We start from the raw sequence: 144,179 nt of genomic DNA on the forward strand, positions 1-144,179 counted from the left end.
ATCTTGATGAAGATGGTTACCTTTGTCTGACAGGTCGCATCAAGGAGTTAATCAACCGTGGAGGTCAGTTCTATTAATGTCTCTATATCATGGAATTGAGGCTCAATTTGTCTTTGTACTGCATTTTGAAAAAAACTTTTGTTATAACCTATTGATACAGGTGAGAAGATATCTCCTTTGGAAGTTGATGCTGTCCTGTTATCTCATCCGGCAATCTCCCAAGCAGTGGCTTTTGCCGCACCAGATGACAAATATGGAGAAGAGGTAACACTTGTTTTTACGATTTTATCCACATATTTGTCTTCATACTATGTGGTGGTACAGTCAGGGATGGACTTCTCATTAAGCTTTTCAGGTAAACGCTGCCATTATATTGCATGAGGGAGCTTCTGTGACAGAACAAGAGATCAAGGATTTCTGCAAGAAAAATCTTGCCGCTTTCAAAGTTCCCAAGAAGATTTTCTTCTCCAAGGATGTTCCACGGACACCCACTGGCAAGATACAGAGGAGGATAGTTGCTGACCATTTTCTTTCTGCTACAAAAGATTCTTGATCATTTGAAAATGAAGTTTGCTCCAAGTCTTTTTGTATGATGATAAGACGTGGAAATATTTTTCTTAGTCTATCTTATTACAACCTATGAGAATCTCACACGGAGCATTGTACTGCTGCCTGGTCAGTCTATTAAATCTGGGAAGAAAGTACTACATAGGTTTCATCAAGGATTTTATGAGCAACAGCATGGAGATGTTTACCTCATAAAATCTATAGAGTGCTAAAAGTACTATCAAGGCAACTTTTATAAATCATCTGTTTATGGCTCTTTTGAGGGGAAGGCGAGAGGTTTTCCTTGTGAAAACTCTTGATCTTGATTTGCTCACTCTCGATGTTGATTTAATGTAATTGTTTATTTCTCGTGGTTGATAATTATTTAGGATACGAGTGGTTGCAATTTGGAAAATATTGCCTTGTTCCCTGAATTGCTTGACCCATTAATATTTGTCTTGCAATGAGTAGTGGATATACGTCCGGCTCTCCTGGCTCCTGACTGCTTACATGAGTGTGATTATGTTACAGTGAATAAGCACTTCAGGATCATTTGAACTGTGAAGAGTATAAAGACTAGCAATCTATCTGGATGCTTTCTTGAGTGTTATAGGACAGTTATGTTTGTCACAATATTCCTTATCCTTGTTTCTCTACTCGGATGCAATTTAGATTTTTTGAAGACTTCAGATAAAGGCCTCGTGCAGACCAGGAATTTGCCTGTAGTCCTTTTCAATGTACAAGTTGCCATACTACTTCAAAATATAAGCTTTCACTTTGATGTAGAGAAGGGTACACAAGGATTTTTAAATACAAAATAAAAACAGGCATTTATTGTTGCTGTAAGAAATCCTAGATTTACTATATTTAGAACTGTGCTAAGGAACAGAAAGGAGACTGAGATAGCAGAGAACAAGGAATAACTGTATTGCTTGAATATCTGTAGGGTGGATGTGATTGTCATCCATACAATTGGGCCTCTCTTATATAGAGAGTCAAGAGTCACACATGAAAAGGTGTGTACTCCAAAGGGTATGTGCATGAAGAGGTGTGTACCCCTTGTGAAGGGTGTGACCCTTGATGAGAGGGTAAATTACAATAGGAATGTCTCTTCATTAGAATGTCTCTTGTGAAGGGTTGTGCCTCATTAAGAAGTGTCCCGTCGAAAAGGCAAGTGTCCCGTCGAAAGGTCATACCCTTCCACAAGTGTCCATTCATTAAACCATCCATAAGTCTAGAAAGAGAAAGGAATACGTCACAGATCGTGACATCCCCTCCCACTCAAAAGAAGACCCTGGTGGAGATAATGAACTGATGTAGAAAATATCATGGTAGATTTTGAAAATACTGTTGTAAAATGTCAGGGTATTGCTGTAAGTCTTCATCAGACTGCCAAGTAGCGTCGGAGTCATCCAGATCTCGCCAAAGAACAAGGAATTCCGTGATAAGGAGGTTTTGACGGTGGATTACTGCCGGGAAAAAGTTCGATTGGGTGATCCACTGGTCGTCGAGGTGGCAACTGCTTTGGCAATTCCTGTGGAAAAAGGTCCAGGTAAGGCTGGAAAAAAGGTTGGTTGAGGTATTCAGGAGGATCCTTTGTTGGTGTCTCCTCTACTGCCGTAACCAACAGAAGTGAAGTCTTTGCTTGGCGTTTACGAACCCACTTCTTTACTTGTAGGGTAGAGGCAACTGGGGTTGAAGGAGAATCCCTAGAACCAGTTAGCTCAATAAGTTTTCCCTGGTGGACAAACTGGATAGTATGGCTGCGAAAACTGATTGATGGATCATAGTCGTAGAGCCACTGTTGTCCGAGTATGACATCGTACCGAGAAAGAGGCATAATGTCGAAGTTCAACTTGTCCGTATAATGTTGGATGCGAAAAGACAAGTTTTTGATCCTGGTGTTGCACAAGAAAGTAGTTCCATTTGCGAGTTCAATCTGATAGTCCATTAGACTAGGACTAGTGGTCAACCGAAGTTTATCGACCACAGAACTGGCTAGGAAATTATGAGAACAGTCACTGTCGATGAGGATGGTGACCGTTGTTCCACGAATCGATCCTTGAACACAAAGTACTTGAGTGGCCAGGGAAGGTTCGGGGTTGCTGGCAAGGCTCAGGTGGATGGTATTCGCCATTCGAACAGCTTTGCCTTTCTTGTCTTGTGCTGAGGTAGCATCTTCTTTTGGGGAAGTGCTAGGTTCCATATTAGAATTTTGCTTTGGTCGCTTGGGACAATCGAACCATCTATGGTCGCCGGTACAGATGGTACAAAGTCCTTTTGAGCTTCTTGTCAGTGGCCGCACCTTTATGTTGGGGCTATCGGTAATGACTTTGTGAAGAAGAAGAAACACGATCCTTGGGGGAGTGCTTCTGTTGGAATCCAGCAAATGATTTCTGAGGCTTCTGGGGATCTTGAGACTGTCGCTGACCTTGATTACCAAAGTTTTTTCGAAACCTGGTGTTTTCTTGAGGGCGAGCACCTTTGGCCATAGGAGAGTTCTGTGTGCGATTAGCACTCTGCTTCCCTGTGTTTAGGAAATCTGTAATGCGCTCTGCGTAAGCAATAGCGCCATCTGTGGTGGTGATATTTGCTTTAAGAACATCAATGCGTAACGAGGGATTTAGGCCTGAGATGAAAGCATGAAGGCGATCATCCTCAGTTAAACCATCAATCTCCAGCACCAATGTGGTGAACTGAGAGATATAGGAAGACAGGGAACCCGTTTGCTCCAACTGTCGGAGTTTTGAACGTGCCTGGAAGTCCGCATTGGCAGGTACAAACTGCTTACGGAGCACGTGTTCAAAACGTTCCCATGTTAACACACTTTTTCCGTCCTTTAAGCATCTTTGCCACCATAGAAATGCTGTATCCTTCAGGAGGGAGGCTGCCAAGGCGATCTTTTTGCCTTCCGTGAGGTCAACAATGTCAAAATACATGCGCATTTTAGCGAGCCATTGGTCAACTATTCGCCGATTGCGTTGACCAGTGTAGGCTTCCGGAAGTTTGACGTCAAGTCTTTTAGTTTTGGAAGCTTGAAGTAATCGGTAGAGGGCACGTAGTTCAGTGTTTTCTACCTCTGGTGGGAAAGAGTCCGCATCGTCGTCGGGTTGCGTCACGTCATCCTCTGTATGTGCTGGACTTCGAGAATCTTGAAGTTGTTGAACTTTTTGAACCAAGTCGGAGATGCTGTCCTGAAGCTGAGATATTTGAAGTTGCAATAGAGATTCACTTTGGACGTTGCCTTTAGGGATCTTTTTGGGACTTGATTCTTTAATCTCTGGAGAGGCTTCACGCGAGCGGTGCGACATGTTGGAAATCCCTGTGAGAAAAGCGCGAACTTGCGCTCTAGTTTGTACCATTCCTGGAAGAGGATTCGGGCTGCTCCCTGAGGTTGCTCATATTGGATGGGGCAGGCGAGGCAGGATGGAACCACCCGTGGAAATCTGGTAATGGAGGTCCTGTCTGAGGTAACACTGGAGATTCTGAAAAAGGTGTTACTGCTCTTGATAAGACAGGGGTAGGCAGCAGAGTCCACGGATCTGAAAAAGGGTAAGGAGCTGCTGTCGGTGGAAGAGGAGGATATCCAGGAGAGGGAGTGCCTTCAAAATGTAAATACTGACTTGGAGAAGGTACAACCTGTAGAGGAGGATATCTGGGAGCTGAAGGATGTGGAGAGTACCCTGGAGATGCCGAAGGTGAAGGGTAAAATTCTCTCCAAAAATGAACAGCAAACTCCTGAGGAATATCGTGTTCCGGATATCTTCGTGTCTTGTGGAACACAACCTGTACTGTGCTGAGGAAATAATGTAACTGAGGTGCCTCACGCAGAAGGTAGAGGATGTGGTCCAAGTCACTCGGAGGGCACATGACACAGAAGACCCAAGATGCAAAGGCTCCAAAATGGGCTGGCTATGCAATTTGAACACGATATTGTGTAGTAGTTGATGCCTGAGGTGTCCTTGAAAGGCCGGGTGAATTACCAGGGGTTTCCATGCTTTAATGTGGATTCTTTCATTTGCTGTAATTTGTTAAAGAGAATCCTTAAAAAGCAGATTGGAAAGACTCCACCTGGCAATACTTTAATCTGCCAAGTTATTGCATAGAATAAGGCTGCAAATCGTTGTCCGGAGGTCCATGTTGCAGTGTTTTGCGAGGAGTGCGCGAGGCTTGTCTGGTCCGGGCTGTCAACGGGCTGTCTTCATCGCGAGAATAGTTGCAACTGGTGCTGATTTGGCAGGGCAAAGATGGCGAAATAAGGGAAGGCTGCAGGCTGTCAGGAAATGGCAGATAACCAGGGCCGCAATGGGCAAGGCTAGGGCTGCAAATAGCGAGGGGGTTGTCAGCGAAAATGGCGAGGCAAGGGCTGGGAGTAAATAGGCTGGCAGCGTGAATGGCGAAACTGTGGGAGTTAAAGGTCACTGTGCCTTAACCCCGGTTATGTACAATACTCAAACACATATATAAATGAATGAAAAAGAAGATTAGGGTGGTTCTGCACCCGCCAAACTTGTGTGGCTCTCTGTCTCTCTCTCTCCTTCTTCCGTTCTTGCTTCCGTTGAGAGCACTCTCAACTGGTATCAGAGCCCGGGTGATCTAGCTGAGCGTGCGTGAATGCTTGGAAGCTCAGCAGCTCTGTGGGAGGAAGGAGAAGCTCTGTGGGAAGCTTTGTGGGTGACTTTACTTGCATCCGAGTGTGCAGAGACCTTGGAGAAACCTTTGGAAAAGTCACTTTGGCTTTGCGAAGTGGTTTTGAGAGCCTGTTAAGAGCTTTAAAAGAAAAAGTCGTTTTTTGAGCTTTTCCCTGTTCCGTTCGATGACAGAGACTCCGTATTGACTTGTAGAGGCAACTATTGCTTGCTTTTGGTGTCCACATTACTTCAGGAGCTTGGAAACACCTTCATTCTTGAATCTGGGATCATTTCATTGGATTTCTGACTCACTGTGTCAGTTCCTGCGTTTTTTGCCCGGGTGTTGGAACTCAAGTTTGGAGCAACCATTTGCAGATCTGTCAGTTCCGATGGACGCAGGAGGTCCTAAAACTTCTATGTTGCTCATCATTTGCACTCCGGTGGAGTTTACAAACAGCTCTGTTTCCAAAAACGTTTTTCAGTCCGTGTGTTGGACCCAGTGATTGAGACCACGGTTTCCAAAACCGTCTGTCCCATTGCGTTCCGGACGCCCAAAAACCCCTACCTGTCAGTTCTTGCGCAATTCGGTGGAGAATTTTCAGAGTTATAGATCTCTGTGTATTCGATTTCATCTCTCTGTTATGCATTTTTCATTCTAAGGTTTTGAAACCTTAGATTTATGCCACATGGCAGTGGATAAGTGTTGACTCCCATTTCTCACTCATCGGTTGGGATTTTGGAGTTCTGGCAGAAGAGAGATATTTGCAGATTTTCTTGCTGAGTCCGATTATGCAATGGCGCCCATGTTTTGAGGCATCTTAGGTTCTATTTTCAGTAGCGCTCATTACCGTGGGACTGATTTCTTGAGCATACCTTATGCAGATCACTCTGGTTGCAGTTTGAGCAGTGTGCGCTCATTCGTGGTATGCATTGGGTTGCATTGGATGATTTATAGGCCATTTGGATGCATTGCAGTCCTTGTTGGATGTGCTGATAGGCCCAAATTGCCTTGTGGGATGCTATTTTTTTATGGACGCTTTGCACATGGATGCTATTTTATGCTGAGGGACAGCTTTGAAACATTGCAGGTGATGCACTGATAGTGCTATGCTCTCTTGGATGAGACATTATTGATGCATATGCCAGTGGACAGTGTTTATGCTTGAGTCATTTGGCACTTATTGGCATTTTCTTTTGGGCCAGATTTGCTCATATGGATGCATAGTATATGCACATGAGTCAGATGCTTTGAGCTTTGAGTTTTGGTGATATTTCACTCTATTGTGGCATATACATTTGGGTGCACCTGGTATTTGGTGTGATTCTCTCTTGAGGCACTAGCATTTGGGATTTTGCTTTATTTGCATCATGGCATCCTCTTCCATGTCTGAAAAGGAGTTTTTCAACATTAAAAAGTTTGATGGGACAAACTTTTCTTTGTGGAAAGAACAAATAAGGGATGTGCTTATCCAAAAGAAGCAGATTAAACCCTTGGCAGGGATTGAAGCTAAGCCTGCAAATATGTCTGAGGATGATTGGAATGAGTTGGATGCATTAGCAAAGTCTACTATTAGACTTCATCTTGCAGAGTTAGCTTATTTCACAGTAGTAAATGAGCAGACTACTGAAGATTTGTGGAAGAAACTGTGTGCCACTTATGAGAAGGAAACTGCCTCTAATAAAGTTTACCTCATGAAGAGGTTGTTTGAGCTGCAGATGAAGGAAGGGGTCTCCATTGCTTCTCACTTGAATGAATTCAATATTATTTTCAGCCAACTTCAGGCTCAGAAAATGAATTTTGATGCGGAGACTAAGGCAATATTTCTCTTATGTTCATTGCCATCCTCATGGGATACCTTCCGTACAGCTGTCAGTAACTCTGCACCTGGTGGAGTACTGAAATTTGATGATGTTGTGGGTAGCTTGTTGGCCAAGGAGATTAGACAGAAGTCTATGGATGGCAACAAGCAGGATGCAGCCTTAAATGTGCAAAGGGGCAGATCACAGTTCAGGGGGAAGTCCCAAGAAAGAGGAAAGTCTCGTAACAAATCCAAGGCACGGAACATTGAGTGTTACCATTGTGGCAAGAAGGGCCATATGAAAAAGGATTGCTACAAGCTGAAAAGAGAGCAAAAGGATAAGAAAAAGAATGCAAATTGGGGTGCAAATCAAAAGGAAGAGAGTCCAAGGGAGGACAAAGGAAAAGTGAAGATCGAGGAGATCAATGCAGTCACACATGATAGTGACAATGATGTTCTCTTCATGTCTACTTTATCTGCAGAGTTGCTTACCACTTCAGATGATGCATATTCCCAGGATTGGATTTTGGATTCTGGTGCGTCATTCCATGTTACTCCCCATAGGGAATGGTTCTCCACTTATGATAGTGGAAAGACAGGTTGTGTGCATTTCTGTGATACACGTGGGATTAAGAGGGAGCTCACATCCCCTCGTACTCCAGAGCAAAATCCAGTTGCAGAAAAGATGAACCGTACCATTCAAGAAAGGTTGCAATGCATGCTTTCCAATGCAAGTCTTTCTGGTGGTTTTTTGGCTGAGGCAATGAAGACTGCAGTGCATGTGATCAATAGATCACCTAGTAAGAGTTTGGATGGTGGTATTCCTGAAGAGGCATGGAGTGGCAAGAAGCCCTCTTACTCTCATTCGCGTATATTTGGGTGTGAGGCATATGCACATGTGCCAAAAGAGCTTCGAAAGAAGCTAGATCCTAAGTCTAGGAAATGCATCTTTCTGGGTTTTGGTGAAAGTGGAGAGATGGGCTATCGTCTCTGGGATCCAGAAGCAAAGAAGATCATATGCAGCCATGATGTGGTCTTCAATGAGAAGAAGATGCATAAGGCACCCATGAGGGATGTGGAAATGAGGAGAATCACTTTCCAGGATGTGAATCCACCTGCCTATGTTCATAGACAGCAAGCTGTCCATGCACCAAATGTGCAAGAAATGGTACCACCAAGTACTCCCACAGGTATACAATCAAGGGTAGATGATGGATCATCTATTGGTGGAAATGATGAGCCAAATGTGGCTGATATGCAAGTGGGATAGCAAGCTGAAATGCCCTTGAGAAGATCATCTAGAGTGTCTAGACCGCCTGATAGGTTTGTTCCAGGGGTAGACTATGTGATGCTTACTGATTGCGGGGAGCCTTCTTGCTATAGAGAGGCTATGATGCGTGAGGATCAACGCAAGTGGGAGTATGCTATGCAATCAGAGATGAGTTCACTTATGAAGAATAAGACTTGGGACTTGGTTTCTTTGCCACATGGAAAGAAAGCATTGCCATGTAAATGGGTCTACAAGATGAAGGTCACAGGTGATGATGTGCCTAGGTACAAGGCCCGTTTGGTTGCTAAAGGGTTCAAGCAAGAGAAGGGTGTGGACTTTGATGAGATATTCTCTCCGGTTGTGAAGATGACCACACTTAGATGCATGCTTGGACTAGTGGCATCAGAGGATATGGAGCTTATGCAGATGGATGTCAAGACAGCTTTCTTGCATGGGGATTTGCATGAGGAAATTTACATGGTGCAGCCGGAAGGCTTTGAAGAAAAGGGCAATGAGCATTTAGTTTGCAATCTAAAGAAGAGTCTCTATGGTCTTAAGCAAGTGCCTAGAGAATGGTATCAGAAGTTTGATGCTTTCATTCGGTCCCAAGGTTTTAGAAGGAGTGAAATTGATCACTACCTCTACACTAAAAGGGCTAAGGATAATAGCCTGATAATCTTGGCACTATATGTGGATGATATGCTATTGGCTAGCAAGAATACTTATGAGCTAGATGCATTAAATGCCAAGTTGCATGAGGCCTTTGATATGAAGGATTTGGGACTTGCAGGTCATATTCTTGGTATGCGCATCACGCGTGATCGGAGTAGGAAACTCCTTTGGCTTTCACAAAAAGAGTATGTTACAAAAGTATTACAGTGTTTCAATATGGAGGGGGGGAAGGCAGTGAGTACTCCATTGCCTCCATATGTGAAACTGAGTCATACAGATAGTCGCAAATCGGATGAGGAAAGGGCCATGATGGCCAAGGTTCCTTATGCATCAGCAGTTGGGAGTCTTATGTATGCTATGATAGCTACTAGACCAGACATTGCATTTGCAGTGGGAGTTGTTAGCCGGTATATGGCTAATCCAGGAAAGAGGCATTGGGAGGCAGTTAAGTGCATCATGAGGTACATGAAGGGTACCAAGGAGATGTGCATTTGCTTTGGTAAAGGAGACATGCGTGTACTTGGGTACACAGATTCAGACTATGCAGGGCATGTGGATAGTAGGAGATCCACTTCTGGTTATGTATTCACCTTTGTAGGTGGTGCAGTGTCGTGGATGTCTCGCGCACAGAAGTGCGTTGCTTTGTCTACCACAGAGGCTGAGTATGTTGCAGCCACAGAGGGTTGCAAGGAGGCTATATGGCTTGATCGGCTAGTGGGAGATTTGGGGATTCATACAGGTGTACCGACATTGCATAGTGATTCCATGAGTGCTATTCAGCTAGCACGGAATCCGGTCTTTCATGCAAAGACCAAACACATTGAGGTCAGGTACCATTTCGACCAAACACATTGAGGTCAGGTACCATTTCATCAGGGAGGTACTTGAGGACAAGTGCATAGAGCTTGTCAAGGTTCATACAGATGATAACCGTGCAGATATGCTGACGAAGAGTCTACCTAGTCAGCGGTTTGAGTATTGTCGTGTATTGATGGGCATTGGATAGTATGCTCACTAGTTGTTCTCCCTTAAAGGCACATTGTCCTTTAAGTGGGAGGTTATGGGGGTTAAAGGTCACTGTGCCTTAACCCCGGTTATGTACAATACTCAAACACATATATAAATGAATGAAAAAGAAGATTAGGGTGGTTCTGCACCCACCAAACTTGTGTGGCTCTCTGTCTCTCTCTCTCCTTCTTCTGTTCTTGCTTTCATTGAGAGCACTCTCAGAAACAGGGACTGGCAGTGCAGGGCTGTAGCGGGATCGCACATGCAGGGCTGGCTGTGAGCAGGGGGTATGGCTGGCTGTACGGCTGGCTGCGCAGGGAGGTACGGAAATGATGGCGCAGGGCTGTACGGCTGGCTGCGTAGGCTGTACAGCTGGTTGCGCAGGGTGTCTCAAGATCCGTACGGTGCATTAAAGAGGTTCGCCTCTTTTCGTTGGGGGCTGCCCAATGGGTTAATTGCCCAAAAATTAATTTGGGGGTTTAGTTTAACCCTAGGGTAGCTAGGGTAAACCTAGGGGTAGGGGATGGGTTTAATTTTTTTTTCCTTTTTTTTTTTTGTAGGTACTTGGGGCCTAGGAGGTGTGCCTATTCGAAGGGGTGTGACCCTTGGAATAGGTGCACCTGTTCATGAGGGGATATGTCCCTATTGTTAAAAGGGGTGCGACCCTGCATGAATAGGTATGTCCATTTGCCCACGATGGGGTATGTCCCATGAGTGAGGAGTCGAGACTCGTCACCAAAAGGTGTGTCCCATGGTGGAAAAGGTGCATCCCTTGGTTTTGGGACAGTCTAAGCACCTGAAAGGACATGATTTTGGTCGTGTCCATTCACATCAACTTGTGATGTGAGGGAGATGGAGAGGCCAGGATGACTTTAGGCCGGGTAGGCGTTTAGGAGGGGAAGATTAACTCCAAAAGGGACACGTCGCTCCTTCTGTAGAGGTGCTAGAAGGGGGAAAGTCGATCTAGCCTAAAGGGGCAAAATGTTACGCAAGCTTTTGTGACGATGCTAGGCTTGATAAGAGGAGCTCTGGGTCTTTGGCTTCGTTTGGAGCAATGGAAAGAGAGTCTACCTCCTCTTTGAGTAATCTAAATGACATGACTATATATGCAAAAATTACCCATTCTTTGGCAAATGCACGTTGTTAAAAAAGAAGAGATGGCCTCGACTAGCGATAGGGTTTTGGCCAATTAGCCGTCGCCACTAGTGGCGGACCTAGCCTCGAAGCTCAAGGTGTTGACAGACTCGTGCTCAATCTTTGTGTGGACACAGGAAGTTACATCGATGTAGACATGCAAATGACTGGAGAAAGACTACCAAATGGGCCGACGAATCCCGTAGCCCCCTCCTTGGATTCATGCTACACTTGGAGGAGAGCAACATTCGTGAACTACAAAAAAGTACTGGAGAAGCTGACGCAATCAGAAGGCTGTTGGCAAAATGTAGAAGCTTTCCAGAAGTATCCCCTAGCTTTGGACAGAAGGAGAGCAAGATACAAATGCGGCTAAAGTTCAGTCGTTCTCTTTCGTGAGCCAGAATCGATAGATCAATGGAGCCTTGAAGCCTTTCGACATGATGCCTGGGATACTAGCAAAAGGGACCTATGCTGGAGCTCTCCAGGGTGGAAGCCGAAGCCTATTAAGGCCTCCCTGATACCTAAACAGAGGGCCTGGGAGATGCTCACCCCCAGAGCAAAAAAGATCTTCAAACGACTGGAACAAGAAGACCCGGAGGCCACCGATGGAACAAGAGCAGTCAAAAAAGATGAGACAAGTTCTTGAGTGGATGGAAAGCCTAGAAAAGGTAAGATCCCAATGGTAAAAGTGAACAATGGTATTCTTAATGAAACAACGAAGTGGTTGTGTGCATGTGATGTTGTCGGATTTATACACAGGCTAAGGCCCCCAACTAATTTTATGAAAGGGTGAGCGCACAACTTTTGGACGCGTAAACGCCTGAACATCACTAGCATTTGCTTCCTAAGAAATGGTTAATGGTATTCTTGTTTGAGAAGCCGAAGATGGCCACAGAGGTTGTCCAAAATGGTACTTGCACCATCAAAAACCAACCACTCTTTCTCTGTGCAACTTTGGGAACCCTCCTTTAGTCCCGACTCTCCCCCCCCCATTAGGGGGAATTTCGGACTCAAAAAGGGCTTCATAAGGAGTGGATTAGCAAAATGGATTAAGAACTAATAAGGCCTATAGAGGGTCCCATCACCCGCATATGGGGACAAAAAAGTACATCTCCCTAGGCCCTTAGTGGTCCCCAAAAGTGCATTCTTTTGTGCGGTTTGCTTGGTTGGAGGATTGGGGCCAAGGTTCATTATATCTGTGAGCCTGCCAATTACTTCCTCTTGTTGTGGCCCCTGTAATCTCTCCATCTCCTCTCTTTGCCTTTCTTGCTTCCCTTGTTGGTCTAGATGCTCGACGCCAGGACCCCACGGAGGAGGGAGGGGCAGTTGATCAGGATTGACTGGATTATTTTGCCCCTCTTGGGAGACCTCTCTACTTCCATGGTTAGTCGTGTGGAAGGACTGAGAGGACCCCTAATCGTGCTTGGATCCTTCATCATGCTGGGATTCCTCATGGTGCTAAGATCCCTGGGATCCCCCATGAGAGTCGGATGGTGGGGACTCACGTTGCTTGGACTCTTGATGATGAGAACCGCCTTCAGATCCCTGCTGATCAAACTTCCTAAAGAGACACACTCATTCTTGAAATGGGCCTTTGATAGATCTCGAATTCCAAGTGTCATAGATGCCCATGACAAAAGGAAAGTTGCTTCAAGTTGAAGGGTTTGGATTGTTTAAAGTTGAATGGCACATGGCAAGAGATCTTAAAACATTGAAGTGTATGTTTGGAACGGAATTGAGTGCAAATGCGACATATCCGTGTCTTTATTGTATGCACTCACAACAACTTTGACACAGTAACATAGGAATACATAGAGGGAAAGAGTAAATTAAAAGAGGGAAAAACTTTAGGAATGCTAAAGATGTAATGAATGACATCACAGATGATGATGTTAACAGAAGGATGTATTGGAGCAATGGAGTAATGAGCTACAATCAGGATGTTGCATGCAATAGAGATCAAACCAATAAAAATTGGGATCCAATTTCAAACATTCCATTACAAAGAGACTAAGAGTGCATTTTTGTGCGTTGCATGCAGAGATGCGGCTTATTGATAAATTGTTTTACTTGCACATTGTATATGTATGGAACATCAAATCAGAGGAGAGAGAGGCATCATGTATAGCAAGGGTCGAAGATTTACTCTCGAGCATGGGTCTACATGGAGGGAATGTAAAGCTAATCAAAGACACACAATTGTTAGAAAAATCAAGAAATCTTCCAAATAAAGTGTCCATGGGAGGCTCAAAGGCACGAAGGTTTTTGTCCACGAAAAAAATCTATCAAATATGCATTGGAATTATTAGAAAAGTTATGTGATTGCACCACTAATTTGGAAGCCGATCCTCATGTGAGAACCTTGAGAATACGTGTTTGAAAAGCATTGGACAATATGGTAAAGATCTTGAGGAAGCCTTCCATAGACGATGATGATGTGCAACTATATAAAGTCACCGTGTAAGAGTTCATTGAAGCTATGGTAGATGGATGGGGTGAATCCCACATTACTCACTACATGATGTGTTTGGTCTTTGCTTTTTTAAAATTTTAATTGCAATTAATTTTTTATTGTTTACCTCATGTATTTTTCCTATGTATGCAGCACATTCTTTATGCTCTTGGTCCATGGTTTCTTCACCAATATGGTTCGTTGAATTTTTGAAGTGCCCAAGGGATGGAAAAGTCCATTATAGAGCTCGAGGCGCTTATTTCAAGAGTACGCGGCATGGAGGTGGGATTAACGGAGTAATGCTTAATGCTCTTCATGAGATGTTCGAGTGGTTCTATCATGGTATAATTGGGTCCTCCTATGCAAGCAAGCTTCCCAAAAACATAGAAGTTGGATAGCAACTAGAAGTCATGTTGGAACGCATTGGATCGCTAAACGAAAATGTTAATCAAAAGTGCACTTCAATATTTCTTGTGGACATTTGATTAATTGGCTCATTTTTCTTTTTAAAGAAGTGTTAAATTTTGTACTTGTGGACCTAGCACTTACTTTTTACATTCCAACACATTCAAGCAATGTTAGATTTCTGAGGAAAGATTTTTTTGTCTTCCTCTTTGAGTCTCCTAGCATGGCCTCCAAGGCTCTCAACTGTACTCTGTGGACTATCAGACACCAACCTCTCTACTTAGAGAAGTGGAAGCATAACTTCAATCCTAATCTACCTAGGTCCACCATTACCCCTGTGTGGGTTGAGCTCCCAAATTTGCCCCTCTCTCTCTGCAAATTGACTCTATGTAGTGGATTGGGAGAGATAGTTGGAGTTGAGAAAGAAAATTCTATGAATCCTAGAGCTAATCCTCAAGTTTGTATCAAAATGGACATTGTTGAGGATTTTCCCATCACCTTGGTAATGGTGAATAGGAATGGTAGTGTGTACAGAGAGCAACCCCTTCTCTATAAAAATCTCCCAAACTCTTGCTTCCTCTATGAACTGTCAAGTCATGCAGTTAAAAACTGCCCATAGACGAGAGCTAAAGCTAAACCCAAGGATCTTCCTGCACCTATCAACAGCAAGCAAACTGAAAGATGGATCCCCAAGGTCCCAACTACTCTTGAAAAAATCCTTCTGCAGAAGGAAGATCCTGCCAAACCCTTACTCTCTCTGGACAAAGGCAAAAGGAAGCTAGATGACTCTCTAGCTCTTAACAATGCATTTGATTCCCTGGCAGAGAGTGAAACTGAAGATTGGATAAAGAAAAATCAGACTATGGATCTGGATTCTCATATAGAGCCAAGCTGGTCAAAGGATTTTGAAGAGGACATCAATAGAGAGGATGAGATGACCTCTTCCAAGATCAGTTAGGAAGAACTAGAAGTTGATCAAGACATGGTCACAGCTATGGAAAAGGATACTGTGGTTCAAGGCAAGACTTTTACTCAAGTGCAAAGCAAGAGAAAGCTCTCTTAAGAAAAAATTGCTTCCCCCCCGATCAACAGCCCCAATCCCATGGCCAGAAAGGGAACCAAAAATAATGTCAAGTAAATCAATAGCCATCCTCTCCCTCAATGTCAGAGGACTCACTGACCCTGGTAGAGGAGAAGACTTAGCTTATTGGCTGAGAACCAACAATCTTTACCCTACTTTCCTTACTTTACAAGAAGTTAAAATCTCTGGACCCTCTCTAGAGAAGAGACTTATAGCTATTGATAAGAGAAGGAAATGGTTCTTCACTCAGCATGAGGAGGGAAAGGGTGGAGTAGCAATTGGGATACTCTCTAAGTATTCTCATGGAATACTAGGTGTTGAATTGGATGCACAGAACAGATGGATTATGCTCAAATGCACTCTATAGGGTCATTCTTTCAATGTGGTTTCTTTATATGCCCCTAACAATACACATGAAAGAATGGTGAGTTGGGAATCACTACTGCTTGCAGGAAATAAATGTTTTATGGTGGGAGATTTTAACATGGTGGAAAACTCCACTGACAGATGGATGGGTAAAGGAATCAGAGGCAGGGAATTGACTCTTTGGGAGAATATGAAAGAAGACCATAAGCCTTGTGGACATGGGGATGAGAGGTACTTTCACTTGGTCCAATAGCCAAGTTGGAGCCAACAGAAGAGAGGCTAGATTGGATAGGATCTATGCTTCTCAAGAACTAGTAAGGTAGACTAGCTCTCTTCAGACACAGGTCTTCTCCTCTCTTTTTCTTTCTGATCACACAAGCCAATCCTTCTCAAATGTAGCTTTGGCCCAGGTCAAAAAATCCCACATCATGGTTTAAGGCTAATCCTAAATTCTTTGACCTTAAAAGTGTCCAAGAAGGTGTTAAAGCAATTTGCATGATGGCCTTCACTGATTCTGTCTCAGTCACCTCGATCGAGGTATGTGGACTTGCCACAATACCTCAATCGAGGTATAGCTGGCTTGCCACGATACCTCGAACGAGGTATAGGTGGCATGCCACGAGACCTCGATCGAGGTATAGGCTCGGTTCGGTGAAAAAAATTCTTGGACCTCGATCGAGGTATTGGCTTGGTGTACAGTAGTTGAACGGACTCAAAGACTGCTAAAAAAAGCAAGAAAGGACAGAGCCAAAATAAGGGCTAAGAGAATGGACAGCATTCAGGACATGATTGTTTCCTTGGAGACTTTAGCCAGACAGGGGGATCCACAGGCCCAGGCTAACTGGGTTTTGAAAAGAAAAGAATTTAGAATTCAAGAACAGATTCTTCTGCATGATTCCAAAATATACTTCAGGGATTGGTGGGCTGGTAAAACTGAGAGACCTGCCAAAGAGTACTTCAAGCTTATTAGAAGGAAAAGTCTAATGAAGAGATTCCCCTTCTTAGAAAAGCTGACAACTCTTTTGCTCTATGTACTATTGAGGAGAATATTGATCTCATTCATCTCCACTTTTAGAACCTACTATCTTCCAATATACAAGTAGACACTGAAGTGATCAAGGCTAGGGAACTATGCAAGGATTCTAGAAAGAACACTGTGCTCAGCTTTGATAACAAGTACCTGGAAAAACCTTTGTCTATTGATGAACTCTTTGAGGCTGTCAAGGTGATGGCAGATGGCAAAACACCAGGAGAGGATGGACTGCCAATTGAATTCTACAAAAAATTTTGGCCCACTGTTGGTCCATATCTCCTACTGTTATGGCAAGAGAGTGTCAATAATGGGAATCTGCCTACTCATATTAATGGGGTTGTTTTTAAACTTATTCCTAAGGAAGGGGTTAAGGATGAGCTAAGAAACTGGAGGCCTCTCACTATGCTTAACTGCAACTATAAATTTTTTGCTAAAGCATTGGCTCTGAGAGTTAAGAATAGAATGGCCAAGTGGATACATCCAGAACAGAAAGGCTTTATAAAGGCCAGACATCTTCTTGAAGCCATCATCAATATCTGGGAGGGATGTGAGTATGCCAGAGAAACAAAGCTGGACATATGTTTTCTGAAGGTTGACTTTGATAAAGCATATGATAGACTTGAATGGGACTTCATCATCCAGACTCTAGCTGATATGGGCCTTGGCCCCCTGTTCATCTCTTATATCAAACTCCTTCTCACTAATGCTACAACCAAGATTTGTGTTAATGGGATCATGATTCAACCCTTTGTCCTTAAAAGGTCTATAAGACAAATTGCCCTATTGCTCCTCTACTTTTTGCAATTGCTGCAGACTCATTAGGGTGGCTACTTCAACATCAGAGTCAAGAAGGAAAGGTGAAAGGCATGGAGTTACCCTTTGGCAAGCACCTTATATGCCAATAGTTTGCTGATGATACAAACTTAACCCATAGGAATGATACTCAGGATATCAAAAGGCTATGGAGTCCTTAGAGATCTTTTGTAAAGCTTCGGGCTCCAAAATGAACCACTTCAAAACTGGATATGCAACTCTCAAAGGGGATGAACAGGCTTTCTTGGAAGAGATGGGCTGCCGGAGAATCAAACATGGCATAGTCTTCATATTATTAGCTATCCCCATGGGTTTTGACATTTCCCTCAAATAGAGATGGGATTGGTTTTTGAACAGGTTTCAAAACAAGATTGAGAAATGGAGAGGGTTCCAGGCTAGTTTGGTTGGAAGAAGAATTGTTCTCAACCACTGCATATAGCCTATTGTTATATTCTACCTCACTTCTTAGTCCCCTTCTAGAACTAGAATTGACAAGTTCATTCAAATTTGCAGATCTTTTCTTTGGGGGGGCAAGATAGGCAAGGTCAGATGGGATTTTTGTATCAAACCCAATCAGGAAGGAAGCTTAGGTGTGATAGATATAGAACAGGCTGCTCTGAAACTATCCTCAACTTGGATAATTAAAGCAATCCTACATCCTCTTGAGGATTGGGCCCAAATCCTTTTAAGGAATGTCGACTCCCTAAGACCTCTAAGAGCTCCCAAGTGGAAAAAGTACCCTATGCTGTTAGCTATATGTAACCCTGAACCCTGCAAAGCTAAAGGCAGTCAGCTTTGGATCTCACTATGGATAGCCTTTGAAGGAATCAAAAGCCAAATTGTCTTCTCTAGCAAAGGAGCTTTTATGACATTAGACTCAATTTGGGTCTCTGTTATCTTCAAGGATGTTGTTCTCTCTGATGAAGACTTTGCTAAGGCTACTTTACTCTTCAAAAAGGGACTGCAATGCTGGAGTCAGCTTTAGAGCTGAACTAAGATGGAAAACTTGGATTGAGATTAGGAGAGAGTTCAGGTTAAATAATCAAAGCCAGCAGACACTTGTCTTGAATAGAATTCAACTTTGGGAGGGCAATCAGCAATGGAAAGGTGGATCTTTCTTGGTCTACAGTAGAGAGTTCAGGTGGAGAGTACTTCTTTCTTTCCTATCCCCACTCCAACCAGGGACATTGGAGATCTCTGCATGGTCCTTAATACTAGGTGGAATGAGCAGGACTTTAAGGGCAAATGGAAATTCAGGTAGTGCTCCATTTGGTCAACCTCAATTCTTGACAAAATGTCTGCCTTGCTTTGGCTAATAATGCATAAAGTTGTGTGGACTAACAATAGAGGACTAAGGATTGGAAAGGGAAATGGCAAATGCATGAGGTGCCCCTCTACAAATGAAGATATTTTCCATCTCTTTGTTGCCTGTCTTGTTGCTAGAAAGGTGTGGAAAATAGTTCAACTTGAAACAGGGGAACCAATAAATTGGAAGGCCATTTTACTAGGAGACTCTGTAAGGACAAAATAGGAATTATGGACACCTATCAGAGCACATGCACTTTGGTTTATTTGGATAACCAGAAACAATCTCCAGTTTAATCAAATTGTGTTACATGTTGACTTGCTTTTTATCAACTGGCTGAACAGGACAAGAGAAAAATTACAGAAATGATAAACCAGTTCAGAACTGAGGCTGCTCTGTTTAATGCTTTTGGGATTGACAACACCACACCCTTTGAAATCCCCTTTGAGATTACTGATTTTCTTAAACAGGTCCCCCCTCCAACTGTAAAGAAGGAGCCAGTGTCACCTTGTGAAGCCCAGGCTGCTGCCACAAATGACTCTGACAGCTCTGGTGATTCAGAGAACTTCAACTACTCTAACTACTTTAATGATGATGACAAAAATGATACAGATGATTCATATGTACCTCTCTTTTAACTCTGCTGCTACTGCTATGACAACTTAAGAAGCTCTCAAGCTCATGAGTATCTGTTAGAAATGTTTTGTAAAGAAACTTCTCCCCATGGGGGCTGGCTGTTCTATGCTAAAGAACATGTACTGTGAATATTTATGATGATGATATAATATAATACAAACTTTTTTTCTACCGAAAAAAAATAATTGTTACAAGCACAAGGGAGCTTAAGTTTGAGTTTTGAGGGGGGTGTAATTAATAATAACGTGCAAAATGAATGTACCTTTATATAAATGCCAATGCCTTCATTATCTCAATACCACAACACTCTCTCATACCAGTATATTCCTTCCTAACTTCACATCTCCCATAGCCCCACCATCACCGATATGGCAAGAACAAAGCTGACTGGGAGGCCGGTGACTCAAGAACAAGGCTCCCAATCTGATGTATACAATGCAATGATCGAAGATAGCCAAAAGAGGAGGTAGGAGCAAGAGGAGAGGACAGAAACTGATGAACACACAAACGAGGAAGAAGGAGATCATGGGGAATAATAAAACTCTCAGAGATAGCCAGAGGTGTGGACCAACCCAAGGCACCTCAACTGCCAGAAAGCAGACCAGAAGAACAAGAGTGCAAAAGATGTAGATTGGAAGAATGGGCCAAAGCGCAAGAAGATGCAAGGCAAATAAGGATTCAACTGGCTCAACAAGCAAGGCAACGAATGGAGAACCAACAATGACTAGCATGGTGCAATGCCACTCAGGACTTTCCACAATCTAGACAGTGTCTTCTTCAAAATTTCATTGCTTTCAGTTAAAGTTAGTCACGTGTTTTGCATTGTGACTTAACTGGGAACACCCCAGCATGCTTAATTTGGTGATCGTCATTCGTGAGCAAGTTGGTTCTTCAAGTTTGCTTGCTTCATGCCGGCATATATTGTCTCTCTCATTGAATTGTGGTACTAATCCATGAGATGAATGCGAAAGAGGTTGCAAGGATCCGCTAGTACCAACAACGAGGCTGCCCCGTCAGACTAGATGGTCTTTCTCCACCAACGGAGATGTGGAGCAGGATGTTCAACAGACTCCACAAGATGCTAGTGGTGGCATAGTGGAACATGGTGGTGCCTAGTTTGAGCCAAAGCACCCGTAAGAGAATGTGTGGGTGCCCTGTTCGTCGCCAACTACAATCTAAGTGCGAATGTTGCAGTGCATCCCTTTCTACGGGGTCATGTTAAGTGAGCCATCTTCACTAACAACAGTTTGTGAAAATTTTTTGGGGGAAGCAACCCCCATGGTATATTACTACTTAATACACCATGCGGATGCTTCCCAAAAAAAAAAAAAAAAAAAAGCCCAGAAGGGGGCTTGTGCACCCAAGCATGACTTTGGGCTAGATGGGGCTCAAATTCGCGCATGCATGCACATGCCCCCTTCTAGGGCATTTTTTGATATTTTTTTGGGGGAAGCATCCCCCATGATGTATACTACTTGTTTACAGTGAGAACACAAAAATTTGACATAATCAAATTCAATGATATTGGAAAATACTCAACATCTATGAAAAAAGTATATATTAAATTTTGATATGTATATACATTATTTCTTGTATACTCCAACAGATGCACTTTTATAAAATATTTCTTGCTTTGCTTGAGCTAATATTGCTGCTCTTCTTTAAGATGACAAGATAGTGGCTCTGTGAATGTTTCTACAAGTTGCGTGGCATCGTAAGCACTTGCCAAAGCACCCAAAGAAGCGGCTACAATAAGTCTTCCTACTAGTCTCTCTCCAAAAGTGGAAAGTGCCCAATCTCACCTCACAAAATACACTTGCATGCAGATGGGGGTAAAGTCACAAAGAGTTCCCTATAGTTTATCATCTCCTCCTTCCCATAAGGAGAGAATGAAGTATGGAAGCACACGAGGCTATGGTGATGGAACATTCTCATGTAGTGTCCTAGTGTTGAATCCATGTTGATGCTGTCATCTCAACCCCCACATTGTGTCGCAAAAGTATCAACTTCAATGACATATTAAAAGTTGTGATAACATTAGTAATCTTTTTTAATCTCAAACTAAGAACATAAAATCAATCATATTGACAAATATCATGAACTTACAATGTGGGTAGCATCTTTTTTGTCATATCTCGGTTGAGAAATATTGATGGAACTTTTTCTCTCATCAATTATTGGAGGTGGTGCCGATGATGAGGTAGCCATAGTGATCTCAGCTCTCTGGCATTTTTTGCTCCCTCTTTGCCTCCAATCTTTCTTGGACCTCACGGAACTCCATCTTTGTAACTGTTGGATTACTAGAGTCATGCATTTCCTCCCACATAGTGAAGATCAAATTCTCTGAAGTGTTTGCAAGTGCCAATTCTATGCACCTTTTCAACCCTTCTTTTGGATAGTCTAAGTCGATATCACTCTCCCATGCCAAGAGTACCCCTAGTACTTCATTTTCTCTCAACTTTTTGATGTATTGGATGTCAATAAAAAGGAAATTTTCTCTATTTTCAATCAAAACATACAGGAGGGTTTGCATCAAAACCTCGTCCATCATACCATCCTCCTCTTCTTCCTCTTCTGGTTGTCCCATGGATGATGTTCCGCCTACTTCTCTGGGCACCACAGCCACCTCTATCATGTGCTCCACTTCTGCTGTGTGCCTTCCCTTGTCGAATATTGCACTGGACCACTCTAGAGAAAGGGCGGCTTCCACAACCACATTGAGATTCTCTTCAACTTCAACATCTTGCTCTACTGCTACTAGCAGAAGAGGTGGCTCTACCTTGATGAATGGAGGTGCATGTGTGTCCTCGATTTCTAGAAGAATTACACCATAGGCTATTTCCAGGGATACAAAATGGGTTCCTAGAGGACCCACTTGTAGATCCAACTCTTCATTCTTTGAAATTCTTCTAAATTTTTTTGGACTAAGGGATTTACAAATTCTCTACAACCTATGCCTAGAAGCAATATCAGCCTAGCGACATTCATTGAGGAGATTGACGGGAACCCATTCTACTCTATCTATGTCTAGCCAAATCATGTAAGGCTTAATTTTCTCTATGATGTAATCTACCGTCTCCGAAAAGATCTAGGTGCTTATGGACTATGCCAATGACATCTATCTCATGATCAAAAATCTCATATAACTCCATCTCTCTACTCAAATAATTATTAGAAGCAATGAAGTCATGATATGCCTTGCAAGATGTGGCCATTTGAGGTTTTTGGAAGATGGAAAGAGTAGGGAGAGGTGTCTAGGAGGTGAGCACAATAAAGGCTATGTTCATACCTATGGCCCCTTATATAGTTGACTTTAGACTCTTTAAAGACCCTTAAAAGTCTACTACAATTTAGGTAATAAAATATTATATTGCCTCATTTTTTAATATATCTAGTAATAAAAAACAAATATTCACTATTATCAATCAAAACATATGGAAGGGTTTGCATCAAAACCTCAAGATTCAAGTGCTTATGGACTGTGCTAATGACATCTATCTTGCAATAAAAAAACTCATACAGCTCCACCTCTTTACTCAAATAACGAGTAGAAGTAACAAAGTCATGATATGCCTCATGGGGTGTGGCCATTGGAGGTTTGTGGAAGATGGCAAGAGTAGGGAGAGGTTGTGTCTAGGAGGTGAGCACAATAAAGGCTACTATGGCCCTTTATATAGTTGACTTCAGACTCTTTAAAGACACTTAAAAGTCTACTACAATTTAGGTAATAAAATATTGGACAATGTAATATATTGGACTATGATTAGATACTATAAATCATGAGGATAATTTAGCACAACACTGTTGCCAAAAGCAATCAATGTTTTATAAGATTCATGAAGATAATGTGGCCTCATTGCAGAGAATCCAAAAATTGTGAACTAAAAACCTACTAATTTTATTTGTTAGTACAAATGACACTTAACAAAAACTATTACAACAGACTTCCAAAACTATTACATTTATTCAAAAACTATTACAGCAGACTTCCAAAACTATTACATTTATTAAAAAGCTATTACAATACAATTAAAAAACTATTACATTTATTCAATACCAGTATGAATGGCCAAGTTACAAGGAGTCTTCCATTTGTCAAGCATTGATGTTCCTTTGAGTTGCCTTCTCACTATCTTCCCATTTAGTGTAAAGAAAAAATCACTATCATCAAAAGTGATAGCAATGTATTCTCGAATGTGCTTCAAGCTTCAACTATCTATGACATCAAGATATTGGATTTCCCCATTGGGCATATGTATCTCTACCTCTGTGGTGGACATCCCCTACCTCTTCCTTAATTGCCCCTCCTCCAAAGCGATACGAGATCTAGTGTAAAGGCATATAGTACCTTTCCCTTTCAAATTTGCCTACATTCTATTGGGAGATCAACCCATAAGAGCCCCATCCCACTAGAATTCTCTAAGCAACAATGTGGTTTGGTGTATATGGATTCAAAGTTGTGCCAAAGTTTTTTCTAATGATACCATTTCTATCGATTCTCTCTTCTTGCTTTTGATGGTGTCCCTAGGGCCATGGCGACAATCTTTAGATCATGGAACAACTTTCTAAACATGTGCAGGGATGTCTGAAGAAAGAAATGGACTACGCCAAAAAATAGGTTGTGATTTTAGAGCAGACTTGGCTTCTAATTGCAGAATCAGAATAAAAGAAGAAGAACCCCCCTCATCTCAGGGACAACCAGTGCTACTAAAGGAGTACCTTACCAGTCCCCCCATAAGCAATGACTGTGCTACCATAGGTTTCCCCCCCCTCTTCCAAAGAGACATTGACATTGTGGGACCCATCTGACGCCGACACCCCAGCATACAATAAAGAAAATTTGCTACAAGCACCCTATCTCCAGAAATAATCCTACCAATGCAACCTGCAAGGTCATGCATGAGACATTTAGTCATGATTTCTAGTATCTCCCTGTTGGTGATAGACCGTTGGTTTACTGTATCTACCCCCCTTGCCAAGACAACTGTTGAAACTTTCATTGTGAAGAGCACTATTGATACCAGCACGACACCACCTAATCCTTCGACTGCCTCTACTATTGCAACAAGTACACATCTAATTGCTGACTACCGAGAAGGGTCCGCTCTAGCCAAGGTCACCTTCTCCCTCCGGCTATCCTAGGCACAACAATCCTTGGAGTAGTATGTAGGCTCCACAATGTGGCTCCCAAGGAAGCAAAAGATGACGTATGAATTTTTTTAAACCTGCTATGTGACTAAGTTGATAGTAGGAATTTCTGCTCTGAATCTTGACTTTAGAATGTATAATATGAGCATCCTTCCCCTTTTTTGGCTTATCAAGGAAGAGATATAAAGATGTAATCGATATAAGACTTTTCTGATTTAATATAAACAAACCCTCATTTTGGAAAAATAAAATAAAATATGCAGGTTGTCAGAAAAGATATGAAGGCTTGTGCAGATGTGTGTTGAACATGAAGATGGATGGAATTTTGAAGACTTATGCTGCCATTCATGATATTTTTTTAATTAGAGAAACCAATTATTACTTTGTTGAAGGACGTTTGTATCAATTTTTCTTACTTATATCAACAAACTGGCTGTAATGGGGAAATCAACATGGAGTAAAAGAAGGTTCTCATTGTGTAGTGATGCTAATCATGCTGAAAAGATGGATCATGCTGAAAAGATGGCTCGTAGTATTTACAATAGGGTCATATGAAGAGCTACTATATGTTTCTTTTAGATGTAAAGCTATTTTGATAAAAATTTTGCTATATGTGAAGGAAAGTCTACTAGGAAGATCAAGAAGCTAACAGATAAGCTCTTATATTACTCAGGCTTTCTTGTTGATGCATATGATTGGCATACAATATTTTATAGAGATGATTATACATCTCATACATTTTGGAGATCTTAGAACTTAAAAGAAGGGTGCTGATTTTACAAGCAAAATACTTTCACTAAAGAAGATTCAGATTTGAAGAGGATCCTAAAGATGATGAACATAGTTACTATGTGAATTCAATTTTTTTTGTGCATGATTAGATAGGTAATATCTCAAATTTAGTTTTTGAAAATAATAAGCAAATGTTCAATATTTCATATGAATTAGCTGCCCTCTTATACACGAAACTAAAATAATAATCATCATCCCATAACGATACCCATGAACACAAATAACATAAACACATAAATAAGGGAGACACCCTTGTTCAATCATGTAACTCACATGTTTAGGGTATACAAAGCACCCTAATCAATCATGTAACTCACCCTATTTAGGTATACAAAGCACCCTAAAAGATGAAGAGATAGAGAAAAGAGACATTCAATTAGTAAGAGGAAGACACGAGATTTTCCATAATGCAAAAACTGTAACTTTTTATTCTTCTCCTTTTGCTTTTGCTTCTTCCTTTCTCCCAAAATACGTGCAGTATAAGAACACTACAAGATGGAAGAACAATAGGTAGGGAGTTAGGAATCTCAAAGGTCCATAACCCTTCACATTTGCAATGGTAGTTAGGAACCAAGAAGGCTCGCACCCCTTCACATTGCCAATGGTGAAAATGTGCACTCTCTAACCTTGGTATAGGTGCCTATTTCATTTTTAACACCTGACACACCTAGTGGGCATATTAAAAAAATTTGAACTTGAACCTCCAAAAGCATTCAAAGTGCTAACCTTTATTATAGTGCAAAAAAACTAACCTATAGTGCATAACATGATACTGTGCTCAGGTACAATGAAAGTGCATATATGAATACAATGCCACCGTTTTATAGCAACATGCCAGGACATAGAAGATTATGTGATCTATACACAATAATAGAGTATGAAAACATATAACCATGAATGGACATGTATAGCCACACTCCAATAGAATGGAATGGACACAGCATAGGCATCGCCTATCTAAGAAGAAAAATGGCAATCAAGCTCCAACATCTACAAGAACATGTACCAAAAATGGCACACCATCAAGGAACTATGTCAATGAAGCATCATGTAAAAGACTATAAAAGTATGTCAAGTAGGTCCTCAACAACTGCATCAAGAAAAAAAGGATTTTTGCATTGTAATTTTTTGAAATCAGTCTGCTTAAAATCTAAAATTTTTCTCTTCTTGAAATCGCAAATTTTCTAAAATCTCAAATTTTTGTTTCAAACTAAAAATCTGAATGTATTATTTTCCTAAATCTGAATGTCTAGCTTTCCTAAGACATGAATGTTATGTTTTCTTGAAATCTGATGTTTTGATTTTTTTTGAGTTTTTGAAATACAATCGGAGAAATTTTGCTTGCTATAGAATTTCTATTTGTCATCTATCATTGTCTTGGTTTTTTATTTCTTGTATATTGTCTTCTTGGCCTCCGCGCCGACACATTAGAAAACATTTAATATGAAGGAGTGGTTATTTGAGAACTCTTCTAGGCTCTTTTGGTTCTCTTGATTCTTACATATAGCCTCATCTTTCATCCTTTCCATCCCAGCATTATGAAAAATATGGTAAATATCAGCATTATTTGAATTTGTCTTTTGTAATATGATTTTGCACTTGAAGCTTCACAAAGTCCTAAAACTTCATCAAAACTTGAACCCAAATCAAAATTTGACTATATCCTCATTCATATGAGTGTTGTGACACCAAAAATTGATATTTTTTATTTGGCATTGGTACTGTTTTTCTCTATGTTTGATAAGAGTTTGAGTATCAAGTGATAGCCTAGCGGCTCTCACTTATTTCTATTTTCTAAGATATTGTATGGGATTGAGAGGATGAGTGGAATGGATCATTGTAAATACCATGTGTATGAAGGATAAATACCTTGGTATGGGGTGAGAGTTATTTGTGTATTGGATATTATGGGGTTTTCAGAAAATAGGAAGAGTGAGTCATATAAAGAGGTGGGCTCATGTCCATGTGTTTCAATAATATAAGAGAGTCCACATGCCAAGTGTGTGGAAGGCATGTGGAGGAGTGTGAAGTCAAGGGGAATCCTTCTAGAATTTCTATGTGGAATAAGGAGGATATGGACATATGGTAAAGAGAGGGTCCCTACGGGCTCCATGTGGGGAGACTCTTGACTTTCTCAATATTTTAAGAGTCTTGAGCATCTTTTGATGGGACACATGGCAAGAGTAGCCAAAAAGAACATGGATGGTGACATACGGGCTTATGTGATTGATGGGGAAAGGAATCTACAAGCAGCAATTGTAAATGGGTGAAGGAGGGTGACAAAATCTCTATAAAAGGAGCCCTCCTCTCCCTTGTTCATCATCTCTTCCACCATTAGGCCTCATGTTACTGTAGCTCTAGTCTCCTCAAGCCTCTTCCATGAGCCTTCTCTCCTTGTAGATATTCTTTTATGTAGACTCTTAAGTCCATCTCTCTCTAGTTCATTCTCTCTCTATGAGTAGTCTTGGAGCTTTCGCTCCCTCTTGTACATATGAAACCTCTTCTTCTCCCTTGTGTTTGTAGTATTTTGAGTTGCATTGGAGTGGAGTCTCACTCTATTGGTAATGAAGGTCACTTGAGGTTCTCTCTCTTGAGTGTCTCTTCCCTTTTTCCATTGCTTTCTCTTCTAAAGTGCTCAAAAGTGTTGTCTATTCGACCACTCAATGCGCATACATGGTTTATCTATTTCCCAAGCCACAAAGGGAGCTCTTCCTTCCCTCCTAGGTGACCTTTATGGGACTTGGATCATTGATGAAGTCTAAGCATGGAGGTAGTATTCTCCCAAGTCGGCACTAGTAGAAGGAGTAGGTGTTTTTCATGATAGTTTGACCACCTGTTAGTGTTTTGCTTGTAACTTCCTGCTCGGTAGTCTGATTTTTATGAAACTTATATTACGCGAAGCTCTCTTCAAGGCGCATTTCTATATATGATTAGACCTTGAATCATATACTATAGCAAAAAGTTATGAGTCTCTGTGCTTGATAGTCTATTTTCATGACAGTTTTTACCTCCGTCTTGCGACCTCTATGGGACTTGGATCGTTGATGAAGTCTAAGCATGGAGGTAGTATTCTCCCAAGTCAGCACCAGTAGGAGTAGGTGTTTTTCATGACGATTTGACGCCCTGTTAGTATTTTGCTCATAACTTTTCATTCAATGGTACAATTTGGATGAAACTTATATAGCGCGAAGCTCTCTTCAGGGAGCATCATCCTATGTCTTTAGTTATTGTATTAGATGTCAAACCAAAAATCTATGACTCTCTCTCTCTGTGACTATTTCTTTTTCAGATAGTTTTTACCCCTGTCCAGTAAATTGCCCATATCTTTCTGACCGCTTCTCTATTTCTAACGAAACTTATATCAGAGCGAAGCCCATTTCAAGTGCATCTTCATATGTGTTTGAATATTTGATATCATGTCTCTACTAAAAGTTATGGGTCTTTGTGTCTTATGAAATTTTGCAGAGTGTTTTGAGCTAATTGTAAAGGTATCTATGAAGGAGGTGCAATGTTTCCCTGGAACCTACCCATCCGGCCCAATCAGCCCCTTCAAACTCCTCGATATATATCAGTCCATGTCATGTTGAGCCGCAAGATCTTCTTTCAACAACGTATCACTCTTCTCTTTGGTGCAGACTAGCTTGCTGAGATTATGGCCTCCGCTAATCCTTTCCTACTCCCTATGCTTGAGTACAACATCACTTGGGATGTTACCATCTTCACTCTCATCTAAGGGAAGAAAGTATGGTGTGGTCTCTTGGTATAAAAGCTTCTTTTTAATGTCCCTTTCCTAGTGATAAATATCTCTATCACTCAGTTCGGAAGCAGTAGGAAGTGAAGAGGTGTGTGAAGTTTATTACCCCCAACTTCATGTCACATCTTTTGGTGGAGACGCCGGGTACGTTTGGTATTGGATTCATCCCACCTTACTAAATGGTCTTAGGTGTACTTGATTGCATGTTATGCCTAGTATAGACATGTGTTTACTGATGTGATAAAGAAGATGCCTGGAAGAACTCTATTACAAGAGATTGCAACCCATTTAAGAGAACTAGAAGATTGTGAAGATGATGCTCAAGCTATTCGCATGATCATCATGATCATATCCTTTATGTTTGCACTATTGAATATGTTGGTGAATCGACAATGCCAGCAGTAGGCACAATGATAAATTGGGGATTGTTTCATGCATTGGCAGCTTGGTGTGAAGAAGAGTTGAGTCTTTGGGTAGTTTTTTACTATAATAGTGGAGTGGTGATTCTCAATGCTTTCAACTTCTTTTGCTATGCAAATGATGAAGAGTACAATATCCTGAAGCTGTTATGTGCACTTCCAACTGTGACAAGGGTGATTCTTGAATGCATGTATACACAATGTTTTCATGGTGCTAGTTGGTCACTTATTTTTGAAGATTTTGTTGAGGATCACATTGTGGAGGGTTTTCAACAAGTGGTTATGCATAATAAGTTGGTCTTGGTATACTAAGGCTCTATGGGATCTTGTTTGGGATATTGTTTGGATCTTGGTGTTTCCTTTTTGTATTTCATCATGGTGAAGATTCCAATGTTTCGAGGGAGCCAAGGGCAAGACCCGGAGTCTTATCTTTGGGATTTTGTTCGAGGATGCCGGCTTTCTGGATGGTCCATGAAGGATTGGGCAGAGATTTTGCCTGATTTTCTTGAAGGTGTAGCCTTGGGTTGGCATGAGGCCTTGCCAGACTCTACCAAGGAGGATTGGGACCAAGTGGTGGCTACAATGAAGTAGAGATTTGGGGTAGTGGAGTCACCAAATGCTTTGATGTTGTAGTTGGACCAGTTCTATCACGGAGAGGGTGAGATGGTCTCTACGTTGGCAATCTGATATGAAACTTTATGGACAAAGTATGAAAGGACAGCTTTGCGAGCTGTGGCATCTGCATCATCGGCCCCTCAAAGTCTCATAGGGATGGAGCACTTAAAAATGAGCAAATTTGTTTTGGATTTGGAGCCTCGTCTTCGCTCAAAAGTAATGAGTAAAGATTCAACAACATACGTGGAGGTGCTTTGCATTGTGACCAAGAAAGAAGCTTCTCTAAAGATCGAATCCTCTTTTGTGTCTTCAACAGCTTCAACTTCAAAGGTGGAGGTAATGGGCAGTCCTCAGGTACCAAAGTCCTCTAAGTTAGATCATAATATCTCCTAATTAATGGCAGAGTTTGCTGATTTAAAATTGCATTTGGTTAATGCACGATAACCTAGAGCACCAAAGAGTGAGGATAAGCCTCGAGATAAAAGTGGGGTCACTTGCTATGAATGTAATGAAAAAGGTCACTATCACCCTGAGTGTCCTAGATTGAGAAAGAAAGAAGAAAAACAAGTATCCTTGTTAGAAGCTTCTTCATGGGATGAGGAAAGAGAGGTAATGATGGCTAAGCGAGGGCATGGTAAAGCAAAAGAAGAAGAAGAAAGCAAGGAAGAAGTAGATGAGGAACATCAGGAAGAGTAACGCTGTATTAAGAAAAAGGGGGCATTTAGAAGGAGAATTAGCCAGTCAGACTTTCCTTTAGGACAAGGCATTGGAAGCTATGACTTGTTGTCCGACCTTAAAGAAAAGGAAGCAACCACTCCCACCTTTGTCTCATTGTTGTTTCAAAACCCATGGGGATCCCCAATAGTTTGAATATTGTGCCCTTTTTTATTTTGAGACATCCTAGATCATGCAAAACCATTTGTTCCTTGCCTATTTTTGAGTGATTAATCATGGAGCCTGAGGCTTTGCAAAAAGTATCAAGATAGTCCATAACACATCTGACATCTTGCCCATTATTCCTTGGGGTAAGTGTGGTGTCATCTGCAAATTGCTGATACACTAACTATTTACCATTCATGATCTCAATCCCTTGGAGGTTACCTTCTTGAATTTGACTTCTGAGAAGCCATCCAAGAGCATCAGCTACTATAGCAAAGAGAAGAAGGGCTAAAGGATAGCCTTGTTTGATTGATCTTTTCAAGAAAAAAGGTCCACTCATATCCCCATTGACATTTACCTTAGCTGAAGCATTGGTGAGTAGGAGTTTAACACTTGATACAAAAGATGGACCATGTCCCATGTCTTGCAAGGATTGTATTAAAAAGTCCCATTCCAGCCTATCATATGCCTTATCAAAATCAACCTTAAGGAAGCATATATCTTGCTTGGTCTCCTTAGAATTTTTTACCTTTGTGCTTGGACCCCATGGATGATAGCTGAGGTAATAGCTTGTTGATTTTATTCCCAATGGATTGTCACAATGCTTGAAGAGCCAATTGAGTGGTCAATTGATCTCATTGGGTCTTCATGTTGAAATTATTCAATTGATGATGTCATTGAACAATGTCAATTTGTCAAATGAAGCATTGTTGTTTGAGTAATACTTTAACAAATTGCCCAAAGATTTTCAAAATTGTTGCAGAAATGTTGCCTTTTAATGGCTAAACCAGCTAGTGAAGACTGCAAATAATTCTGATATGTTTTGTTGAAGTTGTGATGATTTTGCCTTCAAAATGAGCCTCATATTGGTGAAATAATTGGCCATGAAAATAATGTCCAAAATGAGATCAAATGTATTAAAACTTTTATGCACATCATGCTCTTTCAGTGTGTGAAAGGTGGGTTTAACAAGGTCCAGTTTGGGCACCAATTGATAAAGTTATGGCTAGTCAAAGATATGGTCAAAATTAGGTTTCTTAATAATTTAAAGAGACTTAAGCATGTAAGACTAAGTGTGAATGAACCCTAGTCCTAAGAATGAAAATTAGGTTTCTTAATAATATAAAGAGACTTAAGCATGTAAGACTAAGTGTGAATGAACCCTAGTCCTAAGAAAAGTCAACCAAATTTGGTTAGGCTAAATGAATTGGGTTTAATGCAATTTGGTTAGTCTAACTATAGTTGGATTACACTAACTCAAGGTTCATTTAAACCTAAGGTTAATTGATCCAACTAACTATAGTTAGTTAATGCTAACCTATGGTTATCTCTAACCCAAGGTTAATTCCTATCCTACCTGTCTGAGGGGGGGGTTTCCTACCACTTCCAAAAGTGTTACCAGAGGCCTAAGGCCACTAGTGCGAGGTGTAAGTAGAGAAGTGCTAGCTGGTGTCACCAATGTGCATGCTAGACAATGTTGTCAACGACGGAAGGCATGAAGACAATGGTGTCACCGAGGTGTGAGTGAGTGCAAAGTGATGCAAGCCTAGCAAAACAAAGTTATAAGATCCATCCTTCAATTGAAGGCAGGAGAACTCAAGCCACATGACACATGGTCCATTATACCAAGTGAAGGGGGATGAAGAGGGAAATACAAGCGATGAAGGAGAGCTAGAGTTGCGAATAGAGATGGAGGGAAGCATAGTATTTAGAGTAGAAGAGGTGCGAGTGAGTGCAAAATGATGCAAGCCTAGCAAAACAAAGTTACAAGATCCATCCTTCAACTTGAAGGCAAGAGAACTCAAGCCACATGACACACGGTCCATTATCCCAAGTGAAGGGGGATGAAGAGGGAAATACATGCGGTGAAGGAGAGCTAGAGTTGCGAACAGAGATGGAGGGAAGCATAGTATTTAGAGTAGAAGAGAAGTACACTAGTAGGACACCACGACGTTACACTAGGAGAGCTCCTCACTCACACCTCCTTGTCACTCTCATGTTTCCCTTACAATCATAGAATGCCCATTTTCCTCCTTTCCCCACACCTTCATCCCCTTCATTCCCCGTGGAGGGTCCCCTTCTCTAGCTGAGAATCTTATCCCCTTGTTCCCATTGGTCGTGGCTCTATGTCTCTTAGCTGTTCCACCCCTCCGACTCTTCACGGCTTCAACCACTTTTGACCAGCCAGTCTCCTTGTAGTTGGTGATATGATTACCCCATGTGCACCTCTCTGTGGTCCACTGTGTGCCGCTTAGCCTCTAACTCCTGTCGGTGTGCATTTACCTTCTCCATGTGAGCTTGTTGGCTGGCTGCCCCTTTGCACCACCATTGACATAGTTACGACATGATCACTTAGGTGGACTCACGAGACATCTCACCGCGGTACACAAGTGACCACGGTTATCTTTAGTTGACATAGTTATCACCTTTTTGACATGGTGACATAGTTGTCACCTGGTCAGATTACTGACATAGTTGTCACCTAGTCAGCTCACCGACATAGTTTCACCTGGTCAGCTCGCTAACATAATTGTCACCTAGTTGGAATGGCTTGAACTTGAATGCTTGAACTCAAATTTGTGCAGCAGTTCCCATGCCACTATCATTCACCATCCTAGTGAATGGGTGAAGGAGAATCCAAGCCCTTCCATGAGTGAAGGAGAGTACAAGGTTGTCCCATGAGTAAAGCGAGTATAAGGGTGTGACTTTTAAAAATTACAAGGGCTTGTGGCCCCATAGCACCAAACAAAATAAACTAATGTCTCACGGCCTAACAGGGGAAACGATAAACTAAAATAAAAGAGTATGCAAAGTATATTCGTGGCCTTATAATGGATGAAAACAACTCAAGATTAAAAATGACACTATGCAATGCACATCTACCATGTAGAATAGTAAGTCCCATGTACACCAAGAGAAAAGACCCTCGTATCACCTCATACATCTTTGAAGAAGAAAAACATGTCCAAGATCCAATGCTTGCTGGATCAAGAGAACAGTAAACCAAAAACTCCTATATACAAAAGTGAGAGCTCTCTAATTAAAAGGAAAATCAAGTCGCATGCCAAGAGAGCCTCATGGAGCTATAGATCCTCCTGATCATGTATTGTCCTACTCCTCCTCCTCAATTGTGTCCATGATATTCTGTAAGTTTTCATACTTCCCCTTATTTCGATGATAGGCCGACCGATAATGATCATGGCATGATTGGAGAAGGGCGAGCTCATCTTGCAGAGAGGAAAGCTGGTGCTGCATGGATTGATGTGATGCCTCAAGAGAGGAATTGCATGTTGTCATGTCTGCAAGCTCTATTTTTGAACTCGCTAATATGATTTTTAGCGGCGGCATGCTCCTATGTATGGCACTCCTGGAGCATAGTACACTCTTCCTACAATGCTACAAGTTGAGACGTGAGTGTCTGCTTCTCATTTCCCCATCCCTCCTACTCTAGGCATTGTTGCTTGTGAAGCTCTTCTTGTTCTTTGTTCAAGAGTGCCTCCTTTGCTACAAGTTGTGACTCCCATTCTATTGTTGTGTGCATGTGAGATGCTCATAATCCATTCAAAGGTGCTGCATCTGGGATAGTATATGTTGAGTATGCCCTGTGGGGTTGAGAAGCGCTGCACCAAGCTAAGTAAACGTGTCATTGAGGATTCGTTGTGCCATGCGAATGGATTGCTTTGCCCAAGCATAGCGATCCCCATAGTTCAACATGTTTGCCTTGTTAAGGATCTGACCAAACTCCTAAAAAACACTTGCTATGGCGCGATCTTCCAATTTGTCCAAATCCTCCACATGTGCGAGGGTATCCATACTAAGAATGCATGCAAGAGCGGTAGATCTGATAGAGCTTTCTATCAAGGCATTACGCAATGGAATTGTCATGACTTGGTCAATATCCTCCTCCTCCATATCCATGGGAGAGCGTGCGCGCTTGAGCTCACGAAGGAGTTTTTGGTAATCTCGAGTCTATGCCTGCCACTCCACATTAATAAATAGATTGTTTGCTTGGAGGAGGAGGGCACTCAGCCTCAAAGGGCAAGGAAGTAGCTATAAAAATAGTGGGACCTACTCAAGGTGCAGTTGTGTTAGGTGGCCCTATCCAGTGTCGCCGAGGGGGAATAACTATAGGAGCCAAGGAACTGACCAGGGGGAGAAAAGAAGCCTACTGTCCTGATGAGGGAGCAACTGCCACACTAAGAGGAGGCTAGAGACCCAATGCCAAAGAAAGATCAAAACCACTAGATGCCTAAGACAATGCTGCCCTGTAGGGGTAGAGTATGTCCAAAGTGAGTGGCAGGGAAAGTGGAACAAACTGGTCCTCTGAGGAAGCCATAGGAGCTACAGAAGCATCATGGATGGAGGAGGAAATGATGCAATTAGTCACTGTACATGTAGGAGAAGCGATGCAAAATTGCCGTACAGTCACCTCCGATCCTATTCCTGCTGAGAGAACTAATATCACCTGGCCCCCTGACCCCACTAGAGGGGTATTCGAAACATTGATCACCTTCTGAGACACCCCAGTAGTGGAAGAAGTGGGGGGTGCCATAGGGGAGGGATGGAGGATGGGAGGTAGGGGGTGGTGCAAAGGTAGGATGGAGAGTAGAGAAGTAAGATGGAAGAGTGGGAGAAGTTGAAGAGCTGGAAGGGATAGTAAGAGAGGAAGATGGGGTAGTGGCAACACCTATCGGAGACATAGAGGTCGGAGGTGAAGGAAGAAGCTATGTCAGATGGGAGGGGCAGGCTATATTCCACCGATGCAAAAAGTAAGTAAGATGAGGGCCACATGTGCAAGTATGTGTAGCTTGATGCTTGTGTATGGTACTTCGAAAAGTGGAGCAAAAGAATGCAGCAAAGTCATATGGCTAGGTGATGAAAAGGGTGTTGAGGGTTGGCCCTTGGTTATGAAAAAAAGGCCTGATGCTGAATATATGCATGAGAAGAAGTATCGAGTGAGTATGGCCTCCTTACTTGTCCCATCGATTGCTTTGCGACACTCGTGTCCCCGCCATTGAGAGCATTGTGTAAGGAAGGAGAGAAGTAATTGTGACTCCCCAAAGGCAGGATGGACTGGCAAAGTGGGAAGGTGAAGATAAGCTGACACTAGAGTGTAAGAGTGTGTCGTGAACCTAGGAATTCAAAAGATTCGCTACCCATGTCATAAGACTTGATGAAGGTCATGCACATCTTTCCATCCATGATGGAGAAAACCACTTTGTCAAACTTTGAAAGGGACAATGCCTCAATCTCCAAGGAGGATAAAAATAGATGAGAGTGAGAGATTGGGATCAAGCAGGAGTTTGAAGGCCTGGAATGAGTCGACGTGGGATGATTGACGTGGGACAAGAAGGGGAGGTGTCATCGAGGGCATGTTGGAGGAGTATAGTCTGAACCACCATGATCTAAATTGGATGCTAAAGCACTGCGAGATGAGATGGGTGAAGCCCCCTGTGATGCATGGACATGATCCTTGTTTGAAATCACCGTGATATCTGGTCAAGCATCTACTCAAGGAGTTTTGGACATGGAATGTCTTTGGGGGAGTCCCTAGAAGGTGTGCCCTGGGAAACCTATATGGGGAGAGGAGAAGACCCGGGTGCGGGATCAGGATGAGCCTTGGAACTCATAGCGTAGAACGAAGTGAAGAGGGTATCCTTTGATATACGAGGCTTGTACTTCGGAAAAGATTCTAGCATGAACCTTCTTGAGATGAGGAGGAGGTAGGATAGGTGAGGAGAAGGTGTGAAGGGATGGCTAGGTGATGTACAAGAGGGGTGAGGGGAGGGAAGGTGCTGAGGGGAGGGAGGGGAAGGGGAGGTAGAGAGGGCGGGAGGGGGTGCATAGGAGAGGGGAGGGGAGGTCGAGATGGAGAGGCGAGGGAGGGGAGGAGAAGGCTAAGAGGGTCAAGAGGGGGGGTTGTGCATAGGAGAGGCAAGAGAGGGAGGGGGGGGGTGCATAGGAGAGGCGAGAGAGGGAGGGGGGTGCGTGATGGAGAGGCGAGGGAGGGGAGGAGGTTGAGAGGGTGAGGGGGAGGCTGCATAGGAGAGGTGAGAGAGGGGGGCGTGCGTGTAGGAGAGGCGAGAGAGGGAGGGGGGAGGTGTGCAATGGAGAGGTGAGGGAGGGAAGGAGGTTGAGAGAGTGGGGGGGGGGCTACGTAGGAGAGGCAAGAGAGGGAGAGGGGAGGTGTGCAATAGAGAGGTGAGGGAGGGAAGGAGGTTGAGAGGGTTGGGGGGGGGGGGGGGGCTACATAGGAGAGGCGAGAGAGGGGGGGGTGCATGATGGAGAGGTGAGGGAGGAGAGGAAGTTGAGAGGGTGGGGGGGGTTGCATAGGAGAGGCGAGAGAGGGAGGGGGAGGTCAAGAGGGGGGGATGTGCGTAGGATAGGGTTGGTTGTCTACCCATCGTTATGTATTTAGTGAATATCCTTGGGGAGAGAAGATTGCAGAGAAGTTTTCATTTGATGTACGAGAAGAGAGTGGAGTTGGTGGGTAGGGGGTAGAGAATGCAATGAAGAGTGTTACCAAGAAGGTAGAGGAGAAGACTACTGAGGAGGAGACAACTCATTTGGATGGTGTAGAAGAAGATGGTGGGTAGGGAAAAGTGAATGCAACAAAGAGTGCTACGAAGAAGGTCTGAGAGAAGATTGTTGAGGAGGAGAGATTGCCCATTTGGACGTCAGAGCAAAACTCAATGTGGACACTTTGAAAATACTTAGTGATGACAATTGCAGCCCTGAACAAAAGTGGAAACCCTTCAGCAATTGGGAAAACAAAACGACGGTGAAGTCTATATGTCATGTTGTCCCGTCTTTAAAATTTTTGGACATATATGTGTAAGATAGGGTTGTCTTGTCTTGTCTTGAAACTTTGTGGACATATATGAGTAAGACAAGGTTTAATGATCTTTTTTTAAGTGCAGGTGGGCAAAACAAGAAAGCAAAAGTAGATGCAACAAAGCAAGGGCGTGACCCTTTGGAAAATACAGGGAGTTCTAGACATGTAGAGAAGGGAGAAAAAGGCTACCCCTTCCTTGCCAAAGTACTACTCCCATATCATTGCCAAGCCTAGAGCCTAAAAAAAGCTTTAGAATAGCAAGATCCTCGAATTCACCTTCCATGATTTGAAGGGAGGATGTGAAAAGCATCACACTACATATAATGCACTCTCTGAGCATATGAAAACCTCTAGAAATGTAGCATGCTTATTTGCTAATACGGTTCACTTATATTGGACCATGACACTCAAAAAATGTCAAAGTGCCAAAAACTACAGTAAAAGTCATAGAGATTGATAGGGTGTTGCCGGTGTTCATGACACCCCAAAGTTTCAAGAAGATTATTGGAAGGGAAAGCCAGCCCTTATCCTCGACCTTAACAATGTATTAATAAACATGTTTGACCCTAGAAGGACCAATTGTCCCCCTGATTTTGGCTTAGATGCTGTAGAGTGTATCAGTAAGGTTTGTTGAAGCACTATCTATGGAAAGATGCGCAACAATTCTTGGCTATAGCAAGTACACATGTGAATGTGTTTATTTGGAGTAGTGCAAAGGTTGCCAATGTAGAACATAAGCTAGAAAAATGCTTTGCAAGAACAAAAAGTTTGTTCGCCAAGTGGATGGTACAGGGCTACTGATTTCAAATCTTTATCAGGGAAACTCGTATTTTTTAAGCATCTGAGGCATTTTTGAAAGTTGTACCCATACTTTAACAACACCAACATCGTGTTGGTGGATGACTCTACGTACAAGTGCAGCAAGAATCCTCCTGGCATGTATGTAATAGTCCCAAGGATGGACCAGTCTCCCGTAGAGCTACGGGGTTTCATGATGAGTGACCTCAGGCCATGGTTGCATAAGTGCCTGCTATCAGTTGATCGGGTGGAATGGGCATCAGTGAGCCCATTTAATGTGCCTGCATGGGCTGAAAATCAGTTTGTACGGAAGTCTCTTCTCCAAGGAGGAAGAATTTTACCTTATGATGCATGATTGAACATGGAAAAGAATATGGAAAAGGCTAGGCAAAGGAAAAATAGGAGGCGAGGGGAAATTATGTACCACTGGCAAATTTATATACCCCTCCTTATACATTTTTGTATATGTTGACTTGACAATGTAAAGATGGGAAAATTTACTCCTCCTTATACATATTTGGATATGTTGCCTTGATGATGCAAATATGGGAAAGTTTATGCACCCCTCTTCTAAATGCAATAAGTTATTGTCATTAATGTCCGTTAATGTGTTAACTGCTTGATCATCATGTTCTCTCATGCATAGTTTGAGGTTCTCAATGAGTAAAATTAAATACCATTAAATACCCATTTAAAAAAAGAGTAATCCATCCATGCCTTGTGCATTGTACTATAAACTATTGGGAAAGTACTTAAAGTGTGTGCCTGTAAGTACTTTATAAGCTTCATAGTACTTGTAAGAGCTTGTATAGTATTATGAAGTTCTATTAAGTACTTGTAAAATATTTTGTCTTCATATAAAGTATGTTTAGTACTCTTGAGGAACTTTCCATTTACTTTAAAGTATTTTATAGGCTTTACAAAGTAGTTTAGAGTAAATTATAAGCTTCATAAAGTACATTATGTGCTTTGTAAAGTGGTTTAGAAAGAGTTTACTTAAAAGAACTTATAAGCTTTTTAAAGTGGGTTAAAAAGTGGTTCTATAAAGTAGTTTAAAGTAAATTGGTTCTGTCAAGTGGTTTAGAAAGTGGTTCTGAGGTTTTGCAAGTTTGGAAGTACTCTTTATAGAGAAGACTAGCTGGGACCGAATGAAAGCATCAAACTTCTGATACCATTCTCTAAGCGCTTGCTTAAGGCCATAGAGACTCTTGTTCAGATTGCAAACCAAATGTTCTTTGCCATTTTCTTTAAAGCCTTCCGGTTGTACCATATAAATTTCCTCATGCAGATCCCCATGCAAGAAAGTTGTCTTGACATCCATCTGCATAAGCTCCATATCCTCTGCTTCCACAAGTCCAAGTACACATCTAAGTGTGGTCATCTTCACAACCGAAGAGAATATCTCATCAAAGTCCACACCCTTCTCTTGCTTGAACCCTTTAGCAACCAAACGGGCCTTGTACTCAGGCACATCATCATCTGCAACCTTTATCTTGTAGACCCATTTACATGGCAATGCTTTCTTTCCATGTGGCAAAGAAACCAAGTTGCAAGTATTATTCTTCATGAGTGAACTCATCTCTAATTGCATAGCATACTCCCACTTGCGTTGATCCTCGCACATCATAGCCTCCCTGTAGCAAGAAGGCTCCCGGCAATTGGTAAGTAGACAAGCATCACATAGTTTGCCCCTGGAACAAATCTATCAGGCGGTCTAGACATTCTAGTTGATCTTCTCAAGGGCATTTTAGCTTGCTGTCCCGCCTGCATATCAGGAAAATTTAGCTCATTATTTCCACCAATAAATGATCCATCATCTACCCTTGAGTATGTACCTATGGGAGTACCTGGTGGCACCATTTCTTGCACATTTAGTGCATGGATAGCTTGCTGTCTATCAACATATGCAGGTGGATTCACATCCTAGAAAGTGATTCTCCTCATTTCCACATCCCTCATGGGTGTCTTATGCATCTTCTTCTCATTGAAGACCACATCATGGCTTCGTATGATCTTCTTTTCTTCTGGATCCTAGAGACGATAGCCCATCTCTCCACTTTCACCTTAACCTGGAAAGATGCATTTCCTAGACTTAGGATCTAGCTTCTTCCGAAGCTCTTTTGGCACATGTGCATATGCCTCACACCCAAATATTGCCACTCCATGCCTCTTGAGGAATACCACCATCCAAACTCTTAGTAGGTGATCTATTGATCACATGCATTGTAGTATTCATTGCCTCAGCCCAAAAACCACTAGAAAGACATTGCAACCTTTCCTAAATGGTGCGGTCCATCTATTTTGCAACTGCATTTTGTTATGGAGTACGAGGGGATGTGAGCTCCCTCTTGATCGCACGTGTATCACAGAAATGTTGAAAGTCATGAGAGAGATACTCTCCACCATTTTCAATCCGTAGGTATTTTAAGCATTCTACCTGACTGATTTTCAAGCAAAGCCAAGCATTTCTAAAATACCTGGAACACATTGCTCTTCCGAGCTATAGCATAAGCCCACTTTTTCCTAGTTGCATCATCTATGAATGTCACATAGTATTCAGCCCCGCCTAATGACCGTGTAGGCATGGGACCACATATGTTTGAATGCATCAAATCAAGCTTTTCAAGCTCTTTCTTTCCCCTTCTTTTATGGGCTGATTTTGTCTGCTTCCCATAGAGATAGTACTCACAAAATGCAAATTTAGAAAAACTCAACTGCGGCACATAGCCCAAATGGCATAAGAGTTTCATTCCTTGTGGCTTATGTGCAACAACCGGCAATGCCACAAAGAAGTACTTGGTTGCTCAGTTATTGCAACAACATGATCAGACACCCCTAATACATGTAAGGGATACAATGTCCCACACTTGGTAGCCCTTGCAAAAACCATAGAGCCCTTTTGAATTTTCCAACTTTGAAAGCCAAAGGTGGTCTGAAAAGGAGGATCATCTAACTCACCAGCTAAAATGAGAATCTTGGTTAACTTAGGCACATGTCTCACATTTTTCAAAACAAATGCAGACCCATTTGCAAAAGAAAACTTTATGTCACCTTCTCCCACTATGTCACATGCATAGTTATATTCAAGATGCACACAACCTATCTTTCCACTATCATAAGTGGAGAACCATTCCCTATGGGGAGTAACATGGAATGAAGCACCATAATCCAAAATCCAATCCTAGGAATATGTATTTGAAGTGGTAAGCAACTCTATATGTAGACTAGACATGAAGAGAATGCCATTGTCACTATTACAAGTGAGATTGCATTGATCTCCTCGTTCTTCACTTTTCCTTTGTCCTCCCTTGGACTCTCTTCCTTATTATTTGGACCCCAATTTGTATTCTTTTTCTTATCCTTTTGCTCTCTTTTCATCTTGTAGCAATCCTTTTTCATGTGGCCCTTCTTGCCACAATGGTAACACTCAATGTTTTGTGCCCTAGGTTTGCTATGAGACTTCCCTCTTTCTTGGGACTTCCCCCTTAACTGTGATCTGCTCCTTTGCACATTTAAGGTTGCATCCTGCTTGTTGCCATCCATAGTCTTCCGTCTAATCTCCTTGACCAGCAAGCTGCCCACAACATCATCAAACTTTAGTACTCCACCAGGTGAAGAGTTATTGACAACTGTACGGAAGGTATCCCATGAGGATGGCAACAAACCCAAAAGGAATATTGCTTTAGTCTCTGCATCAAAATTCAACTTTTGAGCCTGAAACGGCTGATCCCAAATTCAAGAATGAAGGGATTTTTGAACTCCCGAAGTGCAATGGACACCAAAAGCAAGCAATGGTTGCCTCTGCAAGTCATTCCGGACTCTTAGTCTCGTCGAAAGGAACAGGGGAATCATCAAAAAATGCCTTTTTGCTTCAAAACCGCCTGAAGGCTTGCAAAAAATCACTCAGAGACTTCCAGAAACCACTTGCAGGCTTCTACAAGGTTCCAATACCACCTAGGCAACTTAAAAAAGCACCCATAGGCTTGCTCTGTCCTCCCACAAAGCTGTAACAGCAGACTCCAGGCTTTAGGCACACACACACGAGCTCAGCTAGACCACCCACAAGCATTAGATAGACCACCCGAGCTCTGATACCAGTTTAGAGTGCTCTCAATGGAAGCAGAACGGAAGAGGGTGAGAGAGAGGGAGAGCCATAAGAGAGCCACACAAGTTTTGGTGAGTGTAGAACACCCTAATCTTCTATGGCATCCATATATATACTTCTCGACCATTTAATAGTAATGTAGAACCACTTAATAGTGCTTCAGGACCACTTAATAGTGAGAAGATCCCAAGTCTGCACATCGAGAGAGCAAGCATCTTTTACCTGAAGACACTGGAAGACCAGTATTACAAGATGCCATATCTTCTAAGTCGAGGAGGCTATCTAGATATATGACATGCTTTACGAGTATAGTGAACCACAATCCCACTATGTGGAATGAGGACACCAAAAGAAGGTATATGGCATGGCTATGCAACATCCAAGCTGTGAGGATATGCTATAAAGATAGTTGGGGGTAATGTTGAACCCCTTGAACGAAGGGCTTCATCAGGAGACAAAGTGAAGCCAAAGCCAACAAAAGGAATGAAGACAAGTCCGAACAATGAGGGGTGCCAGCAAACAAGTACACAATGAAGAGAGGGTTTCAGTGAAGCAAGGAGCGATCCATTTGCTCAGGTTAACATTGTGTGGAGCAAACCCAAATAGTATTGTTGCTTGAACGTGCCAAGCTGAGCGATGGGCCTCACTGGGCCACCTTTTAGAAGGGTTTAGGCACTTGCCTTAATGGCACCTACAGGTAGGTGCGGCCTAATCTAAATATGGGCAAGTGGTACCCACCACATCCTATTGGAGTGAGTTCTATATAAGGGAAGGGATGAGAGACAAATAGAGTCATTCCATTGCTACTAGTCTTTTCGGCTAGCGAGCTCGTGGTTCTTATGTAATAAATTCATGCCATTGCTCTCTCTCTCTCTCTCTCTCTCTCTCTCTCTCTCTCTCTCTCTCTCTCATGTTGTTTACTTGCCTAGCATTCATGGTCAAAACTATTGTAGCATGTGGTTTCCATCGAACACACACTTCAATTGGGAGTTTGGAAATGGCACTCTGCCTTGCAATACCCAGTTTTGCTTAAGTGGCTGCTCTCTAGGCCTTCCATGCAATGGAAGAGATGTGCACCATCAATGGCTCCGTGCTATAGGTCAAGTTGCCATTCGAGGGTGACTTGCGTCCTCAAGTCCTTCCCCTATTACCCATGGATAGACTTGTATACATGCACACAAAACCACACTTGTTAAACTAGGTTGCGATAGGCAGCCTTTCCGTCATGGCTCTAACTCCAAATTGGACTTGAATCCTCACTATTATCCAATTGGAGTTTCAGTAGCAAGGTCATGAGCTTTGTCCAACAATTACGCAATCAAGTGATGGCAAGAAAGAAACTATGCAATTATTCCCTCCTTATATAATAGATTTGTGGGAAGAATGAATAAAAAAGTATGCTTTTGGGTCAAATTTGGAAGGAGTGTTTTAGTCCTTTAGATCAATCTAAAATCAAGGGTCTAAAATTGTACACGTGGCTCACAAAAGTTTTGCTTTCTTAGAAAGTACGTTTCAAACCCTTGGATCTTCATAAAGATCAACGTCTATAATCACGACACATGGCTTAACCAGGGCTTAGAAAAGGAAAACTTCCTTCTAGGTTGCCTATGGTAAAGAAAATAAAAATTAAAACTAGCACACCCACTCACCCACCAATTTTTGAGCTTTTCTAGGGGCACCCCACCACAACCACGAATCAATCGCTAAGGACCCGCATGCCAACTCATCTCGTCATCTCATCAACGTGACGAAATCATCTGCACCATCTTAACCTCATCTACCATCGATAGTGACCATGCAGGAGTGACAACTACTCGGGAGTATAAGGCCATTTTGAGCTCCACCTTGATTTTTTGAGGCAGACTATACTCTATGTTATCTCGTTGTTTGGGTTGATGGAGTTCACGTTAACCTGCCGAGACCTCACTTCATACTTCCTGCATTTGGGTTCGTCACATCTTCTTCTAATGCAGCGGTCGAACGGAGCGACGGCTCACCGCAGGACCCAGTTGACGAAAACTGGTGGAAACCGCACGGCTGCTCACAACAAGGCTATGGCAACTGACGAAACAATTGTACGATTTGAAGCGTGGCTGCGAGTACTTGGGCACGATAAACGTAGCTTGCAACTTATTAGATCTCCTCAAGGTACCACAGCGTCTGGTTATGGACTGATCGCAGGACCAGTCGGAGTCCAGCAAGGCCAGGTTGTCGTTACAGTGCCACTCAAAGCATTCATGTCTGAAGAGGTGCGCTTGTCGTTGGAATCGACATATGTGAGAAGCAATTGACGACGTTTGTTACCAGTCTATGTGAAATCCATCGGTCATATGATGTAAACCTCAAATTTGTCTTCAGAGGCTGCTACAATGCTTGTTCTCTGAGTTTAAACTTATGCAAATCAGTTGAAACTAGCTATACAAACCAATATGCTGATACTTTTCCCATACAGATTGTACTGCGACTACAGCCCCACATCATCGCATTGAAAATTGTGTAACCGAGTTGCTGGCTGTGGACTTGATTGCAGACTGCACTTGAATGCCCTCACGTAGGAGCTATTATCAAGAGGGTGGACATGACTCCATGGCAGGCCATGTGTTTACATCTCTTGTTTGAGAGAGCTCGAGGTGTTAGAAGCGCGTGGCATCCCTACATTGCCTTGCTACCCACAGAGCTGGAAATGGCGGGCCTCCATCCATTGCTCTGGCCACCGGTAGTGCATGAGTTTGGTTTACAGAGTTGTAGATGCTTGAGTGGACCTTATCTACTTTTGAAAAGCCTTCTCATTCATTAGTAATCATCACAGAATCTACGCAAAGAATGGCTTGCAGGATCACCCATGCTTTCCAAAACTGAGGCAAGAGTCCATCAATGCAGGTTTTGACGCACAGCTATGTATTGTTAATACAGCTTTCTTGTCTCCAAGACTACATAACCATTTTCATAACAGTGGAAACAGTGAGATGCCAGGTGTCCTTAATACGGCTTTATTTTTTCTTCAAGGCATTTTTTTGCTAGAGTCGAAATAGTGAGATGCTAAAGGTTTCTCAAAATGACCAGGGAAGACTACAAGGCAATGCTTGCTGCTGGAGCAAGTGGACTGGTGCCTGCTGGTCCACACAGTGGCACTTTTCTAAGCGAGGCAGCTGTTCAATGGGCGGCAGCGATTTTGCTAAGCCGTTCTTTCTCTCTTGATCTCAATAAACAGGCAGTACTTTCTCTTCGACTTGTACTTGTCATTCCAATGTGTGAATAGTGAAGTGCCTGAAAATGAGTTAATTTTAAACCTTGCAGGAGACACAATTGTGGAGTAACAGCGGCCCTTCTATTGTTCTCGTACCTTGGGCTGACATGTTGAATCATAGCAGTATGGCTGGAAAAGAGTCATGCCTCAAATATGACTTTAGGATGGGAGTCGCCTCTCTAAGGGCACATAGAAACTACAGGCGAGGAGAGCAAGTCTTTGACTCTTATGGACCTAATCTGTCTGCTTCTCAGCTGCTAGTTGACTATGGTTTTGTGGATGCTGAAAATGAAAACCATGCTGTTGATCTCCCGGAAAGTGACTGTCTTGAAACATTTGAATAGCAAGCCTCAAATCATATATTTACAATCTCTACATATTTTGTGCAGGCTGGGTTCAACTTTTATATCTTTTATGGATTGAGGTAATGATTTGTTTGCAGGCGGATCTTCTAGGTCCTACAAATGGTGATCCAAATGAAACCTTGCTGAATGCTATTGGACTTCCAATAGGTACGATCAAGCGATTGAGCAGAGGAAAGTCTTAGTCACCTCTGCTAGCAGGCTTGACAGTAAGTTTTGTATTGTATATTTTGAAAGGAAAGAGGCCAAGAGACCTGCCGACAATTGATCTTCTACAGAATTACTGTTCTGTTGGATCCTTGCAAGCCATTTATAGGACTAAAATACAAAAATTACAGTATGGTGGCCTGATCAGCGGGAGGCATATCAAACTGTAACTCTAGATCTTGTATGTGGCTGTACAGCACCTGCTTGTGTTTGAGTTGGAGCCTCCATGAGGTCATCGAAATCTGATGCAGACTTGAACAAAGGCAACAATGTATCAAAGACATCAGAATAAAAAAAATCTCTGCTAATGATAACCTTGCGTGCACTGGTTGTTTTACATGTACCCTTTGCATTCCGAGCTGTATCCAATGCGTCTAGCCTCCTTGTCCTCAAGCTTATGTTGTAGCTGAGATGGAAAACATGTGCTTACTCTCCTGTGAGAAAGCCGGGTTACGACTTGTCCATGCCTCATAAGGTGTATTATCTTTAATGCCCCGGTTGGTGACACACATGACATCATCCAAACAGAATTTATTGGGTAAAGACTTTCCCTTCATGATACACCGTGCCATCTCCATCAATGTTCTATTCTTTCATTCGGCAACACCATTTTGCTGTGGGCATGGTACACTAATGCATGATGCCATGAGGTGCTAGAAAATCAGCAAAGTCACGGGATACTGGTTGAGATCAACTTGAGCCTTGTCTAATTGCACTCTGCCCCAAATGAATCTAATGGATGTGACTTGCACGTTGGGGAACAGCATAGGAAACGTTCCCAGATGTTCCATAGCCATTCCACAGGACAGGCGTTTTGTAAATTTCCATAACCCTTTTTGAACAGAACGCTGCTCCAGTGTTCCACAGCTAGGGAATGAGGTTCCCTGGTAACTATGGAGGACAGGGTTGGAACTTTGCTCTGATACAACTAAGGGTTGCGCAGAAGTAAAAATGCAGATAAACAAGCTGAATGTTATTGCAGCTGCACAAGAGTAATAGAAGAAGTTCGATTGAAGTGATGAGACATCACTTTTAGGACTAAGCCTAAAACCTTGGCTTTGACTTTACCAGATGAACTAGTGTGCTAGCACATTAACTAAACCAGCCTACAAGGCTATACCAGGGGCTAACCTACTTGGGCTGTCTAGCTCAACAGTCCATGGGCTGTCTTGGACAGCCCGTTTTCTACTCACTCCATAGATTGGATTTCAATTGGTGGTCCCCCACCCTCCCCTCCCTTCCCTGGCATTGCCCACCTCAATCTCCATTATGCTAGCTGCTCTCCCTCCGCCACACACACACACACACACACACACACACACACAAACAAGCCCCCTTTTTTCTCTCGCTTTTCAGCCCTTCCTCCTCCTCCTTCCTTTCTCTCTTGCCTCTTTTTTCTCTGTGCACCAGTAGGAAGTGCCTGAGTAAAATTGTGGATTGGTGGGTGACTCTGTTGGGGCCTTGCTAGAGGAAAATTTTTAGTAGCACCTTGGATCCCTTTACCTACCACATTTTAGTTTTACTCGAGGATAAGAATCAAGTTGAGCCAGGTGTGTAGGAACTAAATGATAAGGCTGCCATTGGGTGCCTTGTGGATATTACTCCCACTTGATGTCAGGTGAGCCAGTTGTGTAGCAACTAAATGATAAGGCTGCGATTGGGTGCCTTGTGGATCTTACTCCCACTTCATGTTAGGTTTGAGATTGGGTGCAAGCGAGCATAATACTAAATGTGACCACATCTAGGATGTGGCAATCTATACGTGTGGTGTCTTGTTGATGCAGCTATCCACTAACAACATGGCCTAGACACTGTTGCAGAGGTCCCAAATCTATTTTGGGATTGCTTTTTTTTCATTCATTGCTTGAAGGTAACGGGATATCTAGGGCGTTTTGAGGTCCAATTTTAAAACCATGGTAGTTCCCTGGTTTGCCACTGGAGTACAGGTGCATCCTTATGTCAATTGGTTCCATGTTTGACGCTATTTTGGAGTCCTTAGGACAATGCCATCGTTCTCTTGGATGATGGGTACCTGAAATGTTACTTGGTAGTTTCGGACCCATCATTGGTACATTTGTGGGTCACATTGACAACTTACTGTAGGGATGGTGCTTTAGCATGTAGAGGTTGCGAGCCTTCTAGGATAGTATCGTCATTGTAGGGAGCTTACCTATCTAGCCAAGGCATGCTTGAAGTTTGCAAAACATACCATCGAGGTATAAGGAGGAGACAAACTCCAACCTCAGCAAGAGCACGCTTAGCAACCCCCTTCCTAGCCCCCCCCCCCCCCCACCCCCATGCTGACCATTGCAAGAAAGAGAAGAACGCATGCAATAGCTCCATGTCTCACATGGTAGAGCCACAAGTATTGGACCCCCATCTCTAGCTGACTCGGAGAGAAGACTGGGCGGCTTGTGTGCCCCCCCGCCGCTGCCCGCCCTACCCTCCTCGCCTCGCCCCTCCTCCGCCCTTGCCCTCGCTCCGCCTCGCCCCTTCTCCCTCTCTGCTCCGCCCTGCCTCCCCTGCTCCACCTCCGTCCACCTCCGCCCCCCGCTTTGCCTCCGCCCGCTCTACCTCCCCCGCTCCACCTCCGCCTTCGCCCCTACCCTCCGCCCTCTCTGCCTCCCCCCGCTCCACCTCCGCTCCGCCCGCCTCGCTCTGCCTCCCCCGCTCCACCTCCGCCCTCCTCCGCCCCCCGCTCCGCCCTGCCTCCCCCGTTCCTCCCTCTCCACCTCCGCCTGTTGGAATCGTCCTAGTGTGTGTTGTCCTAGAGTCCTAGGAGTGTCCTACAGTTGTGTGAGTGTGAAGAGTCTTGAGGCCACTTGTGCCACCTCATGTGGTAGGTGTGATTCCTCCCCTAGATTATAGGATCTAGATTCTCTTGTGTGTGACCTCATCTATGAGGTGTCTGTGTGGGAAGATAAGGCTTGCCCAGCCTATAAAAGAGGCTATGTACTTGCTGTGAACATATCAATCTATTAACATCAGTTCGTGCCTCAGCTCTTGTCTCCAATCATGTGTCTCTCACCCTCTCCCCATTTTCAACAGTTGGTATCAGAGCAGGTCTTCCCTGACTGAGCTCTTGCTGACCCGAAGCTGCCCACGCTGCTGCTCCAGCTCTTGCCCACGCTGCAGCTCCTGCCCACGCAACTGCTGCTCTACGCTGCACCTCTCTGCCCACGCTGCTGCTCCTGCAACAGTTGCCATTCAGCCCGCAGCAAACTTCAGACAAACCCGCCATCCTGCGGATCTTCTGCCCGCTCCTCTGTTCGCTCTTCTACCCGCCTTTGCTGCCCTGCCTCGTAATACTGCCCGCTATCTTCCCTGATGCTGCGCCATTCTGCATGTCCTCCCTCGCAGTCTACTCACGCCTCCCTCGCAATCTGCTCATAGCCATCCCTCTGAAGATCAACTGCCCGTCATCAAGTTCTACAGCGCATCTATCTACCCAAAGACTACGGTGCAGGACTATTACCTCTGACGGTGCTCTCCAAGAAGCAACTGACGGCAATGCACATGTGCACATGTCCTGCTACTGCCTGTGACTTGTGACGCATGCTTTGATCTGCGTCAATCTCCTTCCTAAGTGTCACTGATGTGCATGACTATTGCTTCCGTGGCATGGACATCAGCGCTGCACGAACCACCTCATGAGCAGTCGTCAACAACAACTGACGGGTGGGTGGCAAAGCACTTGCTAGGCACATAACTTTAACTACGTGTGACGTTGCAGCCGTGCAGCCCATTTTTCCAGCAGTTCGTAGAAGTTCGTGACTATTTTCAAGTAGTTTGCAACAGCTCGTGGCTGCTTCTAGCAGTTCGTGGCATTTTTTGGGGAATTCTAGCCCGTTTTCAACTTTGAACTACTCCATCAGCAAATTTTCAAGGTCGCCTACCCTCATTTATGCTAGACGACCCTCTGCATAGCAACTTCAGGATCATTTGGTGCTAAAATCTGCAAAAATGGGCAAAAATTGTCAATTTTGTCCTAAAAGTCGACTTTTGCACTTTTAGCCCAGATTTTCAGTATTTTTTGGGGATTTTGGCATATTTGGCCTCTTCTGCACTATTGTTTTCATATTTTGAGAAAAAATATCAGAAACCCCAATTTTCTGCAAACCCTAATTTTGCAGCAACCCTAACCCAAAAATTTAGGGCTTTCTGTCCTGTGTCTTCCTTTGGCATAATTGAAGCTTCTACCATGTAAAATTTGGGCCTTTTTTGAAATTTGAGTAAACATTGTAAGGGATTTAGACACTGGTTGTAATAGCAGCTAAGACCTTCCCACCAATGGATAGCATAAAAAACTCCTCGTTCATCGAGAAATTCTTAGGGGGCAATTTCCCAACTTGGCAGACGAAACTCCGGCTTCTTCTTATGCGAGAAGGGATATGGAATATCACCAATGGCAAGGAGCCAAAACCCCAAAGTGATGATGCTAGAATCAGTTGGTGGGAGAACCAAAATGATAAAGCAATGGCTATCATTGGCCTAGCTTTAGCTGACAACCTTATCCACCATGTGGATTTTGATAAGACTGCAAATGACGTTTGGGAAAAATTAGAGAATTTGTTTGGAAATAAGATCAATAACTCCAAAGTATTTCTCAAACAAAAACTCTTCAAGCTCAAGATGAAGGAAACTGAAACCCTCAATGAACACTTGAGCAATCTTGGGTCAATTCTCCAACAATTATCTGCCATCCGAGCCATTGTTGAAGATGATGGTTGCTGTACTTCTCTGAAGTATTGAAGACATTTCCAAGTACAATGAGATCCTTGCTGTCCTAGGAGTCAGCCGCAATATGAGCTTTAAGGATATGGTAGCTCATCTCATTGATGAGGACCGTAGTGTCAACACCCTTCGTCGTTCCTAGTACTAATTACGCCTGATTCTCTCTTGGGTTTCGTTCTAACTAGTCACGGGCGATGGCTTTTCGATTATTCCTCCCAGCCAATTCTGAGGGATATTGATGCGTCATATTACGTACCTTTTTCTTCGTTATTTTCCATCATCCTTATCCCTGAGACCCTCAATTCCCTAGATAGTTCTCCTTGCCAAATGTCAGCATTTTGGCCTCTCCACTTGGTGCACCATTTTACCCCTCTCTTGGGGCTCATTAAAAACCACTTGCCCCTTGGCATTATTGCACATTTAGGTGCACCTAGGCCTTAGCACTCAGAACTATCTAGTCAATGCCATTCCGCCCTCACCTAGGACCTTGGCAGTTACTTCTCTTGACCATTTCAATTACGCACATTAACTATTACAAAAGTTGGTCATCTAAGAGAAAATGCCCACCGATCTATCCGAGGTCATGCTATCTCGGCTAGAGCATAACATTCCTTCCCTCTTCAAGCATCAGCGTCCTCGATGATGAAATCTGGGAACGCTCTCCGTAACTGGTATACGGATTCCCAGGTAGCTTCCGATAGAGGCTGACCATGCCATGCAACCAACACCGTGGGTATCTTCCAATTTCGTATTTGCATTGTTCCTCGGTCCAGGATTCTTGTTGGTTGGCGCCTTGCAATATCTTCTATCTCCTGAAACAAAACCACACCTTCGATTAGTGAGTCACCTGTATGTAAAAATTTCTTTAAGCGCGAAACATGAAAAACCGGGTGCACCTTACACCCCTGTGGCAATTCTAATTTATAGGCTACACTGCCTATTCTCTTTAGAATTAACCACGGCCCACAGTATCGAGGTGATAACTTAGCACACTCTCCTGAAGTCAACGACTTCGAGTGCGAGAAGGAATTCTGAGAAAAACTTTTTCTCCTTCTTCAAATACTCTTATAGACCGATTTTCATCCGCATACACCTTGGCTCTATCCATAGCCTGGCGGATATTAGCTCTCGCAAGTGCTAGCATCTCCCGCATCTGAACTACAAAGTTCGCGGCACTAGGCACTTTCTGAGGTACTCCAACTATAGTCGGATTGGCTGGTCTATAACCATAGTTCAGCTCAAACGGACTGAATCCGGTAGATGAATGTTTCCTATCATTGTAGGCAAACTCCAACAATGGCAACCACTTGTCCCATGTATGTTGCCTCAATGACACATATGCCCTCAACATATCCTCTAAAGTCTGGTTGACTCTCTCCGTTTGACCATCCGTCTCAGGATGATCCCCACTACTCATTCCCAACTCAGTCCTTAGTGTCTCAAATACCGCTGTCCAAAAATGACCTGTAAATCTAACATCTCTGTCTGACACTATGGATCTAGGCAATCCATGCAGACGAAATATATGTCTAATGAACAAATCCGCCACTTGCGGGGCACTAACAGACTCTCTAGTCGGAATGAAGTGAGCCATCTTGGTTAGACGATCAACCACTACAAGGATAGAATTATACCCTCCTTGTGTTGCAGGTAGCCCTACAATAAAATCCATGGAAATGCTCTCCCACTTACTTAGTGGTATTTCCAAGGGCTGTAAAAGTATGGGTGGCTTCACCCGCTCGGCCTTACTTACCTGACACGAGAAACACCGTGTCACATATTCATGAATATGCTTTTTCATCCTTGGCCAAAAGAAATCTCGCTTTACGAGATCATATGTCTTCTCGACTCCTGGATGTCCCGCACACGGGCTATCATGGCATTGTCGAATGACTCTCTGCCTGAGATCATTCTGACCAGGTACTACAACCTTGCCATTTCTAACTAGCATACCATCCCTTATGGTATATCTCGCATAAGTTTGGCCTTTTCTGGATGCCAGGTCATCCTTTTCACTTTCCCCGGGTTTTAACACATGAGCCTTAGGCCATAAGCTCTGGACAAACTCGTCCACCTTTTGAGTTTCTCTGATCTCGGTCATTAGAGCACTCTCTAATACCGTGAAACTCAGGTTGTGCATAATGCGAGACAACGCATCAGCTACCTTATTGTCTTTTCCTCTTCGGTACCGAATCGTTAGATTAAACTCCTGCATGAGCTCTGCCCACCTAGCTTGGCGGCCCCTCAAGTCAGGCTGTTTACAAGAATGTTTCAGAGTATCATGATCCACATCCACATAAAACTCTGAACCATACAGATAATGCCTCCATGTTTTCAAAGCATGGATAACAGCATACAACTCCAATTCATGAGTTGGCCAATTCCTTTGAGAGGGAGAAAGCTTTTTGCTTTCAAAGGCTACTGGCCTTCCCTCTTGAAGGAGGACTGCTCCTACCGCAATACCACTTGCATCGGTTTCTAGGAACAACGGTTTCTGGGGATCAACTATTTTTAACACCGGTCCTGAGACCACAGCTTGTTTTATGGTGTTAAAACTTTCCTGTTGATTCTGTCCCCAAACAAAAGGTACTTTATCTGAGGTCAGATCAGTCAATGGTGATACTATTCCGGAATATCCTTTGATATGCCTTCTATAAAACTGGACAAATCCCAAGAATGATCGCAACGCGGTCAGACTCTGAGGGATTGGCCAAGTTAGTATCGCAGCCACTTTCTTCGGATCCATTTCTACCCCCTGTGGAGTAATTATGAACCCTAAATACTCAAGCCTAACCATACACAGTATAGTTTTCTTTTTATTCACATAAAGACTGGCTTTCCTCAAAGTACTGAACACTATCCTTAAGTGTTCACGATGTTCAGTAACACTCTTACTGAATATCAGGATATCGTCAATAAAATGTACTACGAACTTTCCGATATACGGACGTAGTAAATCATTCATAAGCATGACGAAGGTCGCTGGAGCATTGGTAAGTCCGAAGGGCATTACCAAAAACTCATAATGACCAAACTTGCTCCTGAAAGCGGTTTTATGCACATCCTCGGCTCTAATCCGGATCTGATGGTAGCCACACTTAAGATCTATCTTACTGAAAATCACGGCTCCATGTAATGCATCTAGCAAATCATCAATCCGAGCCATCAGATACCTGTGCTTAACAGTGATATTATTCAATGCTCTGTAATCTATACAGAGGCGAAACGTATCATCCTTTTTCCTCTTTAATATCACTGGCGAAGCAAAAGGTGAGAAACTTGGTTGAATCTGCCCCAACTTGAGGTATTCTTCCAGTTGTCTACGCACCTCCGCTTCTTCAGCGAAACTCATTCTATAGGGAGGTCTATTTACGGGTTCTGCCCCCGGGATCAGTTCAATCTTATGTTGAACTTTCCGCTCTGGAGGTAACCCATAAGGTAGTTCATCCCTAAAACATTCAGAGAACTCCTCTGTTATAAGATTAGCCAGCTTGGCCATCTCACCACTTTGTGTAACATCAGTGCTAGCGGAAGACTCATCCACCGGCTCTACCGATGCTGTGCAAAGGAATAAAAACTCAACTTGAGCCTTTCTGATTTCCATCACGGAAACCAACGGTCCCTGAGGTATATCTTTTTCACCTCGTAAGACATAAAGCACATCATTCATCTTGAATTGATATACGTGCTTTTTCCAATCAGTGGCTGGATTCTTCCTAGAATCCCACGCCATTCCCAGGGCTATATCCGCATGAGCAAGCTTGGTCATTTCAAAATCAAGATTCTCAGCATAGTCCTGAATCCGAAGCTCCAACTGGGTAACCCTTTGGTCCCATACTTCAGTTGAACTTCCATCAGCCATCCTGACTGTATACGCATAGTCAGATGGACTTGTCTTCAGTTTCAGCCTCTTCACGAGCTTGGAGTTAATCACATTGTGAGTTGACGCCGAGTCAAACAACACAATGACATCATGACTGGCCACTTGCCCTTTCATTTTAATTAACTCCGTATCATTAAAGGCCGTATACCCCGTTGCTGCGGGCTTAGATAGGATGTTATCAGGTGCACTCGTCACTAACTTAGCAACAGATACACATAACAAACAAGGTACTAACCTCTGAGAAGGTCCCGCCAGTTGCATCTGCATATGTTCCGCGTTGGGACTCTCGTGCATTTCTACGTCGCATTCAGATATTATCATATTAGCCGTGCGACGGTCTTTATTCAGTGGACAATCCTTCCACTGATGTCACTGAAGGCAGCCGAAGCACAATCCTTCTTTTCTAGCTTTCTCTTTTTGTTCAGGGGTCGACGAGGACTTTGACCAAGCCCGGGCTGCCATTGGAGTTATTTTCCTTTTCACCCCAACGGTGGTACTTGTTTTTACTGGTCCCTCAACCGGCTTCACCTGCTTGGTTTGGCCACTTGGCTGCGAGACACTTGTCTTTGAAACCCATTTCCTCGGAAATCCCCCTTTTTTCGGGTACTCATACTGAGTCCCTGCCTGCACAAATCCACCAGATCTGCCTCTGGCATCCTCATAGTTCAGGGCTACTGCAATAGATTCATCTAATGTAGTCACATATTTAGCCCGAACTTCCATTTTGATCTTGTCGTTCAGTCCATAGATATAGTCCTTTAACTGAACCGACATAGGGAGAGGGTCTGTTACTTTCATGACACATTCTCTGAATTTGTCAGTGTACTCTGCCACTACAAGCTCCTCTGACGAAGATTTCTATAAGCATCCCAAGCTCGGGATTCTTCATCAGGTGGGAGAAAGTGTTTCTTGAATTCAGCTTTAAACCCTTCCCAGGTGGTTGGAGCAACTTGATCCTTCTGTTGCTTTATCCACCATCTGTCCGCTGCCTCAATAAACAGGTGTGTGGCCTCGTGGATTTTCTTTAGATCGGATCTAATCTCACAAATGGCGAAGGCTTCTTCCCACTTGTGTAACCAAACCTCGATCACATCAAAGCTGCGCTCGGTCATCCGACCAGCGTACTTCTCCAGTCTATAATTAGCGATATTAGGCACTTTGACCCTTGCGCACTCTAAGGAATGTATACTGGGCTCTGGCTCTGCTGGAGCTTTGCCCTTATCAATCCTAGACGGTCTAGCCGACAAGGCTTGCACCATCTCCCTGATCTCATTTTGACCAGCATTCACTTGAAGCTGCTGGTTCATGATCTGCTGTAAAGCATCCTCTAATATCGAAATCCTACCAATCAAAGTAGGTGCTGCATGATGTGACATCTGTTGTGTGGATTGAATCCTAGATTCTTCAGGATTCATCCTGGAATCTTGTCCTTCGGTATCCATTTTTTTTAAAAAAAATTTTAAAATAAAGAAAAAAATAAAAATGTATATATCTCTTCTTTTTTTTTTTTTCGCACACTAAATTCCAAGAAAAGTACTGAAATAGCTACACTACAACTGGAAACTGGAAAATCTGTATAAGGGAAAAAAGTGCTCCCTGGTAATTACTCCTGACCAGGATCTCCCTTTCTTTCTGACTTTTAATAGACAGTCGGGTCACAGATTACGTCGTGAGTGGTTCCTGTTGTCGAACCAACGATAGCAATAGCGGTAGCCCTCTCCGAGATAGCGAAAAGCAAGAAAAATGAGGTACAAAGGCAGCGAGCTGTTGCTGCTGCGGGCGAGTACTGGAGAGCTCGTCGAGCGTAAGAAGCCAATCGAAGCGTGCTGCTGCTTGTAGCTACATCATGACGTAGTGGATGCCTTGTTGCGCAGGGCGTCGTCAAGAGTGCTCTTGACTTTAATCGTTCCCACGTTAAATTACCCCTGGCTATTGCTTTCCAGTCCTTGCCTCGGCGCTCAGAGTATACGCCGCACGATGAAGCATCCAACTGCTTGGACGACACCCATTATCACGACCTTTCTCCGCTGCCGGCATTCCATTGCCCCAACTCCCGTAGCCACGGACAAGTCACTTCTCAATACTTCCCACGCTGCTACCGCTACCAGCCGCTGCGTCACGTCTGATCCTGTGACGAATTCCAGGCTTAACGACTTCCTATCCCTTAGTAGACCCTACGCTCCTCTTGGCGTAGATCAATCACCCGTCAGCGCGTCACCCACACCGGTCGTCGCAGCAGAAGACCAAACAAAATTGGCCGTCCACCTTCCCTTCACGCACCGCCTTGGCCTAGGTGAGGATGAACCCGTCAGCTTTCCGTCGATCTTTTCCTACCCTGGCTCTGATACCAAATTGTCAACACCCTTCGTCGTTCCTAGTACTAATTACGCTTGATTCTCCCTTGGGTTTCGTTCTAACTAGTCACGGGCGATGGCTTTTCGATTATTCCTCCCAGCCAATTCTCAGGGATATTGATGCGTCATATTACGTACCTTTTTCTTCGTTATTTTCCATCATCCTTATCCCTGAGACCCTCAATTCCCTAGATAGTTCTCCTTGCCAAATGTCAGCATTTTGGCCTCTCCACTTGGTGCACCATTTTACCCCTCTCTTGGGGCTCATTAAAAACCACTTGCCCCTTGGCATTATTGCACATTTAGGTGCACCTAGGCCTTAGCACTCAGAACTATCTAGTCAATGCCATTCCGCCCTCACCTAGGACCTTGGCAGTTACTTCTCTTGACCATTTCAATTACGCACATTAACTATTACAAAAGTTGGTCATCTAAGAGAAAATGCCCACCGATCTATCCGAGGTCATGCTATCTCGGCTAGAGCATAACACGTAGGCTTACAGAGAAAGAAGAATCTTCCTTTGAATCTGGCAAAGCATTCTTTCTCAAAAATAAGCCCAAGAAGAAAGGAAAACTTCTTAAATGTAATTACTGTCAGAAGCTTGGCCATCCAGAGGATCGTTGCTTCAAGAAGATGGCAAAGGTACAAGCCAAAGAACATGCCAATCTGGTTGCGGAGCAGAGCGAGGATGAAGAGGATGAAGCTACACCTTCTGGACCTGAGGAACAAGCCTGCACTGCTGCTATTTCTGGTCTATCCCTCCATGAGGTGATAGATGAAGAGTGGGCTTTCTAGAGTCATGTGTGTTAGGTACTCTGCCTTGGGTAGTCCCCTTAAAATGATGTAATAATTTGTCATTTTGTGTGCCTTGTCTATAAAAGGCTCCACTTATTTCCATGTACCCAGTTAGGAGACAGGGGGGTTGTTATGTCTATCCTTTATCAGGCCTGGCCGAGTTCCAGGATGTTGGTGTACTCCCTAGACCTATAAGTTGGTCATGCATCCATGCTCAGATTTGAGTCTCTGATCACGTTGACACCTAAGCCATGAGAGTGCTTGGTTCAACCTCTGAATTATGCTCAGCTATTAGCCTCTGAGATTGCCTGGGATGCACAGTCTGGATGATGTCATAGTTTCTCACCCTAGCTCCGAAGGGGGGTTTGTTGGAATCGGAGTCCTAGTGTGTGTGGTCCTAGAGTCCTAGGAGTGTCCTACAGTTATGTGAGTGTGAAGAGTCTTGAGGCCACTTGTGCCACCTCATGTGGTAGGTGTGATTCTTCCCCTAGATTATAGGATCTAGATTCTCTTGTGTGTGACCTCATCTATGAGGTGTCTGTGTGGGAAGATAAGGCTTGCCCAGCCTATAAAAGAGGCTATGTACTTGCTGTGAACATATCAATCTACTAACATCAGTTCGTGCCTCAGCTCTTGTCTCCAATCATGTGTCTCTCACCCTCTCCCCATTTTCAACACCGCCATCTACCCCGCTCCACCTCCGCCCCCCCGCCTTGCTCTCTCCCCCGCTTCACCCCCGCCCCCCCCGCCCGTTGCCTTCCCCACTCCCGCCCCCCCTCCCCCCCTCCTCCTGCCTCCTCACCTCCCCTCCTTTTCGCCTCGCACCTCTTCCTGCCCTCGTGCCCTCCCGCCAGCGCGCCCCCTGCCATTCCGCCTCCTCCCATCCTTTTTCTCCTCCTCTCCTGCCTCTCCCGCCTCCTTCCTTTTCTTCATTTCTTCCTCCTCCTCCCTTGCTCCCTCCTTCCTCCCCTGCCCTCTCCTTCTCTCTCCTTCGCCTCTCCGCTTCGTCCCCTTTTTCATTTGCCTCCCTGCAGCGGGAGCACTCGTGTTTGCTACGGTGAAAGAAAATCTTGGTGGTGACCTTTGGTCTGGCCAGAGGGGCTCTATGGCAGCACCCTCGACTCCCACAGCCGTCAAGGTTCTTCTTTCCCCAGCTGACAAGCAACAGGTACAGCAGGTAGTCCAGTCCCTCCAGGACAAGGCGCTTGTGGGCAGAATTGTGGGCCTCACGCCTACACGGAGATAGGTGCGAGTGACATTAGAGGGCGACCACATCCAGGAGGTCACCATCTATGGACGAGGTGTTTTCCTCATCCAATTGAGCTCCCCTGACACCGCCTCGACACTTGTGGAGCAGAGCCCCATTCTCCTTGGCCCGCACCTTGTCTACCTCTTTCCTTGGTATCATGGGTTCACCGTGGAGGACATGGATACGACACACCATGTTCCACGGTTTTCGATTACACTCCGCTTCCCAGGGCTTCCCAAGGAGTATCGAGCCATCCTCCCTTCCATTGGCCGGGCATTTGGCACAGTGCTCGAGTCCCCGCCAGAGACGGCTGCCTCCATCCTAGCAGATGATGGAGTTCCCGGTGGTGGAGAGCCCGGAGTCCCTTCCAGAGCTGATCCTTCTGGAGACCCTGGAAGGGGGCACACTTCACCAGAGGGTGGAGATCTCCGGGCTACCAGGCCAGTGTCTTCGTTGTAGATAGATGGGTCACCTCGCCAGAGATTGCTCCTGTGGCCACCCTCGTGCGCCTCCTCCCCCTCCTCCACAGAGTAGGCAGAGCCAGCAGGCCCGAGTTCAGCGCCCTCTCAGGTAGGAGTCCCAGACCCCATGGGTTACCCCCTCAGAAGGGAACTGGACACAGGTTAATAAGAAAAAGAAACCAAGCAAGCAGGCGCGCAAACGCCGTAGACAGAGGGCCAACCGCAGGGAGAGGGACATGGTTGACCGAGAGGCCTCGAAAGAGGAACATCAGGAGTCACCTCTCCCAACAGCAGAGGCCACTGCCCATCTAGTCGATCCTCCAGCTTCGGAAGTTCAGCCTCCGCACCCACCCTCGTAGCAGCAGAGAGCCCCAAGAGTTCCAGATGCGGCAATGGCGGAAGCCGCAGACGCTAGCCCTACGAGGGTCGGGAAGGAGCCGATACAGAGCCCCGGCAAGCCTGATCAGCAGGGGTGACACATCCCAGCACTCCTGAAACCCCTGATCTGCAAAATAACCACACACAACATCAGAACTGAGCAGGCTGCTCACCACCCAACCGTGACATCTACGGGATGTGATCCCGAATCAGAAGATGTCCCCCCGAGCCATGAGCTGAGCTACTGGCACGAACTCCCAATCAGATCCCAACCAGCCTGGTGTCCCATACCACCAGGTGGCGCTGTGAAGCCCTGGATCTGCCACTGGGCCTTGGGCTACGCTAAGATGCAGGCGCGCGTCCGCGACACAATCCAGGATCAGACCTAGCACCTGGGAACGAGACTTGCTCCCAACTGCACACTGAGAACTGAACCCCCTGAGCCTCTTTTATAGACTCGGGCCCCGGCGCCAAAAATAGCGAAGACCTATAAATAGTTCATACCCTTGCCACTCAACCCGAGAATCAAGCCTGCCTAGCTCTAAGCCTCCCCAGGCTAACCTGAGCTAGTTCTGTGTAACTAGTACACGTCAGATACCGATCCGTGCACATGACATACTCCCCCTCCTCTAAGAACTCACTCCTGAGTTCGCTAAGAAATCGGGAAATGTTCTTTGGAGGTTTTGTAATGTCTCCCATGTTGCATCCTCCTCAACACGATCCTTCCACTTAATCTTGTATTCCGTGATAGTACGATTTTGAATCTGTCTTTCACGGAATTCAAGAATAGATTCAGGTTCGTGAGGAATAAAAGTTAAATCTGTAACTTCTATAATCTCATGAGGAGAAACAATTTGATCATCTGCACCCAATACTTCTTTCAGTCTACTGACATGAAAGACTGGATGTACTTTAACATCAGGAGGCAATTCTAGTCGATATGCAACTGGTCCAATTCTTTTAATAATCTTGAATGGGCCACAGTATCTGGGGGATAATTTCGGAACCAAACCAGTACTTAGGCTCTTGGATTCCTTAGGAATTCTCAAATATACCATCGTTCCTTCAGAGAACTCTCTAGGTGAACGATGTCTATTAGCATAAAATCTGTCCCGATCTTGGGCACTTCTAATAGATTCCTTGGCAAACTGCAACATTTCCTGCATGTCTTGCAAGAAGTTCTTAGCAGCATCATTTTGAATTCCTTTTAATCCAACCATAACTGGTGACTTAGGTTGAAACCCGTACATAAGCATAAAAGGACTATAACCTGTACTAGAATGCTTTGCACTGTTGTAAGCAAATTCAATCATGGGTAGATAATCTTCCCATGAAGACTGTCTCTTAGATACATATGCCCGAAGCATGTCTTCAACCAACTGGTTGACCTTCTCTGTACTGCCATCGGATTGTGCATGATCCGAGGAACTCATACTTAGAGTAGTTTCCAACTTCTCAAATACAAGTGTCCAAAAGTTACTTGTAAACTTTGAGTCCCTGTCACTGACTATGTCAGATGGCAAACCATACAGCTTGAACAAGTGGTCCACAAACTCGTGAGCCAACTGAACAGCTGAAATAGTTGTTCTTGTAGGTAAGAATCTAGCCATTTTTGTCAAACGGTCGACTATGACCCAAATAGAGTCATGACCCTTGCGCGTTCGAGGTAAACCAGTAATAAAATCCATGGAAATACTCTCCCATTTATTACCTGGAATCTGTAATGGCTGTAATAAGCCCGCGCTCCTAAGGCGTTCAGCCTTAGTAACTTGACAAACTCGGCAACCTACCACATAGTTCTCTACAAATGCACGCATCTTAGGCTAATAAAAGGTATGCTTCACAAGAGACAGAGTCCTATGTATACCTGGATGTCCCGCACTAGGAGCATCATGACACTCCCAGAGAATCTTGGATTTTAGGTCCAGAACATCAGGCACACAAATCTTTTCATTCCGGAACAGCAAGCCGTTCCTAATCATCCACTGACCTCCTGCCGCCTGTATCCTAGGTGGCACAATCCCTGAGTCCTGGTCAACCATGGAATTCCCATCCTGGACTTTCTGCCAATAAGAACTGAAATGACTATCAGTTGCGTATAGCCCTCTCAAGGATTGAAATAGGTCTGAGGATATTTCCGTAAATGACAAAGCATTTACAAACTTAACTCGACTTAAGGCATCTGCCACACTATTCAACGAACCCTTACGATAACGTATTTCGAAATCAAAATCCTGCATTAACTCTGCCCATCTGGCTTTCCTTCCTCTCAATTCTGATCCATCACACACATACTTAATTGACTGGTGATCAGTCAATACAAGGAACTTTGAACCATACAAGTAGTGTCTCCAAACCTTGAGAGCATACACTACCGCATAAAGTTCCTTCTCGAGTGTGGGCCAACGATACTGAGTGTCGTCTAGCTTCTTACTCTCAAAAGCTACAGGTCTGCCCTCTTGGAATAGAGCTGCCCCAATCGCATAATCACTCGCATCGGCCTCTAAAACATAAGGCCGGGTAGGATCGGGTAATGCAAGAACGGGTGCTTCCTTGATAGATAACTTCAAGGTTTCAAAAGCCTTGTGCATTGCATCAGTCCAAGGGATCGGCTGAGTAGACCTGCGTCCACGACCTTTCAATATGTTGGTCAAGGGTACCGTGATTTGTGAGTAATCACGGACTGACTTCCGAAGAAATACCGTAAATCCTGGGAAAGAGCGAAGTTGTTTCACAGTCTGAGGGATAGGCCATTCTAAAACCTTCTGGATACGATCCAGATCAATGCTAATACCTTCAGAAGAAATCTTGTGTCCTAAGTAAATGATCTCCTTCATAAAGAAGTCACATTTACTCATCTTGGCATAAAGCTTATGCTGTCTTAGAACAAGTAAGACAACCCGAAGGTGTCCTATATGATCCTCAAGCGTTTTACTATATACCAAGATATCATCTAAGAACACGACAACAAATTTGCCCAGATAATCTCTGAACAAATCGTTCATCATCTGCTGAAAAGTAGCAGGAGCATTGGTCAAACCAAAAGGTAATACGAGGAACTCGTAATGACCATACCTAGTCCGGAATGCGGTCCTATCTATGTGTTTAGCATAGATACGGATTTGATGATAACCCGTACGCAAATCAATCTTTGTGAAATACTTCGCTCCGGCCAAACGGTCTATCAAATCATCAGAACGAGGTAAAGGATAGCGGTTCTTAATTGTAACTTTATTTAGTCGTTTATAATCTATACACATCCTCCAGGAAGAATCCTTCTTCTTTCTTAAGAGGACAGGTGCACCCCAAGGAGATTTACTTGGGCGGATATAGCCCATATTCAGGTAATCCTGAAGCTAGATAGCTAACTCATCCTCCTCTACCTGGCTCATCCTATACGGTGGTACACTGATAGGTTGAGCCCCTGGGACTAAGTCTATGCGATGATCTACTGCCCTTTCTGGAGGTAACCCTTCCGGCAGTTGAGCTGGGAATACGTCCTTAAAATTATCTAACAACGTTCTCAATTCTCGGTGTTCAAACACACTTAATTCATTTTTGTTAATTACCGAAACAACAAATGAAGAAAGTGGAATCAAAACACACTGATAGACATCATAATGAGAAGTGTTCAATATATTCCGAAGCTGCATCGCAGATACAATAGGCCCCTGAGAAGGGATAATCTTATCACACTGAATACAAAATTGAGTGCCTTTGTCTACAAAAGAAAGTGTATGCTCCGTCCATCCAATCTGGATATTATGGGTTTTAAACCACTCTATCCCGATCAGCAAGTCTACATGCTCTAAATGCATAACATAACATGTGAGAGCTCCCGTGTAGGCTTGAATCCGGATGGGAAGCGCTTCAACCTTGCGATCCCAAAACTGCTTCCCGGCTGGAAGCTGCACCTCGTAGGTGTGGTCGCTAGGTACTGTGGACAGCCCCATCTTTTGCACAAATTTGTAATTAACAAAATTGTGAGAGCTGCCCGGATCAAAGAGAATGTGAACCTGTTGGTCCCTAACTTCTCCATAAACTCGGAAAAGATCATGGGAACCAAACAACGAAGTATTAAAGGTACAATTGCAAGAAAGGGGGCAGGTAATGACATTTACTGAAATACCTGTCATCGTAACCTGGTTGGCTCCCTTGGCTGCGGTACGTGGACCTGCCTGGAGCTTCGGTCCTAGCACCAATTTCTGGTTCTTCCGCTTAGGACACTCATTCTTCGTGTGGCCCCGCTCCTCGCAATAAAAACACCGGCCCTCTTTCTTGAGCCTGAGAGTGCGAAGGAAACGGGCCTTACCATTCTTCGCAGGAGTTAAGCTTTTCCTGGAGGCGTTGTCCGTAGACTTCGTCTCCCCAATACCAGTCGCATGCTGAAAGAACTTGCGTTTGTTCTTTCCGCTGGTCTCGGTAACTGTGGTTGCCTTGGTTCCGGCCATGGTATCATCATATATGCGCGCATATGTCATGGCCTCCTGCAATGTTGTGCACTTGTTATTCTTAATCTGTAACTTATAGGAGTCTGGCAAACCATCCACGAAAAAACCTAACAAGGTTACAGGATCCATTTTAGTGGCCCTGGTTTGCAGATCCCTAAATCTTTGAAGATAAACTTCAAAAGTTAAATTTAATTTTGACATATCGAGGGCTTTGAGCTTGCCGACGATATCATAGTCATCTTCCTTCTTCAGGAACTCCTTCCTGAAGATACCCTCAAATTCTGTCCAAGTGTCAGGCTTAGGCTGAAGTTCTTTCCACCAAAGCAAGGCTTTACCTGACATAAACCCTGTTGCTAGCTGAATCTTTTTCTCGTCTGGATAGGGGTGAAATTGGAAGTGAACTTGCCACTTGTGCAGCCAAGTGTCAACCACCTCCTTTGTTCTTGATTTCTGGTCACCTGGAAAGGGATCCGGAGTGATATTCGGGCCTAGCACGGAGGCCATGGCATCCACATGCGTGAGTGCCTGAACCGTGCTAGCCAGAAGAGTCAAAGTAGCTTGTATCCCTTGGAGTTGCTGTGTCAACCCCGACTGATTAGCGTTGACCTGCTCAAATTTACCATCCAGAGCAGTCGTGAACTCACTGAAGGCTTTCTTAGTGATCAGGTCGTCATAGAGACCCTGATCATCCTCTCCCACTGGAGTGTAATCTAATTCCTGCTCTCCCATAGTGAACTCGGGATTCGGAGCATCAGACATGGCTGAATACTGGTTCGATTACAAATGGAGAGAAATAAATAACTGAAACGGAGCACGGAGGGGGATGGAGTAGAAGAAAACCGTCCCAGATAAATCTGACAGAAAAGATGCTGAAATCTGGAAGACCACGAGTCCTGGTGCCTCCCCGAATCTGCAACCGGATGCGCAGTCAACAATAGAGGCTGTACGGACTGCTGACGTGGCCTGTACGGCTGCTGACGCAGTCCGTACGGTGGCTGCAGAAGCTGGCGCAGGTGCTGTACGGAGCAGCAACAGGTATAAGAACAGGCGAAACAGTCCGTACAGGCTGTACGGCTGTCGCTGTAACTGTACGGACTGGTACGGAAATTTTGGGAGCTGTGCAGGGCTGACGCAGGCAAGGCGGATGCAGGGAAACTGCTCGAACAGGGCGCTGCTGAAGGGCGAGGCTGGCTGGCACAGATCTCGAGGTGACGACTCGAATCTTGGGCTGCTGGTGGGTTGTCTAGCACCCAGCCCCCCATCTATATAGGGTGCAGGGCTGCCCGATTTGGAAGCTAGGCTTCCAAAGAAGGCTGAGCCCCTCCAGCTTTGGAGGGGTGCTTTTGCGAAAAAAGCACCTGAGCCCCTCCAACTTTGGAGGGGTGCTTTTTTCGCAAAAAAGCACCTTCCACCTGCGCAGGCTGCACGCAGCCCTCAACGCAGGCTGTTCGCAGCCTGTTGCGCAGGCTGTGGACAGCCTATTGCACAGGCTGTCCTGTCGCTACTGCCTCGCCTACTGCGCCCCTTCCTACACCCCGCATCCTCTACTCCCTGGCTGTAAATTTCCTGCGCTACCCTCCTTCCTTTCTGCTCTCCTTCTCCTCCCTCAGACTTCTCTCTGTAGCCTTCAGAATTTTCGATTCTATTTCACTCCTCTTCTTCTTCCTTTCCCAGATATTTCTTCACCCCTTCTACCCCAGGTAGACAGCAAAAACGCAGCAGGAAATCTCGAATTTTAGGGCATACCTGGAAGAGAAATCCGTCAAATTTCTCGCATCAGAAGTTCCTACCTCAGGAGTTGGCTCTGATACCAACTGACACATCCCAGCACTCCTGAAACCCCTGATCTGCAAAATAACCACACACAACATCAGAACTGAGCAGGCTGCTCACCACCCAACCGTGACATCTACGGGATGTGATCCCGAATCAGAAGATGTCCCCCCGAGCCACGAGCTGAGCTACTGGCACGAACTCCCAATCAGATCCCAACCAGCCTGGTGTCCCATACCACCAGGTGGCGCTGTGAAGCCCTGGATCTGCCACTGGGCCTTGGGCTACGCTAAGATGCAGGCGCGCGTCCGCGACACAATCCAGGATCAGACCTAGCACCTGGGAACGAGACTTGCTCCCAACTGCACACTGAGAACTGAACCCCCTGAGCCTCTTTTATAGACTCGGGCCCCGGCGCCAAAAATAGCGAAGACCTATAAATAGTTCATACCCTTGCCACTCAACCCGAGAATCAAGCCTGCCTAGCTCTAAGCCTCCCCAGGCTAACCTGAGCTAGTTCTGTGTAACTAGTACACGTCAGATACCGATCCGTGCACATGACAAGGGGGGCCCTGTGGTCGCCCTTTTCCCTCCTCCTCCCCCTCCCCCCCCTCCCCCCTCCCCCTCCTCCTCTTCACTTCCCCCTCCCTCCCTAGGGTCCCCCCCGCCCCCTCCCCCCCTCTCAGCCCCCCCTTCTATGGTCACCCTCACTACCCGCCCCCTGTCCCCTGTCCCCTGCGTCCCTACCTCTCACTCTCCTGCCGCCCCCCTCTCTGCTTCAGTAGCAGCCTCTTCCGCTTCGACACCCCTGCCATCCGGCAAGGGAACGACGATGCCCCCTTTTGCTTCCTCATCGCATCAGCAAGTCCGGTCAGTGAGGGATCCTGAGGGACGAGGCTCGTCTTCCCGGCCAGCAGCTCCCAACTTCCAGCCTGGGCGTCCCTTACCGTGGCACTTCTGGAGGTTAGGACCTTGGAACTATCTAGAGATTCCGGATGCATACCCTTTGCCATTGGAGGTCACGCCCATGGTCCTCTAGCCCCGAAAGGGGTTTTTGATTGGTGCAGTGGGATCTCAGACATACCCCGTTTGGAGATTTCCGTTTGCCTCCACAGGGTTGGAGAAGTGGTCCTCGGAGGTGTTTGACGCTATTTTGGGTAATGAAATTATGCTCATGATGGACGAGTGGATGGGGCCACAGGGACTAGATCTTTGGTACGTCCATGGCGCGGAGGTGAACTTTCAGCTGAGCTTCACGCGCGAGGAGTCGGCGTGTGGTTTGGCGACATGAGTTATCAGATTGCCGATGGAGGCAAAGGTGGAGCAGGCACACTTATGGCCCCTCTAGACGTGCACCGAGTTGCTTGGGGTGGAAGCCTCCTTCATGTTGAAGTGGGCACGGAAGATCGGTATTGAGCCGGTTTCCACCCCAGTACGACGCTGCACAGACACCGACTACTCGCCCTCCAAACCCCCGGCAAAAATCACACAAGGCAATCTTTCTAGGATAGGCACCCACTCACAGGAGAGCCTTGTTCCCGAATCCCCTGTCCTCATGAGTTGGACTATAGTGAGTTGGAACGTACACGGGCTCCGCGACTGTGTTCGTAGTCAGTCGCAATACCTGTTGCTCCGGCAGGTTTTGCAGAGGACAGTGGTAGGGCGGGCAGTGGACATCCTTATGATTCAGGAGCACATGTTTTCAGCAGTAGGCATCAGATGACACCATCATCTTCTCCCAGGGAGAGGTCCAGAGGAGTGGTCTCCTGCAGTAGGATGGAGCAGAGGGGTCTGCATCTCAGTCTCATAGACTTTGGCTCCAGAGGTCTACGATCAGGGTGAGCTCTTTCCAGGATGGGCAGTTTGGATGGGAGTTCGGACGGGAGAGTCCAGAATTGGATTCCTGAACGTGTATGCCCCAGCATGTAGACAGCACCGCCTGGCTTTTTGGAGGAGGCTGTCAGAGTGTCTTCCGGATGTTGATTCCTGAATTGTTGGGGGGACTTCAACAACTTGGAGTTTGGGAAGGACAAGCAGGGCGGCGCCTCGTTCTCAGAGATGCCAGCAATAGAGCGTAGCACCTGGGAGCAGTTCATTTTCATGATCAGTGCTTGAGACCCGTGGAGAGAGCCAGAGTTCAGCAAGACTCCTGGCAGCCTTTTCTTCTCCTTTGGATAGAGGAGGCACGATGGATTGCTCGAGAGATTAGACTGCTTCTATGTTGGGGACTGGGCATTACACAGAGGCGGTTCTACCAGGATTCTGGCAGGTACCACGATGTCCGACCACTCTCCAGTGGTACTTCACTTGGATCAGCCCCGGCGAGGTCTCCCCAAGAAGGGGGTCCGCATTCTAGAGGACCTCTTGCAGGACGAGGAGATTCAGCAGGTTATGGCAGAGATCTGGGAGCACTCAGAGATGGCACCGAGTGAGGGCTGGGCTGCGTGGGTGGCCGATGCGATTCAGAGGAGCACTGTGGAGCTGCAGGCTCACGCCCTTAGGCAGAGGAGGACCCTTCAGGAGCGAGAGCGGGCTTTGAGGAGAGACCTCGCCTCCATCGAGAGGCTCAGGGAGCAGGACTCAGTCTCTAAGTGGCTTAGCGACAGATTGGAGAGCGCTCGTCTTGAGCTTCAGGACACAGAGTTGCGGCGGGCTAAGTTCTCCTACAATTCCTCGCAGGCCCGATGGGTACAACAGGGGGATAGGATGACGAAGCAGTTCTTTCAGACCACTGGGGCCCCGATCGATCGGCACACAGCTACAACGTCTTCGGGACTCGCAGAGCATCATGCACACTGACCCGCAGGAGATTCTTGACATGACCACGGAATTTTGTAGCCAGCTCTTTCAGACAGAGAGGATGACCTCAGCAGGTATTGTGGCTTGAGAGCTAGTTTGGGATCATGTTCCGACAGTAGTCTTGCGGGACTTATGCAGCAGACTTGAGGAGCCCTTCATAGATGAGGAGCTCTGGGAAGCCCTCAAGGCTCTCCCGAGCCAGAGGTGCTCGGGGGAGGATGGCTTGACTCCGGCCTTCTTCCGGAACTTCTGGGAGATTATCTCTACCCCCTTCCGTTTAGCTTGCCAGGAGATTCTCGACACAGGTCTTCTTCCTTAGTCCTTGTGCAGGGGGTGGATCTGTTTGATCCCGAAAGGGGGAGATAGGTCAGATATTCGATAGTGGAGGCCGATCACGCTGCTTGATACTGCATACAAGATCCTTGCCAAGGTCTTGAGTTTGCGGTTACGGCCTCATCTTACCGACATCATCCATGACACACAGACTGGGTTTGTCCAGGAGCGCTGCATCTTGGACAACATCTTCATGTTCTGGAGGCAGTGGATTGGTCCAGGGAGGAGTCACAGTCACTGGCCATCCTTCTCTTGGACTTTGAGAAGGCCTACGACAGGGTGGAGTGGTCTTTCCTGGTGGGCACTATGAGGAGATTGGGTTTCTCAGACAGATGGGTCAGAGGAGTTTTAGCGCTATACGTAGGGAGCTCTAGTCAGATGATTATCGGAGGACACACAGGTGAGGCCTTCCCTCACTCTCGCTCGGTTCGCTAGGGCTGCCCACTAGCTCCCTTCCTCATCCTGTTTGTAGCAGAGGCTCTGGGCTACTTTTTGAGATCACAGGTGGCGGGTCTCACAGGGTTGAGGCTCCCAATCAGGCAGGAGGAGCTCCTTGACTCGGAGTTTGCAAATGACACGGCCTTGTATGTTGAGGGCACCACAGTGAGTCTAGAGAGAGTCAGAGGCGCCTTGGCTATCTATTGTGAGGCCTCGGGGGCACGGATCAATTGGATGAAATCCATAGGCTTCCTCATGGGCTTTGAGGAGACACAGGAGATCCGTGAGTGGGGGAGTGACTTTGGTTTCAGATGGATACCGCGGGGCCAGACAACGAGATACCTCGAATGCCAGGTGGGTATTGACATTACAGCAAAGCAGCAGATTGCCTTGGTCCTTGAGAGTGTTCGGCGCAAGCTTCTCTATTGGAGCTCGGCCAAACTCTCCCTCGCAGGTCGCGCCTTAGTGGCAAACCAAGTCCTTCTTGCCACTGCCTGGTATATTGCCTCCTATTGGTGCTTTCACAGAGGATGCATTGGGCAGCTCCGATAGTTGGTACGGAACTTCCTTTGGGCCGGTTTAGATGGCACGAGGAACACTAGGGCCCAAGTAGCTTGGCAGACGATGATCATGCTGCAGGCAGTGGGAGGCTTGGGTATCATTGATCCGGAGATGCAGAGCAGGGCCCTTCTGGGCAAGCTGATGGTTCGTGGCCTCACCCCAGGTGCCGAGCCTTGGAAGCTACTCTTACAGAGAGGGCTTCTGAGGAACACCCCACGCACTGGAGGACAGTGGCAGTCTTCACGTAGATGGATTTCTTAGAGGCCCTTCTTATGGGGTAGGGCTCCCCCCTGATGAGAGGTCTTCACAGGGTTTGGCAGAGACTAGCAGGGGGTCTCATCCGTGCTTCGCCCAGATGCAGAGAGGAGTTCGAGCGTCAGCCCCTTATGTGACACCCAGAGGTCAAAGATCAGGAGGGACGTATGCTTGGGCAGCGGACTCACATTGGTTGGGCACAGTGGGACAGTGGACCAGCATGGTCTTTTGGTTGCTGGAGCAGACTACCTATGGAGGCAGAGACGAGGCTTGACGCCCTAGCGCATATGAGAGGGGCAGGGCAACGGATGGGCGAGATCGACTTAGCCATTCCTGAGTCCTGGTGGGAAGGACTTCACATTTGGAGAGACAGTAGATGGCTGGGGCAGTTTTCTCGTACTAGTTTTCCCTTGAGGATTTTGATGCAGCGTGACAGCACGGAACTCGGCTTCTTCGGTGTAGGACCTGGAGGCCTACTGCAGCCCCTCATTGGGAGTGACCTTGAGATGGATGGGAGTCTTGATGGGATACACTGGCAGATGATCAGAGTGGTAGGACGCTTGGGGAAGGAGTGGCACATCGATCCTCCCAGTATCTCAGAGTAGGACGCCTCTAGATGGCGCCTCTGGCTATGGGAGGGTAGACCCCTGAGGGAGGTCCAGTGGGACCCTGGGGAGTGGTTCTGGCCCTCCAGGGGCGGCCTTACGGAGACGATAGATGAGGTGCCCTTCTTTTCCTACACCACACGGATTGGCAGGAGACTTCAGATGGACTCGTCGAGATGGACCCCCTCGAGGGAGAGACATTGGGAGACCCAGAGAGTGCCCTGGGATGTTCGCTCCAGGTTTTGGACGTGGTTGTGGTCCAGCTTGCGACCGAGGAAGATTTCTTACTTCTTCTGGCTGGCAGCCCACGGAGACTTGCCCATTGGCCTGTGGTTGGAGCAGATGTGAGTGGAGGGGCAGTGCCATTGCTGCTCAGATGGTGTCCTAGAGACTATCCCACACTGCCTATGGAGCTATCATAGTGCAGCGAGGATCTGGATGAAAGCCCTCAGGATCATGACACGCATGCAGAGCCTTCACAGAGACTACACCTGGGGGATGGTGGCTTGGTTGACAGAGGGAGGACACGCGTTCCAGATTGATGAGATCTCCCCAGCTTACCAGATACAGGGTCAGAACATTCAGAGGATTGCACTCCACGAGGCAGCCCCCCCTGACGCCCTAGCTCCTCCTTCCCCTAGGGAAGACAGTGTTTGGGAGGTGGTAGCCAGCATCACGGCTTGGAACATTTGGGTGGCTTGTTGCAGTCTCGTGATGGGAGAGCACCCGGTTCCACCCTCGGCTACCTTGGTTGCCATCTGGCAGGATATCATTTACACTCTACGGTCCACCTGGGAGCGTGGGACTCCAAGCTCCAGGGCAACTATTGAGAGGCGTGCTCGTTTCTGCGAGGTTTGGCCTGCAGGTGTTTTCTACATTCTCACTCTGCGAGGGATTTGCTGGCTGTATAGTCCCCCCACTTGGCTGTTAGCCCCAGTTCCCGAGATCCCCTAGGCAGTGAGCTGGGCTTCTTTGGAATAGGCTGGTTTTTCTTTCAGCCTTTTCTGGTTTTTTCATACTCAGCACCTTTGGGGCTGTTGTCTTGTATGAAATCTTTCAAGCATTAATCGAAGGTTCCTTTTTTTGAAAAAAAAAAAAAAACAGTATTGGACCCCCTCCCTTAGCCCCTCTCCATCGTGAGGTTATCCCTCCACCGTTAGTTTTTCTGAAGCAGCTAGTGGATCAGACAGGTCTAGATCCTATGGCTACCGGTCTGAGCTGCAAAGGGGGTACCTTCCCCTCTCTTAATCACTAAATCAATTGGTAGAGTTGAATGAGACGCTTGTTGGGCAATGGATATATGGGTCGAGGAGTGGATGGATTTGATAGGACAGGTCAGAAAGCTCTCATATTTTATCTAAGGTAAACTGTGCATTCACAAAGTATCGAACTCATAGATTCTGTAGTGAGACCCCTACACATAAAGCTTGACAGTTTGGCCAGTGGATAGACCTTGGCTGCCTATGAAGCTAGCAACAAACGTAGACAAGGATTGTTGGTATGCACGAACTACTACATGGTTTCACGCTCTTGGCATGCCAATACACTGTTGCCCCTATTCTTCGGATGCTTGACTCACCAAGAGGTCCAACTGATTATCAAAGATGACGATGCACACTATGTGATGTCATGGAGCTGGAGGCTGAGGACCATGTCAAAAGATGCCACAAGTACTACGAGTTTTGAGACTGAGAACATTACTTGTTTGCCCAAGGGCCTTATCTGTCACGATTTCCATATGTCCAAGCCACATATCAGGGTAGAGGCTAAAGCACGCCAGCAACACATCTTTGTCATACTTTAGAGACATCAAGATACTTCTTCGTTGGTTTCACTTATGATGGTATGATGTCTTGAGGGGTAGTCACATTTATTTGTCTTCGACGTTTCCAATTTCACGAGGGTGATTACACGATGTATTTGATGTTCGTCTCTTTGGCTTCTTTGGCTTTTTATAGCAGGAATGAATTGCAAGGTGTTAACGCGACGTTGGCACTCTGAGACCAGGCAAGGCCACCCAAACAAAGGAAGAGACAAACAAGGAATACAGACGCTTGGTGAGGCGCGTGAAACGATCGTTCTTGTTTGACATGAGCAATACAATAGTAATTCCAAAGAGTTCTAAATGAATGTCTTATAGAAGAAACCACCATACCCCATCTAGGATCTTACTCTTTGGAAGAACTACACCAACATCGTACATGATGTTCCAAATCAACACAAAAATCCCAAATACATCCTGTCCCACCAATTTCACTCTTTTCACCATCTCCCGACTTAAGAAAGAAATTAAGAAGCTTTAGAATGGAAAAGCCAAGCATCATGAAAGCGTCCAGGTAGACTCCTGACTCCTGGTTAGGAAATACTTGCAGCAATCTTTGGCAAGCTGTTTAATGAAGCCCTTGAAGGGCTTCCCCATAGCCTAGGCCATTAGTCTCAATCTACAAAGCAGGAGATTCTATGGGCAGCAGCAATTGTCAAGATTTGGACCATCATGATAGGTCATCTGATGTTTAAGGTCTGCCGATTAGCACTTGAGATCTAGGAGGCTAGGCTGGTCCATTGTTGATTCGTTGACTTCAGTAAGTCATTTGACGCAATCCATGATCACCTCATATCACGGCTCTAGGCTCTGGACATTACACATATGATATCGATTGACAGTCATGGCTTTTGTGTTACAGCATCACCTGGCAGAGTGCACACCACGTAGACTTCATCCAGGATTTTTTACAGTCCTGACGACATGTTTCAGAGGCCCTAGCGACCGGTAGCCTTTTATTTTTCGAGGGGTTTCTTTTGTTTCTAGTACACAATAATATCAACCATCGAGCTAGTCAATAACTAATGTCTATTCAACCATGCTGGTTCAAAAAATGAGCTGAAACAGCCATGGTTGCATGATGTTCCAACCACTGGGATGGTTTAATAAAATAATAGTATATTGATATTCTATTGCGAAATATATTGCTATTAATTTTTTCTCAACCATGCCACCGGGCTGGACAACAACAAATGTCTATTCAACCACGCTAGTTCAAGACAATCACATAACTGGCAATTGAGTTAAACTAGCCTATGGTTGCATGATGTTCCAACCACTGGGCTAGTTTAGGGCAATCACATTTAGTCCAACCCTGGTTTAAGAAATGAAACAAGTCAACTATCCTAAAGCTCAATCACAAACAACCACCGGGCTGGTTTAGGCACCACTGACCTACGTTGTATTTGGCATGTGTATGATGTTCTCCTCAAACACCTTACATCCCATCCGCTTTTTATAGATGTCCTTTCTGATGTCACTGTAGAGAGAGAGGGCCTTGCTTGTGGGTGTGCCCGCCCAGTGAGTGAGGCTAGGGTAGAGAGTGAGGGCCTCTGTTGTGGGTGTGCCCGCCCCCGTGAGCATAGACTAGGGTAGGTACTGCGTGGTCCTCCTGGGCCCCATGCTGGTTCACATGCCCTTCCATGGCTGCCCTTGTGTAGGCATATCTTGCTGCACATTGGGGAGGCCTAGAGGCTGGAGGGTGGCATGTCAGTTGGCCCTTGAGGCACAGTAGTTTAGCCCTTATGGAGGGTAGAGGGGGGTCGGCCCTTCCTCTTGCGCAGGTTGGCTGGAGGGCAGAGGTTACAGCCCCTCTTAGAGGCTGAGGCAGCACCTTGTGGAGGGCTAGGGGCAGTCGGCCCTAGAGCCCTGGCTGTCGGCTGTCAGGCCCTTGCTTTGTAGCCTGGTGCAGCCTCATATAGAGGGCTGTAGGGGTCGGCCCCTAGGGCTCAGGGTCAGCCCTCATGAGCTGGCTGGTCGGTGCCCCCTATGCTGGTCGACTAGGGGAGGGGCTGGGCTATATATGTGCCTCCCCTCTCCCCTCATTTCCCATCATCTAGAGCTGGAGCAGTCCTTCCAGCAGTCCATCTTGTGGAGCCTGGCAGAGGTGCAGTGCCAGGCCACAGCATCACCTGAGGAGCAGGGTAGTGGAGCAGTCCTTCCACTCCCTCATGCTCCCTATTCACCTGGCTGTTGAGCTGTGTGTTCTGAGCTCTTGAGCAGTCCGTTCTTTCCATGGTTTTCCCCCAGCTGTAGCGGGGTTTTCTCCAGAGATCACTTGCAATTGTCTTGTGCCTTTTCTCTCTCCTTTCTCTCCTTCTCCACCTCTTGGCTGCCACCACCTCGCACTGGACGTGCCTCCCATTATGGGGGGGGAGCCGGTGCTCCTGCACCCGGTCGGACACTAAGACTTGCACCCACACCCAAAAAAAAAAAAAAAAAAAAAAGGGATCCAAGAGAAATGGGGGACAAAGTCAAGAAAGATGACAACAACAACAACAACAACAAAAAGAAGCAAACGACACAACTGAAATTGGAGGATGTGAACACATGTTACAACTGAAGTGGACTCGGGGTGGACAGCAAGGCAAAGGCAGGACCTGCCTCAGCTTCTTCAGCCCCTATCTCTACCTCAACCTCAACTCCCGCTACAGTTTCAGTTTCAGTTTCAGCTCCAGCCTCAGCTCCCTCTATCTCCATCTCTATTTCGACTTCAGACCCCACTTCAGGCTCAGCTCTCAGCTCCCTCTACATCTACGATCAGTGACATACTCATGCCCGTGGCGCCGGTTGTCGTTCCCTTCCCCTCCTCTCCTGTTACAGCTCTCGCACAGCTTATGACCCCTACTTCGGAGGTGTCATACACTGTTCCGCATTACGCTTCACTCTCCCCTCTCCCTCTCAATCAGCCCACGCTCCCACACCCCGTTGCGACTGCCTCATCCATTCCACTATCATCTCCGTTCCTCACTCAGTCACTGTTGAGTTTTCGGACTCAGTCCCACACTTTCATGCTTTAGTCACCACAGTTTCAGCATGGACATGGATGGGCTGAAACACCAGAGGCCTGTGAGACCTTGCTCATGGAGATACATAGTTTCCGTGAGCGTGAGATGGAGCTGACTCGCTTCGCACGGGAGCAGGTCTGCTTCAACCAGGAGCAGAGCCGCATCATACATGAGCAGGCTAGGGCCATTCGGGAGCAGGCGGGTCTTATTCAGGGACTCAGACAGGATATCATGCAGCTCCGATAGGAGATCACAGCCATACACACTGTCCCAGGGAGTACCCCGGTGGTCGAGGCACAGATTGCGAGCATGCAATCTGCTATTGAGGAGACTTCCAGATGGGTTGACGTGGCCAAACGGGAACCCGCAAGGGCAACCGTTTTGGCTACCCTCATGGAGCAGCAGCAAAGAGCTAGTAAGGTTCTCAACATCAGAGTACGCGGGATCCCACGCACTGAGGCTACACCGATGGTAGATGCAACTGCGTTTGTGGCCACTACCCTGGGTGTGGTTGAGCACAAGATAGAGAGGCCATGGCGGGTGGGGAGAGATCCCAACCAAGAGCAACCCCTGATCATACGGTTCCATGACACTCAAGCACGACTTTCAGCTCTACGACGTGGGTCAGTCCTTCGAGATCAGCTAGCGATCTCTATGGATGAGGACCTCACATGTCTACAGGTTGAGGAGAGGCTCTCTTTGCTGCAGCATCAAGCCCGGAAGGAGGGGAAATGGGCAGTGGTACGAGAGGGAAGACTTCTTACAGGCCCCCGTAGGACACCTGTCCCCTCCCCTACATAGGGAAGTGGGGTCTCTGAGACTCAGATATCCGAGATCCTGTCCTGCACCATTTGGAACTGTAATGGTACCTTATGGTCAGAACCACTGTCTTGCACCATTTGGAACTGTAATGGTACCTTATGGTCAGAACTGGGGAACTTCTCGGAATCCTATACAGGCCACGACATAGTCTTTTATACAGAGAGACATCAGAGTCCAGAGCGCCCTCTTCCATTAGTTAGCGGGTATACATGGGAGTCTTTCTACAGAGATGAGACGAGGGGTACAGGAGGAGTTCGAGGTTTAGGTGGAGTTGCAGTCCTTTTCAGATCCACACTTCGGGAGACCATTTCAGTAGAGCAGAGAGATACACATTCCAGATTTCTTTGGATCCAGATTCGACACATGGACAGCCGCGATCTGTCTGTCGCAGTTTGCTACTTCCCCCCTGAGACCTCCCACTTTGCCAGAGATATCCGAGGTGATGATGAGACATCCCCATTTGTTGCCCTTTACCAGCCCATCGTTGACTTCTCTAGCCGCGGAGAAGTCCTTCTAGTGGGGGACTTCAACGCGAGGACAAGGGCGTGTCAGGTACCACTTCTTGACTTCAGAGATGATTCCACTCTACTGCTAGATATTGACCTTGAGGAGAGCGGTATGCTACGGGTTTCCGCTGACAGGCGAGGTCCATTCTCATCTTATGGGAAGGCCCTATTAGACCTCAGCAGGATACATGATCTCACTATCTATAATGGTCTTGACAGATCGCCCGCTTCAAGTGGTTTCACATGCTTTCCACATGGGGGGGGCTCCAGTGTTGTTGATTACATCATGGGATCCCTTGTCTTCACATCTCGCATTACTAACTTCACTGTAGCACCTCTCCCCTGGGAACTGATCATACATACCTTTTCTTTAGCATCTCCACCTCCCTTCGCACAGCACCTTCCACCCCACTCAGTGCTTACTCCACCTACCACGATATACGCTTTGATCGGGATCACTCACCTTCTTACTGTGGCCGTCTATACATACTTCTCGCTTATATTGACTTCATACCCCTTTTAGAGGATCGTGCTGCCCTTGTCACCCGCTCACTACACGAGGCTGCCATTCACGCTTTTCCCCACACCACCCGCTCCACCCGCCCACCACCCCTTGGAACCGTACCCTGTAATAGTTGGTATGATGATGAGTGTAAGGCTTTACGCCGTCAACTCAGATTCGAAACCAAAAACAGTCTTCCGAGCGCACCGGATACCCTACGCGAATACCGTAGATTGGTACGGAGGAAGAAACTAGACTTCGTTCGTTGGAACGAGGAGGAGCTATTGAACATTTTGTTTAATAATAACTCTAAGGATTTCTGGTGGAGATTTCTAGAAGGACGGTCCCCTCCGCCACTCACTGACATTCAGATCTGGTTTGATTATGCACGTATACTTCATGACATCCCAAATCAGCCAGTCGCTAACCTCTCACACATGCCTCGTCCCACATCCTGCACCCTCTTCACTAGAGGAGGGGTAAAGGATGCCGTAATGAAACTTCATAATGGCCGAGCGAAGGATCATGAGGGGCTATGCACTGAGTTCATTGCATATGGGATTAACCTCTTAGCCCCGAGCTTAGCAAGGCTTTTTAATGAATCTGTCTGTTTGGGATTTCCACACACTTGGACCATTAACACTATCTCACCCATCCACAAGGCAGCGGATCCCATGAGCTCGGAGAACCACAGGACCATTATGATTGGACATGTCATGTCTAAGATTTATGCATCAGTACTTGACTCCGAGGTTAGTAGACTTGCATAGTGTCAAGGACTTGGAGCAGTAGGATAGGCCGGATTTCGGCGTGATCATGGAACCATCGACCACATCCTCACGCTCAGATTTATCATTGAGGAGGCGAGGTCGCGAAAGCAGAGGGTTTATTGTTGCTTTGTGGATTTCCGCAAGGCATTTGACATGGTTCGAAGAGCCCGCCTCATACGGTACCTACCGGACTTGGGCTATGACCAGGAGATCATTTGGGCTGTCATGGCACTTTACGAGAGAGTTTCTGGCAGAGTTCAGGTAGGATCCGGGTGGACAGACAAGATCATGAGCACCATCGGGGTCAAACAAGGGTGTCCTTTGTCACCTACCTTGTTTAGCCTCTACATTGATGAGCTTGAGATAGTGATGCAGACACAAGGGGGTGTAGGTTGCTCTCTTGCAGGCACGCTGATTTAGATTCTGCTCTATGCAGATGACGTGGCTCTCTTGTCTTCCTTAGCAGAGGGGCTTCAGAGACACCTAGACGCACTATAGTCCTTTTGTGATTCTCATGATTTGAAGGTCAACTTGGGTAAAACCAAGGTCATGATCTTCAATATATTTCGAGCTATCATGCGTCAGGAGCAGTTCACATTTGCGGGGTCATCTGTTTAGATAGTTTCATCATAGACTTATCTTGGGGTTATCTTCTCCGGGCCCAGCTTCACTATGAGACCCGCGATGTAGGCACGCTTGAGTAGAGGTTATGCTTCATTGGCCAGACTAGAGAGGTAGTGCTTCCGCTCGCAGTTTCAGGATCCACGCATCAAGGGGTTGCTTTTTGACTCCTTGGTTCGTCCAGTGGGGATGTACGGCAGCCCTTGTTGGGAGTCAGACTTGTCGGATATAGAGTGGGCCCGTGTGGAGTGGCTACAGGTTCTGATGTTATCACGGATGATTCGTGGTAAGTCATCTGTTCCTTACTAGATCATTCAGGCTGAGTTTGGGTCACCCCCTTTACAGCTAGATGCTGCATTTCAAGTCATCACATATCTGTACCGAGTTAGGGAATATGGGGATTATACCTCGGGGCGTAGCAGGCTACCATGTATAGCTCTATCCTCTTCTATGACACTTGTAGCAGAAGGAGACCAGAGGTGCTGGTATGCACGCACAAAGAGATGGTTTGAGCGATTGGGGCTCCACATGGATAGACTACCTCCCTTCCAGTACAGCATGGATGCTTCATTTTCTCCCCTCTTATCACACGAGGTCAACCAGGTTATCGTGAGGATCTACTACAGCTACACACATTTCGGACCTGGTTGGGACCGAGTGAACTCCTAGTGAAGCTTAGCTTCTACAGAGATCACTTCTTGCATATCACAGTGGAGGGTTTCATTGACCCACTAGGATACACGCAGATTTACCTGCCCCACTCGCTCAGGATCTCTCTTGGGCAGTTCCGGGTCTCTTCACACAGACTTCGCATCGAGAGCGGTAGAGCAGAGCGACTACCCAGGGAGAGGCGCATATGCACACTGTGTGACATGCAGGAAGTTGAGATAGAGGAGCATTTCATCTTCAGGTGTCTTGTGTACTAGGAGATCCGAGGGCGTTTCCACAGCCTCTTCAGGGATAGTTATGGGATTTTGGCCTGTTTCCTCTCCTACCCCAACCAGCGGTGTTTGGCAGGTTTCATTCATGAGGCACTTAGACACCGTGAGAGCATACTTCGAGCACGGAGACAGGAGCAGACTTCTTCCTCGGCTGATCCCTTCAGAGCTCTATCACGGAGTTCTTTCAGCTAGATCAAATGGACCCCCACGAGACGAGGCCTCGACATGACCGTGACCCGGAGCCTGTGACCGACATCTCAGACAGAGGGTCGACACACAGATCACACTTGGGACATCCCCTCCTTCTTTAGAGTCGGAGCCCGACCGACGGGGTTCACAGTAGCCCTGGTCAGACGCAGAGCTATGACCAGGAGACGTGCCAGGACCGCACCTCTGAGTGGCTGACAGCACTCTATTGCCAACTTCATGCCTCCACTGCCTCATCCATCCTGATATCTTGCTGCTGCCGATGATGACGATGACGATGCTGAGACTGATATATAGTCGACCATTGACATGACTATGCTGTACTTAGGACTTAGTGCTGCCATTTTGCATTTTTGCATTTTGCATCGGTATGGATGTTCGTTTAGTAGCTCCTCTACCACAGCATGTTGTATCAGGATTTTCACAGTCTCATAGACCCATCGGTCTTCCGAAGACTTTAATAAACTTTCTTTCTTTCTTTCTGTCTCCTTCTCAGTGTGTGTGAGGCGTGCTCTCTCTCTCTCTCTTCTATTCATTTCCGCTGCACTCCCCCCCCCCCCCTCCCTTTCCCTTTCCCCTGTCAATGTTTGGAAAAACATAAATTATTTTGTATCACATGGCTTGCAGGTGGATCTGTCTTCTCTATCACAGATTCAGGGGTGGATGAAAGTGTTTTAGCTTGGACTAGGGTGGCAGTTGCTTCCCAAAAAGAGCTCAAGGATTCTGGTTGGATTGAGGGAGCACAGTCAAGTGCACATGCCTGCAATAGGGCTGCTGCTTCTATGGCATATTTTTGTAAACCAGTCAGCTGTGAAAACGAGTCTGAGGTATTATGAATATAGAAGAAACAGCAGCTTGATCTGACCTTTTCAGCTTAAGTAGTACTTCACATGTTACATTTCTGCTGATTTTGTAGGTTTTAACAAGGTTGCTTAAGGCATGCGAGACCCTTTTGTCGCAATATCCAACATCTATCAAAGAGGACCTTGCCTTGCTTACATCAATTGACAAGAATAGAGAAAATATAGTATGGACTTTCCCATTGGGCTTGTATTTTTGGTTTTTGCTTATGAAAAGTATGTTGGATGCTGCCTTCACCTTATATCATGCATAGCTATTGTCTGCAAAGACAAACGAGCAGCACTTTGGTAGCTTTTGCAAGCCTTTCTCATCTGAGATGCATGCCGGAAAAACACCCCTTTGTTGTTGATTGCTTGATTACTTGAGTACTTTATTTGATGCTTTGTAATGTTTGTTTAACTAACATTTTACAGGACAAATGCATGCCTAAATGGTGGGTAGGAATGATCAAGAAAGAGATAGAAAAGTAGAAAGATGATCAACTAGATAGACAAATATGTCAAAGGTGCAGCGGAATTGTGTGGAGAGGGAGAAAGAAAGAAAGAAAGAAAGAAAGAAAGAAAGAAATTTTATTAGAGTCTTCGGAAGACCGATGGGTCTATGAGATTGAAAGAAAACCTGATACAAATCACAGTAAGGGTGGAGCTACTGAAACGAGCATCATCACCCGTGCTGAACCCTATGTCTGATCATACTGGATGTAACAATGAAAAGAAAAGAAAAGGACTAGAGAGAGAGAGAGAGAGAGAGAGAGAGAGAGAGAGAGAGAGAGAGAGAGAAAGTCTATTAATGTCCATGGGAGACCAAGAGGTCTATGGGACAACATGAAAGCCATCTAGTATATCAGCTTAGGGAGGGCGCAGGGCAGCTCCCAAGGAGTGCAAAAGCAGCTCTATTTATTTAGAGAGTACCTATATTGTAGCCTAGATAAAACATACACACATATATATAGTTGGCCTTACATCAGTTTAAGACTGAGAGTCTTTTGGTTTTGATTTAAACTCTGTAATGAGTGCTATCCCGTCCCGGTAGACTGCCCATTTACCATCCTTCCTGGCAGCCCGAACCTTTGCTAATTCCTTTGCCTTATCCTTCAGTTGAGCCTTGGTGAGTTCCTCGGCTATCCATATCTTCGTCCCTTTCAGCTTGTGAGATTGTCACATAACTTTTATACGTATGTCTCGTGAGTTGAACGTAATGATAGCATGGCCATTACGTTGACCGATATGAACTACTCGAGCTTCACCGTCATCATCTGGGTTGTCAGGATTGTCATCGGCATCTGCTGTCCAGTCAACAGTAGGCATGGCTGTTTGGACATGTGCTAAGGTATCACTAAAAGATTCATCTTCTTTATACCATCCATCTGGAAGCCCCCCAATTCTGATTTTCAAAGCATTATCCTTTCTAGCTGCATGTTCTTTAATCTCTTCTTGAATATCAGCTTTATTGACCTTTGCATCAAACTCCATAGTCACTTCTTGCTTGGCTGTCTGCATTTCAGTATGAACTAGATTCTTGACTGCAGAGACTAGTTGGGGGGTAGGGGGGGAAGCATTGCATGACTTTATAACCTCGTCAATGACTTCCTTCTTACCAGGTCCTTCCAAGACTTGAATTCTAGCTATGGCATCTGTTAGCTGCATCCTCATCTCTCTCACTTGATCCTGTAGGAAGTAAATTTGTTCATGATATCCAATAATTGGTCGGTCAAAAAGACCACCTCGTTCATGTATATGTGCATACGGGGAAGGCGTCTTGGCTGCCACTGTGGAGTATTTGGCTTTGTTACTGGAGGCTGCTGGAGTGGAAGGGGTTTTTGAAGAGGAGGAAGGTAGGCTGGGCCATGCTTTGCTGGCTATCTCCTGTTACCCCCTGGCTGAGCTAACCCCCTAGTTGGGCTGGGGGTTCAGCCTAGCTAGGGGTTCTTAATTCAAGAGCTTGCTACAACCAGCTAGGGGAGCAGGGAGCAGAAGCGGAACGGGAGCAAGAGGTACAGGCGTACGGGTACGGACGGGAGTGGGAGCAGGAGCAGGTACGGACGGGAGCGGGTGCGGGTACGGATGGGAGCATGTACGAACGTGAGTGGGACGGGAGCAGGTACAGGTACAGACAGGAGCGGGAGCGGGAGCAGGTACGGACGGGAGTGGGAGCAGGTACGGACAGGAGGGAGGGGAGGGGGCTAGCAGAGAGGCTACGGGAGGGGGGGAGCAGAGAGACTATGGGAGGGGGGAAGCGGAGAGGCTACGGGAGGGGGGGCGGAGAGGCTACGAGAGGGGGGTGGAGAGGCTACGGGAGGGGGGCAGAGAGGCTACGGGAGGGAGGCGATGAGAGGATAGATGCAAAAAGAGGGGATGGGGATGAAGAGGATGGGGCTAAATCTGAGAGAAGAGTATGAGTTTATTGGAGATGGGAATATGGGAAAAGGATGGAGATCGATGGAGAGAGAGAGAGATTCGTCCCAAAGATTGGACCAAACCTTTTGCAAAATGTGGACACTGTGCCACCATCTAGCAGCAGGGTGCTGCCTTGATGTGGCCCCCATTGACTCCAAAATCTGTTTGCCTACTTCCTCATGGCACCTTTAGGAGGCCTCGCGGGCCTATGAGACAAAGTGCAAAACCAAAAGGTAACTCATACAAGCCACAAGCAAAGGGCTTGCTATGTCCCTTGATGAAAGCTAAAGTGCTAAGCTAGTGAACAAAATAGTAGAGTAGCAAAATATTAGAATAGTATCAAGTGCTCAGAGCTACGCTCCTAGTACATGCTGAGGCTCCATATATCCAGGTAACCTGGTGGCTCTCTGATGAGATGCGAGGAGGTCTCGTTCTGTGTCTGTCAAGCTGTCTCTCGATGTGGTGGAGGGCATGGTCTCCTTGATCTTTGTATCCAATGGGCTACGTCAAGGGTGACGCCTTGTCTCTAATAGTCACCTTTGAGGAGGGCTGAAATAGACCAAACCTCGATCGAGCATGCTCTGGTCCCTCTCCATGTCATATGTGGAGTGCGTGTCTCTCGTCTCGCAGCATCGTGGCGGAGATCCCAACTGCTAATCCATGATGCTCTCATCTCAAGAAGCTCCTCTCCCACAGCCTCACCGGCAATTGACTCAGATGCATAGAATGTAACAATTTCTGTGCTCTGTTGATCTCGGGGATCTGTTGCATCAATCCCTACCGCTCTTTGGTCCGTCGCATCAGTATATCTCTCTGTTGTCGCATCTCAATCAGAAAGAGCCCAACACAAACCTGATCGGGAAAATGAATCAGCCGTGTAAGTGGACCAAAGCCATGCCCCTCCTAAAAGAGGCAGTGATATTGCCCTCGGACCTCATTGTAGACTGGGTAGACACTTAGAAAGTGTTTCTCTGTCTCAATCACCTCCATCCGGCATAGTGTGCAGATCCTCTGCTCTCTGGGTATGCCTGCAACTCTCCGTGCCTCAATCTCTGTTGATGTGACGAGACTCGCAACTGAACGATGGCGATCCTCAATGCATGTGGGACTATCCTATCCTCGAGGTACTGAGGTCTGATGACGAGACCATGCTCCGAGACCCTCAGGAAGTCGTCATGGTAGAATTGGATCTTGGTGGGGAACTCCTCTCCCTCCTAAGCCCTTGTTGTATGGTGCTGGAGGAGGTCGAACCGTATGATACGGTTGATCTCATCTTGTGGGATCCATCTCGGGTGGTGCATCCATGCTCTACTGAAAGGGGGGAAGTCTCTCCATCTAATTGCTGTGACTACCAAACCATGTGGATACTCGTGCGTACTATGCTGTATCAACACCGCTCTCTGCGAGTCTCTTGGAAGACTCCAATGCTAGCCTCGGTAATCTCCACTGGGGTAGGGCCCAGACTCTGTGGAGGAAAGTCGTTGTTTGAAAGATGGCATCAAACTGGAGAGGGATCATGGCGAACTCTGCCTGTATAATCTGATGGGGGACTGAGGGCTTGCTCCGAATCATCTAGGATCCTATAGTCACATGTAGCCTCTCAAATCTCTTCCACTCTGTCACTGAAATATCACTGCTCCAGAAAGGTGCTGCATACATGGTAGTCGGTCTCACCAGCGTGTCAAAAAGCCAACCCTTTGTCGGAGGGTCCTGGAAGCACCGCCTCTCCAGTCGGGTCAGAGCACCCCGTCATTTTGGGAGTCGTGCTGTACCCGCATAAAAAAAAGTGAAACCTAGTCTGGGCTACTCCTAAATATATGTAATATTGCACTATCTCCACTGGCTTGTCTCTGTATGTGAAACTATGGCGATGGGACACTGCTCACGAGGTGTTGAAGATCATAACCTTGGTTTTCCCAAGGCTAACTGTCAAGTCTCTTTCTCTCTGCAGAACATCTCCAAAGCCTCTAGATGTTTCTGCAATCCTTGTGCGGAGGATGATATAAGGACTATGTCAGCTATGTACAGTAGTATATCTGCACCATCAGGTTAGCCAGAAATGAACCCTCTCCACCTAAGCGATCTACAAAGGAAGTGATCTCATCGATATAGAGCTCGAAGAGAGTCATTGAGAGGGGGCAGCCTTGTTTCACTTTTATAGTGCTCTCAACCCAATCTGATAGACCTCCTGGGGCACGTATCCTCCCTCTGACAGACTCATATAGACTCATGGACCCCCAGATCATGATTTTGGAAGCTGCAACTCCTGTAACCTCTTGATCAGGCGAGAACATGGGATAGTATCAACTGCCTTGCGAAAGTCTACGAAGCAAGTGTAGACTTTTTGATGCCTTGACTTCGCCTCTTCAATGATAGCCCTCAAGGTGAAAATGTGGTCCAGGTGTTAGAATTGTTATCATATTCTAGTGTAATAAGTAGGTTAGGGGCACTTTTCACTCTTTGAGGTTTTCCCCCCTAACCACAGTCTAATCCCTAACTACGATTAGTGGATAAGATAGGGTTTTGTCACTTAGACAAAACCCCTCACTTCTCTTTTGTACTTACTCATTTCAGTCCACTATTCAGTACACTTATGTTCAGCTCTCTCTCACTCTTGCTCGTCACTCTTGCTCTCCTTTTGTTCACATTTGGTATCAGAACAGGATAAGCTCTTGGACCAGCTCCTCTCGTCCACAGCCCGCAGCTCCCAAGCCTCGACATCCGTACCAGCTCCATCTTCCGTACACACTTACGACTGTGTAGCGGCGTTGTATACCGCTCTCGTGAGGAGTCCATACCTTGCACACCAGTCCGTCGCTTCTGTCCGTACGACGTACAGTCTGTCCATACAGAGCCGTACCAATGTCGCTCCATTTCGTACCTGCACGCAAAGCCAAGCGCCGATGTCCTTACTTTGTACGGATTTTCGTACAGCTGCGCCGCATTCTGTTTGTACACCAGTACAGATTTCGTACTACTGTGCAGGCGTCGTACCATCTGTCAGTCCGTACGGACTGACAATTCCTTTCAGTTAATTTGCCCTCTTTTGGATGCAATTTGCCTGAAGAAATTGGGGATTTTGGCATTCGGATGCAATTTGGCAATTGAAACACCATTTGGGAGATTTGCAAGCAGTTTTGGACTCAGTGTGAGTCAATTTGCAGACTTTTGCCACTTTTTGAAGATTTTTTGGGCATTTGTAGAGCATTGTGGTGCATTTCAAGCCTTTGATAGGCTGTGACAGTATTTGTCACTGTGGGCAGATTTTCTTTGGCAGACTCTGGTTGTGCATTTTACATCCCAGGAAGGGATTTTAGTTGTTCAGTTTGCTATGCGTTTTTTTTTGGAGCTTATTTGGCAAAAATGGCTCAGAACAACCCCAATGAGGTGTTTGGAGTCCTCACATAAGAGGATAAGTTGGATGGCACCAACTACTCCTTGTGGAGTTTTATGGTTTGCAACATCTTGGTTGGCAGACATCTTTGGGGTTATGTCAAGGGAGATGAAGCAAGGCCAGATTCTGTGGCTACACCTGTCACTCCTACAGCTGGAGGCAGGGGTAAAGGTCAAAATGCAGCACAAGTAATTGGAGCAGATGCTGCTCCAGTGGCTCCCATAGCAGAGCAGAAAAGATGGGATTCTAGGGATGCACAAGCTCTATCTGTGTTTTCTCTTTCTGTCAAGAGGTTCATTATTCTTCACATTCGGTCATGCAATACCTCAAAGGCAGCTTGGGAGATATTAGAGAGTATGTTTGCAGCAAGAAATGATGCCAGAGTTTACTTCCTGAAGAGAGAGCTATCCCATATACATATGGATGAGGGAGATTCCATGAATGCTCACCTCACAAAGCTTCAGGATTTGAGGGAGCAGTTGCTGAATATTGATGAAGTTATTTCGGATTCAGAGATGATCACCGCCGCTCTGAATTCTCTTCCCGAGTCTTATCTTGGTTTCCACACCTCGCTGAATTTGTCATTGAGGGGGGGCAGCAATCCTCTCTCTTTTCAACATGCAGACACGAAGAAATATGGCAACACGGGCTGGCGAGCATGCCATGCTTTCTAAGTTTAAGCCCAAGGGAAAAGGGCAACAAAAGCAACATGCCAATCAGCCCGCACATCAGCATAAAGCTGATTAAGGACATCCCTCTTATAAGGCTAAGGATGATGCAGATAAGCCTAAAAAGAAGGGATTTGTCACTACTGCAAGAAGCGAAGTCATTATATTGGTGAATGCAAGAAGCGCATAGCTAAAGAAAAGAAAAGGGATTCAGGTCTGGTTGTGTTAGATGCATCAGCTCCTCATGCACATGATGGGGGAGATGTTACAGCCAACTTTGTGGAAGAGCACTATGCCTTTTTGTCTTGCATTTCAGATTTTTCAGTGGGTAGTTCAGATACTACAGCCACTATTGATGATGATCCATATGCTTTTTTGATTTGCAGTTATGATCCTTCAAAGGATGCATGCTCTCTTAGTGTCAATGAGACACTGAATACTTGGTATTTTGATAGTGGTGCTTCCAAGCACATCACTTCTAAGAAGAGCCTTTTTGCATCTTTGCATCCTCCACTTACTAAAAAGAAGGTGACTTATGCAAATTCTTCTTCTTATTCAGTGTGTGGAGTGGGGGACATCGTCCTCACATCCACATTCACAGTGATGTCTACGGTCCCATGAGGACACCTGCTTTTAGTGGTTATCTCTATTATGTTACATTCATAGATGACTTCACCAATTACACTTGGGTCTATGGTCTTAAGGCAAAATCAGAAGTGTTTATGCATTTCAAACACTTTGTGGCTATGGTTGAGAATGAGACAGGACTCAAGGTGCAGACACTTCGCACAGATAGAGGGGGGGAGTATATGTCTCATGAGTTTGAGGCATTTTTAAAGGAGAAAGGCATCACGCATCAGCTTACAGTGAGGCTTACACCTCAGCAAAATGGCAAAACTGAGCGCAAGAATCGCACTCTTATGGAGATGGATAGATGCATGCTCACTGTAAAAAGTTGCCTCATAGGTTTTGGCTCGAAGGCCTCATGTGTGCAAACTATGTTTTGAATCAGGCTCCCACAAAGGCTTTGAAGACAATCACTCCCTATGAGGCATGGCACGGGAGAAAGCCTTCAGTGGATCACTTCAGAGTTATTGGTTGTGTTGCATATGCCCATGTGCCTGTGGAGTTTTGACACAAGTTGTTAGATAAGGCACTTAAATGCATTTTTGTTGGGTACAGTTCACAAAGCAAAGGCTATCGTCTCTACAATCTTGCCTCTCGCAAGATTTTTGTGAGTAGAGATGTTATATTTTCAGAGAATCCAGCACATACACATGTTGAATTTACAATTCCAGCTTCTTCAGATGATGTTTTTGAGGGGATGCTTCCTATAGCATTTGGTTCCCCATCTGAAGCTCATGCTGAAAATCAGAATTTACAGCAACCTCCTCCTCATCCACATGCCCCAATTCAGCCACAGGCTGATTTTGTACCTTCACAAGGTGTGGATGAAGTTGTCAGGCAAGAGATTCAAAAGATACACGCAGCCAAAACAGTCCCGAATTGGTTGCTACAGATTCTCAGGGAGAGTAGGCTTGAGGCCCCATTGCCTAGCAGAACTCGTAGTGCAGTAAGGCACGAATGGGGGGCTCTTTCAGTTGAGACAACTTATGCAGGTACTCTTCTTGATGAAGAAGAACCTGACTCTTTTGAAGAAGAAAAGGATAATGTGCATTGGATGCATGCCATGCACAATGAATTGCAGTCCATTGAGAAAAATCAGACTTGGGATGTTGTGGATTTGCCACCAGGTAAGCATGCCATTGGTACCAAGTGGGTTTTCAAAGTGAAAAGGAAGCCAGATGGGTCCATTGACATGTACAAGGCAAGGCTGGTTGCCAAAGGCTATGCACAGAAGAAGGGCATAGATTATGAGGAGACTTTTGCTCCTACATCCCGGATGACCACCATAAGGTCAGTTATTGCCATGGTTGCAAATTTTGTTTGGAATGTCCATCATTGGACATAAAAACAGCTTTCCTTGATGGGGACTTGTAGGAAGAGGTTTATGTCAAACAACCTCCTGGATTTGAACTTTCTGGCAATGTACTTCAGGTTTGCAAGCCAAACAAAGATTTATATTGGCTGAAACAAGCCCCATGTGCATGTTATGCCAAGATTGATGCATTCATGTGGCAAGTAAGGGGTTACATAATAGTCCCACGGAAAGCACCCTCTACATCAAGAAGGATGGGGGGGATATTTTGGTCATCATTCTTTATGTAGATGACATGTTGCTCACAAGGTCAAATGAGGAAATAATTGCAGATTTCAAAGCTGAGTTGAAAGCTGAATTTGACATGATAGATTTGGGTATGTTAAATTTTTATTTGGGGATCCATCTTATACAAGCCATGGCATACACGGCATGGTTGAACAGCTCTCCTAGGACCGGGGTCAAGACCTCCTGCGCATGTGCAAAGTGCTCAGTGCATATTCCCTCATGATCTGGTGATCTCCGGTTATGAAGATGGAGAAGGGAAGCATGTACATTCTGTGCAGTAAACAAGTGGCACGTAGTGGGTATGGGCATAGAGGACATATTAGGTGGTGTCTGACCCGGGACATCATAGAGAGAGCATGCATATGTATACCAGACTGCTGGATTTGTGATGGGGATGGGTGACTTCCCATCCCGTAGTAGGATCTTCTCCGCAAAAGGATCTGATCACCTCATCAATCTTGTGTATGAGGAATGCTCGCTTCTTACGCCATGTCACTCGGCGTGAGATCCGTTGTGCCTTTGGTGAAGTCAAATGTCCCAACGCTCGCTCACGTCTGAGTGGGCTCTACGCTCATCGTCCAACAAGGGGTTTTGGGGCACTTCCCATCTGGGACATGTGTAGATCGAGCCGTGGGAAAGGGTCTGGTGGCAACATTCTATATCATTGAGACAAGGGTATCTAATGTATGTGCGAGGTCCATACCCTCTTCAAGTAAGACTGGAAGCTCAAGAGCCAGGTGGTTCACGTACATCGGGTCAAGAGCATGATCAAAATGGATCTGAATGCGAGTGGGTGGCGGGGGGGGGCCTCTCCTCATGGCTGGCATGGCGGCCAATATACATTGCCGGCAGCCCTCTCTCGGGACTCATGTGTCTCGGTTTAGAAGATCATGTCTCTGTTAGTGTATGTCTCCAAGAAACCACTTGGATCGGACCAGAGGGTGCCATTACAGTTTCATACTGCCATTTTCAGTCCATTGTGTGTACTCTTCCCGTGGGTCTGACACCGTCATAACTCCCCATCTTCCTTCTCTTCTTTCTCCTCCTCGTCTCCTCTCTCTCGGATGACCACCCTACCATCCCTGTATGCAGCCCATTTCCCTGCTTCTCTTGCTGCTATTACACGTACCATACGCTCCCTCTGGTGCTCCTGCTGCAAGAGAGTAAGATCATCAACTAAGTAGATCTTAGTTCCCTTCAAGGTTGCCCTCATGCTCATGAGGGTGGACCTGTCCAACGCGTCCTGAGTTGCATCACTAGTGGCATCTGACTTATTGGTGCATCTGCCTTGCCCACCCTCCAAGCTGTCTCACAAGTGAGATTGATCCCCATTTTAGTGAACAAAAGCTTGGCATCCGCCATTGGTGTGTCTCCCAATGGTAGGCTCCTTACTAGGACATTTAGTGCCTTGCTGGCTCTTCTCTTTTCCTCCTCTAAAGCTTCATAGATAAACTCCTTCTTTGGGGATGTTGTGCCTTTTTTGACCACATCTTTCCACTCTAGCATCTTTGCCTCACCCTTGCTGATTTGTTGTTTGAGTTCGGCATGTGTTCCTTGCATGGTTGCAATGTCCTTCCTGAGTATAGCATTTTCTGTTTTAAGTTCTTCCATAGCCTTGCAGTTTCCCTCCAGAGCCACCTTCATGTCTCTCAATTGTTGCACTTCAATCCTCAAGGCATGTACCTTGTCTTGGAGCTTGTTCTTGTTAGATATCCATTCGGTCTTCCTCCATTCCTCTCGTTTAGCCTTTTCCTTCCTCCAGTCTCTTCTGTCTATTTTCAGTGCTGCATTGTATTAGGTCCTTTGTGGGAGCTGTTTGCTGAGCCAAGATTTGCTGGGAAGCTCCTGTGTGTGTCTTCTTGACATCTTCTTGAAGTTCTTGATTTTCTTGATGGTTGGTCCGTTGTTCTTGATCTTCTTGATGGTCGTTCTTGCTGTTTTGTGAATGCAGGGCTAGCTGGAGCACGTCGCCTGGGCAGTGCAGGCTCAAATGTTGGGCTGGTGCAGGATTGGGTTCACAGGATAGGCCAGAAGGAAGTCGGGGAGCTGTGAAAAGCCCTGTGGTGACCCCGCACAGTGCCGCAAGCAGGGGAGGGATCTGCAGGTCCCGTGGAGTAGAGACCCCCCGCAAAGCAGGAGGGACCTGGGGTGAGGGTCGCGAGAGGCTAGGGGGTGGCGTGAGTGAGTGGAGGGGGGTCGCGATAGGCTAGGGGATGGCGTGGGGGGATGAGGGGTGGCGTGGGTGGGCTGAGGAGTGGCAAGGGGGGGCTGAGGGGTGGCGTGGGGGGTTTGAGGGGTGTCGCGACATGCTAGGGGGTGGCGGGTTGGGCTGAGGGGTAGCGGGGGGGAGCAGGGGAAGGGCAATAGGAGAGAGGAGCAGAGGGGGTAGGGAGAGAGGGGTGGAGGGGCAGGCAGCAGGGGAAGGAGATAGGGCTGAAGGGGGGGGGGAGAGGCAGTAGGTGGTTGGAGAGAGAGAGAGAGAGAGAGAGAGAGAGAGAGAGTATTAACGTCTACGAAAGACCAAAGGGTCTATGAGATTGAATAGAAACTAGATACAATGAAACCTAAGGGTGGGGGCCACTAAAATGGGCACCCCTACCCAAGGTTGATGCCTGTGAGACGAGATGTAAAAGTAGTACATCGCGCTATTGCTGTGAGAGAAACCCACAGTAGGAGAAGCAAACACCAAGAGACAATCCCCTAGTTGCCTATCAATCGGTCACCTGGCTCTCAGTGGTTGGATCTGTATATGCTGTTTGTGGGACCAACATGATTGGACGAGAGAGAGAGAGAGAGAGAGAGAGAGAGAGAGAGAGAGAGAGAGAGAGATTAACTTCCGTGGGAGGCGTTGCGGGCCTATGGGACAAAGTGCAAAGTACACCAAAGGGAAAACTCATACAAGCCACATTGGCTTGGAGCAAAGGGCGCACTAAGATCCTTACTGAGTACTATGTTAAAATAAAGAGCTCAATAGCTCAAGCAAAATCAAGTACAAAACATATCATATGATAGCCGAAGTAGGCTCAGAAAGAAAGAAAGAAAATTACCAAAGTCTTCAAAAGACCGATGGGTCTATGAGATTGTGAAAATCCTAGTACAACCGAGCTGTGAGGTTGGAGCTACTAAACAAGCATCCACACCAATGCAGAGTGCAAAAAATGCAAAATGATAGTACTAAGTACAACATAGTCATGTTAGTGGTGGCTACATATCGATCTCCTCCTCCTCCTCCTCCTCCTCATCATCATCATCATCATCACCAACATCAAGACATCATGGTGGGTGGGGGCAATGGAGGCATGAAATCGGCGATAGAGTGTTGTTGGCTGCTCACGGGTGTGGCCCTGTGACATCTCCTGGTCATAGCTCTGCGCCTAACAAGGGCTATAGTAACCGATATCCCCGAGGGTAATCTGTGCGTCAACCCTTAGTTTGAGCTGTTGAGTCACTGGCTCTGGTTCACGATCATGTCAAGGCCTCGTATTGTGGGGATCCGTGTGATATGGTAGGAAGAACTCCGTGATAGAGCTCTGAGATTATCATGAGATCGGCCAGTAATGATCCCTCGCTTCCAAGGCGGTCCATGAAGGAAGTGATCTCATCAATGTAGAGCTCGAAAAGGGTCGGTGAGAGGGGGCAGCCTTGCTTCACTTTGATTGTACTCTCGACCCAATCCAATAGACCACCTGGTACCCTGATGGTTGAGGCATAGATTGCGAGCATGCAATCTGCTATTGAGGAGACTTTCAGATGGGTTGACGTGGCCAAACGGGAACCTGCAAGGGTCACCGTTTCGGCTACCCTCATGGAGCAGCAGCAGAGAGCCAGTAAGGCTCTCAACATTAGAGTACGCGGGATCTCACGCACTGAGGCTACACCGATGGTAGATGCGACTGTGTTCGTGACCGCTACCCTAGGTGTGGCTGAGCGCAGGATAGAGAGGGCATGGCGGGTGGGGAGAGATCCCAATCGAGAGCAACCATTGATCATACGATTTCATGACACTCAAGCACGACTTTCAGCTCTACGACGTAGGTCAGTCCTTCGAGATCAGCGAGCGATCTCTATGGATGAGGACCTCACACCTCTACAGGTTGAGGAGAGGCGCTCTTTGCTGCAGCAACGGGATCAGGCCCGGAAGGAGGGAAAGTGGACAGTGGTACGAGAGGGACGACTTCTTACAGGCCCCCGTAGGACACCTGTCCCCTCCCCTACATAGGGAAGCGGGGTCTATGAGACTCAGATATCTGAGACCCTGTCCTGCACCATTTGGAACTGTAATGGTACCTTATGGTCAGAACCAGGGAACTCCTCGGAATCCTATACAGGCCACGACATAGTCTTTTATACAGAGACACATCAGAGTCCAGAGCGCCCTCTTCCAATAATCAGCGGATATACATGGGAGTTTGCCTACAGAGATGAGACGAGGGGTACAGGAGGAGTTCGAGGTTCAGGTGGAGTTGTAGTCCTTTTCAGATCCACACTTCGGGGGATCATTTCAGTAGACCAGAGAGATACACATTCCATATTTCTTTGGATCCGGATACGACACATGGACAGCCAGGATTTGTTTGTCGCAGTTTGCTACTTCCCCCCGGAGACCTCCCACTTTGCCAGAGATATTCGAGGTGATGATGAGACATCCCCATTTGCTGCCCTTTATCAGTCCATCGTTGACTTTTCTAGCCGCGGAGAAGTCCTTCTAGTAGGGGACTTCAACGCAAGGACAAGGGCCCGTCAGGTACCACTTCTTGATTTCAGAGATGATTCCACTCTACTGCAGATGTTGACCTTGAGGAGGCAGGTATGCTACGGGTTTCGGCTGACAGGCGAGGTCCATTCTCATCCTATGGGCAGGCCCTATTAGACCTAGGCATGATACATGATCTCATTATCTATAATGGTCTTGACAGATGGCCCGCTTCAGGTGGTTTCACATGCTTTCCACATGGGGGGGGCTCCAGTGTTGTTGATTTCATCATGGGATCCCCTGTCTTCACATCTCGCATTACTTACTTCACTGTAGTACCTCTCCCCCCAGGGGCTGATCATACATACCTTTTCTTTCGCATCTCCACCTCCCTTCGCACAACACCTTCCACCCCACTCAGTGCTTACTCCACCTACCACGATATACGCTTTGATCGAGATCACTCACCTTCTTATTGTGGCCGTCTGTACATACTTCTCGCTTATATTGACTTCATACCCCTTTTAGAGGATCGTGCTGCCCTTGTTACCCGCTCACTACACGAGGCTGCCATTCACGCCTTTCCCCACACCACCCGCTCCACCTGCCCACCACCCCTTGGAACCATACCCTGTAATAGTTGGTACGATGATGAGTGTAAGGCCTTACGCCGTCAACTCAGATTCCAAACCGAAAATAGTCTTCCGAGCGCACCAGATACGCTACGTGAATACCGTAGACTGGTACAGAGGAAGAAACTAGACTTCGTTCGTCGAAACGACGAGGAGCTACTGAACATTTTGTTTAGTAACAACTCTAAGGACTTCTGGCGAAGATTTCTAGAAGGACAGTCCCCTCCGCCACTCACTGACACCCAGATTTGGTTTGATTATGCACGCACACTTTATGACATCCCAAATCAGCCAGTCCCTAGCCTCTCACACATGCCTCGTCCCACATCCTGCACCCTCTTCACTAGAGGAGGGGTAAAGGATGCTGTAATGAAACTTCATAACGGCCGAGCGAAGGATCATGAGGGACTATGCACTGAGTTCATTGCATATGGGATTAACCTCCTAGCCCCGATCTTAGCAAAGCTTTTTAATGAAGCGGTTTGTTTGGGATTTCCACACACTTGGACCATTAACACTATCTTACCCATCCACAAGGCAGGGGATCCCATGAGCCCGGAGAACTACAGGACCATTATGATTGGACATGTCATGTCCAAGATTTATGCATCAGTACTTGACTCCGAGGTTAGCAGACTTGCAGAGTGTCGAGGACTCAGAGCAACAGGACAGGCCGGAATCGGCGTGATCATGGAACCATGGACCACATTCTGACGCTCAGATGTATCATCGAGGAGGCGAGGTCACGGAAGCAGAGGGTTTATTGTTGCTTTGTGGATTTTCGCAAGGCATTTGACACGGTCCCGAGAGCCCGCCTCATACGGTGCCTACAGGACTTGGGTTATGACCAGGAGATCATTTGGGTTGTCATGGCACTTTACGAGAGAGTTTTTGGCAGAGTTCGGACAGGATCCGCGTGGACAGACGAGATCATGAGTAAATCGGGGTCAAACAAGGGTGTCCTTTGTCGCCTACCTTGTTTGGCCTCTACATTGACGAGCTTGAGACAGTGATGCAGACACAGGGGGGTGTAGGTTGCTCTCTTGCGGGCACGTTGATCCAGATTTTGCTCTATGCAGATGACGTGGCTCTCTTGTCTTCCTCAGCAAAGGGGCTTCAGAGACACCTAGATGCACTACAGTCCTTTTGTGAGTCTCATGATTTGAAGGTCAACCTGGGTAAAACCAAGGTCATGATCTTCAATACATCTCGAGCCATCATGCGTCAAGAGCAGTTCACATTTGCGGGGTCATCTGTTGAGATAGTTTCATCATATACTTATCTTGGGGTTATCTTCTCCGGACCGAGCTTCACTATGACACCCGCGATGCGGGCATGCTTGAGTAGAGGATATGCCTCATTGGCCAGGCTAGAGAGGCAGTGCTTCCGCTCACACTTTCAGGATCCACGCACCAAGGGGTTGCTTTTTGACTCCTTGGCTCGCCCAGCGGGAATGTACGGCAGCCCTTGTTGGGGGCCAGACTTGTCGGATACAGAGTGGGCCCGTGTGGAGCGGCTACAGGTTCTCATGCTATCACGGATGATTCGTGGTAAGTCATCCGTTCCTCACCAGATCATTCAGGCTGAGTTTGGGTCACCCCTTTTACAGCTAGATGCTGCATTTCAGGTCATCACATATGTGTACCGAGTTAGGGAATATGGGGATTATACCTCGAGGCGTAGCAGGCTACCATGGATAGCTCTATCCTCTTCTATGGCACTTGCAGCAGGAGGAGATCAGAGGTGCTGGTATGCACGTACAGAGAGATGGTTTGAGCGACTGGGGCTCCACATGGATAGACTGCCTCCCTGCCAGTATAGCATGGATGCTCCGTTCTCTCCCCTCTTATCACACGAGGTCAACCAGGTTATCCGTGAGGATCTACTATAGCTACACACTTTTGGGACCTGATTGGAACCGAGTGAACTCCCAGTGAAGCTTAGCTTCGACAGAGATCACTTCTTACATATCACAGCGGAGGGTTTCATTGACCCACCAGGATACACACAGATTCACCTAACCCACTCTATGAGGATCTCTCTTGGGCAGTTCCGGGTCTCTTCACACAGACTTCGCATCGAGAGCGGCAGAGCAGAGCGACTACCCAGGGAGCGGCGCATATGCATACTATGTGACATACAGGAGGTTGAGACAGAGGAGCATTTCATCTTCATGTCCTGTGTACTATGAGATCCGAGGACATTTCCACTGCCTCTTTAGAGATAGTTATGGGATTTTAGCCCATGTCCTCTCCTACCCAGACCAGCGATGTTTGGCAGGTTTCATTCATGAGGCACTTAGACACCGCGAGAGGATACTCCTAGCACGGAGACAGGAGCAGACTTCTTCCTCGGTTGATCACTCTCAGAGCTCTATCACGGAGTTCTTTCAGCTAGATCACATGGACCCCAACGAGACGAGGCCTCGACATGACCGTGACCCGGAGCCCGTGACCCGACAGCTCAGACAGAGGGTCGATACACAGATCACACTTGGAGACATCCCCTCCTTGTTTAGAGTCGGAGCCCGACCGACGGGGGTCATAGTAGCCTTGGTTAGACGTAGAGCTACGACCAGGAGACATGCCAGGACTGCACCTCTGAGTGGCCGACAACACTCTATTGCCGACTTCATGCCTCCACTGCCTCATCCATCCTGATATCTTGCCATTGTTGGCGATGATGATGATATTGATGATGATGCTGAGATTGATATATAGTCGACCATCGACATGACTATGTTGTACTTAGGACTTAGAACTGCCATTCTACATTTTTGCATTTTTTGCATTTTGCATTTTGCATTGGTATGGACGCTCGTTTAGTAGCTCCACTACCACAGCTCGTTGTATCAGGATTTTCACAGTCTCATAGACCCATCGGTCTTCCGAAGACTTTAATAAACTTTCTTTCTTTCTTTCTTTCTGTGGCTCATATGACGTCAGATGACCCAAAGGCCATTCCGGTGTGAGGTGGGCTCTCGCCTCTCTGCACTCGTTGTCTAACCAAGGGTTTTGAGGCATCTTCCCATCTCGAATCCGCATGGATCGGGTCGTGGGAAAGTTTTTGGTAGCAGCGTCTTGTACCACTGAGACAAGGGTGTCAGAGGCGTGGGTGAGGTCTATATCATCCCCAAGTAGGGCCAGAAGCTCTTGCTCTCCTCTCTAGCATATCCTCCTTGCTCTCCTCAACCCTTGCCCTCTCCTCTCCTCTCCTCCTTGCTCTTCTCAGTCATTGCCCTCTTCTCCTTGCTCTCCTCAGCCCTTGCCCTCTCCTCTCCTCCTTGTTGTTCTCTCAGGCCTTGTTGTATGACACATGTATTAAGAATAATTACATATATAATATATATTTTATTAACCTTAAAAACCGAAACTCCGTTTCCACCTTTCTTCTGGTGCTCGAAACTCCGAAACAATGTTTCCCGCCCGTTTCCGTTTCCCCGTTTCCGAAACTCCTGGGAACTATGATCAAGAGTGGATTCATGGCATTCAAGAAGAGTATATGCAGAATTCTAAGGCAGCTCCCATATTTTCAGATTTGCAGAAGCCTTCTAGTCAGGGTCATCCGGAATTCAAATTGCATAATGGGCTGTTGTGGTGCAGGACATAATTTATTTAGTGCCAGACTCAAAATATAGACAGCTGGTTTTGCAAGAAATGCACTCCTCTCCCATGGCTGGACATACATGTGTCACTAAAACATACTATAGAATCAAGTAGAGCTTTACCTGGGAAGGCATGTGGAGGGATGTGGTAAAATACGTGGCTGAATGCCGATGCACATAGCAGGGATGCCTTCTTCAATTACTGACATGGCTGTGAAAAATCAGCAAACACGGAATGACTTGAGAGAATGGCTTCTGCAATTGGCAAAAAAGAATATGCAGGATGCCCAAGACAAGCAGAAGAAATATGCGGATGAACGCAGGAGATATTTCTTTCAAAGAGGGAGATTATGTGCATTTGTGTCTCCATAAGGACCGTTATGCCTTGCTGAAAGGTAATACCAACACAAAGCTTGCTCACAAGTATTACGGTCCTTACAGGATCATCCGCAAGGTTGGAGAGGTAGCGTATCAATTGGAGCTACCAAGTACCTCCAAGATCCATGATGTTTTCCATGTGTCTTTGCTGAAACCACATGTGGGACAGCATGTCCATGTTCTTCCTGAGTTGCCACCTATGGATGAGGAGGGCCACATCCTCTATGTTCCAGAGTGCATTGTGGGTTTCAGAGACCATGTTCTCCTTAACAAGGTCTACATAGAGTATCTTATCAAGTGGCGGGGACTCCTTGAGGATGAAAATTCTTGGCAGCCAGAAAGCATTGTCCAAGACCACCCCTATCTCCTACCGGGCTGATTAGTAGTTGCTGTTTGTTGCACTCTTTGTGGACAGCCATGCTGTAAAGTTTTGAGAGCAAAATCCTATGGGAAGGGATGGCTGTCATGAAGGGAAAAAAAAAGGGGCAATCTAGAGGACCTTTAGAGGCCTCTTAGGTGGGAAATGTGGAGGGACTATATAAATCCCCATCCACCCCTATTTGTGTACTTTTGGATGTGACATCTAATCCTATCTACTCCCACCTCCTTCCTCCTACGTGCTGCCTACACTCTCTCTCCCAATTTCTCCCTATCTCTCTTCCCCTCACTCCTCTCTCTCTTCCTCTCCCTCTGCCTCTCTCTCTCTCTCTCTCTCTCTCTCCTCTTCCTCTTCCCTCTCCTCTTCCCCCTTTCCTGCCATCGCTAGCGCTTCACCAATTCAGCCCTGGTCTCTTCCATTGCAATCTAGTGGTTTGTATATCTTCCAATCCCTTGTGAGGTATCCTACTAGCATCCATTTTTTAAATTTGTTGAGGTAAGCCATGAAGTGGCATAGTGCTCCCCTTTGAGAGGTATCATACCCTCAGCCAATAGGATGGGGTAGGGTGTTTGAGCCTTAATCACCAATTCCCCTATGAGAAATCTCTTACGTAAAGTTTCCATTCTTTTCTTGTAGGTCCTAGAGAGCCCGTGAGCCCGTTTTGGACACCCAGTAAGGATGACTGTTTGTACAAGCATAGTGTAAAAAAACTCTCATTTCCTATTCCACAGATGTGCCCTCCTACACTTATTTTGGTAGCTGCATAAAGCTTTCAAACCTCCCAAGATTCTTCTTTCTACCCATGTATTCCACTTGTACTTATCGGAAGATTCCAGCCCTAGATATTTATATGAGTTGATTGTTTGTTTATTGCCAGTCCCGCGATAGCCATGAATTTGGTCTTGGCTATGTTGACCTGCATTCTTGAGTGTCTGTAGAAGTCCCCTAGTGCATCCAAATGTGCTTGCATTCTCTGTTTGCTCAGTGTGAAGAAGACTACATCATCTGCGTAAATAAAGAATAGTAGAGCATACCTTGCTATTTGGACACCTTCTCTATTGTGCATTCTCATCCAATCTTTCAGGTCATCGATAAAAAAACCAAAAAGAGCTGGCAAGAGGGGACAGCCTTGTTTGACACCTATGTCACTGCTTATGACAGCTTTCCCTTTGGAGCATGACCCATCCACAAGTGGCTATGCTAGCTCAGCTAGTACTTTCTAATATAGACGGTATGTAGCCTCTCTAAGTTCGTGTGGATCTTGAAGGTTTTCCAATCTTTCCCATAGTTTATTGCGTGGAAGCATGTCAAATGATTTCTTAAAATCTACAAAGCAACATAATACAGCCTCTTTTTTATGCTTGGCTCCTTCTGATGCAGCCCTTATGGTAACCAAATGGTCTGTTGTGTTTGGGGTGGAACACTGTCTGGGATAGTTTTCCTGATCCCCTATGTCTCGCCAATTTGCTGATTTTTTTGCTTGATAATGATCCATACAGCCTGGCGATTAGGCTACTCACCATGATTGTGTGGTAGTTTTTTGCCAACTTGCTGTCCCTCGTGGATCGGTACAATTCTACTGAGCCGCCATTATGGGGGAAACCCTTCCTCTAGTGCCATATTCAGCCTGGTAAGCATTTTCTTTGTGTTCCCCCCCCCATGTGAGCATCTCAGCTACTAGCCCTTGTGTGTCTCAAGCTTTCCCATTAGCTAGCTTTTTCAGCCCTTTCTCCATGTCCGTTATGTTGTTGTTTGCTGCTTTGATGGAAAAGTCGTGATTTACTTTCTCTTCCCCTCCCTTTCGTAGAGGTCTCTGACAAATTGTATCATGTCTTCCCCTATTGCTTTCCTCTCCTGAGGTTTATTGTTCTGTAGTTTCAAAACGTGTAGTTTCAAACATGACATGTAGGCTTATTGCCACGTGAGACTGAAAGAAACATGATACAATGAGCTCAAAGGGTGGAACCTCCAATCGGCCGTCATCACCCACAATGAATACGACATAATAAAATCACATCAGATCTGATATATGAGAAATCTGGACTTGTGGCTAGGCTGGAAGCTCAAGGAGGATAGAGCCCTGACAATGGTCTGTGTGTGTGATCCGCTGTGGTCTCCTAGCAGCTTCCAATGTCTGACAAGAGCTGTTGTAACCGTCATCATCCCCAAGTATGATCTGTGTGTCAACCCGCTGTTGAGTTTGTCGTGTCCTCTGGCTTTGGATCTCGGCCTCACTGACTACCTGCGATCTGTTGGTCCATATGGTCTGGCTGGAAAAACTCAGTGATCAGGTGTCTAGACCTTGTCTCTGTATCATGAGCTTGTGCTCTCTGTGTTTGATGATCTCGTGAATGAAGGCAGCAAGGCATCTTTGATTTGGGTAAGAGATGAAGCTAGAGAGGGGCACGAGGCCTCCCTGAATAGACAATGATAATGACCTTGAATTTCATAGTACACAGGGCACTTGAAAGCGAAATGCGAGAAAGAAAGAAAGTTTATTAGAGTTTTTGGAAGACCAATGAGTCTATGAGACTATGAGAAACCTGATAGAGACACGTTGAAAGGTGGAGCTACTAAACAAGCTAGAGAGAGAGAGAGAGATGTATCAATGTCTTTGAAGGCCTCGTGGGCCTATGAGACAAAGTACAATATCAAAGCGGCACATGCTCATACAAGCCTCAAAGGGTTGAGGCGAAGGGCTCACTAAGACCCTTTGCTGAGTACTAAATTAGACTAAAATCAGAAATACAAAAACATGTAGACTCCAAGTCCAAAAAGAGGGATTAGACTTAGTCTCCGAGTAGGAGTCAAAAGACATATCCAGGTGTCATGGTGGAACTCCTACGAGCTGCAAAAATGTCTTGTATCCGTGTCTATTTGATTGTCTCAGGCTATGGTTGGGGGCATGTTCTCCGAGCTCCCTGTATCCGGTGGGCCATATCAATAGTAATACCTTTGGGTGGGCAGTCTCCTCCCAATAGAGCTGCAAAGGGCTAGACCTCCACCGTGTGTGCTTTGGTCCGTCGCTGCGTCTTGGGTGGCTCCAGCGTCTCTGGCTGTATCCCTCCTCCTCGTCGTCTCACCTCGTTGGTCCATATTGCCATCATGTCGTCGATCTCCTCCTCCTCTATCCCGACATGCCCAGGAGCAAACTCGAATGTGTAGAAGTCTGTGACATGTTGTTGAGCTCAATCCACCTTTGTCTTGTGCTGAGCAGCTCTGGCTTGCTCATGATCTGACGCAAAAGGGTCTCTCTATGACATCTCATCTCCATTAGGTACAGACTGATGATGACCGGGTCCTGGAAGTGAATCAATTTGGAGAGAGGCTCGAATCCAAGGCCCTTCTGAAAGAGGCCTGATAGCATCCTCAGATCTCATAGTAAACTGGGCAGGTATAAGAAAGGCTCCTCTGTCTCTACCTCATCGAGTGTGCACAATCTATAGATCTGCTGCTCCCTAGGTGTGTCTGTGGCTCTCCCTGCCTCAATCCGGAGCTGATGAGATGAAACTTGCATGTGCCCAATGGCAATCCTAAGGGCATGTGAGATTTGCCAATCCTCGAAATACTGGGGTCTGATGATTCTTTGATACTCTCAAGAAGTGGTTGCTGTAGAATCTGGTCTTGGTGGGGAATTCCTGTCCCCCCCCCCGCCATGCCTGAGACGTATAAAGCTGGAGTAGCTCTAACCGTATGATACAGTTGATCTCGTCCCGTGGGACAAGAGGATCAGGATTATCCAAACTATATTGGAAGGGGGGGGGGGATGGTCCATTTGAATGCCATGTTTGTCAAACCGTTTAGAAATGTGTGCAAAAGACCTCACGAGTCTATGAGACAAAGTACTAACACCAAAAAGTGACTTACTACATCTTGATAGCTAGAGAGTTGGAGGAGTGTACAAGGCTAGCTCCTCTCGACTTATTAAAGGGCATAGTTACATTTTAATATTGTCATAGGGTGGCCTTTGTAACATCAGTTTAAGATTGAGAGTCTTTGGGTTTTGATTTGAAGTCCCTAATCAATGCTTGCCCATCTTGATAAACCACCCATTTGCTTGCCTTGCATGAGGTAGAGATTATTAAAAGTCGTCGAAAGACCAAAGGGTCTATGTGACTGAAAGAATTTGATACAAGAGCTGAATGGGTGGAGACTTTAAGTGGGTATCATACCCAAGACAAATACAAAATTATAATAGAAACACTAATACGTAGAAACAATAATACATAGAAAATGTTTGAGCACATTGAGAGGATAGAAACACACTGAGAGGATGGAAAATTGTGGTGGGTGTGTGTGTGTGTGTGAGAGAGAGAGAGAGAGAGAGAGAGATGCATATCTAGTAATAATATGCTAAATTGTTTAGTACAGGCACAATATTTACCATGGGCTAGGAAACAAGTATTGCGAGCTATTATTTCTGAAAAAGTGGCATTGCGGGGGGCTTGGAAGAATATTTGGATACTTTCAAAAAGATTGCAACGTGGTATGCATCTTGATAAGTTGTATAGGAAAAACCAAGATGGGAAATTGCAAGGTGAGTATCTAAATTTAGAACAATGATGTACAAGATATATATTTTATCAAATGGTGAAATTGAGTTGGATTTCACGGGATCCCTTGCTTTTGGTGTCATGAATATACAATACGAACTAAAATTTCCCAGTATTTATCACATGGATTCGATTTGAGGCTTTCAAAAGGCTAAGTGGTTGGGAGGATATTATCAATAAGGTGGTAGGTAATATGAATATTTTAATCCATGAGGTGCCACCTAATTCCATGGAGTTACCTCTTTTGATATCCATTTTTAAACCAGGGATTCCATAGATGGATCACTAATGCACGTCTGGCACATGCTGCAGTTTATGTAAATTGATTATGAAGCTTTACACTTTATTCATAGAATAAATTAAATCGAGGGCTCTAGCCAGAAGAACAATTGCGGGAAAATTCTTTCAAGTGGACACACCTCTCTATTAGATTGTCTCTTTTTTTAATAGAAGTATCCCTCAACCTACTTGGATAAATAGAATCCATTTTTACAGTAAATATTACTAAGTGCCATGAATTGATATCCGTTGAGGAGCGGATAGTCTTATGACATCTTATCAAAGACTTGTTTATTGGCATTTAAACAAAAAGTGGCTCATCCCTACATTTCAATAAAGTTTTTTGAGAACAAGGTACATGGGGCAACCGTAAATGGGTAAAGACTCGTTATCTACAAAAATGATCTCATCTTTCTATCCTTAGGAAGACTTGTTGAATTACAAAATTGGCATTAGGGGAGAATTGGGATCTCCAAGGGCTCCCAATTAGTGTTTCCTAATTTCAAGGGATTAGTGAGGTATTTGAGATGTACCAATGGGAGTGCTCCTTTTTGTGGGGCAATGCCATGTTGAGGTGGAGGGTGGGCAGACTTGCAAACAGTCCTTATTAGCTGCTACTCTTATACCGGGGACCACTCAAATCATCCTCCCTCCCCCTCAACCCATGCTTGACCCTCCTCCCATATGCACCTCCCCCAAACAATCCTACAAGTCATTCAAGAGGCAGTGGGTCCTTATGGGTAAAATTTTTTTCCCTCTCAGCTCGCTGCAGGCGTGCCCCTTCTCTTCTCTGGTCTAGCTCTATTCTCCCTTCATTTTTCAAATATGGAAACTCATTTGGCAGCTTCTCTGCCTCCTCCTGCTCTGGTCCACTGTCTTTCTCCCTCTTCACCAGCACCTCCTGTAGCAGTTGCTCATTCTCTCTTCATTTCTAGCTACAACACCTCCTACAGCAGCAGCTGCTCATCCCCCTTAGCTCTTTCTCCCTGCATTCCTAGCTATAGTACCTCCTGTAGTGGCTGCTTATCTCCCTTTTCTCTTTCTTCCTCCATTCCTACCTACAACACCTCTTGGAGCAGCTGCTCATCCCCCTCTGCTCTTTCTCCCTCCATTCCTAGCTACAACACATCTTGGAGCTTCTCTCCACGTTCAGCAGTTACACCCTCTATACCTCCTCCCTCTCCCTCTCTCTCCCTCTATTGGAGTTGCTCTGTCCATCTAAGCTTCACTTTCAGTCCACTCTTGTTGTTGTGACCTCTGTACAAGCATGGTAAGGAGACCATACATGTCCTCTGTGTCCCACAGGAGAAAAAATGCACTGGGTGAATGGGTGCCTTGCACCTACAGCTTGAATGATTGGATAGTCATGAGAGGATTTGCCAAGGGTCCACATAAGCTTCCCGAGAGCAAGAGAGGTGATCTTTTGCATGAATGGAAGGGCCGCATCATGAAGTTCAAGCTTGGGAAGAAAGGATGGCTTGCAAAGGTGCAACACATCTACATGGGGAAGGACATGCGCCTTCCTCCGCCAAGCAATCAATCGATAATACCATGGCATTGTAAGTTTGCATTTTGTGTAAGATTTCTAAGTATAATGACTCAGTTTGAAATAGCACTTGTACATAGTAGATGTATTTTCTTCAGACTTTGAGGAGTGGAAACCAGTCGAGTGCTTCTTAGGTAAGTTTACTGCCATTCATGAGGATTTAGGAAGGCAAATGCATGCTGGAGAGAAGTCCTCTGCTTTGAAACATAGAAAAATCTATTGGTATAATGCCAAGTATATTACTCCAAGGACGGCATCAAGGTATGGCCATCTTTAATGCATTGCAACACCACAACTTGAAGACATGGATTGCAGCATGGTGGACACAAGAACAGTGCAATCATACAAGGAAAAGATTGCAAAGGATGTAGGCATGGTCATGAAGTTTACATTTGGCTCTAAATGGGTAAGGTTGTCTTGGTTTATGTCTTTGCACATTTTTGCTTCTTGTTTTTAGAATATCCAGATGCACAGAACAAAAACCATGTGGTCATGCAAGTGCCTACATGAGAATGTCCTTGAGGAATTGCTTGGGGTGAATTGGGGAAGCAGGTCAGGTGAATACAAGGGTGATCTGTTTCAATGCCATGTATGTAAGAACAATGTGGTTGTCAAGTACTACATCTCCCGCCAAACGTTATATTTTGCTTTTCAATATAGGCGTTGGAAGAAAATAGGTGAAAATTGACTCCCCCTTGACTCTAATGATTGATGATAATACATGGGTAAGTTTATGTATTGATTCTCATGTAGGAGATGTAAAAAAGATGATTGTCATATCACAATGGACTCTCAGGGACGTGCGGGAACACCTATTGGTCATGGAGGATGGCATGTCTAAGTTCTTTCACTTTACCTTAAATTGTGAAAAGGCAGGAAAGCGTGCAGAGAAGCGCATGCATAGTGCCACTTTTATCCCTCCTGCAATATTGAAGATGGTAAACAATGTGGGGTGGAACAATTGTGGATTATGACATTTTTCAATTCATAATGGTACAATTAATTTTGATTTTTTGAATGGTTTTGTTTCATGTTAATGTTAAGTTTTGCCCAAAAAAAATATAATTCATTTTATTATTTATATTTAGAACATTTAGGTATATATAGGTTATAAAGTTACTTTAGTTTCAAAGTTTCACTATCATAGTCATAGTTCTCCCAGCTACCAAACTACCATGGATTTTGCTAGATCTGCTTTTCACGATTTCATCTCCCGTACTCCGTTAGTTGGTAGAGAAGAGTTATTTTCAGTCTTTGATAAGAGCATAGATGTCCTAGGCACCTACTTGGGAGTCCAAGATGATTTTGAAGACCTCATCAAGTACATGCAAGACCACATCGCGAGTTTTGCATATCAACTTGATGAGTGTACGAAAAGATGGGTCCCAATTGATTATTTGAAGTACTTGTTCAATCAAGAACCTAGGTTCGTGAAGTGTTTAGATCGCTTTCGAGCCCAGCTCACACCCCTAGGGTTTAGGGAGGTGGACATTGATGACCTCCTAGCATGTGGAGTCGTCGGAAACACATGAAATAGGTTCCTATCCTAGGAAATGACCTTTATTTTTCTTCTCTAGGAGGGACAAATGGAAGAGGAGGCCTCGACCTCAAGTCCTGACCCTGCCCCTATCCTTTCCGATCCTCTTATTTCTGTAGATGAGCCCAACATCTATAATGAAGAGTCCATTGATAAAGAAGTTGAGGAGTGGGAAGTTGCGTTGGTCTTGGAAGTGCTCTAGAGACCTCCTGAACCCCATTCTACTTCTCAAATTTCACCCACCTCGGGCACCACCTCTGTTGACCCCGCAACAGTGATATGGTTTCTTGCTCCCCTTCTTGTCGATGGAGAACAATACCTCTTTCTCCATGACATCAAGGTTATGTTTGGTCTCCGGGAGGACGAAGCTCTTGGTGTCTTGTGTGGATACAAGGTGGACACAACTATGCAAGAATCTGGGTTTTTGAGAGCAGATGATTCAACAGAAGAGATTCTTGCTTTAACACTGACCAAAATCAAAGATGCAGACAAATCGATCTACTCTGACCTGCTTGATATTCCAGAAGAAGCCTCCACATCTCTCTCCGGACAGCAAGCATCTGGATCCATCCTCATTGACCCAGAGGAAGGGATTGAGCATGACGAGTCCATAGTGGTAAGAAACTATGAGCTTTGAATTTCTTCTCTCTTGGTATAATTTTGCTTTATCGACATTCTAATATAATGTTGGACTGTTGTAGGAGGCATTTGAGGTCGACCTCTTCTCATCTCGGCAACGCCTTGTTCGTAGTAGCTTCGGCCAAGATCACTCACTGGGACATTACCTTGGCAAAGTAAAAGGCCGCTTTGTGGTTATCCACAAAAAGTTTCCGCCACAAGGCACTGATGACCTCCTGAAGTGCAAGGCCTTGTCACGAGTGATTGGTCATGCTAACATCAATTGGAATGCTGACAAGGTCATTTTTTTGGCTGCCCTCAATGCTTTTGGAACCAATTTTCAAGGTATGGCATTGACGGCAGCAACCATGTCCCTGGCCAACAATGACAATAGTGTTGACGCTCTATCGACTAGGTTTAGAGCTAGGAGTCTATTTGGGAATTCAAAGCTCGATATTCTCAATATTTTAGAGAAGAGAGAAAGGTTGTGAAGCATTATTGTATAGAACTTTTATTTTATATGAATACATATATACTTTTTATATAGTGTCCCATTTTGTGTTCTTTTATAAAAATTATAAGCATTAATATTTTCATTCACTATTTTGTTCAAAACCATGCTATCAGATAACTTTTTGCGCTATAATGGTCATTTTTTAGCAATCCAACAAGAATCTCACCCTGGCGCAGAAGGAAAAAGTGTTCACCATCGCATGGGGAGCCCAGAAAGGTCAAAACCCTCTCTGGCGCGTATGGAACCTGTTTGACATCATTTGACCACTCAAATTCACATTGAACTTGCATAAACTGATGGAATGCATCACATAACATGTATAATAACATGGGAACAGTAATAGAACATAAAAACATATTTTATTCATTGGCCTCAAAGGATAGAGATTTACAAAATGATTTAGATTACACCAAGTGAACCTAAACAACATTTAGGGCCTAAGGGAGGGATCGGAGTGGATGCACTTGGCGAGTGCAAGGTCCTTGTCCATCACTGTTACTCTATTAGAGTAGATAGCGCATAAGTTCGCGTCTTCAAAAAGACCTACTGTCATCTGTTCGGTCACCTTTTAAATTGCTCCCATAGTGCATGAAGTGAAATGCATATCATCCTTGTAATGCTGTGCTATTTCATGTACAACACGCTGGAAGGGTGCACGTGGAATGAGATTGTCCACAGTGGTTTGGAACCTGCAGATCTCTTGAAGTACCTTCACGCCTGATTTCTTGCACCTCTTAATCTTTGGGGGACCATGTATCGGCCTTTGGACATGGCTCCATGGTCGCTTGTCCGCTTTGAACTTCTTTCGCCTCTCCTCCCTTGCAACCTCCTCTTCAAACTCCTCTTCTTGTGTCTAGTGGGTCTGTCGAGGTGGCCTCTCGTGCCTAGGGGTCTGCTTTGTCCTTGTTCCCTTTCCCTTTTGCTGAGGCTGTGAGTCAGCAGGCTAGGGCTCTTGCTCAGCTCATACTAGAGGCTCCTCATATGTGACAATCTCGAGGCACAAAGGGTTGATGGTGCTCTTCTGTGCAGTTTGCTTGGTTGGAGGATTGGGGCAAAGGTTCATGATTTATGCGAGCCCGCCAAATACTTCCTCTTGTTGTGGCCCCTTTAATCTCTCCATCTCCTCGCTTTGCCTTTCTTGCTTCCCTTGTTAGTCTAGATGCTCCATGCCAGGACCCCACGGAGGAGGGAGAAGCAGTTGATCACGATTGATTGAACTATTTTGTCCCTCTTCTTGGGAGACCTCTCTACTTTCACAGTTAGTTGTGTGGAAGGACTGAAAGGACTCCTAATCGTGCTTGGATCCTCATCGTGCTGGGATCCCTCACCGTACTGAGATCCTTGGGATCCCCTATGAGAATCAGATGGTGGGGACTTGCGTTGCTGGGACTCCTGATGATGAGAACCGCCTTCAGATCCCTGTTGATCATTGCCCTGTTGGCCACTGGGGCTCGCAGTGTGTTCGGAGGCCATGGAGTTATGAGGAGGAGAGCGGGTAGCATCTGAATGACATCCAGTGGGTCTAGCAATTTGTTTAACTCGTGCCATAGAAATGAGGGATTTTAGGGTTTTGAATATATAGTCTTTTTTAAAGCACTTTAGGGTTTTTATTTATAGGCCCTTTTAAATTATGGTTTTTTGAGTGCACCCCCTCCCCCTCGTCTTTCGTCGTCGCCAGTTCGGTAATCCTTAATTCACCCTCCCTCCCAACCCACCCACCCCTCCGCCCTGCCATGTCGCACATGCACATGCACATGCAACTCAGTAATTTTCAAACAAATTTGCAAATTTTGGAATCTATATTTGACTTAAAATAGTGTCAACTTTATTCATCAAACATTTTACATTTGGGGTTCTCTTCGGACCCAACACCTCCTTTGTCTAACTCTACGTTGCAACCAAAGCGCAACCCCTTGACTCCCTATTGATGACTTCCAAGCAGTACATCTCCTTGTCTTCTTGACAAGTTGAACCACTTTTGTGAGACTTGAGACCTCTACCTTGTCACGCTTGAGAGTCTTGGCCTCTAGACATCTATTAAACCAATTGAACATTTTGTGTAGTGCATTGTTTTGCGCGATACCACCCCCATGCCTTGTATTTTTGAAGTAGGTTGCCTTTGCTCTGCAATGCGATTTCTCCATTTCTTGAGTATTCCAAATGGATAGAGGGCCCCATTGCTCCATAAACCATGGTGCATGTGCATAAAGAATATGATGTAAAGAAAAACATCATATTAGAAACATAAACTGACTCAAGTTTAAAGCATAAAATTTCAACCTAAGGAGGATTACCATGTAATGTGTAATATGTGACTCCCCCCATGCTTCTACCATCAATGATATGAATTCTCCCAATGCTGTCCTGAATTTCTCATAATAAAGCTCATCCATTTAACCTTGTCTAAGCAACTTTATAAATACATCAAGTTTTGTCCACATTTTTGCTCTCAAAGTAGCAATTCGCGGATGTGAAGCTTGATTTGTAGTGCACTCACACAAAGCTTTTCAGTACTCCCAACCTAGGGTGCTTTGAGCCAATGCATGTTTTTCTTTATCAGCATTGTGGTTGGACAAGAATCTCCTTGCCTTTCCTCCACCCATGGATACTTTAGCAGGAAGATTTTGTGTCTTTCTTGATTGTTTCTTGTCTTGCTTAAGCTTCACATTGCCTTTATGAAGTCCCATTAGTGAGAGTAGTTCTTCAGCTTTTGCAATGCTTTGTGCAGAGACTTGCTATGGCCTCAAATTCCAAGCATAAACTAGATGGAGATAGAGTAACTTATCAAGTATACGTAGTTCAACATGCAAAGTACACACGTGCACCCGCTCCAATGGAATCGGTAGAATGGGGTCTCACTTAGGATCCTTTTTGTGAGGATCAGGGGCTTTACTTTGGTTGCAAGAAAGGATGACATTTTCCCACTGTAGGATTCCCTTTTGCATTTTCTGAGAGTGGGTGCAATACAAGCATGTCCATTTTGCATCTGCACCTGTATCACAACCATATAAGCACTTAAGGGTCTTCAAATGACCAGCTAGATGCCATTCAACTTGAAACGTTTCATGCCCATCCACTATTAATGTTTGCCCTGCCTTGTCTTTGAATAATTGCGGGATGCCATTTCTCTCCAAAACCCACTTCAATGTCTCATGGCACTCCTTTGGGGTCTCAAAGGCTGCAAGCCACCATATGTCCTTCTCAGATTGGACTGAGAAACCCTACTCGACTTCCTTATCCCCTTGAGAAAAATGCAAGGCATCTTTCATAATACAAATGCTTACCCTCTTTAGCTTGTGCTCTTTTACCAACTGAGCTTCATCCATTTTTATAACAAACACTAGCTTGCCATCTGTTCAATGAAAGAGAAATATAGTAAGGATATATAAATGAGAAGAAGTAAAGTTGAATGCGAAGAGGGAATTTCTCTTACCTTATTCTCTCATCCCATAGAATTTGACCATGGCTCTTTGCAAATTCTCTACATCCATGTAAACATTATTAAAAGCATTAATCTCAAATGTTTGGATGCCAAATTTCTTTTTACTCTTCCAATTCATTGTGCCACTTACACAATGGTATCCTCCAAGCTTTTCTCTAGCACATTGGTTTGTTTCTTGACATGCAAGCCATACAGACCATGGTGTTAGCAATGGCATTGTAGATATCTTATACTTTTCCTCCATAGCAAACTTGAAAATTTTAAAAACAGAGTTATAAGCTTCACGACTTACACTAGCAGCACCACAACCTCCAAGCACCTCCTTTGCTTGCACAAGGCCCTTGAAGTCCTTTATTACCTCTCTAGCAACTTGTTCACGTAATCCTTTTTGTCTAGGGTCTCTAGGGTCCTTCAACACTTCAATGACATCACTTGGCTTTATTAAATTTCTTAGAACATATGAAGGATCACTATCATCCATTTCCATTGTTCCCATCACATTCTCCATGAAATTCCTAAAGTAGAGTACAAATGAGTCTTAGTGGAAACAATGCAACACCACGAATATTTTGGAGTAAGAAATTTCATTGAAAAATTGGGGAACTAACCTTGCGGCCCGTACTCTCCTCTTTCGGGCACCACTATTGGTTAACAATGCATCCATAGATTGCAATTGTCTTTTCCTCTCCTTCAGTCTCAAAGGTATTTCCTTCAACTTTTGTACTCGTTCTATCGACTTCTCTCGTTCCTTCTCCACATCACGTTGAACTTGGCCATAGATAGACCTTTCCAAATCTTGTTTGCTTTCAACAAGCTTATGGATTGATTCTTCCAATTCATGTCGCTCCAAGTCCAGTGCACGTACTTTGTCTCACTGAGTTTCTTGTTTTGCAATTGGAGATCCTGCATACTACCACAATAGTAATATTCTCCAAATGTGCTAGTTCTTCTGCTTGGGCTCTCTGCACCTCACTTGCTTGCATAGCCAATGTTTGAGAATGGTTCAATCGATTGCAATAACCGAGCAATTCAGCATGTTTATTGCTAACAAACCAAATAACATTATGCATTGTATGAAAAGGAGGAGTCTTTTGGGTGATAAGGTCTAAAGGATACAAGTTTCCATCCACTCAAAGGTCAAGATGCTTCTTCCCTTGCAATCAAAGACTATGGAGCACACTTAAAGGAGTTCCACTAAATCCCAAATGGCGTGTGCTTACATATTCAGCCTCCACTTGTAAGTTCACATGGTACTTGTTGGATATGTCCTCGAATGGTGCCATGAGTACTCAAGGAGAGGTATCAGTGAAGCAGGCTGAAATGTAGGGGAGATCTAGCAAAGATGGAGCAATGAGAGTGAGAGAGTAGCAAGGAAGAGGGAGGAGGAGAAGTAGATCAAGGCAAGAGGAAGAGGAGAAGGAGAGTAGGGCGATTGGTGTAGAAGGGAGGGAAGGAGCTACTACAGAAGGAAGGAGGAGGGGAGAGATGCTACAAGAGGGAGGAGGAGGGGAGAGTTGCTACTGCACGAGGTAGGAGCAGAGGAGAGGGAGTCGGGCAACTAGAGAAGGAGGGGAGAGGAAGGAGGGAGGAGGAGCCAGAAGGAGGAGGAGGAGGGGAGAGGGAGGAGGGAGGAGGAGGAGCAAGGTAGAGAAGGGGAGAGAAGGAGGGAGGGAGAGGGAGAGGGAGAGGGAGAGGGAAATTCAGATTTTAAAAAGTGGCCCCCTCCCCTCATTGATGGGGGGAGAGGTGGCTCAAATGTGGGCTTAATCTACCTAGGTAGGGCTGGTTAGGCCTCTTTGGGATCCTCCAACCCCCTTGCATTAGCCCACTAAGCATTTCCTAATCCATTCCTTATGAGGTCCTTTTGAGACCCCAATTCTCCCCTGATGACTCTTTCTACTACATCAGATGTGGTGATCCGGTTTGGAAGCAGATTAAGGTATTCTCTTTTTTTGTTTACCATTGTGGTGCAATCTAAACTTCTTCTGGTATGAGCCGTCCTTTATCTTAACATTAATGAATTGAGGAAGAAAAGACCTCCTTTCTTTGTTCAAATATTCCTTTAGATAATGATGATATACTATCTCTCAATAACAAAGATATCAGAGTTTTTTGATATTCAAATATGATCCAACCTTCATTGGATATATTCACTTCCACTAGTGAAAATGAAGGAATGCATACTCAAATCCATTGAAAGGGATGAAATCCAATTATTTGTTGATACTAACTTTATGAATTTACATTTGGAACTCTTTGATAATGGGAAATTTGTACTAAGCAAATTTGATAAAAGAAAAAATGTACCATTCAAAGTGCTCAAGCTTAGTTCATTTTGAATCAAATAGGCCAAAAGGGCAATCTTACAAAATTGTTTTGTCCCAAGTTTTTCCAATTCCACACTTATCAAATGACTTTCCCAAAGCTAGGCAAGCCATCTTGGACTTATCCAAATAATGGTCACTCCAACAACATAATAATTGATGTCCAACGAATTTCCCAGAACATTGATGAATATGAAAGATATTATGCCATTGCTATAATAGGTAAGTATGGTTCTCATCTCTACCTCCTAAGCACATGCATATGCACACACGCATGCGTGGGTGCACGTGGACGCAAGCGCGCACGTGCGTGCACACACACATGCACACACACACACTTTCCTTTTTCTGACACTATCACATGTACCCCCCCTACACATTCACACTCACACTTACACTTAAACAAAAAAAACCTTTTTCCTCACATACTTATGCCTTCCCTCCCTCTCCTTATTTTATTTGGAACCACCCTTGTCATAAATTTTGAAAAATTTTCCCGCCATTTTACTGATAGTTATGGCTTCACAAACCTCCCCTCTCTCTTGTGGTTTTTTTTAAATTTTGATTATTTGTAATTTATGTTATTTTCCCCCTTCTTATTACTTGCCTTTAATTAGACAAATTTATTTTATTTTCCTTCCCTACCTAACTCCCCTAACTAATCCCCCCACAACCTATAAATTCCCCCCTTGTTATGGTTACTATTTTTATGGGTACTCTCTGTATGTGTGTGTGTGTGTGTGCATACACACACACACACACACATATACACACACACACACACAGACATATAAAGCCCACTCTATATACTAAGCCAACAATTAAAGATAGATTGAGAGACAAAGAGATTACAAGGGAGATATAGAGAGATATTATCAGAGATACTATGAGAACAAATAGAGATACAGCCATGCAGCCTCATGATTGTAGTCCTTTTCGAATAGTTAGTGGTTATGGGAGGACAACAAGGGGGCCACCAATTCTGCATGTGCCTCCAAACACTAGTCATTCCCCTTTCTCTTGGGCATTTAGTTCTGCTACTATTTGTCCTTCTCAAAGCATCTCTCTTGTTCACCTTCTCTAGCATTCCTTTGGAGACCTACCATCCTCTTTCAAATCTCCTCTCTTATTTGCACTTATAGAACTCCACTCCAAGATCTCCTCTCTTGCTTCTCTTCTCTTATGGTTGCCACATCTCTTTGTAAAATGAGCAAATAGATAACCATTTTTGGGCCACATCCTGGGCAGAGGATGATTTTTATTTTCAAAGAGGACGTTGTGGAGCTCAGTCTTAACACTCTAAAAGATGCATTTGATGTGGGAGGTGTGTTTATAACCTTGAAGCGTATGCCATTGAGTCTTACTGACATAAAGATTGAACCTATGAAGCTCCCTATGCAGTGCAATTGGATTTTTTCTAGAAGGCTAGTGTGAACAAATGCTACAAAGTCTATAGAGATAATATGAGTGGTAGAGTGGAGATAAAATGGGAAGATGATGGTGAAGAGATCAAGCAACCTATCACTAGTGTGTTACCCTTCATTTGAGCTCTGCACTAATTTGCATGCAACATTGCATAGCATTGCTATTGTCTTGCATGTTGATGAGCTTCCAAAGTCCTATGATGGTGGATACATAGGCTTTGCGCAAGTTCCTCCATAAGCTTCTAAGTTTGCAATGTCTGGAATGGAGCAAAAGAATAACTGAATATGTTACTTGCAATAATGACTGTCTTGAAGGGGTCGTTCATTTTAGTACATGTGCTAGGCATCTGAGATGCATCAACTTGGAATTATTTTTCTATTCTAGGATGCATTATCATAATGAAACACAGTGGAAAGGGATATTGGAATGGTGTTGTCCCATTTGGTTGCTTGGTGATGAGTTTGGTAATATTGCTTGCCACCATTGTGGCAAGATAGCAAAATGTGTCTTGCATGCTGCATTCGTAGGTACCACATTGCTACCACTAGATGTGCTATACATTTGGTTTATCACTCCCTAGCAATTGGAGACAACTGTTGGTACACATGTCATTTTGGATATGTTGATGGATGAAAATCAAGGGGAACAGTAGGACATTGGAGAGGAGGAATTTGCCAAGTTGATGGAGTATGCGACTCTTTTATCTAATAGTAAAAGAATTGAAAAATATTTGGAACATGCAAAGAAATCCCAAAGCATGTTATCCAAGGGGCTTGAGGTGGTTCTTGATCTGAAGAAGAGATGCAGGTACCCTTTCATTCAGAGTGTCTTATTTCCAATAAAATTGGAATCTGGGTGTCGAGCAACAACCCCACATGTTCAAAATGTCCATCAAGTAGACTTGATAGTGGGTTGGATTTGATTAACAAGATGGAGGGAATTTTAAGGACATGTGGATTCATTTTGTCCCGCAATGTCAGCTCATGTGTATGACCCTTATGTCTGGGAGCTTTTAACTATTGCAATTTGTGAGTTTAGTGTGGAAGATCGATTTGCATGAAGAATTTTGTAGAATTCTTAATGATATTTTGTTTTAAAAAAAAGGATTTGAGAAAGTTGAGCTCAGAGGTTTCATGGCTAATGAGGCTAGTGCAAATTGGTTGGCAGTTCGCATTGTAAAGGAGCAAAGAAGAAAGTGCCACATAAAGAGAGAAGTTGTGATTTCCATTAGGTGCAAAGCTTGCATCTGAGAATGCCGCTTAGGTCTGCAAAGATGAAATCAAAACGTTTTGGCAAGCTGGATATGTGGTGCAAGGTGAGATTCTAGAAATGGAGGCAATGAGACAGGAGCTTTTCATTGGGGTTCGTGGTTTGTTTCCCAGGAGGAATATGGTGTCTTCATCCCAACAACATATTTCTCCGAGGCTAAGCACGCAAGCATGAGGGCAAGCGTAGGACACAAAGATCAGATTTCTTTGTTTGAGGCAACTGAGATTGACTTATCCCTTGCCATCTTGTGAAGTGTAAATATAATGCATATCTGAAAGGGATAAGATTTGGATGTAGCCCTAGTATGGCTGACATGCATTCTTTTATAGAAGAGGTGATGTATCATCTTTGAGCAAGTGGCTAGTTGACTTGATAGAGGCTTCAATCCAAGCGATGGGTGTAAGGTCCCCAAAAATGTAGCATGTATGCGATAATCCATGTAGTGTTTGCCAAAAACATCCAGTGCATGTAGATCCAAATGAGATCTTGGAGAAGGGTAGCCATAGACCAAAATATGTGATAATCACTATGAACAGGTAGCACAACCTGCAAGCTTGTGGGGAAAGAGGCAGCCAGACTATGGTCATGGAATCAAAGGTGCCTAAAACATTATGGGCGATTCGCAGGGTGGAACCAAATTGAAAAGTGACTTGTTTTGGTTGATATCCTGCAAGGCAGAAGATGTGGGAGGTACATTTGTGAAGAAGATGGGAAGAGTGCTTTTGGAGTGCTGGCCCCATGCTTTTGGGGACGACGTAGATATCCAAGTGGCATTATGAAAGGATTCATTTGGTTTTGTAATGTGTCAAATACTCACTCTTGAAATGTTGATGAAAGCTTGGTGATAGGCATGCTAGGATTGGTGTCAAGAGTATGGCCAATGGATTAGGAAACATGATTGCAGCAACACGAGGTGTATATGCTTCAAACAAATGGTTTTTTCTTGAGTGTTGGGGTTGGGGGGCAGCTTCAACTTAGATGGTAGCAAATGTACCGAGTAATATTTGCCCTAGGTTTAGAGGTGGAAAGGCTATCAAATGGAGGTCCAAGCTAAAAAAAGAATTTCATGAGAACATAGACAAGGGCCGTACTTTGGATGCTGTTGTTATTAGTGAGGCCATAGTGTTGTGCAATGAATCACATGTGTTTTATGTTAGTACATAGGGATCTAGAGCACTTGGTGTGAATTACTCTATGTTGATATCAGAATTTCCATGATGCAGTTATGAGGGCTTTCAGAAGAGGGAGGGCAAGAAGCTATTGTATGTTCTGAAGAGATCTAGTATCTAGCTAGGAACAAAATGGAAATGTGGAAAGCATAATGAAAAGCAAAATGGAAAGGAAAATGAAAGAACAAGTGCCAGGCAATGATAACCAAAGTACTCACATGTAGATAGCTTGATGTTGACTGATATCAAAATCCTCAAGACAAGTACAACACCATATAGTGTGACACTAGACTCTAGAAAGCCATAGTGTATATGGGATAGCTCCCAATATGACACGTGGCATGTCTAGGACTCACTAGACTATAAAACACCCCCTAGACACCTAGTACACTCATTTTTGACTCCTTTGGCTTCATATTCCACCCCCCCCCATGAAGGCAAGGTGAGAGACTACTGGAATGGAACCAAGAGTAGAACATGACAATGATGGTCATCAGAACTGTGCATGCCGGTCTAGAATTAGACATGGTTCCCACACAATCTCAGAGGCAAGTGAGCATGGCTTAGAGGCTAGTGAGCATAACATAGAAATCTCATCTAGCATGGCTCAGAGGCTCATCATGCATGGATGCATGACCAACTTAGAGGTCTAGGAGACCAATGCACCAACATCCTAGAACTCTCAAGCCAGGCCTGATAAACAAATAGACCTATCAAAGCCAATACATATGGCTCCCACAGTACATCCCTCCTTGGCTTCATAATGTTAGGAAGCCACACACCAAAAAAATAGGAAAACCAATACATCTTTTTAGGAGGACTATCCAAGGCAGAGGACCTTTAGACTCAATGAAAACCAAACACTCAATACATATCATTTTAGGGGGGCTACTCAAGGTAGAGGATGCCAAAATACATCAAGCGTGTAGTAATAAATAAAAATATCTCGTTGTGAAAGAGATGTCCTCCAAGTAGCTAATGCACATGTGTGCACATCCTTGCGAGTTGATGACAATGTTAATGAAGCGCTAGGCAGGAATGCCCCAAAATATGTGTCGGTGAAGTCCATGGGTAGCTACATGGAGCAATTACATGATGACTCTCAAAATGGAGGAAGAAGAGTCACCAATGTCAAAGTAGAAGCCTCAGGTACCACGACTAATGGGAAAGTCAATCAATGCGAAGTACCTCAGCCACCGATCGAATAAGCAATGTTGAAGAAGTCACTTGTTGATGTAGAGTGGTCTACATCAAGCTCGATGTAATACACTAATCAGAGAGATCATTGTAGTGGAGTGTGTCGGAGTAGCATCGACGAACTCACATTTAGCTCGGGAAGTCTTCACCAAAGTTTGGAGTAGTCATGTGAAGGATTCACCGCAATGTAATGTTAAGAGCTCACATCAAGTGATGGGCAGAGAAGATAGAGGTAGCATGACAGCAGCTCCAAGAGAATGATGGGCAGAATGCGAGCACGAACTTGCGGGCAGTAGCTCTAGGAGAATGTCGGGCAGAAGGAGCAAATGGCGGGTTAGAGCAGAGGTCAATGATGAAGAGGATGGACAGGTCCACGTTGAGCTGGTTTCATCATGCTTGTGCTGTCAAATCATTGAGCTCCAGAACAAAATTCACGCGCAGAAACAAATTTTGTCACTTCTTACAAGGGCTGTAACTTTTCATAGAGAACTCGGATTGCAATGATGTAAGAACGAAATTTGTAGTACTCAAGGTCCTCTACAACTTTGCTGAAGACACAAAGCTGTGATTCTGCATCTAGCTCTGGATAGAAGCATCACATCGTCCGCAGGTCACAGAAAGATGTAGTTGAAGGAAGGAGAAGAGAGGTGGCAGATCATGGCGTGGAGAAGAGAGCTCAAGGAAGGAGAGAAGAGGGCAGCCTTCCAAGGAGGAGGATTTAGAGTAGCTTCATTGGCCTCCCTCACCTCAACCTCTTGGAAGGGAAAGGGAAAGAGAGAGCAGGGCTAGGAACATGGCTCTGATACCATATGAAGAGATCTAGTATCTAGCTAGGAACGGAACGGAAATGTGGAAAGCATAATGAAAATCAAAATGGAAAGGAAAATGAAATAACAAGTGCTAGGCAATGATAACCAAATTACTCACATATAGATAGCTTGATGTTGACTGATATCAAAAGACTCAAGACAAGTACAACACTATATAGTGTGACACTAGACTCTAGAAAGCCATAGTGTATATGGGATAACTCCCAATATGACACATGGCATGTCTAGAACTCACTAGACCCCTAGACACCTAGTACACTCATTTTTTACTCACTTTGGCTTCATATTCCTACATGTTCCCTGCAAGCACATCTATTACATCTTTGAATGTTTTGGGTTTGGATCCGCATGCACATGAGTTCATGCATCAAGTGGTGCAAACAAAGGTCGAGTTATTTTAAGTGCTTGGGGGGAAGAGATGCAATGTGCCAACTTAGAGGACATGATGGCGCGTTGATGGGATAACTTCATTTTGGGGCCTTTGACTTTGAGGAGCATTTTGGCATTAGTATGTATTGCAAAAGTATGGCATCATGTTCACTTTTGGGTCATGCTCCATGCTATTGGTGGTAGTTTTGACTGGTTTTAGCTAATATGTGGGCTTCGTTCTTGTGGTATATCTTATTGCACAACTAATGGAAGTATTTGCTTTGCAGTGGTAGAGCATATTTTCATTGCTCAGAAGGGTTTCATTCTTTGTCAATTTGATATGGAAGAACATGAACTTTATTTTTATGGTTTGATTCTTTTTGTGTTTTCTAATTAGCACTATGGAGATAAGTGGGGTGCACTTGACAACATTTGACCTTGATGAGAATTTAGGGATTACTGTGTATTGTAAAGTATAGCATAATGCTCACTTTTTGGTCATGCTTCATGCCATTGTTGGAAGTTCTCACTAGTGTTTTCGTGATATGTATGGCTTCATTTCTTTGGTATACCCTGTCGCACAAGTAATGAAAGCATTTGTGGTGCCTCAGATGTGGAATTAATCAAAGTAGGATTGTGCTATGTTTTCTTTTGATATGAGTGAAGCCTTAGTCCCTAAGGGCACCTGATGGAGGAGAATGTTGAAGAAGAAACCAACCATATGATGTCCTAGATGGTATTCTATGAAGCGGATGATATTATTTGATTGGTAAATAGAATCATGGAGAGCATCTATGGCTGTATGCTTGTCCCTTACCCTCTCGTGCTTCTCTACAGTGCTTCTCTACAGTGTAATTTGTATGGTAGGCACAAAATGTGATGGCTTTAAGCTTGAAGGGTCATGCACAATATAGATCTATTAGATGCATCAATGTGTACCCTTGTCATGTCATAATATTTCTCAGAGTGTGGGAGGCGAGGATGTTAGAACATGAAGTCAAGTGTGAGGGTGTCCTACCGTCCTAGGGTGTCCTACAGTTGTGTGGGTGTGAATGTGTCTAGTAGGTGAGCAATTAGTACCACCTCCTAGAGTTAGGTGAGTTAGGGGTGTGAGGTGGAGGCTTGTGATCTCACCTATGATGTTAGAAGATGAGGCTTCCTAGCCTATAAAATGGGCATTGTACTTCATTTTATCTATCAATCACATCAAGTTGTTATGTGCCCCATATCTGTTTCCATCATGTGATTGCTCCCTGGTGCCTTCACATGGTATCAGAGCTAGCATGGAGATAGCTTCTCTCTACTTGGTCTCCATGAGCAAGAATCTCTACCTGTACCTCCTGAATCTTCCCGAATTTGTTCAAGTGTCTCTTGCCTAAAGCTTGATATTGTTTCTTTGCTGGAAAGGATGACCAGAAGCACCTATGGCTTCCTAGGAAGTCATGCTACAAGAAACGGCATTGTTTCTAAAACCTACGTATAATTTCTCACTACGGGTTAGAGCAGGGGACTCTTTCTATTAAGGTGCCTTGCCTCTGCAACATGGGGTTGTTATTTCTAATCTCTTTTCATCTAGCGAGGTGGCTCTACGTGATCGTGTGGTTATCCCAAAATGCTCAGCTGAAAGGCATCGTCACATTTCGCCTTGGCTAATTTTCCATCAAGCTTTTCTAAACTCTGGTGTAAACACCGCAATGAGAGGGGCATCTCGATTGTTCAATACCAGACATGATCACAAATGCAAAATCCACCTCATCCACCACCAGCCCAGGCTAATGCTATGATAATACAGCTCGAGCAGAATGGGGTAGAGGAAGGACCTATGAAATTGAAGTAGACATTAACACAAGAGAAGAAGGTTATGGAGTCAGTATTGGCTATTTTATGTGATTGTTCAGGATGTAAGTAGGAGAGTGACATGTTAGAAGGACAAAATGATCCAACAGCACTGTTGTAACAAGGTCTAAAGGACCAATCCCAAAGGAAGAAAAAGTGCCAATGGCAGACAAATGCAAACACCCAATTGATTGGGATGAGCAAAAGAAAGTTTGACATGAGGTTCTTAAAGCCTTGGATAAGGTAAATGTAGATAAAAAGGTTAAGTGGCATTGATGGACACCATACAACCCATACCTACTAAAGTAAAGATGGATGAATCAACACAACCAGCAGAGAACAAAGTACAACCTCAACGTGCAAATCTATCAGTGATTGAGGTGGAACCAAAGGAGGATCAGGCTGACAGCAAAGGGAGTATAGTACAACCTGAGGTATCTGATATGCAAGATGAAAGCTAGAAAGTAGACATTCCAAAAAAGAAAGGGGCTTGCAAAAAGGCTCAGCCGAGGTGTACTTAAGGAATCAGAAAAGGAGGTTACAGGGGAATAAGAAGAATTGTTTCACAACCTGCTCAAGGCTAAGATTAATATTACATTGCACCAGCTTCTTAATCTGGTACCAAAATTCAAAACGCAATTGTTGGCTAAGTTGTTAGTTGACATGGGGAGCCTAATGGATAAGGCGAAAAAGGAAGAGGGAGAGTCTTTCAAAGTTGGCCCAGCTCTTAATGTATCATAGATTGAGGATGTGGATTATATTGTACCACTTATTCAGGTGGAATATAAGTCACAAATGATACCTAAAGTCCTGTTAGATGGTGGGTCGAGTGTGAACATATTGTCTGAAGACCTTTACAGGAAATTTTGTCTCAATGAATTAGAACCAGCCCCTTTTTAGATGAAGATGGTGGACTAAAGAAGGGTCTAACCTCTGGGAATTCTAAGGAATCAGCAGATTGGACTTTGCAGATTGACGTTTACAGTCAATTTTGTGGTCCTAAGATTGGAGGGAGATGAGCAATCTTATTCAATGCTACTTGGCAGGCCGTGGTTTCAAGTAGCGAAGATCAAGCAGGATTGGGGGGCTGACAGGGTGACCATCGGAAAAGAAAAGAAGAAATTTAAGATGGCAATGGTTCCAACAAGGAGTGTACCGAAAAGGGTTCAGCGCTTGGCAGCTGAAGGCATTAACATGGTCGGCTGAAGTGGAAGATGATGAGGAGGAATGGTTCCTAAAAAGAAATCCATCTCTCTTGTGCCAATTTTTGAAGTGGATGTGCTGAATATTCTTGATCAGTACAAGAGTCTTTCAAGGCGCAGTTTTCCAACAATGGAGATGTCTGCAGTTCCAATTTCAAATAGTCCCAGTCCAAAGGAAGCCCAAGAAGAAGGCAAAGAAAAGAAGTCACATGGAGTTTATGTAGACCAGTGGGATGTTGATGAGGAGAAGGAAGAAGTTTACATTAAAACTGACATTCAAGCAATCATTGAAGCTGAAACAGCATTTGAGGATCACTTAAGGAAGTGTGCAAGAGTATAGAAGGATGATTTAACTAAGATGAACCTTGGAACAGAACAAGATCCAAAGTTGGTGCATGTTAGTGCTTTGTTAGATGCAACTTTTTCTGAAGCTTTACATAAATTGTTATTGGAATTCAAGGATGTGTTTGCTTGGCATTACACGGATATGAAAGGAGTTGATCCATTGTTTTGCCAACATAGAATTAACTTGAAGAAAGATGCTATCCTAGTGGTTCAGCAAAGATATAGAATGAATCCAAACTATGCTCAAAGGGTGAAGGAGGAAATTGATATGCTACTCAAGGTGGGGTTCATTTAACCAGTAGATAGGGTAACTTGGCTTTCACCTATAGTCGCTTCAGATGTGGCTATTGGAGTAGTGTTGATGCAACAATTTGTTAAAGGTTGGTTTCAGCCTATATACTATGCAAGCAAGAGAATGACAAAAGCAGAACAAAATTATAGTGTGACTCAGAGTTCATTGGGGATGTTGTATGCTCTCCAGAAATTTTGACATTATTTGTTGGGAAATATAGTGGTACTACATGTGGATCATCAGGCGCTTATTTATTTGGTGAATAAACTATAATTGTCTGGCTGACTAACTAGATGTATATTATTGCTTCAAGAATATGATTATGACATTGTGCATACACAAGGAAAATAGCATGTTGTTGCAGATTATTTAAACAGATTGTTGAATGGTGGAGAACCTTTGGGGGTTCAAGATGATTTACCTGATGCTCATTTATTTCCTATCAGTACGGAGGAAGGGCAGGATTGGTATGATCGAATGTTGTTATTTTTGACAGATGGGGTGGTACCTCAGTCATTGTCCCAAGATCAGAGAAAGAAATTTGTGTTATAGAGTAAACCATTTTTTGTCATAACTAGAGTGTTGTACAGGAGAGGCATTGATCAGGGGAGGTGTGTCCCAAATTATGAGAGAAAAGCTGTTTTGATGGAAGGACATGCTGGAAGTTTGAGAGGTCACTATTTGGGTGACATCACTAGGAAAAAGATACTCCAGGCCGATTTGTGGTGGCCCACAGTCTTGAAGAATGCTCATGAATTCGCCAAGACTTGTTTACCTTGTCAGCGAGATGGAAGACCAACAGATGCAGACAGAATGCCACATCAACTTATACTACCTCTAGGTCCTTTCTAGAAATGGGGGCTTGATTTTATGGGACCTATTAAACCTCCTACTAAGTATACTGGAAACAAGTATATCCTAGTGGCTACAAATTACTATACAAAGTGGGTGGAAGCAATTTCATTGATGGATAATATAGCTGCAAGCACAACTAGTTTCTATATTATAATATCATGACTAGATTTGGGTGTCCAATTGAGATAGTATCTGATCAGGGAGAAGCAATGAAAAAGCTAACAAGTTTACATATGATTGTGCATAAGAAATCAACTACGTATTATCCACACAAGCTAATGGTCAAGCTAAAAATTCAAATAAGACATTCAAGAAAATCCTCAAGAGAACAGTTTCAGAGAATAGAACTGATTGGGACCAGAAGTTACATTCAGCATTATGGGCATTCTGGATAGCATACAAGGTAACTACTAGAATGACACCATTTCGTCTAGTGTATGGGTGTGAAGCTCTGGTTCCGATGGAGTTCATTGTACCAAGTTTTCGAATAGTGGTTGAATGTAGATTGTCTCCAGAAGAGTCACTTAATCATCGGATCTAGCAGTTGCTAAAGTTGGAAGAAGATCGGGTTGTGATCCAGAAGCAGAGACAAGCATGCGCCAATAGCAATATCAAATTTAAGGTGTTCTAGAAGGGGGATCTAGTGTTAATGTTTGATTCTAAACTGGGCCCTCGTCCTGGTAAACTAAAGTTGAGATATAATGGTCCCTACAAGATTGTTGAGGTCTTCGGAGAGGGAACATTCAAATTGGAGGATATGTATGGGAATGCAATTCTGAAACCAGTCAATGGGTATCGGTTAAAACCATATCATGCTCCAACACTTTCTGTGGAGGTTGTGATAGACGTTTTGATGGTGCAATGCATGGTGGCAAAGTTGTATGCAGTGACTACTTGCAGGTCCAAAGATCCGAAGTTCCAAAGTGACACGAGATCCAAATGCGGAGCTGTGATTTAGGTTTCAAAGTTTTGAATGCATTAGTAGTACTATCCATACTATTGGTGACATTTTAAGCATGCCGATGATGATTCTGCATGCCCAAGGTGGGAGATTGAGGCAACGGTCGGCATGGTCAGTTCGTCTAGTCCGATTATTGTCGGTAACATTTCGTCATTATAAGAATTCCCTTCAGTTTGAGTTGACGTGTGTGGGGTTCAGCTATTTTTGTCCCTTACAGTATCAGTTTATTCTGACTTTTGTTCGCAGTTGTGTTCAAGTTAATATTTCCTAGAGGATGTCCATTGTGAGTGTTGATCTTCATAACAAAGGAGAGATCCCCAGGTCGTGTCCAGAGCTTGATTTGCTGTTGGCCGCGGCAAGTGAACAGATGGCCCCAAAATCAAAAGTAGCACCTGTGCGACGCAGTAAGAGGGAAAAAATGGAGGAGAAACTGCCTGAAGTGGATTTGTGAGATGTTTCAGAAGATTCAGAAATAGAGTCAGATGAACCACCGAAAAAGCAAACGGTGAAGAAGCAGCAGATGGTAGAGAGTCCGTCGGTTTTTCAACAGTCCAAGGTATTTCTGAATTTGTCATTGAACAAAGTGTGGCTGAAGAAGATCAAGTTGTACGAGTTTGCATGCTTACCGTGGGAGCTATGGAGGGATAACGCCGAAGTCTTGAGTTAGTTCTAGATATTGTAGCACACAGTGGGAGAAATTTCTTTGGGGGTTAGAATCACACCAGAGTTGGTAGCTATAGTTTTTTGTCTGCCATACTATGAGAAAGAGATTCAACTAGACAAGTGTTTGGATGATGTGATGATGGTAGAGTTTGGGAATCCTTATTCATCTAAGAATTCCTATATGATAAGCAAACTACAGGATCCTGTCAGGGAACAACAGTTAGCCTGGTTTGTAGAGCGAGTGATTTTGTTAGTTCGCCACTAACTATATGGCAAAGGAAAATTATGCCTATCTAGCGGTAGCAAAGCAAGGGGAGAAGGTGTCATGGGCTACATTGTTGTGCACTAAGCTTCTGCATGAAATTTCCAAAAAGCAAGTTCGCACCCCAAATTAGTTTTCAAGAATTGTTCCTTATGTAACAGCCTTATTCAGTCATGTTACTCCTAAAAAGTAGAGGAATCTATCTTGCAAGGAGAAGGGCAAGCAGTTGTTTAGAGATGCAGATGATATTATCGATGATACAATTGATGATTTGGTGCAAGCCAAATACACTTATCAGTAACAATCAGTCGAGATGGTGATAGGTAAATCACTATCTTCAGCTTTATGGAATACACCTATTGTTAGCAAGGAAAAGCTGTTGCATACAGATCAACCAGTTATGAAGCCAAAGATTTTGGTAAGAAAGGGAGCCATGATGGATTTAAAGAAAAGACTGGCTATGTCTCAAGACCAGAGTGTAGAGGGTGTAGATGAAATGGATACACCAATTGTCAATAAGAATTCGGTGTCTAGTATTTCATTTGAGCAATTCAATCATGCAGTTGAGATTGTACGTAGTTTTGGGAGTCAGATGTAGGCAGCTTAGCATCAAGCTACTATTGATATTTTTTATCTACAAGAAGAAAATCATAAATTATTGCAATAGGTCCAAGAAACCATTACGATGCATAAGATCAAACAAGACTTGGCATAGTTACAGAAAAATTATCAAGTTTATAAAGAGCAGAAGGAAAGTGACCAACAGAAGCTAATGCAACAAATAGAAAAACAACACGCATGTCTTCCTATTGTTACTAAATGGTTAAAAGAGATGCAAGATCAGTTTTTTAATGTTTTGGAGGTAGTGTCTAAACACAACATAGAGCTATAAACCAATAACTTATGGTTGCACACAAGACTGGATGTGTTGCAGAATTTGGCGCAGCAGTTGAAAGACATTTCAGATGATACAAAGGTGGAGGGAGTATTTATGGCAGCAGATGCTGTGGACAGTCTTAAAAATGAGTTGGTAGTAATATCTCAAAGAAAGGCTGTTTATTTTGGCTCAGAGGCCTTATGAAGCTTTTGCTTTCAAGGAATATACAGCAAATATCTTGAAGGATAAGGTTCAAGAACAGGAAAACCAGATTCAAGAATTACAGCAACAACTGTTGCAGTTCCAGCAACAGTCCCAGGTGACATCAGCAACACTTCACAATACTAATTTGGCCAAAAAATTTTCTAAGCTTTTGTCTATGCAGGTACCTGAAGATATGGCACCAGGGGCAACTAATCAAAGTAGCGGTCGAGTGGAGTTGAAGGAAGACTTTCAAGAGGAGTCGGTATAACCAGAAGAAATACTTCAAGCTTTTAAAGTTGTTCATGATTTGACTAGAGGGAACCCGAATACATTGATGTTCAATCACCATTCAAAAGATATATTCAATGTAGTGCAAAAGAAAGATGACGATATAACCAGTATTGATCCAAAGAAACAGGTACAGAATGAACAGGAACAGTTTGAAGATCAAGTGGAAGACTTGTTTGAAGAGCAGTTTATGAAAGTTCAGCATGGAGATCATGAATTCATTTTAACTAGTTCAATCTCACTAGACCATTGTACTGGATCTACTACAATAGATAAATAAGTGGGTTCGAGTCTCAATAATTTTGTGGAACAAAAGTGATTATTCCACCGGGTGTGCCAGTGTGGGTGAGTGTAGCTCAAATACACTTATGAACTATTTATCTTTAGCAATGATATAGGATGTATGTAAAACCTTAATGGGAGTTAGTTGTGCAACCACTGATGAGGCACGTCTGCAAGTTAGTAAAAGCAACTACCATATGTAGGAAGTTAGTTGTTCGACTCATATACCTATCATGCAGTATTCTGAATGCAGATATGATGTTTCTGATCGTCCAGTTCTATGCTTATTCTATATATGCTCTTGTGGCAGAAGCATTTGCAATACAAGAAATATGCAGTTGTTTACCTTAATCAACTATCTATGTTGCACTAATCCCTGAGTTGATGTGTTCTCTTTTAGAAGTTCTGAATGCATTCTTGAAGATGTTGTATTTCTACTAATAGGTAGACTTCAGGATTTAATCTCTACTTGTTACACTTGTGTTCATTGCTATCCTCATGGGATACCTTCCGTACAACTGTCAGTAACTCTTCATCTAGTGGAACACTAAAGTTTGATGATGTTGTGGGTAGCTTGTTGGCTGAGGGAGATTAGAAGGAAGTCTATGGATGGCAACAAGTAGGATGTAGCCTTAAATGTGCAAAGGGGAAGATCACAGCTCAGGGGGAAGTCCCAAGAAAGAGGGAAGTCTCGTAGCAAATCCAAGGCATGGAACATTGAGTGTTACCATTGTGGCAAGAATGGCCACATGAAAAAGGATTGCTACAAGCTGAAAAGAGAGCAAAGGATAAGAAAAAGAATGCAAATTGGGGTGCAAATAAGAAGGAAGAGAGTCCAAGGGAGGACAAAGGAAAAGTGAAGATCGAGGAGATCAATGCAATCAACTGTTAATAGTGACAATGACATTCTCTTCATGTCTAATCTACCTGTAGAGTTGCTTTTACCACTTCAGATGAATCATATTCCCAAGATTGGATTTTGGATTCTAGTGCTTCATTCCATTTTACTCCCCATAGGGAATGGTTCTCCACTTATGATAGTGGAAAGACAAGCTGTGTACATCTTGGAAATAACTATGCATGTGACATAGTGGGAGCAGGGGACATAAACATTTATTTTGCAAATGGGTCTGCTTTTGTTTTGAAAAATGTGAGACATGTTCCTAAGCTAACCAAGAGTCTCATTTCAGCGGGTCAGCTATATGATGCTAGTTTTTAGACCACCTTTGGCTTTCACTAATCATGTTGTTGCAATAATCGAGCAGCCAAGTACTTCTTTGTGGAATTTTTGATTGGGGCACATGAGCCAGAATGGAATGAAACTCTTATGCCGTTTGGGTTATGTACCACATTTGAGTTTTTCTGACTTTAAATTTTGTGAGCATTGTCTCTATGGGCAGCAAAAGAAGGGGAAAGAAAGAGCTTGAAAGGCTTGATTTGGTGCATTCAAATCTATGTGGTCCCATGCCTACATGGTCATTAGGTGGGGCTGAATGCTATGTGACATTCATTGATGATGCAACTAGGAAAGTGTGGGCTTATGCTATAGCTCAGAAGAGCAATGTGTTCCAAGTCTTTCAAAAATGGTTGGCTTTGGTTGAAAATTAGTTAGGTAGAACACTTAAATGCCTATGGATTGGAAATGGTGGAGAGTATCTCTCTCATGACTTTTAGCATTTCTATGATATGCATGGGATCAAGAGAGGGTTGCAATGTTTGCTTTCCAATCCAAGTCTTTCTGGTGGTTTTTGGGTTGAGGCAATGAAGACTGCAGTGGATGTGATCAATAGATCACCTAGTAAGAGTTTGGATGGTGGTATTCTTGAAGAGGCATGGAGTGGCAAGAAGCCCTCTTAGTCTCATTTGCAAATATTTGGGTGTGAGGCATATGCACATGTGCCAAAAGAGCTTCGAAAGAAGCTAGATCCTAAGTCTAAGAAATGGATCTTTCAGGGTTAAGGTAAAAGTGGAGAGATGGGCTATCATCTTTGGGATCTAGAAGAAAGGAAGATCATATGAAGCCACGATGTGGTCTTCAATGAGAAGATGATGCATAAGACACCCATGAGGGATGTGGAAATGAGGAGAATCACTTTCTAGGATGTCAATCCACCTGCATATGTTGATAGACAGCAAGTTGTCCATGCACCGAATGTGCAAGAAATTGTGCCACTAGGTACTCCCACAAGTACACAATCAAGGGCAGATGATGGATCATCTATTGGTGGAAATTATGAGTCAAATATGCAGGTGGGATAGCAAGCTGAAATGCCCTTGAGAAGATCAGCTAGAGTGTCTAGATTGCCTGATAGATTTGTTCCAAGGGCAGACTATATGATGCTTACTGATTGCGGGGAGCCTTCTTGCTATAGAGAGGCAATGATGCATGAGGAGCAGCGCAAGTGGGAGTATACTATGCAATCGATATGAGTTCACTCATGAAGAATAAGACTTGGGACTTGGTTTCTTTGCCACATGGAAAGAAAACATTGCCATGTAAATGAGTCTACAAGATGAAGGTGATAGGTGGTGATGCGCCTAAGTACAAGGCCTGTTTGGTTGCTAAAGGGTTCAAGCAAGAGAAGGGTGTGGAATTAGATGAGATATTCTCTTCAGTTGTGAAGATGACCACACTTAGATGCGTACTTGGAGTTGTGATAGCATGGGGATCTACATGAGGAAATTTACATGGTACTTATGCAGATAGATGTCAAGACAATTTTCTTGCATGGGGATCTACATGAGGAAATTTACATGGTACAACCGGAAGGCTTTGAACAAAAGGACAAAGGACATTTGGTTTGCAAGCTGAAAAAGAGTCTCTATGGCCTTAAACAGGCGCCTAGAGAATGGTATCATAGGTTTGATGCTTCATTCGGTCCTAGGGTTTTAGAAGGAGTGAGATTGATCACTACCTCTACACTAAAAGGGCTAAGGATCATAGCCTAATACTCCTAGCACTTTATGTGGATGATATGCTATTGGCTAGCAAGAACACTTATGAGCTGGATGCATTGAAGGCCAAGTTGCATGAGGCCTTTAGCATGAAGGATTTGGGACCTCCAGGTCATATTCTTGGTGTGCGCATCACGCGTGACCAGAGTAGGAGACTCCTTTGGCTTTCACAGAAGGAGTATGTTACAAAAGTGTTGAAGCATTTAAATATGGAGGGGGGGAAGGCAGTAAGTACTCCATTGCCTCCATATGTGAAACTGAGTCAAGAAGATAGTCCCAAACCAGATGAGGAGAGGGCCATGATGGCCAAGGTTCCTTATGAATCAGTGGTTGGGAGTCTTATGTATGCTATGATAGCTACTAGACCAGACATTGCATTTGCAGTGGGAGTTGTTAGTTGGTATATGACTAATCCAAGAAAGAGGAATTGGGAGGCAATTAAGTGCATCATGAGGTACATGAAGGGTACCAAGGAGATGTGCATTTGCTTTGGCAGAGGATGGGTGTGTGTACTTGGGTACACAGATTCAAACTATGCAGGGCATGTGGATAGTAGGAGATCCACTTTTGGTTATGTGTTCACCTTTGCAGGTGGAGCAATGTCATGGATGCCTCGCATAATTCACTTTTGGTTATGTGTTCACCTTTGCAGGTGGAGCAATGTCATGGATGCCTCGCATAATCCACTTTTGGTTATGTGTTCACCTTTGCAGGTGGAGCAATGTCATGGATGCCTCGCATAGAGGAGTGTGTTGCTTTGTCTACCATAGAGACCGTATATGCTATAGCTATAGAGGGTTCACTACTATAAAACTAGGTAGAAATGGCAATAGGAAATGGCACACAATTTCCAATTTTGCCATTTCTTATGTACGAAATGGCAACAGCTTCTCCAATTGCCATATTTTTTGCAAAAATGACAGTTAGAAATGGCAACTAGTTCTTGAACTGCCATTTCTTTGGAAGAAATGGCAACCTTTTATTGCATCATTTGGTGTTGCTACAAAGTATCTTATTGTTGCCAAAGATTCAGTACTACCATTCACAACATTGATATTACTATCACTATTTCTGTATTGTTTAAGTGTGAAAGATTAATCAAAAGTCTTAAGTGCATCAGTACTCATAGTACACAATGTGAAGAAGTCATCTAAAATTCTAAGGAATAACTTTTACCTTTTATAATACATGCATTTTATGTGATAATAACAAATATTATTCAATAGTTGATTGAGAAATAAATAATACAGAATTTACATAGTAAAATAAAATATAAAATTATAAAGACATTATATGAAGAGTTTTCCAAGAAACATTCAAGCCTATGGTTTGACCCAATGTCTAAATCTCATAATTTTCTTTAAATATACAAGCATCCTTAATGATTGCATCATCAACTCGTACTGCTACATAACTAACTCCCAATGGGTATGATACTTTGTATAGGCCTTAATGAAAGTAATAGAATTGTTCTTGCAAAATTTTTATGTGGATCAAGTATCTTTTTCATGGCCAGGAATGTGTATCTCCACAATTCTTACCATGCAACATGGATGAGTGTTAAAAATATGCATTGGTGTGCTTCTAGCATATGTGTGTGGGTTTAATGGATATGATACTTTATACAAGTATTAATACCAATAATACCCTTATCCTTGCAAATTTTTGAGTTGATAGGATATCATTTGCATGGTTGGGCACACGTATTTTCACAATTCTTAAACATGCAGATCATGCATGAGTGCTTCTAGCATATCTATGTGTGTTTGCTAGGCATGATACTTTACATAGCTTCAATAAGTTAAAAACCCTTGTGCTTTCGAAGTTTGATGGGGATTAGGCATTAATTTCATGGTTGGGCATGTGTATTTTTAAATTTCTTACCATGCATTGTGCACGAGTGTTAAAAATTATGCTACAAAATCAAGCAATGAGTAAAAAGCAACAATATCAAGCAACAAAGTAATCAAAACAAACTAGAGAAATGAAAGAACACAAACAAGACAACAAGATACCAAGAAAGCAATGAATTCAAGGAAGCAAACAAGCAACAAGATGCAATCATATCAAGCAAGCAAGTAATTGGAAACTTTTGGCAACATCTCCCCCGGGCCATAGAAAAATCTCATATTTGCCTTTTGTGCAACCACAAAGACATAAGAAACGTGTAAACACACAATGCAAATTCCAAAGATTATTCTAATGCAAATGAAAGCGTTGGTAAGGTTACCTAGAAGAAGAAATTTGAAGACAAACCACTCAAAATATCATCCACTTCTTTAGTTCCCAAAATAGAAATCTTCTTCTTCAAGCTTGGAGTGGAAGGGAGTGGGCCAATAGTAGTGTGGGTGGTGTAGGGATGGCAGGGGAGGGTAGGGAGGGTGGAAAGGTCATGAGAGGAAGCAGCAAAAAGTTGGCAAGATCTCAAACAAGAGAGGTATGGCAAAAAAAGACGCATTTGGGTTTGCTTTTTGAAAGTTTATCTGAGTCGGTATAGGCATCGGTATATACTGGCACCTATATCGACGAAACTTAGAGTTTTCCTTTGTTTTTGCATTTCCTAAGCCTTTTAGTACTTCTCTCACTTCTAGTTTCTTACTAGTTTAATAAATGATGACTTATATTGGATTACAAAATTTTGTAGCCTCAGACGCCCTGTTTTAGGGTGTGTGTTGACTTTTTTTATCATATCTCCTTTTTTACCACACCTTGCACCTTTTAAAACGTACATCCTTGTACTTCTAGCCATGCATATGGTATTAGATGTGCATGATATTTTTCAAGAGCCTCAAGCCAGGTGATTTCAAGTCCTATACAAAGAATCATGGCCATTCGATGTCATTTTCATGGATTGGTTTGGATATTTCCTAGTTTCGCACCATGCATCAAGCATGGTCATTGAAAAACATGCATCTGTCAACTTCTAGCCATGAAAATGACATTTGATAAGCATCATACTCTGTGCAAGCAGTAAAATGGGTGAGTTCAAGGCTTGTGCAAAGTATCATGGCCATTTGGTGTCATTTTCATGCATGGAATGGATATTTCCTAGTTTTTCACCATGCATCATGCATCAGTATTCAAAAACATGCATTGGTGTGCTTGTAGCCTTGAAAATGGTATTTGATGGACAAAATACTTTGATCAAGCCTTAAACTCAATAATTTTAATGCCTGTGCAAAGTATCATAGCCATCTGATGTCATTTGCATGGCTTAGAATGGATATTTCCTAGTTTTTCACCATGCATCATGCATGGGTGTTGAAAAACATGCATTGATGTGCTTCTAGCCATGCAAATGGTATTTTATGGACATGAAACTTTATAAAAGCCTTAAAATAGGTGATTCCATGGCTTTGCAAAGTATCATGACCATTTAATGTCATTTTCATAGCTTGGAATGGATATTTCCTAGTTTTTCACCATGCATCATGCATGAGCATTGAAAAACATGCATCGGTGTGCTTCTAACCATAAAAATGGTATTTTCTAGGAATGATACTTTGCACAAGCCTTAAACAAGGCAATTTCAATGCCTATGCAAAGTATCATGCCCATCTAATTTTAATTGCATGGCTTGGAATGGATATTTCCTAGTTGTTCACCATGCATCATGCATGAGCACATTGAAATACATGCATCGGTGTGCTTCTAGCCATGAAAATGGTATTCAAAAGACATGATACTTTCTACTAGCCTTAAAATGGTGTATTTTAAGTCTTACTTAAAGTATCATGGCTATCGAATGTGGTTTGCATGGCTTGGATCATATATTTCCTAGTTTTCCACCATGCATTATGGATGCCCATTCAAAAATATGCATTTGTCAGCTTCTAGCCATGAAAATGACATCCAAAGGTCATGACACTTTGCACAAGCCTTAAATTAGCAAGATCAATCCTTTGTAAAGTATCATGCCAATTCGATGTTCTTTGCTTGTCTTGGCATTGATATTTCTCATCATGAGAGTTGAGAAACATGCATCGGTGTGTATTATATTAGTGTATATCTAGCCATGAAAATGGTATTATATGGGCATGATACTTTATAGAAGCCTTAAAATAGGAGATTTGAAGTCCTGTACAAAGTATCATGGCCGTTTGATGTCATTTGCATTGCTTGGAATGGATAGTTCCTAGTTTTTCACCATGCATCATGAATGAGCATTGAAAAACATGCATGGGTATGCTTCTAGCCATGAAAATGGTATTTTATGGGCATGATACTTTTCACAAGACTTAAAGTACGGAATTTTAAGGCCTATGCAAAGTTTCATGACCATTGGATATCATTTGCATGGCTTGGAATGGATTTTTCATAGTTTTTCATGATGCATCATGCATGAGCATTGAAAAACATGCATTGGTGTGATTCTAGCCATGATAATGGTATTAAATGGGTCTGAAACTTTACAAAATCCTTAGAATAGGTGAGTTCAACTCCTTTGCAAAGTATCATGGCCATTTAATGTCATGTTCATGGCTTGGAATGGATACTTCCCAGCTATTTCCCACCATGCATCACGTATGAGCATTAATAAGCATGCATCATTATGCTTCTAGCCATGAAAATGGTATTTGATGGGCATGATACTTTTCACAAGCCTTAAAAAAGGTGAATTCAAGGCCTATGCAAAGTATCATGGCCATCCCGCATCGTTTTCATGGCTTGGAATGGATATTTCCTAGTTTTTCACCATGCATCATGCATGAGTGTTGAAAAGCATGCATGGGTGTGCATGATACTTCATATAAGCCTTAAAATATTGGAGTGTAAGGCCTATTTAAAGTATCTTGGACATATGATGTCATTTTGATGGCTTGGAATGGATATTTCCTAGTTTTTCACAATGCATCATACATGAACATTGGAAACCTTGCATCGTTAGCCATGCAAATGGTATTCGATGGACATGATACTTTTTACAAGACTTAAATTAGGTAATTTTAATGCCTTTGAAAACTATCATGGCCATTTGATGTGATCTACATTGCTTGGAATGAATATTTCCTAGTTTTTCACCATGCATCATGCATGAGCATTGAATAAGATGCATCACTATGTTTCTAGCCATGAAAATAGTATTCAAAGACCATTATACTTTGCAAAATCATTTGAAAAGTATCATGTCCATTTGATTTCATTTGCATGGCTTGGAATGGATATTTCCAAGGTTTTCACCATGCATCATGCATGCGCATTGTAAAACATGGATTGGTGTGTGTCTAGCCATGCAAATGATAGTGGCTGGGCATGATATGTTGCACAAGACTTAAACTACGATATTTCCATCTAATGTCATTTTCATGCCTTGGAATGGATATTTCCTTGTTTTTCACCATGCACCATCCATGAGCATAGAGAAACTAGGATTCCTAGGTGGGGCTCGGATGATATAGTCTATCTCAGACCATATGAGATTTAAACTCAGCCCATATGGCTTTCTTGGACTCTCTATATTAATGCGAATGTTTCCTCTTGCATGCCATCTATACACAAAAGATGGATGGTAGAGTTTTGATGATAGTACCTCCCACATGCACATCATCATGATTAATATTCACGAACTCTTCTTTTGATCCCACTCTTTCTGCTTCCCTTGATGTCGAACTCCAAAATCCCGCTTATAATTTTCTTTCCTTAGTTATGGTGTGGCTAAGCGGGTTGGAAGACTTAGGGGCCTTTAGGAAAAATGAAGTGATGGGAATAAAAAGAACTTTTTTAGAGAATGAGAGGGGTAAAAAGAGAGGGATGAGGTGGCTTTTTCAAAGGTTGGGAATCCTTTGAATGATGTGGCGATTCTTTTTGCTAAAGGAATTTCTCCGTGTAGGTCGCACGACGATGAAAGTCTGTATTCTATGATACGACCGCAGCTTTCCCTCACAAATTATGCATACGCTTTGCCTCACCAAAGCTTGAATGCACACCCACCATGCTTCTACTGCGCCACTTTGATCAACAGGGAAGTCATGGACAATGAGCACTATCCTATAGAGATTTCCTGCGAGAGCTACAATTGGGCAACTAGACTTCAAGAGTGAAAGCACGAGAGAGATGAGCTTGGTGATCATGAACGCCAGCTCATTGGTCGAAATGCTTACATCCAAACATCCGGGTAAGTAATCTCACTAAAACTTCCAAATTACGGTAAAGTTTTAACTCGGTGATGAAGATAATGATCACGCTCGTCCTTGCTTGTTTGTACAGATTTGTTGGTTGGAGATGTTCGCATGGGTCGCAGACTCCGAAAACTCAAGAGTCTATCCCAGTGGGCTCAACAACGTTCTCAATTGTCTCACAAAATGGCTATGATACCAATGTTACAACCTCTTCCACACCATAGAGGGCTTTCGGCTCATTTCCTCCCAGCCACGGTTTCCAGTGATCTCCTCTCATGAGTCCTGTTTCTTTTTTCATCACCACAGAGATCTCTCTCTAGAAACCTCCCCCCAGCCCAATGCTTGCAAAGTGGCCTCCTGCCTTGGTGCCATGTGTCCCACAAGGGAACTTACCTTTCTCACCCTCTCATGGGCTCCCGTTTGCACCTCTTAATTAATGTCTAGGCCTAGGTGTGACCCTAGACCCAAACCCTCAAGGCCTCATAGAATGCAAGCACCGTCAAGCCTTCTGGTTTCCCGCCTAACCATAATCACACCACTAAAATTATGGCTGACATAACAAATGGACACCAAAAGAAAGCAATGGTTGCCTCTGCAAGTCATTTTGGACTCTCAGTTCGTCGAAAGGAATAGGGGAGTCATCAAAAAACGTCCTTTTCCTCCGAACCACCTACAGGCTTACAAAAAAAACACTCATAGAACTTTCCAAAGGTTTTTGCAAGGTCTCTACACACCAAGATGCAGGTAAAGCCACCCAACATAACTTCCCACAGAGCTACAACAGCAGACTTTGGGCTCCATGCTCACACCCGGATACCACTTGAGAGATCTCAACAATGGAAGAGGATGGAAGAAGGCGAGAGAGAGGGAGAGCCAGAAGAGAGAGCCACACAATTTTTGGTGGGTGCAGAACACCCTAATCTTCTATGTCATCCATATTACGTGTTTTGAGTATTGTACATAACTGGGGTTAAGGCACAGTGGCCTTTAACCCCCACAGAATACACTCGGCAAGGTTCATACCATGTCCATCCTACATGTTTTTTCTGGTCCTTTTTTGGATACCATTTGATTAGAATTTGGGTGAGTGGTTTTGTTAGTCAATAAGTCAATATCATCATAAATATGGAAGTGCGAGTTTGCAGAACTCAATTTCACAAATTTTATGCAATACGATATGCATAATATTTTATCAAAATTCAAAAAATAGTATATAAACTTTGAAATCGATAATACAAAATGCTTCTTTTATTCTTGGACAACTTTGTATGGCTAGGATGATTATTTGTCCAATCTGGATACTATTATAATGAGAGAATTAATACATTATTATCTTATGTTCTTGTGTTGAAGTCTATGTAGTTGTTCACATAGCTTTTCCTTCAAATACAGGATCTCTTAAACATTTGGATGTGAACGATTATTCTTTAACAAAGCTGAGGGTTTTCTCAACAAGTGGATGTGGATGATATTGACCACCAACATTCTTCATGATTATGCAAATATCCTTAACATCTCCACATCTGTGGGTCACATATTGGCCCCATTTTAAAAGGTCATATGTGTGAGTTTTAATGGGAAGCTTTGGTGACATTGGATTCAAAAAAAAGGCTAGTCAAATATTCCACATATGCTTCCTCAATTATACTAAAATAAGGTAGTTTTTAATCGTAGACATTTTATTACAAAATTTTGGTCTGTTCCAGTTGTGACTTGACATATTTTTAGACTCCACTAGATTTTGGTATTATGTTTTAGATAATAATTCACCATTAGGTACATAATATATTCTAGCCAAGGAGAGAAGTTTGAACATAGACATGCCAAGGACCAAGTGAAGCTCTCAAAATTCTTTTAATAAATGGTATAAAGCAGATCCATTGTTTTTCTCATTTTCTACCCAAGGGTGGGATGGCACTCAATCCCTCCACGTAAAGTAAACATTATCTTTTAATCTTGCAATACATTCTTAATTGTTATATCCCCTCTTTATGCTTTTTATTGTGGTATCTTACGTCCATTGTTTTTCCAAGTTTTCTACTACATGGTGGGTTACACTCCGTCCCTCCACTTACATGTTATAATCTTGTTATATATTTAATCATGATCTCCCTCCTTTTTTCTTTTGTTCGTTGTGATAGAAAAGATTTTCCACAACGGCCTATATATCCTAAAGTGGTTATAGGGAGCTAATTCAAGAGGAAAGAACCCTTTTACTCTACTTTAATTATATAGTAAACAAAAGTTTAAAAAAAGAGGGACTTTGTGGGTGATCTAATCTTCATATTCACATGGAATTAGCAAAAACTAAGGGGGGAGGAATAATGCCACACTTCCTTTTCTTAGTGTACTACATAATGAAATGACACTTTTGCATGCATCGAAGCTAAGGAATCTATTGAAAGACACCGAAATCATCTTATTGGGACAATCTATAACCTTTTGTAGTTAAAGTGTGCATTTCACATATTTCAACACACAAGAAGACATCAAATGTTTAAATTGTTTGAAAATCTCTAGATATCAAGCTACAGTTACCAAGATCAAGCTTGTAAAAGAATAATAACCAACATTTACATCTATATAGTATATCGTGCTCACATATGATGTCCCTAAGAAATAAGCAACTTGGTGTTTGTTTAGTAGCTAGCTACTTTGGAATGTTGAGTGGAAAATAAATCATAATTTTGATGACAAATGTTAGATTGCCACCATGGACAAAGATTATATCTTATAAGTGTGAGCTTTTGTATGTCTCACACATGACAGCAATTTAATATAAGTTTCTCAAAGACAAATAATGGTATGTCTATGTGGAATTATGTAACATTATGTACAAACTTGATATTTATTCTAGCAATAACAAATGGTAATTTGAAATGATGCTCCTTTTCAACGTCACATCTTGCATAGTGGGTCATTCTTTTGAATAAAGGTCTTTGTACCCTCAAAATATTGTTTCGTTGCTATTATTACTCTTCTTATTTAGCACATGTTCTTTCATATAGATTTGATAGGATATTTTATTTATAATATTTGTGGTCCCTGCACGATAAAGTAGAGTACAAGAGATAGTATGTCAGTGGCATCATTGGAAGTCCTTTCCCCCCAATAAGTGTATTATCTACCAAACTGACATCTTTTACTCCATAAATGCTTGAATAGGATGCCCAACCGTATACATTTGTAAGCTTGTGAGATATCATGCTATCCACCCAAGCATTAACACGTTTTTACCCATGACCAGAAATCATATGAAGAAGAATGGACCTAGTGTATGTGGATCGAGGAGGCCGATAAGAAAACAAATGAGATCCAAAATGATAGTGGTTACCATAACTGTGATGGACTACCAAAACCTTACGTGTGATTGGAAAGTGGACACAATTTAGATGATGTGACTATAGAGCCGACAAATGCACTATCAATTATGGTGCGAACATAACCTGCAAGCATCCTTTGATACCTTTTCTATGTGAAAGGTTGGCACATTTGCAAGGTTTTTCTTCTTCTTTTTTGCCCATGACCATAAATCATGTGGAGAAGAATGGATCTAGTTTATGTGGATCCGTGAGGCCTATGAGAATGAGAAAACAAATTATACCTATCAGCTTACTATATGTAGCATTAGAGAAAACATACGAGATTCAAAATGATAGCACTTCCCATAATTGTGATGGACTACCAAGACCTTGTGATTTCCGTCTTAGAAGGTGTGATTGGAAGTTAGACCCAATTTTGATGATGTGACTACCGTGCCGAGAAACGCACTATCAATTATGATGCGAACGTAACGTCCAAGCATCCATTGATTCCTCTTTTATGTGAAAGGTTGGCACATTTATAAGTTAAAAGAGCATGTGGCACATCGTAATGAACCTAGGCATAGAAAATCTTATCTTTAAAGGAAAGTATAAGTAGCCTATATGTCCGGAGATAATCGTATGATGATAGCATTTTCATGTTAAGCACAACCTCATTTCAAGTTGGTTTGAAAAAAGATCATATGAAAGACCCATGTCGAGAACATAAATACGTGCACAAATTAAGATCTCGAGATTCAAATTGTATATTGGCCTAAAATTTGTCCCCTTTATTCAAATTGGATATTGACCTAAATCTCACCTCTTAGCATAAAATCAGGCCAAAATTTTTGCTTTTAGTAAAGAGGAGGTGAGTGTCTGCACCGAGTTTGCTTTTGTGATATGGGTGTGGGGGAGGGAATTTGAAACATGGAGGCAAGGCACCTATGTAGGGTAAAGAGCAGGTGAGAGTTTGCTTTTGTGATATGGGTGTGGGGGAGGGAATCTGAAACGCAGTGGTGAGGCGACTGTGTAGGGTAAAGTAGAGGTGAGTGTATTCACAAGAGTTTGCTTTTGTGTGGGTGGAGGGAATCTGAAACATTGAGGTGAAACACTGAGATGAGGCGACTCTGGAGAGGTCACAAGAGTTTGCTTTTGTGGGAATATGAAGCATGGAGGTTGAGAGGTGAGTGTGGAGGGTGTTGGGGGTAGAAAGCGAGGGACCTCTACAAAATCGCGGGTTTGCCAACGTGGCGGGGGACTGTACAATTAGCCCCGACCACGTCAGCGCCCGAGTGCCACGCGGAGCGTTCTGAAGAGACATGGCATCCACCTGATGAACGCCGGCCGACAGCAGGAATCTCCTGTAGACGTGGCGAAAGGAGAGCCGTCCACGTACGCCCAATGCGGTGCAGGGACGGTGCGAATGGGGGAATGCCACGTAGTGTCTTCTCCAAAGGGGCCCTCATTTCAAGTCATGTGCTTGTGTTTTTGGAGGAGCAAAAAGCTTGCGGTGCGCAGAGCAGGCTGGCTATGGCGGAACTTGCCCTCTGATCTCTCTGCCCTTCCTCTCCCCTGCCCACTTTCTCCTTTGCTCTCCCTTCAGTACCCATGGCCTTTTTCCGTCGCCTCGTCCTCCCCCTTCGTAGAATCTGGAGCCTCTCCCTTGGTCGCCTGCGTGGTCGCCGTGGTATCCCTTTTCTTCCTCCCCATCTCCTTTCTCCTTTCTCCTCCTTTCCGTGCTCTTCACAGCTCGTTCTGGCAGTTTTTCACGCTCTGCTTGAGCATTCTTTTCGCATTTTAAACATGAGTTTCTCTGTCCCCGTCTGAGGTTATTTCATCAGAAATGGGTAGCTGCACCTTCTCCTACAGATCTTGCCCATTTTACCTACCATATTCCTTTTGATACTGCACCACTCCAGCTAGCTTATCGTCTTTTGCTGCTGTGTTTTCAGGTCGAGGCTTTGCAAAGCTGTACTGTCATGTGCAGTCCTGTGGCTACGAAGATGTTCACGTCATGTGGTCTATGCTTCAAAAGAGTCATCTCTCTGATTCTTCCAAAAGACAAAGGAGCGCCGGTTCACTTCTGGTGTAGTTATTATACTGTATCTAAAGGAGGGAGCGCTTGAACCATAACGATCCCTGGTTTCAACGGCTTTGCAGTCCCCCTCCTGTGGACTTGAGACAACAGATGTGAATTGTGGGATTTAGGCTTGTTAAAACGATCCATCTGTGCTGTTTCATTTTGCCAAAGGAGGAGAGTGATTGTTGTCGTGTATATTTCAAAGAAAACACTACATGTGATTCCATAAGGATTTGGAATAATTATAAAGTTTTCATATTAAGTTTTAGTGATAGGTGCCCTGGATCTATTCTTCGAGCCTCTACGGCGGTTGGTGTAGATTTCTCGAGCAAAAATTTTGATTAGATGTAGGGACCGTGCTGCTCTGAGAAATTCTTTCCCCTTTCTTACTTACGGTCTGGAGGGCTTTCTGTGCATTGGTGTTTGGGGTGCGATACGATGAAGAATTGGCTACGTAGGTTGTCTCCAAAACAAGGCGTGTGGATCAATCAGACAGACTGTTTCCCAGCTTGTGTGTTTAGCACAGGTGAAACGGAAGAAGAATCTGGGTTCTCTACAGATTACCTTATGGTGAACGTTCCCAACATGGGCAGAACTTGGCTTGGCTTTTTCTGCGCGCTCGCGCACACACAGAGTGAGAGAGAGAGAGTAGTAGAACGTTTGGAAGGTTTAAATCGTTTAATGTTCATCTGCCGTCACCTTCAGAGTAACCAGTCGAGCTACTTGTAAATGTTGCCCATTTGTTGATAATTATGTTTGTTGCTCTT

The 144,179-nt window shown here is 44.3% G+C and overlaps 3 protein-coding genes across 4 annotated transcripts in view; all 3 read left to right on the plus strand.

Moving 5' to 3' along the window:
• The window catches only part of AAE3 (AMP-dependent synthetase and ligase family protein), a 2,566-nt gene extending 1,742 nt beyond the window's left edge, over nt 1-824 (plus strand). For both annotated transcript variants that reach the window (XM_087387154.1, XM_087387153.1), the window contains 3 exons: nt 1-63; nt 161-264; nt 356-824. The exon at nt 1-63 is cut by the window's left edge and continues 1,006 nt beyond it. In XM_087387154.1, coding sequence (XP_087243280.1) covers nt 1-63; nt 161-264; nt 356-553 — 365 coding nt within the window. In that variant the 3' untranslated portion in view covers nt 554-824. The remainder of the gene's footprint in view (nt 64-160; nt 265-355) is intronic.
• Nucleotides 825-44,333: 43,509 nt separating this feature from the next.
• LOC147893097 (uncharacterized) lies at nt 44,334-104,544 on the plus strand. The gene is made up of 9 exons (XM_087387518.1): nt 44,334-44,746; nt 45,028-45,213; nt 45,307-45,377; nt 45,561-45,711; nt 45,798-46,057; nt 46,186-46,256; nt 81,210-81,409; nt 81,499-81,609; nt 104,186-104,544. Exons 1-9 carry the CDS (start codon nt 44,393-44,395, stop codon nt 104,375-104,377), a joined length of 1,596 nt encoding a protein of 531 aa, XP_087243644.1. The 5' UTR covers nt 44,334-44,392; the 3' UTR covers nt 104,378-104,544.
• A 38,284-nt stretch (nt 104,545-142,828) lies between these two features.
• Nucleotides 142,829-143,680, plus strand: LOC147893098 (uncharacterized). The gene is made up of 2 exons (XM_087387555.1): nt 142,829-143,019; nt 143,285-143,680. The coding sequence occupies exons 1-2, from the start codon at nt 142,941-142,943 to the stop codon at nt 143,422-143,424; spliced, it is 219 nt and encodes a 72-aa protein (XP_087243681.1). The 5' UTR covers nt 142,829-142,940; the 3' UTR covers nt 143,425-143,680.
• The last annotated feature ends 499 nt before the right edge of the window (nt 143,681-144,179 follow it).

Source organism: Dipteris shenzhenensis, chromosome 16 (assembly GCF_047967505.1).
Source record: "Dipteris shenzhenensis isolate YYH24624 ecotype China chromosome 16, Dip_SZ_1.0, whole genome shotgun sequence".
NCBI classification, from domain to species: domain Eukaryota; kingdom Viridiplantae; phylum Streptophyta; class Polypodiopsida; order Gleicheniales; family Dipteridaceae; genus Dipteris; species Dipteris shenzhenensis.

Bases quoted from the DNA above. Each gene is read 5' to 3' on its own strand.
- LOC147893097 (XM_087387518.1), top strand. From the start codon at position 44,393: ATGGAGTTCACGTTAACCTGCCGAGACCTCACTTCATACTTCCTGCAT. The intron at 44,747-45,027 runs GTGCGCTTGTCG...ACTTGATTGCAG, and splicing joins AAGCATTCATGTCTGAAGAG to ACTGCACTTGAATGCCCTCA. The intron at 81,410-81,498 runs GTATTATGAATA...CTGATTTTGTAG, and splicing joins GCTGTGAAAACGAGTCTGAG to GTTTTAACAAGGTTGCTTAA.
- LOC147893098 (XM_087387555.1), top strand. From the start codon at position 142,941: ATGGCCTTTTTCCGTCGCCTCGTCCTCCCCCTTCGTAGAATCTGGAGC. The intron at 143,020-143,284 runs GTATCCCTTTTC...CTGTGTTTTCAG, and splicing joins TCGCCTGCGTGGTCGCCGTG to GTCGAGGCTTTGCAAAGCTG.